The following is a 144,179-nucleotide window of genomic DNA, read 5'->3' as shown; positions in this document are numbered from 1 at the left end:
GTATATCAATCTGCTCAGCTACCTCTGCTCTATAACATGCTGCCTGAAGATTACGCTGCATTCTCATGGCGACAGGTTCCCTTTACCTAAAAAGTGACTTATTTATTTTTTGCTTTTCATCTGGTTGATCAAGCCAATTGATATAAAGCAATGTGTGCAGTCATTTTTGTTTGAAGTTCATACCTCGGAAATCTCCAAGTTAAGTTGTTCAGGGTCTTAGAACACTCCACGAGGCTGAGTCTCCGAGCTGACATGTTGGGCTACTTTCACACTTGCGTTTGGTGCGGATCCGTCATGGATCTGCACAGACGGATCCGTTCAGATAATACAACCATCTGCATCCGTTCAGAACTGATCCGTTTGTATCATCTTTAACATAGCCAAGACGTCTTGAACACCATTGAAAGTCAATAGAGGACGGATCAGTTTTCTATTGTGCCAGATTGTGTCAGAGAAAACAGATCCGTCCCCATTGACTTACATTGTGTGTCAGAATGGATCCGTTTAGCGCAGTTTTGTCAGATGGACACCAAAACGCTGCAAGCAGCGTTTTGGTGTCCACCTCCAAAGTGGAATGGAGACGGAACGGAGGCAAAAACTGATGCATTCTGAGCGGATCCTTTTCCACTCAGAATGCATTAGGTCAAAATTGATCCGTTTTGGACCGCTCGTGAGAGCCCTGACGGATCTTAGAAACGGAAAGCCAAAACGCCAGTGTAAAAGTAGCCTTAGAACATAATGGTTAGCATTTATTGTAAAGTGAATTTTTCATCTGTAAACGGGACATTATGTGCAAGCATGACCTAATACTACATTTTCTAAGAGGCACTGATAAACATTCAGTACCAGCACAACTTTATTACAAGACATACATAATCAGGGCGCAGAATACTGCACGTGCCATATTCAGTAGAAAAGAGAACTTTTCTAGGCACTCTCTGTAATGGCGGCAGAGAAATAAGAGAGGACAGCGCCACTAACGAACAGGAGATTCGTCAAAAATGGTGCAAGGGCAAACCCGAGGAGCTGGCCATTGCAGCCAAACTGGTTGCAGCTCTAAATGATTGGTTTGCTAATGACAACTCTTATTTCCCCTGCACTGGTCTTGATATATCTTTCACACCGAAATAAATTCACTACCCATGCCACACCCTTTAAAAACCAAAATGTTATCATACAATGTCCTGTTCTTGGTCATCCTGGTAAGGTTCTTCCGGCTCTTCTCTAGATTTCATTTTGGCATCAGCTGCCTGTAAGAACTGAATAAAAAGAATCAATTACTAGAAATCTAGAAAAGCTCTAAAGATCATGTTATGCAGAGAGAGAATACTGCAATATTGCCAGAAAGCACATTGAATACCTAGTAAAAATGCTAGACTAGTCCTACTCATGGCAATGTACCGTCTAGACCTACTGGACTTTTTCTACATTGTTAAAATGATCCGCCCAACAGCATTAGGTTTCTTCTCTGTAATATTAACCTGTGTACACTCACTGAACTGGGAGGAGAGAGTTAGCAGTGCTGGTAGAAATACCTAAGAACTGCAATGCAATAAGAAGGGAGGAAAGAAGAGTTAAAAATGGAGAAAAGAGGCATTTTTTCTGTAATAAAAATATTACACAATTCTTTATCTTCTCCAGTACTATTGATTTATACAAAGTGGTTTCCAACAGGAAGAAGGGTTTTTGGAGGGTTTTTAACTGATGACTAGGGCTGAGCGAACTTGTGTTTTACGAGTTCGGGTTTTATTACAATTCCATTATGGATTCCGTAACCACAGGCCATAACGGAATTCTATGTCGGAATGCATAACGGAAGCCTTTAAGATGCATTCCATTTTGCATTCTGTCATGATAGAAGTCTATGGGCCGCATAACGCATTCAGTTATGGGCATCGTAACGGAATCCATAACAGAATTGTAATAAAACCCAAACTCGAACATGTAAAACACAAGTTCGCTTATCCCAACTGATGGACCTATCCTCTCGAGCACCATGTTCTCTTCAGTGTTTACCTGCTCTCCATCACAATTACAACAGCTCCGTCCCCATTCATGTTTATGGGATGGATCCTTCCTGTTCATGTGAAAAGGTTGGAGCCATCCCACTGAAGTGAATGGGACAGTTTAGGTGTAATGACACCTGGTCACTGCTGCAGTTGCATACGAGCGCTGCGGTCTCCTCAAACAACTGTTTAGCAGGGGTCCTGTCAATCTGATATTGATGACTTATCCTGGAGGATAGATCAATAGAAAAAAAGCGGACAACCCATTAGGGTGGCCAAACACACTGGATAAATGTTAGCCAAACCAGCCAACTTTAGCAGGAACAGCCTACCCCCAATGTGAAAGGGGGTGTGCAACTTCATGTGTTGTCCAGAAAGAAGGGTCGGCATTTTGTATTTCAACGTGCTCTGTCCCTTTATTCTCAAGGGAAATAAGCTGGCAGAGTTGACAGGTTCTCCTCTCACGCATGCTTGGCCAAGTTGAGTGTGCACGTGTATGGGGAAGGGGTTGAAAGGAATAGCTATGGGTCGAAGAACAGATGACCCATATGCTTCAATAGAGTGTGTTTCAAAAAGGACAAAGCAACACAAGCCTCCATAATGAACCATTGCATTACCAAAAGGCTTCTGCTTTTTTTGTGGAGGTTTAGGAATTGAGTCCAATAGACTCAACTGACAAAAAAATGCTCCTCTCATTTTGTTACTACGGGGAGATTAGAAATTGGGAGGAAAATACTGAACATTAGTAAATTCATGTGGCACTGTAGGAGCAAGCTTATATTTGGTTAACATCTACGCAGAGAGCCACGTCAGTGCTAGAACAAACATGCAGCTAATGCCTTCAGCACCAAATTTACTTTCTTCTCATCTTCCAGGAGCCAGGAATTTAAATGGCAGTGTCAGAGTGGAACAATGGACTCAGATCCCTGTTCATGTCCACCTATTGACAGAGGTTATTGAATATTCACCAACACGGTAGCTGCAAAGACTGTATATTAATAGTCAATACTGTAAAAATATTATAGAAGGACAGCATGGAGAAGAGATTTTTTCGTTCGAAGATCTGCTGACAATCTAATATTTACAGCATCTTCCAGATAGTTCTCTGGTATCTACTGCCAGAGGAGACATTGATCGGACACCACAAAAACACTGCTACCCTTATCTACAGGTTCTTCTGGTATAGCAGAGACGTGTAACCCAAGGGTGGTAATAAGCAAAGTGCTGCACTTTTTGTTAGTTGTAGGGACGTGGTAGTTCTCTTTTTTTGATGTGTTTGGGGGGTGGGTTTTTTTGCATCCACTTTGCCACCTCTGCAGCGAATCGCTGGCCACAGTGGTGACATGCTCCAATTACATCATGCCCATGGTCAAAGGATGTGAGGGAAGCTGGAAGCCGAGGTCAGGAAGAAAAAGAGCTAGGGATCAGCGGTGGCGAACAGGCAAGTACGCTTTTCCCCTTGGATGATCTGTTTTTGGCAGGTCCGTTTGGTGCAAAAAATAAAATCAAAAACAAAAAGGTGGCCAATTCGTTTAAAGCGACTCTCCAGCCCCAAACTATAATTGAAAATGTACAGTTGTTATACCTGGCGCCCTCGCCTTAAATTATGGTGCCTCCACTCGAGATCTGGTCCCCAGCACAGTGTGGAGGGGGGGGGGGGGGGGGGGCTTGCCTTAAACTTGCTGAGAGCAGCTCCACTGGCAAGTCTAAGACTCAGACGCCCATTTTGGATAGGTAAAGTCAGACCAAATCTTGGCGGGCACCAGGCATAATGACTATGCATTTCCAGTGTATAGTCAAACTTTAGTCAAGGCTGATTTCAATACTAATATTTAAGCTATTGTTCGTTCAATAGCTTTGATCGACAGCGGTCTCTCCCGACTCGGTGGTGTCTCATCGTCTGGCCTAACAGAAGGATTGGGGGAAAATATTCAGGTCACACGATCCTTCTCTCCCCCGGCATCAACTGTCAGGGAGAGCCGGGAGCTCCCACACACATAAGAATGGTGGCTGCACCCACCAATCTCAGCTGACAATACAATAATCTGTATGGGGGTCTTATTTGTGAGAACCTGACTGCTAAAAAAATTCCTAAAATAAAGGGATTACTATGTTCTGTGGACTGACAATATGTTGGGGCCCCTGCAATAATATATTTGCAGCTTATCCTATTAATATAGTAGTAATAGTAATTTAATTGACAAGGGTGAGTCAACCCGGGTAAGAGCACCTGTTTCCAGTAGTATCACTGGTGAGCCGCCTTACACATATATTATCTAATTATCCTATTAATATGCCATAAATATCAGTGGCTAGAAAACCCCTTTATGCCAGTAGGTATCTACTGTTTAGAAGCACTTCTGATGACACTCTCAGGAACAAACTGCAATGCTAAAAGTCAATTCTTCAAGGTTCTCGAGGACCAGCTTTTTTTTCCAAGCTGATTTTCATGCAGAAAACAGCAAAATGAGATTTATCAAATCTCATGTAAACAGAAAATCCACAACAAAAACAGCATAAAAAAAAAAGACAGTGCCTTTCAACATGCTCCCAGCACCCCTGGCAAAATCAGCTGTTTGAAGCCGCAGCTAGCCAAGCACAAAACGTAGTATTTTATTACAAGGATGGCTCAAGTCCGTCAGAGCAGGAGAAGGGTTCAGAGTATGGGACTGCCATTTCTGATGTTTGTATGTCCTACCAGGACATATGGACAGAGGCTGTCTTCAAGAGAGAAGCCATTTAAAGGGAATCGGTCATCATGAAAATGAAATGCAATCTGCAGGCAGAATGTTATAGAGCAGGAGGAGCTGAGCAGATTGATATGTAGTTTTATGGGAAAGCTGTCAGTCACTAAATGGAACTGCCCACATGGCCCCTTGGCTCGGAATAAGCAGAGATATAAAATGTATAAATTACAAGTAGAGTTGAGCGAAGCTGCCCTTTGGCAGGTTCGATTTCAGGTTCGGGGCTTAAGTGAATTACGTAATGGATTCCGTTCCCACTGAATCCAAAATGTAATTCAATGCCGGCATGCCTTTAGAGGCATTCCTTTTTGCATGCCATCATAATACAAGTGTATGGCCAGCAGAACGGAACCCTTGGAGCTGGCAATTATGCGGCATGCCGACATTGAATTACGTGATGGATTCCGTGAGCAGATGGCACTGCATTTTCATCACGACAGGTTCTTAACTGGAGTCTGTCAGCAGTTTAGCATGGTCGAAACTACTGACAGACTCCCTTTAAAGATCCCCAATGACTTGTCTACTAGATGTTGAACAAGCCCTACTTAACCACTACTCTAGGCAGTGGGATTAGGCGATTCCCCACCCTCTTTAGATACTGATGGATTAAAGTTATCCAAAAACTGCTGATTTATCATGGATTGACTGTGTAAATATGGATTTCTTTGAACAGGTGCTTCAGCTACTGGACTGGGTGTGGTGGGGGGCAGAGAGGGTACCCCTTCTTGGAATAAAATAGAACATGTTGTGGACTGCTGGAGAGCATAGCTGCAGCCGAGCAATAGAACATGCATTTCAGGAAAGACTGATCCACAGGTGATGCGGACAGAACCAGAACACTGCTAAAAATTGCCCCCTTTATAGTTCTGCTTTCTCTTGGAAAATATTTTTTTCAAAAAGCATAATTTTTTTTAATTTGTTTTACTCACTTATATGGTGCTGACATATTCTGCAGCGCTTTACATACATTATCATCACATACTGTGGAGCTCACAATCTAAGTTCCCTATCAGTAGGTCTTTGGAGTGTGGGAGGAAACCAGAGAACCCGGAGGAAACCCACGCAAACATGGGAGAACATACAAACTCCATGTAGATGTTGTCCTTTGCCGGATTCAAACGTAGGACCCCAATGCTACAAGGCACCAGTGCTAACCACTGAGCCACCATGCTGTCCATGCACTGCTGTCATTTAACCTGGTGCAAAGTGTGTAAGCGTGAGGATTGTGCTAAATCTGGACCTTAATGTAACAACTAATTATCAAATTAAGTTAAAGTGATTTTACATACAAGAGTTATTGATGAATTCTTTGATCTAAAGCTGGCCATACACCTTCATCTCTTGTCAGCCAAACTCAGAGAACGGCGGGTTTGACTGACACACCGTGTGTTGGAAGCTCCCGACTCCCACCAACAGATGATGTCGGGAATACAAGGATGGGGCCAAATGAATTTGGATAAACCAACTCCAAAAGTGTCTGGCTGCAGCTTTCTCCTCTTTCTGAATAGAATACGCATACTGTACACGCTCGGCCAAGCTAAATGTGTATGTATATGGGGAAGCCAGGAGGGAATTGAGACAGATGGCTATTGGCCAAACAGTTGTTCTGCCAACAGTTCATGAGGTGTATGGGCAGCTTAAAGAGGTTGTTCAAGTTATTTTATTGATTACCTATCCTCCGCCACCCGCCACCCCCCAATCAACTAGTGCCAGCGCAGCCTTCTCTTCAATGTTTACCTGCACGCTGTCAACATTGCAGCGGTAAGCAGTGTAATTACAAGAAGCCACCCCGTTCACTTCTATGGCACAGCTTGTTCTATACACTTGAATAGGAACGAGTCACCCCACTGAAATTAATGGGACGGCTTGCAATTACACCTGCTCACCTTGCTGCTGTGACAGCGAGCAGGTAAACAATGAAGGGAAGGCTGCGCTGAGGATAGGTAATTTATAAAAAATAACTTGGACAACCCCTTTAAGGTCTAAGGAGACTGAAGGAAGACACTCCATGCACGGACAGCTTTACATAGGACTCCACCGTCAGGATCTTACCACACTTTCTGTTCTGCCTTCTCATACACTGCATTTTTCCCCACTTCCCCTTTCTCCTCAAACTCCGGTCTGTCAATTTCAGCTTCTTCAAATTCGTCCTCACCTTGATTGTTGGGATCTTTGGCTGGATCAACCACTTCCTCTGGAACCTGCTGAAATAAAGGTTTACATACGGATGATTGGGGATTACCACTTATGCTTGTTTGCATGGACAGACGTAGATATAGACATCCTTGCCATGCATGTTTCTAAGCGTGTTCAATAAAATACTTCTTTCATGGAAGCACAGAAGACTAAGGCAGCTAGCAAATGTACAACTCCCCCACCTGTAGATTGTGTGTGGGGGGGGGGGGGGGGGGGATCTTCAAGCTACGTGAACGCATGGATGCATGGAATAGCCTTCCTGCAGAAGTGGTAGCTGCAAATACAGTGGAGGAGTTTAAGCATGCATGGGATAGGCATAAGGCCATCCTTCATATAAGATAGGGCCAGGGGCTATCCATAGTATTTAGTATATTGGGCAGACTAGATGGGCCAAATGGTTCTTATCTGCCGACATATTCTATGTTTCTATGACACTTCTATGAACTCTGCATTTCTAGCTTGCATTTTGACTCTTAAAGCAGTATTCCCATCTCAGAATCTCCCATCACTTGTAATCACGGTACAGGGAGAAGATGATGGCTTGGACTAGAGATCCTTACATGTTCCAGTGGTCAGACATGCATACAGATGAAACTCGAAAAATTAGAATATCGTGGATTTTTTTTTCTTTAGTATACAACTTAAAAGATATTGCATTAACGCAGCTTAAAATTAGAATTTTGTGAAAAGGTTCAATATTCTAGGCTCAAAGTGTCACCCTCTAGTCAGCCATTAATCCATACACCCTGAGCAAAGGGGACCTGAGATTGTGACTTTGGGGTTTCATAAGCTGTAAGCCATAATCATCCAAATCATAACAAATAAAGGCTTGAAATATCTCTCTTTGCATGTAATGAGTCTCTCACGTATTAGTTTCCCCTTTTTCAAGTTGCATTACTGAAATAAATGAACTTTGCACGATATTCTAATTTTTCGAGTTTCACCTGTATATCGGAAATGTATGGCATAAAGTGTTTGAGATAGGAATACCCCTTTAAGAAAGGTTTTTGTGTTTCAGCTCAAACACCCCCTTATCAGCTGACCGTCTGCACAGGTGAGAGGGTTGTCCTGCTAAAACATACAAAATTAATTTATTGGGTACTTTATTTCTTTACTGGGAGATGTCGGGGGAGCATTGGCATTGCCCATAGATTTTAACTGAATCCTTGGCAGATCCTGTTGAAATTGACTGTATATGTGGGGATTCAATGACAAATGAGAAATATGACAGGGCTATTAGTGGGCGAGATGCTTCACGCACACAGAACGACTTTTCAGCAGACTGCAAACAAAAAAGGAAGATGTGAGAGTGTATTAGCCTAAATCTCTAGGACAATCTACGATGGTGATCTACAGGGATTAAAGCGGCCTGTGGCGTGCTACAAGTCCCATATCTGCTGCATGTCAATGAGCTGGGGATTATCAGAGCACAATGGCTGGGGCTGAGCACGGAACAGTAATGCCTTTTCCTTACCAGCGTATCCTGCCCTACGTGCTGCTTCTGAGACTGCAGGGTCTCCTCTCTGTCAATCATCCCAGCATCTGCGAGAAGGTGATTCAATTATTAATCTGGGCTTTTTTTCCCATCTTTGTACCATGAACATGCACAGTGTGAGACGGAGCCACGTAGCCCTCACATCACTCACTGCAAGACAGTAATGCAACTAGATATTCTCATAAATCATCAGTTTAAAAAGCATTTCCCATTTACCTCCAGAAACCCCTAGAAAATATAAATCCTTCTGCCGTCCTCTGCTGTCACGTAGCATCTCCGAGAGCTTAAAGACAGTCATTGGATGGAATTTAATATGCCAGTCTTCATCAGTTGAAAAAGTTTGGCACAGACTGGTTTTGCGCAAGAATTTGGAATTTTTCCCCAACAGTTTTATTGCCACTCTAGCTTAGCATGAGGGAAAGACAGATTTAGGCCTCATGCACACGACCGTTGTGGTGTTCCATTCCGCAAAATGGGGTTCCGTGATCCGTTTTTGTTTCCGTGTGTCTTCCTTTATTTTGGAGGATCACCAGACATGAAGGAAAGTAAAAAAAAAAAAAAAAAAAAAAAAAAAAGTCTAAAGTCAAGTTTGCCATGAAAATTATAGGGGAAAAAAACGGATGCGGACGAGGATGACAATCTTGTGTGCCTCCGCGTTTTTTCACGGACCCATTGACTTGAATGGGTCCGCGAACCGTTTTCCGTGAAAAAAATAGGACAGGTTATATTTTCTTGACGGACTGGAACCACGAATCACGGAAGCGGATGACAAACGGTGCATTAGCCGAGTTTTCAACGGATCCATTGATGCTGGTCTGGCTCTCCTGCATTCCTCTTAACTGTGTTCTTATATACAGGTGAAACTCGAAAAATTTGAATTTTGTGAAAAGGTTCAGTATTCTAGGCTCAAAGTGTCACACTGTAGTCAGCTAATTAATCCATACCCCCTGAGCAAAGGGGACCTGAGATTGTGACTTTGGGGTCTCATAAGCTGTAAGCCATAATCATCCAATTATACCAAATACAGGCTTGAAATATCTCGCTTTGCATGTAATGAGTCTCATATATTAGTTTCACCTTTTAAGTTGCATTACTGAATTAAATTAACTTTGCACGATATTCAAATTTTTCGAGTTCGCCTGTAACTTTTCTGTGGTACTAACAAATCTGGATGGCAACCTCTGTGGGAACTGTAACTGCAGACACATCGGGGGAGGGGGATATTTATTAACACTAGTGTTCATATGCCAGTCTTAATTAAAAGTCTTCTTGCGCCTCTTTATAAATGGGGTATATTTTTTTGGCAGTCTGAATACCAGAAAAGCTATTAGTTGAGAAAATGTATGGAGTAAATTATAGTAAATCTGTCTGGCTTAAAGGGAACCTGTCACCGGGATTTTGTGTATAGAGCTGAGGACATGGGTTGCTAGATGGCCGCTAGCACATCCGCAATACCCAGTCCCCATAGCTCTGTGTGCTTTTATTGTGTAAAAAAAAACAATTTGATACATATGCAAATTAACCTGAGATGAGTCCTGTCCCCGACTCATCTCACCTACAGGACTCATCTCAGGTTAATTTGCATATGTATCAAATCGGTTTTTTTACACAATAAAAGCACACAGAGCTATGGGGACTCGGTATTGCGGATGTGCTAGCGGTCATCTAACAACCCATGTCCTCAGCTCTATACACAAAATCCTAGTGACAGGTTCCCTATAAGCAAGTTGTGCAGCCAATAATACTAATGACCTATGCTCAGGATAGGTTATCAATGTCTGATCGGTAGGAGTCTGACTCCCGGCACCACCGCCGATCGGCTGTTTGAAGAGGAGGCGGAGCTCGTATAAGTGCTACTTCCTCTTCAAGAATACACTGTGCGTCTGTCACCTGAATGGACAAAGCACTTGTAACTACACTGCGGCACAGCGCGATGACATGCAGCGTAATCTTGAAGAGGAAGTAGCGCTCTTCTTTAAACAGCTGATCAGCAGAGGTGTCGGGAATCAGACCCCCACCGATCTGTTATTGACAACCTATCCTGAGCATAGATCATCAATATTATTGGTTACACAACCAGTTTATGGAGACCCTACCCCTCATGCTTAGCTAGAGTGGCACAAAATTAAGGGGGGAGAATCAAATTTGTGTGCAAAACCAAACTGTGCCAAACATTTTCAACTGATTTAGACTGGTGCAAGTTAAATTCCATCCAATGTCTGTCCTTAAGTTCTTGGGGAGACGGCATACCGCCATGTAGGAGCCCTGAAACCATACTTCTCTTGCAAAAGTCCTCTAGTCCTGAAAGATTTTTTATTTATTTTTTTTCAGCGAAAAAGGTTTTCGGTGCACTGTGGGTTGCACCACTCTATTTCGTGCACCTGTATTCTTGTGTGTCATTGCCATCACCTCTGAAGTCTCAAGGAATGTCAAGCAAACAATAGGGAGAAGTACTAGGTAGTATTATGGCGAAGCAGTGGTGCAATTACTGAATCCTTTACGGAATCTTTTTCAGAAAATCTATATCAATCTGCCCAGCTCCTCCTGATCTATAACATCCTGCCTGCTGAAAAAACTGCATTTTCACGGTGAGCGGATCCCTTTAAAGGAATGCTGAGTGACAACTTCTGTGCGAGCTGTAATGACGGTAGGGCCGTAGTAAACGATTATTTGAGAAATCGAGTATTCTATCAATTATTTTTAACTATTAATCGAGTACTCTAATAAGAAAAAATTAATTAATAGACTGTTTTCCTTTATAAAAACTCATCAGACCCCAACACCCTTCGTTCCCCCTGTGCAATCAGCCCAAGTGCATCAGTTCCCCCAGTGCCATCAGCTCCACTATCCACCAGTGCCATCAGCTTCCCCCCATACCATCAGCTCTCCCCCACCCCAGTGCCTTCAGCTCCACTCCCCCAGTGCCATCAGCCCCTTCATGCCATCCATTGCCATGTCCCCCACTCCCCCAGTGCCTCCATGCCATCTATTGCTATGTTATGTCCCCCCACTGGCATCAAATCCGCCCCTCCATGCCATGTCCCCCCATCCCCCAGTGCCATCTGCCCCTCTATGCCATCCATTGCCATGTCCTCCTCCCCCAGTGCCTCCATGCCATCTATTGCCATCTCTCCCCCTCCCCTAGTGACTCCATGCCATCCACCATGTCTGCCACTCCCCCAGTGCCATCTGCCCCTCCATGCCATCCATTGCCATGTCCCCCTCCCCAGTGCCACCAGGCTGTCCCCCTTCAGTGCCATGTCCCCAGCGCCAGTGAAATAAAATACTTACCTTTCTTGTATGGGCGCGGCTCCACAGCTCCTCCATCTTCTTCTCCGCGTGCTGCATTATTGTCAGACAGCATCGGCGCTTACGTGCACTATGACCTGATGATGTGTCAGGATCCAGTGCAGCGCGGCACGGGCCGGCGGGTGACCACGGAGCGGTGAGTAATAGCAAGCGCTTCACTCCCACTCCATAGTCCCATGACACAAACGAATCCTTGATGCAAGAAAATTGCATCAAGGATTTTTTGTGTCGAATTACTCGATTCAATCGATTAATTGTTTCAGCCCTAAATGGTGGACATATTGGTCATCAATCAACTTCCCCAGAAGCAGATGAAACTAATAAATGGCTGAATAGGCGATGACGAACATTATTAGCAACATTTCATTTCCAAATTGCAGGACAATTTAAGGAATATCCCTAAAACGTACACACAGGCTCCTTCAATGGTTATTTGCATAAATCCAACCCATTTTGTGGCCTGGTTCATAATAAGGACTGCTGACAAGTATGCAAGGGACTTAAGTTCACTGGCTATAATTTTTTTTAATGGTAAAACATTTCCCAGACTTCTGAATAGCAATATACATCCTTGTAATATGGTCAAATGCCTTCTCCAGGAACATTTGAGGAAACCTTGGTGGGAACTGTAATGGTAGCCATACTGGTAGTCCGCCAGCTTCCCTAGAAACAGTTTAAAAGAATGGGGTCGTCTACCCACTTGAAATTGTATTAAAAACTCTCAGAATGGTGCAAAAATGTAAAAGTAGTAATAATACTTTGCTGATCCCCTGTTGCTCCCATTCTGTCGCTTCCAAAATCTCAGCCTGTCGCTGTACTTAACATCTGTAAACACTGGCTGCAGTGGTCACAGGTCCACATCATGAGGGACCCAAAGTAGAAAAAAGTTAAAGACCCGCAAACCTTCAGCATCGGAGCATCAGGGATTAGTAATGCAACTATAACTTTTTTTATTTTTTACCCTTATGGTAAAATTTGTGACTGGATAAGCAGTTTAAAATGCCAAACTATAGTTTGTGCCATACTAATACCTCATCATATGAAGGTACCTCGTTGGTTTCACAGAACTACTGTCAACAACCATCACTGATAGGGCAGACTGACCATAAACCCTACAAGGAAATTTCCAAGGGGGCCATCCGAGCCCTCCCGCTAGCCAGATACATAACAATCTGATGCTCTCAGCATTAATTAATGCTAGAAGCATCAGGTACTTATGTACCTGGCCAGCAGGTGCCCTCTGTAATTCAACTCTGCCACAGTCTTCAGTATCATGATAGGGCAGTATTTTATGCTGCACTGTGCTATTTGGTTTTGCTGGGCGGTATTTTGTGCTGCGCTACAGTATTGCTGGCCCCACCTACTTTTGCTGTCCCTGCCTACTTGTGGGCTTGTGTTGGCCCTGCCTACTTATGTTGCCTGCCTTCTGTCAATTTGGACTCTCCTTCAACTTGGGACCACTTTTAAGTTTTTTCCATGGCCACTTTAAATTCTGTTTGCAAGTTTGAATAAATGGGAGTCGGGAAGGAATTGTTTCCCCCTTAAAGAGGACCTTTCACCAGAATAAAACTTCTAAAGTAACTATACAGGCATGTAGAGCGGCGCCCAGGGACCCCCCTGCACCTACTGTTATACCTGGGCGCCGCTCCGTTCTCCCGGTATAGCCTCCGGTATCTTCATAGTTAGGCTCCACCCAGGGGAACCTGCCGGCGCCTCCTTCTCCCATGCTGCAGCGCTGGCCAATCACAGCGCTCAGCTCGTAGCCTGAAAGGCTTTTTTCTCTCTCAGGCTATGAGCTGGGCGCTGTGATTGGCCAGCGCTACAGCATGGGAGAAGGAGGCGCCGGCAGGTTCCCCTGGGTGGAGCCTAACTATGAAGATACCGGAGGCAATACCGGGAGAACGGAGCGGCACCCAGGTATAACAGTAAGTGCAGGGGGCGCCGCTCTACATGCCTGTTAGTTTAGAAGTTTTATTCTAGTGAAAGGTCCTCTTTAAGTGGGGAAAATTGGCTTCTACCTCAGTGTTTTTTTTTTTGCCTTCCTCTGGATCAACTAGCAGGATAACAGGCCGAACTGGATGGACAAATGTCTTTTTTCGGCCTTCTATACTATGTTACTATGTAAATGTCTCTGCACTTATCCTCACACTAGGTCATCAAAATTTTGGGGGTCCAGCCCCTTCCACATGTGATGTCACAGCCATTGGTCACATGGCCTTTGTGCAGCTCAGTCAGGTATGGGACTGAGATGCAATACCAAGCACAGCCATTACAAATGGTATGGCGCTGTGCTTGGTGAACATTGAAGGGGTCCATTCAGACAGATAATCTGTGGGGATGCTTGAAGTCAGACCACCAATGTCATATTGATGAACACTCCTAAGGATAAGTCAAAGGGGTTGTCCAGTATCAGAAAAACATGGCTTCTTTCTTTTAAAAACCACACCACATGTTTATGCCTGGCATTACAGCTCAGTTAAAAGGGTTTGTGCCAAGTTTTAAAGTTATCCCCTATCCACAGGATAGGGAATAACTAACTGTTTGCGGGTGTCCGACCGCTGGAACCTCTAGCGATCCCAAGAATAGGAGTCCTGCTCCCCACTCTGACCGACCAGCAGGCTCAGAGTATGCCCTGATTATCCATTCATTCTCTATAGGAGTACAGAGCTCGCCCATCTCCAGCAAACCCACAGAGAGAATGAGTGGAGCATCAGGGCATATGCTCGATCCGTCGCACCTTCAGGATAGGTGAACAGGACCCTCATTCTCAGGATAATTAGTGGATAACTAACTGATTGGTGGGAATCTGACCGCTGAGCCCCCCACCAATCTGCTAGTTAATTATCTATAGCTAGATACATAGCCACATAAGTGAAAAGGAAGGACTCCTGTGCTCCAGACCACTTTTCTTTGGGGCACTTAGAACCTAAACTTTTAAGTACTTTATACAGCATCTAACACCTAATGAGGAATGGAGATCTAAATAATTTTTTTTTTTTTTTTTACAGCAACCCCCCAATATGGTTCTGAAAGAGTCAATAAACCAAGCTCTCCTACTCTACTATCCAGTAGGACACATGAGCCATCATGGCGCTCATGAATGGGCTGGAACACTCAAAAGTTAAAGGCACAATTGTGCCCTCTAGTGGAGAAGTGAAGGGTATGTAGTGGAGATGAGTAATAGCAATAGTCGTCGCTCTGAAGCAGAGCTTCTACTCTCGGAAATGGTCAGGGGTGGACTAAATATCCGGCCCTGTCAATCTAGCGGCAGGTGGGCATTTCTTCATCTGCAGGGAGGGCCCCCCACAGGTGAAGAAATCCTGCTAATGAGTCAATTGATTAGAATTTCATCTCGAGTATGTAGCCAAGTCTGGGATACAGGATTTCTTTGAATTAATTTGCAAGGTCCAAGCAATGATCAGGTGTACAAGCCGGGGCAGGGTGGGAATGAATGGCTGGATAGTAGTCAATATACACACATGCATATGGCTGATCTAATTGTGCAAATCAGCTTTTTCGATGCGCATAAGACAAGTTATAGACTTAAACACCTAAACTTTGTTAGCAGACAGATTGGCATAGCCAGCGCGCTTCAGTCATGCTTCACGGCAGTGGGCTGACATTTGCAAGGGCAGCTTTGTGAAGAAGGCTACAAACCCAGCACCCTGCTGTACCTGGCCTCGATTCAGCGCACGGCTCTAAAATGTAAAATCACAAGTAAAGTTTTAATGAGAGATCATGAATAGAGATACACTAACCCGGCGTGAGATTTCTCATTAAAAGATGTAAGAAAGCTCCCCACTGGCTGCACCCCTGCCCGCCGTCTGCTCCCTGCGATTACAGCAAATTAACATTTGGGAAGTTTGACAACAGGTACAAGGGACTATAACAGGAGGCTCAAGTACACGGACAGAGGATGGAAATGGTAAGATTAGGTATATTGTATATTCAAATAGAATGTCGAAATTAAAGGGGAACTTCACTTTTCAACAAATTTCACAAGAGGCGTAGCTCAAAATTTCATGCAAATGTTTTACATGAGCCCTTCACCTTGACCCCTGAAGGAATGGGCCATTTTTGGTCCTGCGGACCAAGAAAAATGTGCATCTTTCATTCCTTGCATTGTGTTCTGCTCATTCAGCATCATATATATGTGTAACGGCTCCTAGAGGCTCATTTTCATATATGAAAACCTCATTTTTCTCAGCAATGCGGCACATATGTACCTGGGACCAACACAGATGTCTTCAGCTGCCAAGCGTACATGGAAAACACGTCAGCCGGTTTCATAGGTACAAAACTGCTGACAGATGCCCTTTAAATGCACGTTAATTAACAAACAGACTTGTGGTTGCTCAGCAAATTCCCAGTATGTGCCGTGCGTTTCTCAGTTTCCTTTATTTGTGTGTTAAGCATCGCTTACCCAGCTCCGATTCTACATCTGCCTCCATTTTGTGGTTGCCCTGTTGTGGTAGCCCATGTTTCCGATTTTCAGTTGGATGGCGGTCAGACTTTGTGACAGCGTTACTGACGCCATTTTTCTTTTCTGCTTCGGTCATCTTGGCGTTCACTTTGTTAACTATGTCTTGCCAACTGCATAATAAAAAAAAAACTCTCAAATCAATGTATTTACTAGCACATCATCAGCCCAGTTATTACGCTAATTAAAGTAAATCCATAATCAAAATAACTTCGATATGGATATTGGGAAAACACATTTCACATAAAAGATCTACATAAGAAGCTGATTATTTGTAAATACTTGTACTGTATGCCATTTATTCTTCTCCAGTCACAACCAAAGCAATGGTGTTGCCGTACTCTGCAGACAGTCATGTGCCTGAACCGTTCCGCTTTAGATGTAATAGGTCACGACATTTAAAAGGGGGTTTTCTCATCAAGTGATGGGATAAATCCTTTTTGTCATGTGATGCCACACATGCGATGTTTTTGTGATCGCTGTCAGGTACAGTATGTAAGTAGCACTATGAGAACAATCAGAAAACACATAGGAGAGCATTTATATGATAGAGTCCTACTTGCTGGATTATGACTATTATGTTAATTATGTATATTGATAATGTTTTTGTTGTTGTTGTTTTTAAGTAAGAATCATTGCAACTAGGTTCGAAACATGTCAGCGAGCTGACCAGGGCTCTGAGTCATGTCATTTTCTAAGGTTTTTTTCAATAAAATGATGGTTTTATACTAAAGATATGTCCCTTGAGTGCTGGAAGTTTTACTTCTGGCCAAGACAGCGTTTTCCCGGATACCAAGTGGGATGTAAAACAAGAAGTCTTTCCTATATGCTAACACGGGGAGTAGAAAAATGCTCTTTTTCTCTCTATACATAATGCTAGGATAGCCATATGATTGGTGGGGGTCTGATGTATGAAAACCCCACTGATCCAGAGGATGAAAGAACTAAAGGCATTGGAGTACTGCTGCATTCCCCTCACAGCTTTTCCCTGTACAGCAGCAGCTCAGCGACCCACTGTCTGAAGGGGCCGCCCTGCAGTTTCCTTTACGGCAATGTGGCCGCGAGCGCTGCTCTGCAGGAAAAACATAGAAGAGGACACAGCATTGTGATCATAAAGCGAGGTCCTACACTAGCGACTAGAAAACCCTTTTAGAGAGAACCACTTTGATCGAAAATGCTGTGCAGTCTGTAAGCATGTTATATAGCAGGCATGCTCAACCTGCGGCCCTCCAGCTGTTGCAAAACTACAACTCCCAACATGCCCGAAAAGCCTACAGCCATCAGCCTACAGCAGGGCATTGTGGGAGTTGTAGTTTCACAACAGCTGGAGGGCCGCAGGTTGAGCATGCCTGTGATAGAGCAGGAGGAGCTGAGCAATATATAACTGAATGATATATAGTTGTGTTCCAATGTGACTTGTCATTTACTTCTCTGCTCATTCTAGACTTCGGAGTCCAGTGCGTTGTCCCACTCAGTGACCGACAGCCTTCCCTGTAAGAGTCTACATACAGCAATAGCTATCAATCACCTAGTAGGATCACCCGCTGGACTCCGAAGCATAAAAAGAGCGGGGATTTAAATGCATAAAATACAAGTTTTACTGAATCCTTCCTTTTTAAACCATATAATAATAATAATCTTTATTTACATAGCGCCAACAAATTCTGCGGCGCTTTACAATCCATGGGTTCATGTACCGTCATAAATCACATAGTAACAGACAAGTCAATAATTAGAACAAGAGTAAATGAGGGCCCTGCTCACAAGAGCTTACAATCTGCTCAGCTCCTCCTGCTCTATAACCTGCTGCCTGCAGATTGCACTGCATTGTTAATATGACTGGCTCCATGTAAGCTCCCACAATGCACCGTGCTCTAATAACAGGAATCCAGCAGACCTGTGATTAAAAAGCGCCCTCTAGGCCCTGTACTAGGCATAGCACAAGGTTTAAGCTTCCAGAGGTTTCCTTTACATGTTACACACCCGCAGAGGTTCATAAAATGTGAATGGAAAGCAAATTGATTACCAATGTAAAACAGAAGTGTGACGTCTATAATGAATAAATAATGCCATTTACTTCGAACCTCTCCAGGAACGTGAGCAGGACTGGCTGCCACCACTTGCAGAGCTGCACACCACCTTCTGGCACTTGCATATACTACATATTGGGGAGTTTTCCTGTCAGGCTGCTCAGCCATGATGGCATATCACAGGCAGGATAACATCATTGCCTCTATTGTAGAGCAGTTCAGTGAGGCTCTGCCCCCTAATCCCATTGGCAGCTCTGCAGGTGAAGGTAACCAGTCCTGCTCACATTCTAGGACAGGTTTATGGCAGCCATTTTCAATCATTCCTGGATAACCCTTTTAATGAAATGAGTGCCGTTAATGTGCTTCATGTAAACCTCAGCTTCTTAATATAGTTCCCGCTCCTTATTCCTGCAGAAACAATCCGGCCTTTCTCTGGACGTCTCCAGAGATAAGTACCCTGAACGGCCTAAGTTTACAAGGACTACTTTATGGCTGATGAATTCATGACACACTGGGGGCTGTAAGGTAACACCCAAAGAGCATTGTCTTCTCTTTTTCTAGACCGCAGTCCCTCCTCTAGGAGTCAGCGCCCCTCAAGGTATTTCTTCATCATTACTGTAATGAGGATCCATGTGGCTACAGGGGCTGGCAGTGTATTGGAGATCCTCCAGCACTATTAACCCCTTGATCAAGCCTGTTTGCACCTTTGGGGGAGGGAGGTGGAGTTGGCAACCTCCCTCCTGGGCAGACCTGTGAAGGGGAGCATACTTACCTGCTTCCTGACATCGGCACTTCCCAGCCTCTGCTGCTCTGTTGGGCTCCAAATCGCTGGCCGCAGCGGTGACCTGCTTCCCTTGCGTCACGTGATGAATTGTCATGACGCAAGGGGATCAGGTCACTGCTGAGGCCAATGATTGGCTGTGGTGGGTCCAAACAGGACGTTTACATTCAGGGAGCCCAGAAAAGCAGTCGAGGACAAGGAACTAAGATGCTGGGAACTAGCACCAGGAAGCAGGTAGGTATGGTTCCCTTTGCAGGTCTACCCAGAAGGGGGTTGCCAAAACACTCCAAAAGGCGCACAACCCCTTTAAAGGGGTTTTCCCAGCTCTAGATATTGATGGCCATATCCTTCAGATAGGTAATCAATATTAGCCTGGTGGAGGCCTGATACCAGTTCCCAAAAAACCACAGTGGATAGAGGTGGAACCAGAAAGCTCTGTCAACTGTGTAGTGGCCGTGCCAGGTCAAGTGATCGGTTGGGGTCCCAGCAGTCAATTATGTTCAAGGAAAGAGGGATTGGACATATGTGATTCTTTGTTTTCTGATTAGAATGAATTCTTGGCTACCAGTAAAATGTTTAGGGGGTCTGGACAGGCAACCATTGGTAAAATGAGCATTTGGCCGGCAGCTACCTAATGTGCGTGACGACCGTAGCAGTTATTTGCCTGAATTTGGAGAATCCGTTCCACAAAGTCATTTGCAGCTGTAGTTTTATGAGATTGCAGATCATTTAACCCCTTAGTGACCACCAACATGCCTTTTTACTGACGTAAACAAAGGGGTTTAAGACAGATAGCTGGTGTTAATCAATGATTACATGTACCCAAAATGGTGCATTAAAAACTATAACTTGTCCTCATAAAGGTATATTGATGAAAAAACAAATAAGCTATAGTTCCTCGAATGCAATTCTGTAAAAATGTGCGTGGTCACTAATAATGTGTTCAATTCATGCTTCCTTATAGTTAAGAATAAAAACCTACAATACAAACCACCTAAGTTGTGCAGAAGAGTTCAGTGCCAAGCAGAATGCCATGGGCAGACAATTTTACAACACAAAAGCATAAGAAATCACAAGCAGCAGATGGGCAGAGCAAAGAAAGGGCAGCTTTTATCGGTGAAGACAGTGTGCAGTAAAGGCCGTCTCCTCTGCCCCGTCTTATTCCCTCGGCAGAAAATCACAAGCGCTGGCCAAGAAAGGACGACGACCTGTAGAGGCGCCCTTACCCTCTACAGAGTGCAGACGTCTGCTGTACGAGCCCTCACTGTATTTACTCACTCACTGTTACTGGAGAAATGAAGCGGCGGCCTGTAGTACTGACCCACTTCAGCCGAATGGATGATACCGATCACCATGGGGGCTGTCAGCTCAGGCAATATGATCGCCGGGGGATGCCTTTGTAATGTAAGCCTAAAATATATATATATATATATATATATATATATATATATATATATATATATATATATATATATATATATATATATATATATATATATCTTGCCATAAAAAACAATGCCTCAAATAGCTATGTAGCCTCATGGCTCACAGAAAGAGTGGGCAAAAAATTCTCTTGGTCCTTAAATAGGACCTGTCGCCTCTTCTGACATGTCTATTTTAGTAACCACTTGCATTCCCCATGTAATAACAATTCTGGAGCATATATTGTTATACCTGTATATTGTCCTCCAGAAGTTTATTAAGTAGAACTGGGTGTTATCAGTTGAGTTGTGTCCATGCACAATCTAGTACTCACAGCACTCACTGGATCGTGTCGGACTGGGCAGGAACACACTCCTAACTGGTAACAGCCACTCGTACTTTTAGTCATAAACTTGTAGCCGGAATAATAGAGGCAGCGCTGAAGATCACAGACATGTCCCCTTTTCGCCCGGCAGCTGCTTTAAGCCACCAGTCCACAATCTTCAGTGCTTCCTTCCATTAAAATGAATGGGAGGCGGAAAGGACACGGCTGCTGGTCGGATTTTGACGGAATTTAAACAGAGGCTGTCTGCACCAAAATGGAGCGCAAAAATATGGTCCCTTAGACAGTGTAAAGTGTGACACTATTAGTAAATCTGCTTCATTGTCTGTTAGTGGGCATTTTCATTTCGAATGATTAGTGGCTGACCATCACACAAAAAAAAAAAAAAAGCACAACTTCCAAGTGCTGAAGAACCAGGACCACGGCAATACTTCTCAAAAGGTGTTTCCGTGATAAGTCGATCCCAAAGTTTACACCACTTTCAGTATTATAGGATTAGGCGAGATGGGATCAATCATAGAAAATTAAATATTAGATCGACATTTGCTTTAAGAAGAATATAGTTGCAATACCTCTACAAACAGCTTCATTAAGACGAGGGGAAAAAAACTAATGCCCCAAGCTCCTCAATTCTAAGGACTTAACAATGGCTTTCATTGTCACCCCTGCTGTGTCAACAATAACAAAAAAAACTTCATTAGGGTTTTTGGCACAAACTTCCAATCACACGCAAGAGTGAAGCGCCAGAACTGGCTTCAGCAAGTCTGCAGGGTGAAAGACGTCGCCTGTGGATTTGTTCAGTAGACATAATTAAAAGATACAACCTTCCAGTGTCTCTAACAGACAGGAATAATACTCAGATACTGGGAGCGGAGTACCATATCCTGCAGCATGCCCAGGCAGCAGAAAAGATGGGGGACAGAAACTTCGGTAACCACTTGAAAGGTTAGAAATATATAAATACCCCCCCACTCCCCGTCCGCCTCAATAGTCAAAAACAAACTGGAAAAACCCTTCTGAAAACGTTTTATTTTACATTTTAAATTTACGGTAATTCTGAAGTAAATCCACTTGGCGCACAACTCAGGTGACTGAAGTGCATTTTAACCCGTTAGGCAAGTTTAATTTTTCAGGAAAAAAAAAAACTGATCCGGTATTTTAAAGCATCCGCTATGCACATTTTGCATCTGTTTTCACACGTTTTTCCGGATCCGGCGGGCAGTTCCGTTGTGTGGGGATTGAACGCTGGATTTAAACAACGCTAGTGTGAAAGTAGCCTTAGCCATTTGCGTCTGAGATCCATTTTTTTTAATGGAAAAAAAAGTCATGCATGCTTTTTTTGATCTCAAAGAAAAGAAAATCAACGACATGATGCTGCGGATAGTGTTTAAGAGCTGCACACAGTATCAGCCAACATTATCCGACCTGCCCAAAGATCCATAGATGTGAACTGGGACCACTTGCAGCATCTTTTGTGACTTGTGGGTAATTGAAAAAAAAAAAAAAAAAAAAAAAAAAAAAAAAAAAAACACTTACTGGTTCATCTCGTCATACTAACGCTGGAAGCGGGCTACTTTTTTGTGAGCCACCCTGTATAATAAAAACCACCTATTTTAGAAACTACACCCCTAAAATTTTTTTGCAAAGCTCAATATTACCCTGATCCTGCAGTTTACAGAAACCCCCCACATGTGGCCATAGACTGCTATATGGACACACCAGAAGGCTCAGAATAGAAAGAGCACCATATGGTTTTTGGCGGCCAGATTTGCTAGAATGGTTTTTGGGCACCATGTCGCATTTGAAGAGACCCTGACCCCTGAGGTACCCCTATAGCGGAAATACCCAAAAAGTGACCCCATTTTGGAAACTACACCCCGTGATGAATTTATAGAGGAATGTAGTGAGCACTCTGACCCCACAGCCATTTCATACAATTTTAGAAACACTTGGCTGTGAAAATGAAAAATTTTCAATTCTTCCAATAAAATGTTCCATTTTCAAAAGTGGTAATAGGAGAAAAATCACCCCAAATTTTATTTCATATTTTTACATTACACCCTATGTGGTCATAAGCTGCTGTTTGGGCACACTGCAGAGTTTAGAAGGGGAAGAGCAACATGTGCATTCAAGGCCTAGTTTGGGGATTTAAACTGCACTGACTGACAACTGTAGAGACAAGTGTGAAAAAGAAACCCCATTTTAGAAACCACACCCCTCGCAAGATTTACCAAGCGATGTAGTAAGCATTTTCACCCCACATGCGTTTTGCAAAAATGAATGCACATTAGATGGTGAAAAGTGTAAATTGCAGTTTTTCCACAGATACGCCATTTTTGTGTCAGACATGTTGTGCCCAACATGTGCCAGTGTGAAAAGTAAGCCCTTTTATTATTATGCTGTGTTCCCTGGGGTTTAAACACCCTATACAGTGGCATGCAAAAGTTTGGCCAACCCTGGTCAAAATTACTGTTACTGTCAACAGTTAAGCAAGTTAAAGATGAAATGATCTCCAAAAGGCATAAAAAGTTAAAGATGAAACAAACTTTAAAAAATTTTAAGCAATTTCAAATCTGTGTATTATTTTAGTTTTGTACAATTTTAGTGAAAAAAGGAAAGAAGTGTAGTGTCCCACTAGGTAGGAGTGGGCACTACACAAGGGTCAATTGGGTAACGTGTTACTTCTGCTCACAAGGGACAGTGATATTGTATTTATCCATGCATTGTAATGTATTTCCTGTGTGTTTTTGCATTGGTATGTTTCCCCTGTTAATGCTTAGCAGGCCTAGTTGGGTGTAATTAGACATCCCAGACACTAGAGGGAGATAGGGAGCCCCTAGTATAAATGTCCAGGCCCAGACAGGGAGGGGTTAGGTCATAGTCAGGAGTCTGTGGAGACAGAAGTGAGAAGGCACCAGCCCAGGATATGCTGAGAGCCTCCTCCTGACATGCAGCTAGATAGTCCTGGCTTCTAGTTGCACCAGGAGGCTAGAAGGAGTACAGCCTGCCTGGAGACCAGTAATCCAGATAACACAGATGAGACACCCCAGTAGTAGGAGAGGACCTCCTGGGAGCAACCTGCAGCCACCTTTCCACTCCAGCAGAGAAGCCAGCTAGGAAAACCAAGGTACTGTAACCTAAAGCAAGTGCCAATACTGAAGGAAAGATTATACACCAAGGATTTAAGCCAGCAATTAGGCTTCCGGGCCTTGGGATCCAGCCAGCTAGAATAGCTGTGGGGATATAGCAGCATTGTACTGCAAAGCATTAACTGTTTGCCCTCCAAGTATCTTGCAAGATTGAAACCTGCTGTGCATTTATACTGTAAAGGACTGCATTATACACAACTGCAACTGCTTGTATAAAGTTGGACTGTTGTCTAAAGTAAAGCAACATTTGGTTTACCAACTGTGTACTCCATTAATCCTCCTGCAAACCGGTGTGCCACCGTTACAGGCACTGGCGTCACGATTCTTAAAGGGACCTAACCGAAGGCACTCAAAATACCTGCAACATCCAGGGCACCTCACACACCATCAGGCCTGGTCCCTCCATACAGAGTGTGCCCCAGAGGAACTAGTGTCTACCTCTCCTTCACTGCTGCATGCCTGCCCAGGGTTCTCCTAGTACTCTCGATTGCCCATACCGTGACCTCACTATCGCTATACCCTGCAGGTCTGGCGCGCTGCAGAAGTACCTTGCAAAAGTATAGGAACCCAAGGAGATTTCAGCACAGAGATAACTTTGACCGAGGTCTCAGACTAGGGATCGACCGATTATCGGTTTTACCGATATTATCGGCCGATATTCAGGATTTTGAACGTTATCTGTATCGGCACCTATTTTGCAGATATTCCAATAACGAATCGGGAACACTGAACGTGCTGCTGACAGCGCTCTCCGTGTTCCCTCAGCAGCACAGGGGAGAAGGAAGCGGTGTCTCCCTCCCCCCTGTGCTGCTGCTGCCACCAATGAGAGGAGGGAGGACAAGAGGAGGGGAGGGTCTGTGGCCACTGCACCACCAATGAAGATAACTCTTATTAATTCATATACAGGAGGCGGGAGCTGGCTGCAGAATCACATAGCCGGCTCCTGACCTATGAGCGGTAGCTGCGATCTGCGGTAGTTAACCCATCAGGTGCCACACCTGAGGGGTTAACTGCCGCGGATCACAGCTACTTGTCATAGAGGTCGGGAGCCAGCTATGTGATTCTGCAGCCAGCTCCCGCCTCCTGTATATGAATTAATAAGAGAGTTATCTTCATTGGTGGCGTAGTGCCCCCCCAACCCCTGTATTAATCATTGGTGGTGCAGTGCGCCCCCCCCCCAGTATTAAAATCATTGGTGGCAGTGGCCACAGGGTCCCCTCTCCCCTCCTCCTCAGTGGCAGCTTCCGATCGGCGCCCCAGCAGTGTAATCCTGGGGCTCCGATCGGTTACCATGGCAGCCAGGATGCTATTGAAGCCCTGGCTGCCATAGTCAGCTCCCTTGCTGCTGTGTGCACAAAGCACAGAGCAGCAGGGACAGTGTGAAGTCAAAGGTTCTAAAATATTAATTATAAATGAAAAAGAAGGATTTACAAATAAAAATACTAATTTTCAGCAGATTTGTGTAGGAATTTATTTATTTTCAAAAATGAAAATTCACAGATCATCAGTATCAGCCCATCGGCCCTAAAAAAAAAAAAAATCAATATCGGTCGATCCCTATCTCAGACCTTAAATAGCCTGTTAAGGTTAATAAGGCTTATTCACAATCATAGTTAGGAAAGGCCAGGTGATGCAAAATCCAAAACTTTATAAATCCCCAGACTTCTCTAACCTTATCCCAAAAATCAGCAGCCATGGGTTCTTCTAAGCAGCTGCCGAACACTCTTAAAATGAAAATGGTTAAGGCCCACAAAGTAGGAGAAGGCTATAAGAAGATAGCAAAGTGTTTTCAGGCTGTCGTTTCCTCAGTTAGGCTACTTTCACACTAGCGTTTTTTGCTGGATCCGGCAGGGCTCAGCAAAAACGCTTCCGTTACTGATAATACAACCGTCTGCAACCGTTATGAACGGATCCGGTTGTATTATCTTTAACATAACCAAGACGGATCAGTCATGAACTCCATTGAAAGTTAATGGAGGACGGATCAGTTTTCTATTGCGTCAGAGAAAACGGATCCGTCCCCATTGACTTGCATTGTGGGTCATGACGGATCTGTCTTGCTCCGCATCCCATGAGATAAAGAAAAACGCAGCATGCTGTGGTTTGCTCTCCGGTATGGGAACGCAGCCAAACAGCACTTACTAACGAGCATCCGGAGCAGGCAGAGCGGCTGGCAGCGTTACGTCACTCACTGATGTCGCGCACCTGCTCCTCTCACTTTATGAATGAAGCAGGCGGAGCACGTCAGTGAGTAATGTAATGCTGCCAGCCGCTCTGCCTGCTCCGGATGCTCGTTAGCAAGTGCTGATAAAGGGGAGAGCGCAACTTTGGTTAAAGTTATTAAGAGGTTAAGGATTACTGCTTAGAAATACTGTTTTGAGCCGCAGGGCCTGTTGTATTGGGGGACAATGTTATGGGGGGGAATCTGTGGGTGGCACATATATAGCAGTGTCATCCACAGTTCCCCCCCACCCCATATTCGTGCCATCCACAGATGCCCCTCCCCATAACAGTGCCATCCACAGATTCCCCCCCCCCCCATAACAGTGCCATCCACAGATCCCCCCCCCCCCGCCATAACAGTGCCATCCACAGATTCCCCCCCCCCATAACAGTGCCATCCACAGATCCCCCCCATAACAGTGCTATCCACAGACCACCATTAGTTCAAAATCCACCAAAAGTACACCTTTTGATTAAAAATATTTTCTTATTTTATTCCTCAAAAACTGTGGTGCGTCTTATAGGGCGAAAAATACTGTAACTTTTGTAGAATAACTACACAGCAGTCAGAAGTTATACAGTTACTAATACATTTTTTGCTGAAATTTATATATATTTATATTCTTCACATTTGACTAGAATAATGAATTACTTCCATCATGTCAACAGCTAGCTGTAAACCTGAACTCTATTCAGTCTGTGACAGTGTAGGAAAATAAGAGGATTAATCAGCGTGAAGAACTAAGTCACAGCAATAAGGATAAAGGATTAGAGGCGGAATGAAAAGACAAGCACTCAGCCACGCACCTGTGAACTGGCACTTGTTCGTTGGCAACTAGAACTTTCACGGTGGGTGTCTTTTTATCCATAACTCCTGGGGGGTCATGACCAACTGTATTCTTCAGCTCTTGGTCATGTGGTGGGACACGTTGGTCCTCATTCTGCAGAAATATAAACCTCTAGTTAATGAAAGCAGTGTCAACAGAAGGCATAATGTTTTTCATAAAGAAAAAAAAATAAATAAAGAAAAAATATTAGGCTACTTTCACATCTGCGCCTTTTCTTTCCGGTATTAAAAGCCGTCTGAGGATCACAAAACCGGAGAAAAACGCTTCAGCTTTGTCCCCATTCATTGTCAATAGGGACAAAACTGAACTGAAGGGAATGAAGTGAACCAGAGTGCATTCCGCCCTGCTATGTTCCCATGACGCACAAAAAAGCGATTTTTGAGTGCCTAATGGGATACTGAGCAAGACAAATCCGGCATGAAAGACACAATGTAAGTCAATGGTGCCGGATTCGTTTTTTACAAACACAAAAAAAAAAAGATACGGAGCCCATTGATTTAGTGACGGATCTGTCTTGTTCATTTGGGATATGATACAACCAGATCCGTTCTGAATGGATGCAGACAGTTGTATTAGATGACCGATCCAGCAAAAATGCAAAAGTAGCCTTAAAAGGGATATTTCCCACCTTCACCCTTTGAATATATTATAAATGCCTGACAAGGGTGGGTCCCAGAGGCAAATCCCATGTATATCAGGCATTTGTGGTATATCCTTGAGCTATGCCACAAATATTAAAAACGTGAATAATCCCTTTGAGTAAAACCTACAATAGCAAAGCCAGTGGCAAACGTTGCTAAATATGAATATTTAGGAGCTAAGGAGAGAAGAAAACAAGTGTTGTATATGCTCTACTTGTTCTGTGCAACTGTTGACTTCAAACACTGAATCCAAGGACCTGACCAGTGGCAGAAACCAAATATGTGCACGTACCTCTCTGCGGGTCCTGAAGACTGTTAACTGTCCTGGTAAATCTGGAAACACGGCTGTCATTTCGCGTCACTAGCCTTGAGGATGCAGGTTGTACTGGGGGACTCTGAAGTAAGGAGTTCTCTTGTCCTTCAGGTTGACCTTGTGTCAGCCTCTTCACATGCCCTCCCGGGATGTCTTCTGCGTTATTCTTACTTCCCTGTGAGTTCTGAGGCACCTGTGGTTTATGTTCTTTGAAATCCTAAGGAAGAAATGAATCAGATGTTACGAACGATGCTACAAAAAGGCTCCACACACAGAACTTTTACATCTAATACACACAGCTGTCAATGCGCCTCCAGCCTAAAACTCACAAGTAATTGTGGAGCAAACAGCAGACCTGACTTCTCCGCTCTAAGCTAGACCACGAACAATGCAGTTTAGCTCATAAAATATTAAAACCATAAAAGACATAACAAAAGATGTCACAAAGGAGTATAAAACACTAAGGAGGGGAGGTCTGCATTATGCTATAACTGCCAAAACCAATTAAGAGTCTGAGGGGATTTCTTCTAGCTGCAAAAAGACCAGATGTAGGGCATATCCCGGCCTCCCGTATATGTAGATTTTCTACGTATAATAACGATCTGTTAACACATTTATAATGTAACAACCATCTACAGTACTTATAGCAATAAGAGACGGCTGCCCTAGCCCTTGTAATGGAGAGGTTTGCACATGTGGCCATCATGGATTGTGTTGGGACAAGTTTTGATAAGGGGCACTAAACCAATTATTAAACATTACACGTGTGGTGGTATAGATAGCAAAATAATATTAAAGATATCAGAGTAGGAGAACGCCCCCCCACCCCCACCCCGATATTCTTGTGGCTGGCCATAAAATCAGTGATGCCTTATTCCCAAAACCAGAACACCACGTCTGTATACACAAAACCAGGGGAACAGAACAACACACAGGAGATTGCACTACATAAACCTTATCATAGCCTTTGAGATGTCCTCAGATGTCATCCTTGTGGAGCCATTTGAAAGGTCAGGCAGAGGATACCATGACCTGCAGTATGGGTCATATATGAAATCCCATACAGATGAAGATTCATCAACAAAATACTGGACCTAATTTACAACTTGGCCATGTGTTGCTCAGGATTGGAATTGGGTCATCCACCGGTATCACCTGTGTGAACGTCACCTCAATCAGGGCTCTGCAAGAAGGGGAAATTAAAGAATGCACCATGTACTGTCTCTAAGGGCCGTATTACACCAACAGATTATCTGACCAATTTCTGTCCAATCAGACCAATAGTTGGTGCAGATACAGATCGTGCTGCTGGCCTATGTGGGAGGAGCCTGCAGCCCAAGAATCTGCTTGTGCTCCTCCCACACAGTGCTGCAGAGCGATCTGTGTCTGCAGGGGAGAGCAGGATGTGAGCTTCAGGAACAGGACAAGGCGAGTAGTTACTGTGTTTTTGTTTGTTTTATAAACACAGAGGGGGCACTTACTACTGTGAAGGGGTCACAATGGGCATTCCTACTACAGAGGGGGCACAGAGGACATTACTACTATGAAGAGGGCACAATGGGCATTACTTCTATGAAGTGGGCATAGAGGGCATTACTACTGGGAAGGGGGTGGGCATAACTTATGGGCCAGAGTGGGCATAACTTATGGGGCACAGAGTGGGCATTACACCTGTGAAGGGGGCACAATGGGCATTACTATTGTGAAGGGGCACAGAGGGCATTACTACTGTTATGGGGCACAGTGAGGGCATAACTACTCTGAAGGGGCACAGAGAGGGCATTACAACTGTCAAGGGGGCACGGATAGGGCATTAGTACTGTGAAGGGGGCACAATGAAAGAATAAATACTTTAGGAGGTTCAATGTGGTCATAACTACTGTGAAAGTTGTACAGAAAGGGGAAAAATACTGTGAGGGGGCACATATCTGGACAAAACTACTGTGAAGGTTGTACAATGAGGGCAATACTACTGTGAAGGGATACAATTTTTTGTATAGGGGGGTGCCAGAGAAAGTACCTGCCACGGGTGCCAAACACCCTAGGCATGCCACTGGGCTCAAGGTAGAAGAAGGGGAGGGTGACATTAAAATCTGGGTGACCCTTTAAACTCCCATCCTGAGTCTAAGTGGTGATCCTGACAACACATATCTATTTTAGCCTTAGAGGTGATATTTGAATTAGGCAACCCATTTTTAAATACCATTTTAAGAACACTTTTCACATGGTCAGGATCTTTTATCGGTATTTGTAAACTAAAACCAGGAGGGGGGACTATGATGGAAAAAACTGTGCCTCTTCTGTGTCTGGGTCCAAATTCTTGTTTTGACTGACAAATACTGCTGAAAAATACTGACCAAAAACATGAGAAAATGCTCTTAAAGGGGTTGTCCGTTATCAGGAGGAAACCAGCCAACCGCTAGGATTTTCCTATAATATAGAACAGGTAAGTACTTAACTGACAGATCCCACAGTGCCACTCTTGTTCTCCCAGGTGGGCTCTATTTACCTGGCTGCAGCGGTGACGTCATGTTAAGAACATGTGACTGCTGTAGCCAATCACTGGCCATGTCGAGTGCACTGCTGAGGCCAGTGACTGGCTGCAGCGGTCACGTTATTGGCACAATGTCACTGCTGCAGCCGGGTAATTAGAGCCCAGCCAGTAGAACCAGAGTTGTGGATTGTCAGGTGAGTGGATTGCAGGGGTTGTCTTGTTTCCTCCTAAAACCGGACAACCCCTTTAATAGAGAAAGGACCCCTAGAAACTAATTTATTAGTCAGATCACAGCACGGGTACAAGGAGTATCTAAAAGAACCAACATGACAATGTATTTCACAAATTGCTCATAGTCAAGTGAGAATATGTACTGCTTAATTTCCCTTGTGGTGGCGCTACAGGGTTAAACACCTGCTACTAGTTTCTTCCACAGATTACATCCGATTGTTAGGGTCCTAGAAGCAGGACCTGAGAGGTGGGGAGGGGGGCCCATAATCTCACCTTTAACCACCTCCGGACCGCCTAACGCAGATGTGCGGTCCGGAGGTGGCGGCCCTGCGCAGAGTCACGCATATATGCGTCATCTCGCGAGGGCCGGGATTTCCTGTGAACGCGCGCACACAGGCGCGCGCGCTCACAGGAACGGAAGGTAAGCGAGTGGATCTCCAGCCTGCCAGCGGCGATCGCTCGCTGGCAGGCTGGAGATCCGAATTTTTTAACCCCTAACAGGTATATTAGACGCTGTTTTGATAACAGCGTCTAATATACCTGCTATCTGGTCCTCTGGTGGTCCCTTTTGTTAGGATTGACCACCAGAGGACTCAGGTAGGTCAGTACAGTCGCACCAAACACCACACTACACTACACCCCCCCCCCCCGTCACTTATTAACCCCTTATAAACCCCTGATCACCCATGATCACCCCATATAAACTCCCTGATCACCCCCCTGTCATTGATCACCCCCCCTGTCAGGCTCCGTTCAGACGTCCGTATGATTTTTACGGATCCACGGATACATGGATCGGATCCGCAAAACTCATACGGACGTCTAAATGGAGCCTTACAGGGGGGTGATCAATGACAGGCGGGTGATCACCCATATACACTCCCTGATCACCCCCTGTCATTGATAACCCCCCTGTAAGGCTCCATTCAGACGTCCGCATGTGTTTTGTGGATCCGATCCATGTATCCATGGATCCGTAAAAATCATGCGGATGTCTGAATGGAGCCTTACAGGGGGGGTGATCAGTGACAGGGGGGTGATCACCCTGATCACCCCCTGTCATTGATAACCCCCCTGTAAGGCTCCATTCAGACGTCCGCATGTGTTTTGTGGATCCGATCCATGTATCCATGGATCCGTAAAAAATCATGCGGATGTCTGAATGGAGCCTTACAGGGGGGGTGATCAGTGACAGGGGGGTGATCACCCTGATCACCCCCTGTCATTGATAACCCCCCTGTAAGGCTCCATTCAGACGTCCGCATGTGTTTTGCGGATCCGATCCATGGATCCGTAAAAATTATACGGACGTCTGAATGGAGCCTTACCAGGGGGGTGATCAATGACAGGGGGGTGATCAGGGAGTCTATATGGGTGATCACCCCCCTGTCATTGATCACCCCCCTGTCATTGATCACCCCCCCCTGGTAAGGCTCCATTCAGACATTTCTTTTGGCACAAGTTAGCGGAAATTTTTTGTTTGTTTTTTCTTACAAAGTCTCATATTCCACTAACTTGTGTCAAAAAATAAAATCTCCCATGAACTCACCATACCCCTCACGGAATCCAAATGCGTAAACATTTTTAGACATTTATATTCCAGACTTCTTCTCACGCTTTAGGGCCCCTAAAAAGCCAGGGCAGTATAAATACCCCACATGTGACCCCATTTCGGAAAGAAGACACCCCAAGGTATTCGCTGAGGGGCATATTGAGTCCATGAAAGATTGAAATTTTTGTCCTAAGTTAGCGGAAAGTGAGACTTTGTGAGAAAAAAACAAAAAAAATCAATTTCCGCTAACTTATGCAAAAAATAAAAAATTTCTAGGAACTCGCCAGGCCCCTCATTGAATACCTTGGGGTGTCTTCTTTCCAAAGTGGGGTCACATGTGGGGTATTTATACTGCCCTGGCTTTTTAGGGGCCCGAAAGTGTGAGAAGAAGTCTGGGATCCAAATGTCTAAAAATGCCCTCCTAAAAGGAATTTGGGCCCCTTTGCGCATCTAGGCTGCAAAAAAGTGTCACACATCTGGTATTGCCGTACTCAGGAGAAGTTGGGCAATGTGTTTTGGGGTGTCATTTTACATATACCCATGCTGGGTGAGAAAAATATCTTGGTCAAATGCCAACTTTGTATAAAAAAAAAAATAGGAAAAGTTGTCTTTTGCCAAGATATTTCTCTCACCCAGCATGGTTATATGTAAAATGGCACCCCAAAACACATTCCCCAACCTCTCCTGAGTACGGCGATACCAGATGTGTGACACTTTTTTGCAGCCAAGGTGGGCAAAGGGGCACATATTCCAAAGTGCACCTTTCGGATTTCGCAGGCCATTTTTTACAGATTTTGATTGCAAGGTACTTCTTACACATTTGGGCCCCTAAATTGCCAGGGCAGTATAACTACGCCACAAGTGACCCCATTTTGGAAAGAAGACACCCCAAGGTATTCCATGAGGGGCATGGCGAGTTCCTAGAATTTTTTATTTTTTGTCACAAGTTAGCGGAAAATGATGATTTTTCTTTTTTTTTCTTTTTTCCTTACAAAGTCTCATATTCCACTAACTTGCGACAAAAAATAAAAAATTCTAGGAACTCGCCGTGCCCCTCACGGAATACCTTGGGGTGTCTTCTTTCCAAAATGGGGTCACTTGTGGCGTAGTTATACTGCCCTGGCAATTTAGGGGCCCAAATGTGTAAGAAGTACCTTGCAATCAAAATGTGTAAAAAATGGCCTGCGAAATCCGAAAGGTGCACTTTGGAATTTGGGCCCCTTTGCCCACCTTGGCTGCAAAAAAGTGTCACACATCTGGTATCGCCGTACTCAGGAGAAGTTGGGGAATGTGTTTTGGGGTGTCATTTTACATATACCCATGCTGGGTGAGAAAAATATCTTGGTCAAATGCCAACTTTGTATAAAAAAAATAGGAAAAGTTGTCTTTTGCCAAGATATTTCTCTCACCCAGCATGGGTATATGTAAAATGGCACCCCAAAACACATTCCCCAACTTCTCCTGAGTACGGCGATACCAGATGTGTGACACTTTTTTGCAGCAAAGGTGGGCAAAGGGGCACATATTCCAAAGTGCACCTTTCGGATTTCACCGGTCATTTTTTACACATTTCGATTGCAAGGTACTTCTTACACATTTGGGCCCCTAAATTGCCAGGGCAGTATAACTACGCCACAAGTGACCCTATTTTGGAAAGAAGACACCCCAAGGTATTCCGTGAGGGGCATGGCGAGTTCCTAGAATGTTTTATTTTTTGTCGCAAGTTAGTGGAATATGAGACTTTGTAAGAAAAAAATAAAAATAAAAAATCATCATCATTTTCTGCTAACTTGTGACAAAAAATAAAATGTTCTATGAACTCACTATGCCCATCAGCGAATACCTTAGGGTGTCTACTTTCCGAAATGGGGTCATTTGTGGGGTTTTTCTACTGTCTGGGCATTGTAGAACCTCAGGAATCATGACAGGTGCTCAGAAAGTCAGAGCTGCTTCAAAAAGCGGAAATTCACATTTTTGTACCATAGTTTGTAAACGCTATAACTTTTACCCAAACCATTTTTTTTTTTTGCCCAAACATTTTTATTTTATCAAAGACATGTAGAACTATAAATTTAGCGAAAAATTTATATATGGATGTCGTTTTTTTTGCAAAATTTTACAGCTGAAAGTGAAAAATGACATTTTTTTGCAAAAAAATCGTTACATTTCGATTAATAACAAAAAAAGTAAAAATGTCAGCAGCAATAAAATACCACCAAATGAAAGCTCCATTAGTGAGAAGAAAAGGAGGTAAAATTCATTTGGGTGGTAAGTTGCATGACCGAGCGATAAACGGTGAAAGGAGTGTAGTGCCGAAGTGTAAAAAGTGCTCTGGTCATGAAGGGGGTTTCAGCTAGCGGGGCTGAAGTGGTTAAAGAACTTGCTCTGGTGGCCCAGAATAGTATCTACTTGATGGTTTGAAACACAACATTCTCGTAATAACTGAGAAGACGCTCTGCAAAATCAGTGGCACATGCTGCAGTGAGTACGAGCTCATTCACACAGACCCGAGTTTACTGGTCGTAACACTTACCTGGATTACTGCATTGTATACTAATACAATGTGGTCTGATTGTTATCCAAGTCCCAATTATACCACACAATCTACTACTAAACCAATAACACAAAACACTTGTATCATTCATATCTTTTATTTAGCACATTGAGTAAACATCCACAGATCAAGGAGAGAAAGTAAGTGAACCTCAATACAATGACTCCAAGAAAGAAACAGTGTATTGGGAAAAGAGGTTTCCGTTAAGGAGGGGAGATTGGACAGGTTGGACCAGAAGACTGGTTAGGCCTGGTTCACATCACTGTTTAGTTTTCTGTTCTTTAGATTTGTCAAAAGAACAGAAGAATGAACAAGAAAATGGATCCTTTATTTTAAAAGGGTTTTCCAGGATAATAATATTGATGACCTATCCTCAGGAAAGGTCGTCAATATCAGATTGGTCTGACACCCGGCACCCCTGCTGAACAGCTGGTTGAAGAGAAGGCCACATGCCGTGGCAGTGCTGCCTTCTCTCATGGTTTTCGATGTTGACAGTGAGTAGGTGCAATTACAAGAAGCTGTCCCACTCACCCCTCTGGGACAACTCGGTCCGATACACTCGAATAGGAAGGAGCTGTCCCATAGAAGTGAATAGGACGGCTTCTTGTAAGTACACCTGCTGGCCACTGCGATGTTGATGGTGAGCAAGTATACAATGAAGGGAAGGCAGCGCTCATACAAGGGCACCTTCTCTTCAAACAGCTGATCGTCGGGGGTGCCGGGTGTCAGACCCCCGCCAATCTCATATTAATGACCTATCCTGAGGATAGGTTATTAATATAAAAAATTTCGGAAAACCCCTTTTAGCATCCGTTAGTTATGCACATTTTGCATCCATTTTAGCCATTTCCGTCTGAGATATGTTATATAAAAAAATAAAAAAAAATTTGTGTAGGACTGTTTTTTCCATTTAAAATAACAGATCTTAGACGGAAATGGCTAAAACGGATGCAAAACGAGCATAACTGATATTGAAAATACAGGATCCATATTTTTTCGTTCTTCTGATGGCTCAAAAGAACAGAAAACTAAACAGCGATGTGAGCCCAGCCTTATAGAGCTACAAGAAGCTGGAGGAGACTACAAACACATTGTTAAAAACCTGAGTATATACCAATCTACAACTGGAGAAAACTTTGGATTGTTGCTACTCTCCCTGGGAGTGGGAGTCCTGTTAACTCCAAGAGCACGATGAGCAATTCTAAAAGAGGGAAGAAAGAACCCAAGAGTAACAGCAATAGACCTACAAAAGACTCCACAAACTACCAAAACCTTTGTGTCTTAGAAAAACATTAAATAAGTATAGTGTTCATGGAAGAACAGCACTAAGGGTACTTTCACACTAGCGTTTTTGTTTTCCGGCGCCGAGTTCCGTCACAGGTGCTCAATACCGGAAAAAACTGATCAGTTTTATCCTAATGCATTCTGAATGGAGAGCAATCCGTTCAGTATGCATCAGGATGTCTTAAGTTCAGTCCCTCTTAAGTTTTTGGGCCGGAGAAAATACCGCAGCATGCTGCAGTTTTCTCTCCGGCCAAAATCCTGAACACTTGCCGGAATGCCGGATTCGGCATTAATTTCCATTGAAATGCATTAATGTCGGAGCCGGCCCCAAGTGTTCCGGCAAAACGGGTCCAGTTTTGCGGTCTGCGCATACCTTTAAAAATGAGAAAAAAAAAAATATAAATACTGGATCCGTTTTTCCGGATGACAACCAGACTGATCCGTTTTTCCAGATGACAAAAGACTGATCCGGTATTGCAATGCACAAATGCATCCGTTTGCGTCCGGATTGCCGGATCCGGCAGGCAGTTTCGGCGACGGAACTGCCTGACCGTATCCTCTGCCGCAAGTGTGAAAGTACCCTAAGGAAGCCACTGCTGTCCAAATAAACATATTGGGGCCCATCTCAAGTTTGCCCAAGACCACCTGGATGTTCCACAGTGCTTCTGGGAAAATGTTCTATGGACAGATAAGACAAAAGTTGGACTTTTGAGCAAAACATGCTATGTTTGGAGGAAAAGAAGACTGCACACCAACACCAAAACCTCACACCAACTATGAAGCATGGAGGGAGCATCATGACTTAGGGAAGCTTTAGAGTTGAGCGAAACAAGCTTTGGATGCTTCATCCGAAGTCACTTAGTTCAAAACTATGTAATACTGTACAGAGATTAGTCTCCGTACAGTATTAGAATGTATGGGCTCCGATGAGCCGAAGCAAGTTATTCGCGAATTCGTGCGTGACTTCACTTAATAACTTCGGTAGTTCATTTTAAAAAAAATGGAAAACCATTTTAAAACTTGAAACCGAACTCGTCTTCGGTTCCAACTAGAATTGAAGCAACTACTGAAGTTATTCCACATGCACGTCGTGTAGGACCGCGCTGCTTCTCAATTATCAGAAAGAATTCCTCCTATATTCAAGTCATAGGTATATTGCAGACCCAGGAAAAGTTGCTCTGTGAAGTATCAGAAAGGCGCATAGATAGTGAAGCACCATCGACAGTCGCATATAAAAAGGTTTATTTATACTTACAAACGTGATAGAGTTAAAAGCATATCAGCAATAAAGTCACCCTCGTATTCCTGCCTGACCCGGGTTTCGCTCATGCTTCATCAGGGGCGAAGCCCGGGGCCCCTGACGAAGCGTAAGTGAAACCTGGGTAAGGCAGGAATATGAGGGTGACTTTATTGCGGATATGCTTTTAACTCTATCACGTTTGCGAGTATAAATAAACCTTTTTATATGCAACTCTGTCGATGGTGCTTCACTATCTATGCGCCTTTCTGATACTTCACAGAGCAACTTACCCAGTGGGACAGTGTCTCGTGTGAAGATTGATGTTCCTTTTCCTGGGTCTGCAACATACCTATGGAGGAATATAGGAGGAATCCTTCCTGAGAATTAAGCAGCGTGGCCCTGTGAATTCTACCCACTTCACTTGGGGACCTGCAGCGCAATATCTACAGGCAACGTATCAGAGACTTTTTTATTATTGAAGTTATTCCAAGAAGTCACACATCTAAAGCTTGCTTTGCTCAATTCTAGATGCTTTAACACCTTGCGACCACAATCAGAGTTGCCACCCGTACAGAAATTCCTGGACAGTCCATAAAAATAGGAGACATTTTTCCAGTGTCCCTAAAAAGAAATTAGATGTGTCCGTGAATTTTTTTAGGCTGGTGGTACTTGACCAGGAAACTTTGATAGTAATTTTCAGTATTTTAGAGCACACAGTAAATGCTGGTAATGTGTTAAGTATTAGTATCTGACTTATAGACATGTACTACTTATAATCTTTATAGTTCATAATAGTTTTCCAATTAGCCCTTATAAAATGTTTGTCGTCAGCGATTCTTGGATAAATTGTCCAGAAAAGATAAAAATTGGCAACCCTGGAGGGAATAATGAATGAAAACATCTTGCAAGAGAATGTAAGGGCAGCAGTCCATGACCTCACGTTGATGAGATGTTAAGGAAAGCAAAAAGACAATGAACCAAAGCATTCTGGGAGTTGTAGTTTTTGGAGAGCCACAGGCTGAAGACCACTGAATTAGAGGACTGTCCATGATTTTGTGAAGAGAAAAATAGGAAGAACTTTCTTCAATCCAATGCAGAAGTACTGATGTGTACTCCTGAACAAATGTCACATCCTCTTATGTTTGATATCAGTGCACTGTCATGGTCTGGTAGGTGTCAGCTCTAGTGTTTGATGACAATTGAGGTCTTTTTGAAACATTCAGTATCCAGTTACCTTTTTAGTGTCTGCCAGGGATTGCTGGTGTTGTGTGTCAGTACTTGAGTCTTTGAAGCTTGGCATTCTCTTCAAAGCATCCTTCAACTGGCGAAATTCCTCCATCTGGGCCTAGGAAAGGCAAACCATATAGTAGATGAAATTTACAGTTCTGATAAGTTCCCGTCAGGGGGTCCAAATAATAATAGTGGTGAAAGATCTAATTATTCACAGACTGCCACCATTAAGACTTAGCCTTTATTGGATACCACGAGTTGGTTTCTCAACCTATATAATCCCGTTAGCGGACCGGGCTTATATCAAACTAGAAACTGGTGTCATCTTCCCCGGCTGAGGAAGCGCTGTTTCACTGGGGCAGAGAAAAGGCTCCCTCAGCTTGTTGCCTCTCTGTGCCCGTGTGGACAGGAGGAGTCTGTGAACACTGTACCAAGCTGACCTTACCTGCTCCTCAGGGACGGCGTAACGTCACGCCTTGGTAACCAGTGACTAGACCGTATCTTGCTGGCTCTACATAGTTGATGTCCGGCGGCAATGAGGTGCGATATTTGTCATACATACCATACAAATGTCTTCTAAAATAGGGATCAGAGTATAGGGGAAACAGGACCCTGATGTTTCCCTACTCTTTATACCCTGCCTACAAACGGAATGGCCGCCCCGATAGGAGGTTCTTGATACGGGATCTCCCCTATGTACCCTAGGAAGGCCCCAACATCAGGATAGAAGCAACCACCGCTGATACAGGTGAATATATGATTAACAAAGTCCCACAATTTGCCAATGCCCAAACAAATAGATATGTCAGATAGTGTAAAGATATACAAAATGACAATAGATCCACTTAGTCAAGATTTATTATGATCTTATATGGATCAATGCTAAAACAAGTTTACCAATGTATCAACCTACACCTACTTACACCATACCTCATAAATCCATATCAAACAGTGACACTGTCATCTCGGAAGAGAGTGGACTTACATGTACTCTCTCCATTCATCTGACTAGAGAGAGCACTTGTAATTACGAACGTGTAGTGTAATGAAGAGGACAGCGCTTGCATGGAGCGATACCTTCTCTTCAAACAGCTGATCGGCAGGGGAACCAGGAGTTGGACCCCCTGCCTATCAGATATTGATGACCTATCCTGAGAATACGTCATTAATATAAAAGCCCTGCACAACCCTTTTAAGACTGATGACCTATCCTCAGGATCATTATTGGTTGGAGTCCGACACCCCACACCCTCAGCTGTTTGATGAGAGGCTGCAGCACTTCACTGAGCACCACAGCCTCCTCACAGATTATCAAGCATAGTGCTGTATAGTGTATATGATTGAATGGGACTGTGCCGAGGCTAGCTCATGTGTTGCAGTCTCTTCAAACAGCTGATCAGCAAGAGTGCTGGAAGCCAGACTCCCACCAATCAGATACTGATGACCGATCCTGAGGATAAGTCATCAGTATTAGGCTACTTTCACACTAGCGGTAGCCTTCTCCGGCAGGCTGTTCTGGCGGGTAAACAGCCTGCCGGATCTGTGCTGCCGCTAGTGCACGCGTGCCGCCGGAGGTCTGCTCCGGCCCCATTGACTATAATAGGGTTGGGCTGGAGTTCCGGCGGCAGCGCGGCAAACATGCCAAGAGGCGGCCTGAATAAAACTACAACATGCACGCGTGCACTAGCGGCAGCACGGATCCGGCAGGCTGTTTACCCGCCAGGCGAGCCTGCCGGAGAAGGCTGCCGCTAGTGTGAAAGTAGCCTTAAAAGGGGTTGTCCGGGTTCAGAGCTTAACCTGGACATATCCTTATTTTCACCCAGGCAGCCCCCCTGAGGCTAGCATTGGAGCACTGGATCTCGGTACATCACTGGATCTCCAAAAAATGCTTTTGCCATGCGCGATTTAGCGCGGGGCAAATGAGAGCATCGGAGCATGAACTGCTCTGATGCTCAAGTCAGGGGGGCTGCCTGGGTGAAAATGGAGGTATGTCCGGGTTCAGCTCTGAACCCGGACAACCCCTTTAAACATTTAGACAACCCCTTCAATCACTGGGCAGCCAGAGGTTCATTTAAGTTTTTTTTCCCCGTTTTTATATAAATAAAGTTTAATCATAGCATAATAAAACATTCTGCAACTAAATATGTTTCTCTTCAATTCTGCACCGGTTTAAGGAACATCATTTGTAATGTGCAAACCCTAAGCAACCTTCTGCCAGCTAAACAGCCTGGGCTCCAGACTGATACATTGTAGCAAACCATCAGGACAGGAGAGAGGTTCCTACCGATACTGTATTTATCTCAGACTATGTCTACACTGGATACAAGGGCATCCACCTGATCATATGGCTACTAGAATACACCATCTAGAATCTAGAACTGTACCTAATGTAAGGTAAAGGTAATGTGACATGACTGCTGACATCCGGCATCATCTTAACAGAACTCATGTATCCCAGGGGCAGATTATTATTATTTCTGGGATCCAAGCAAAGGTATGTTTAGGGGACTCTGTCACATTGCTGAACTTCGCTCTATTGCACCGATAAGCTCCAGCCATATTAACACAGTGTAATGCCCCTTATGTGCCCCCAATACAGAATAACACACTCTTATGTGTACCCATCATAATATGGTGCCCCAACCTAATGTGGTGCCCCCTGACAAATACTCAACCAGTCCACAAACGGAACAGACCACTCACTGCAGATCTGCTCTGGTCTGTCTGGTGGGTAGACTTAGCAGGTGATCTGATGTCACTTTAAAACACCTGCCCGCGCTAAGATGCAGGGGATGTAGGTGAATGAGGTGCCGCGGCCAGGGGAACCCAGCTGCCAGGAGCAGCAAGGAGCCCCCTGAAATTTGGGAGCCCATGCAATTGCGTTGTCTGTGGAGGCCAAATCCAGCCTGCATGTACCTTTAAGAAACCTGTAGCATGTACTTCCCAAAAACCACAAGCATAATGTGCTTCATTTCAGAAACTGAAGGAAACCCCCAGGGAAGCTGTATGGAATCAATGACATCCTGCCAGTTCTGTCGATCAGACAATCACAGGTTACAAAGGACTGGAACAGTTACTGGTGAAAGCTTTTATACCATGCAGTGGGTATAAAGCTCAGGGCATCCTGCATACCCCCGAAATATCCTCACCAAGAGTGCAAAAGGTAAAATACACTGAAATGTACACATTAGAAACCTATGCCTTCCCAGATCACAGCAATCCAGTCCCAGTTGCGGTAAAGATTTCAACGGTCGCAGCGCAACTGCCAGGGTCAGACGGAGCTGTCACAGCATAGAGGTGCCTAGTAAAGATGACCGCATAACGTGGCACTACCCACTCGTAGTAAGTATGGGTACAATACAGAGATCGCCGCAGAGGTATGTTACTAGGCATTATTAGCGCATACATATTGCTGCCCATCTACCATTAGACATGACCGACATCAAATCTGACAACGGGGCAGAGCTTTTGACAGATATCAGCCTTTTCACTAATGCGTTTTTAGACAACAAAAAGAGTCATAGGGTAAGTAAGTAAATGTCTGTTTTCCCTTGCTTAGGGAAGGTAATGTGCTCACCTGTCAGAGTTGCACCTAATTGGGTGCAACTACAATGAAGGGTGAATACTCGTTGGGATTGGTTGGTGCCGCCGGTCTTGTCCAAAACACCCTTCGGTCGGGGCCAAACCGCCGATCGAGTGAGTGTGAAAGCTGTAGGTTAGCTGGACCGAGGAAGTCCAAGAAGAACGGACAAAGTAAAGGGCGCAAATCCACAACCAATGGTCAGAAAGAATTAGATTTAAATCAGAGACAACGCGTTTCAGGGTGCATGACCCCTTTATCAAGTCTACAGAAAAAAAAAAAAAATCAAATATATAAGGAAACATCGATAAAACTAAAAATAAAAATAGTATGTCTTCTCCCCTTGGCATCGCTTTTCAGCCTAGCACATAGCCTATGTTCTTTGACACAATCTCCCATGCAGTGCCAGTATATCAATTACACTACCTATCATTATTCACATGTTTGCCTGAATAAACTAAATATTATGGCCACATATATAACAGTCTGGCACCTAGGCATATTTAATTGGTCTGTAGAGGTGGGAAGCGACGCGTCCCTCCATACCTCATACCGATGGGCTTTCCACTCACATATACATATGTTTATTGTGTGCACATTTTAGGGTGTTCATTTTATCATGTATTTATTTTGTCACAAGTAATTTTTATCATCAATAGTTTTTTATTTTTACTTCTATATTTTTTTTTTTAATTTCATTTAATTACTTAAATACATGGTCAAACTATTTCTTTATTGCTACATTGCCGTGACATCTAACTATAGCGATCCTAGTATACAGCTAGTGACAGGCTTAAATTAATGTTAACGTTAAAGATGCATATAATGAATTTTTAGCCATCATTGCATTTTATCAATTGTGCTTTCACTTTTTATCTATTATTTGTATTAAGTCTTCCTATAACATTATATGTACGTGTATATTTATATATTTATTATTTTATGTGTGTGTACGCATGTACACATATATACTCCTATGCAATCAGGTTCGACTTTGGATATCTATTTTCATTTTTATTTATTATTTTTAGTTTTATCGATGTTTCCTTATATATTTGATATTTTTTTTCTGTAGACTTGATAAAGGGGACTCTGATTAAATCGAATTCTTTCTGACTATTGGTTGTGGATTTGCGCCCTTTGTCCGTTCTTCTTGGACTTCCTCGGTCCTGCTAACCTACACCTTTTCACTAATGGGAAGACTGCACTGTGTAAATCTGTTGCTTCATGTGTGGCCAGTTTAAAAGGGGTTGTCCATTAGAAAATTTAGAGGCATTAGTAGGGCCCTCCGTTCAGAATCCTCTTTTACTAGTAAAGGTAGAGGCCCCAAAAAAAGAGCAAGTTTCACTCCAAAGAACCTGGCACATCCATTAATTACACAGTCCACTGATCTCAGACAGTTTAATACTTCGTTTACCCCTGTGGTGGCGCTGCAGGGAAACTGGACACTTGCTACCAGGTTCCTGCTCAGATAACAGCTGACTGCTGGGGCTATCAGCAGCTGGACAAACTGATCAGCTTAACATTAGGGGACCCTTAAATCATAAAACGAATTGACTAGTAGAAAATTAGGTGATCAGCAGTATGTACACTAGTCACGTTTCTTGGAGTAGAAAAACGCGAGTTCTACTGGGGGGGTAACACCTGACTGCAGAAGATAAATTAAATCCATTTAAAAGCTTTGCAGCACTGTAAATAATGCAGGAAGAATGCGTCCCCCATAATAAGTATGTGAGAAGCGTACAGATACAGTACAAGATCAATACTGATACATATGTAGCACCGTACAGCCGGCCAAACACACTGTAGGGTACAATACAGAGAACTGGATATTCTGCAGAACAGAGACTTGTCAGACATGACCTACAGTAGAAGCATTACAATAATCAATCTAAAAATGTATGGGGGCAGACGGCGTGCAGAAATATGGAAGGATTAGAATTTTCTCATAAATATATAATCTCACCAACCCATGGAGAGTAGGCATTAGCAATTAGGGTCGGAAGAGGGGAACTCCAGGTGGCCGAATTATATATTTGTTCAATAGATGCACTGGCCCCCTTTGCCCAGGTTGTAGCTACTGACCTAATAGAATGGGCACCAAACTCTGAAGGAAGAGGACTGCCCTCCAAGGAGTGAGCTAGGGAAATTGCCTGTGTGATCCACCTGGCTACTGATTGAGCAGAAGGGCCTTTACCTTTCCTGTAATCGTAAGAACTGTATAAGCTGAGAAGACTGCCTTCAGTCCTGAATGAACCAAACATTCAAACAGTGAATCTATGCTTGTCTTCCATTCGTTTGAAAAGGACAGAAGGGATAGCAGAACCAACTCCTGTGAATGGTGAAACATAGATGACACCTTAGGCAAAAAAGAAGGATCCGGAGAAATATTAATCCTTTAAATTTCACAGTATAGGGATGGTCTATTGAAAAGGCCGTTATCTCACTAACTCTTCTAGCTGTGGTAATAAGAAGGCCAAATTAATAGAAATCTCCTCTACAGGTTCAAAAAGAGCTGAAGTGAGGGCAGTTAACACTACATTAAGATCCCAGGGAGAAGATCTATTTCTCTGGAGAGGTGACCATCTGCTTACTGATGTATTAAATCTTTTAACCCAAGGGTGTTCTCCTGAGGGAAAAAAAAAAATCAAGCAGAATACTAGTTAAAACCTGTACGTCAGGGCTACTAGGGCTAATTTTCTTACTCCAGCTTTCCTGAAAAAAACTCAGAACAGGCCAGGACATCAACAGGTCTATCAGCAAACTTACAGAAGGCCCTCCTAAGGTATATAGTAGAGGATACTTTTTTCCTGCTTGCCAGCAGGGTGGAGAGAACATTACATGAAAGCCCCTTCTTTGTTAAAATATGCCTTGCAATAGCCAGGTTGTCAAATGCAGATACTTTACTTCTGAATGGAAGACTGGTCCCTGACTCAGGAGCTCCTGGGTCTCCAGCAGGATTCAGGGAGTAGCTATGGACATCTTGGAAAGCCATGAAAACCAAACCTTCCTGGGCCAAAATGGGGCAATTACCATCACCGTGGCCCCATTTTCTCTGATCTATTTGAGAACTCTTGGCAGAGGTTTCAGAGGGGAACAGGCATAAAGCAACCCCTTGCTTCAAGATTGGGCAAACACATGTATCCCTAATAGGAGACCCCTGGATAGAGGCTGAATAACCTGTTCACTTTTTTGTTGGATCGCATTGCAAACAGGTCTACCTCCAAAGATCCCCAAACAGCCTCTATATGATTGAAAATGGCCCGATCTAGAGCTCATTCCCTCTGACACGGACGATTCAGAAGTTTCGTTTCTACATTCTCCATTCCTCTAACATGAACTGCGGAGAGAAAGCCTATGGACTTCTCAGCAAACTGAAAACTCAGATGGGAGAGGGACATCAAACCTGAAACTCTGGTTTGATGGCACACAACTTAGCATTTGAAGCCACATAAAGCCCTTTGGCTTAAGAGCTGGAGTGGTTATGTGCCGAATTTGAAAGGGCAGCAGCCATGGACAATAAATGTAGAGAATCAACTGAGGCATCAGCTAGAAAATCAACAGCATTATTAAGCACATGCATAGACGATAACTGATCTCTAATAGTACCTCCTTTAATACATGGCTAACTATTCTACATACAGTACAAATATGTATGTCAAAAACCTCTCTTTCTTGGCCCAACCTTCAAACATAGAATCTTGAAATGAGTGCCGCACCTTCTCCTTGTCCAACCACATAGTTGCTCTCACAGCTTTCACTAGGGCATTAGTTCCCCTGCAGATTCATCCTCAGAAGAATCCTCAGCAGACTTCTAGGCCAAACATTGCAGTCACTGGAGGGAGGACTAGAAGCCCCTGACCAACATTCCTGCTGACCTCTTAATTCCTGACTAGTTCCTTAATACTCCCCCATTAGAGATGGGGCTTCCTCCTCTACCAGTTGGTGAACACAAGACTGTCTCAATGGTTTTGCCCAAGCATAAGACAGTCTTTTCTTGCACCCCAGACAGACACTTTCTTTAGTTTTGAAGGACTTCTTAGATGATTCTTTTGAGACTTAAGTAATATACCAAAAGACTAAATCACTCAATTATAAGGGAAAAAAAAATGCTGGGGTAATAAATCCTTTATCCCACCGTGGTACCAAAGTCTCATTGCTGGTGTTAGTGGATTCAGCATGCTGACCTGACTCCATAATATATGAAGAACAAACAGCTTCAAAGCCAACCAGGTAGTAACTCCAAACTCCTTCTACAACCCGGTCTGGAATACAAAACTGGTTGGGCGTATCTTGCATAGCATGGGCTGAGAGCTGCTCCTGCATCCAGCATGCAAGTGATGACCACTTCCTCCACTTCTCTGCCCCGTCACAGAACGTTTTCATCACCTAGTGCATTCTTGTGCTCCTGAGGCATCAAGGCAGAAAGAAACTCCATGCTGGTGGACCACAGAGGAGTCTGTATTTATAGGGAGGGGAAGACAAGCCACTAGACTTGGCCATCGCTCCTAGTGGAGGCTTGTGCCGCTCAGGGTAACCCTCCATTTTACATTTCCACGGGGTGGGGGGTTCCTTTAGCGATTTAAATTCTCACTTGTCCTCAGTAGGAGAGTAAACAGAACTGAGGATAAAGAGATGGTTCCCTCCTTTTAAGTGATTCTGCTTAATTTTCCGTTAATTCATTCCATTTTCAGCTGGTAAATGGGTGAGAGGTAGCGCTTATTCAAGGGAGTGGAGTTTATTGGTCTTTGTGTCCTGGCCTCAGCCAGGAAAGAAGGCGGGAGGCTCCTGCTGCAGTTTGTTGTCTCACAGCCAGAAATATATACAATCTGATTTCTGTACATTTCTTAATTGCAATATCTACATAGGATCAAACAGCTTTAAAAGGAGTTATCCAAGACCTATAATGCCCCCCACCCTCCATATGCCCGGGCACCTCACACAGATTGTACTTACCTCACTCCCCGACACCCACGTTGCTTCTGATGCTTGCACGGCCACCGCTGCATCTCCCCATTGCATGGATGAAAACATCTGGCATTAGGGGTGGGCAACCAATAGCAGGCCGCGATGGGAAAGAACCTCCCTTGAGTCACCCGCGATGCTAGGGAGGCTCGTTCCCATCATGGCCTGCTATTGGCTGCCTCCCCACGTCGTGGATGTTTTCCTTCAGAAGCAACGCGGGTACCTGGGAGAGAGGTAAATGCAATCTGTGTTAGAGGCCCAGGAACATGGGGTCTTGGATAGGTCTTGGATAACCTCTTTAATTAAAGAACAAAAAAATAAAATAAATCTGCTCTACACCCCCCACCCCCTGAACAGAGTTATATTATAAGACCTGGTTGTCTAAGGTCACCACTAGGCTGTACATTAGTGTACATTATTTATATATACTGAACTCAGCAATAAACCAGTATGCAGTAGTAAAGAAGCAAAGACCATTAACCCCTTAAAGGTGTATTCCAGCTTGTTGATACTGGTGACCTATTCTCCAGATAGTCCTCACATTTAGATGCAATTCTGGTACAATTTATTAAAACCACAATCATTGAACAGTATAAATTAATTTATAAGTTGACACAGTATTAGTGCAGGGACTGGAAAGATGTTGACGTTTCAGTTCTAGCCAGGATCTTGATAACAACATGTCACACAGAGAAAGGTCAGGGGCATGAAGAACAAGCACACAGGCTGCTAGATATCTTGGAATAGTGCCAGGCTCTGCTGTGGGGCGCAGCTTGGGGCCATTCCAAGATATCTAGCACCCAAAGTGATTTTTATTCATGTCCCTGACTTTTCTCTGTGTGACATGGTGTGATCAAGGTCCTGGCTTACAAATCAATTCATACTGTTCAATCATAATATATTAATAAACTGTACCCTATTGCATCCAAATTTGGGGAATGCCGTGGTTTTCAGTTTATGGATTACTGTGCTATTCTCCACTGAGCACGTCCATGCTGTTTGCAGAGTACGTGCCCTCTACCACTTCTATTCTCCAGATAGGGCATCAATATCAGATTGGTGGGGGGGAAATCGGACATCCGGCCCCCTACACCCTGCCGGGACAGGAAACGAAACGGTGAACCGGACTGAAAGCAGACAGCTTCCTCCATTGTGTATTGGCTGTACCTGTGGCCGAGCAAGTTTAGATGGAGTGCATTCTCTCTTGTTGGCGAAGTCCTTTGTGCGCTCTACACAGCAGTCCTGTCCATAAAATGGCTGCCGATGGAGGATCATGTGACCAGGCAAATCAGTCTCCTCCATTAAAATACACTACACCTGCACTAAGCTCTCCAATCCTCATGTGCAGATGGCAGTCGGCCTTGAGTGGAGAAGGCCGACTGATGTGGCTGGAGTTACTTTTGCCTGGTCACGTGACCCTCCATCTGCGGCCATCTTAATGACAGATCTTCTGTGTGGACAGCACAGAAGATTTGCCCAACAAGGGGACAACTTATGAAATATAGCAAACGTCACAGAAAATGAACAAAGGCTATATTAGTAAGTGTCATACAGTAGAATCATTTAACAGACACATTGGTCAACAATAACCAGAAAGTGGCCAACCCCTTTAAACTTAAAGGGGTTGTCCGGGTTCAGTGCTGAACCCGGACATACCTATAATTTCACCCAGCAGACCCTCTGATGTTAGCATCGGAGCAAGGGCACTTTTATTTACAATAACACACTGCCAGGTGGAGGCTTCCTGGCAGTGGCGATTTAGCGCAGGGCAAAGGAGAGCAAGTCAGGGGGGCTGCCTGGATGAAAGACGATTACTCTTACCGGTAATTGGATTTCCCAATAGCCTCCACAACAGCACTCCAGGAGGGTGTCCTCGCCTCCCCAGGACAGGAAATAACGTAGAAGCTTAAGTTTAAAAGGCCCCCTCCCCTTACCTGCTTCAGTTAATAAGATAGGACTCGGTTAGTTAGTTGGTTCAAAACTGTATTGATATAATGACAACAACATAACATTCCACATAAATTATACCACTTGGGTAGGGAATCCAGTGCCGTTGTGGAGGCTATTGGAAAATCCAATTACCGGTAAGAGTAATCGTCTCTTTTCCCCGGCGCCTCCACAACGGCACTCCAGGAGGATTAATAGGGAAATAAACTCTAGGGTGGGATTACTGCAGATAAAACTTTCCTGCCATATGATAACTCATGACTTCTGAGTATATCTAACTTATAATGTTTGAAAAAAGTATTTGGATTTTTCCATGTAGCTGCTGTACATATTTGTTCTACTGAGGCCGAGGCGTTCTCCGCCCATGAGGCCGACACAGCTCTGGTAGAGTGTGCTTTTATCCCTTCAGGAGGGGTTAAGTTCTTCTGTAGATAGCAAAATTCAATCTGGATATAGTGCCTTTGCTTGCCGCTGATCCCTTGCACTGCCCCTGATATTGAAGGAGGAGATGGTCCGATTCTCTGAAGGTCGCTGAGATTTCCAGGTATTTTAGTAGACATCTCCTGACATCCAGGTTATGGAATTTCCTCTCCAGGTCAGAAGTTGGATTCTCACAAAAGGATGGAAGTGACACCTGTTGGCGGTGGAACCTTGAGGCCACTTTAGGAAGAAACATCGGGGTGTGTCTAAGAATAATCCGGTCTTCCAAAACTGTAAGATAAGGTGCTTTACAGGAGAATGCCTGAATCTCACCTACTCTCTTGGCTGATGTTATAGCCAGCAGAAAGGCAGTCTTTAAGGATAGGAGTTTAAGTGAGATCTTTTCTAAAGGCTCAAAAGGGTGCCTCCATTAGGACTTCTAGCACTAGGTTCAAGTCCCATGGGGGAATGGTCGAATGAACAAATGGGCATTTTCTGAATGCTCCCTTTATGAACCTCTTTATCAATGGAAGGTCTGCCAATCTTACATCAAGGTAGTTGCTTAAGTCTAAGACTTGTACTTTTATGGTGTTGGGTCTGAGGCCCCTATCCAGGCCTGCCTGTAAAAAGTCCAGTATGAGTGGGATATTAGTCTCCTGACTGTGGTATATCCTGTCTCCTGCAAATCTTAGGAAGGCTTCCCAAGTTCTTTTATAGATCCGAGAGGTAGAGGCCTTTTTACTGCATAGTAGGGTAGATATTACGGAATCTGATAGACCTCTTTGCTGCAAGTGAACCTGTTCACTCTCCATGCTGTTAAGTGAAGGTTTGCTACCTCTGGATGAAGTACCGGCCCCTGGCGTAGTAGTCCCGGATATGATGGGAGAGACCAGTATTGACCTGCCGACAGATTGTAGAGGAGGGGAAACCAGGATCTTTTGGGCCAAAAGGGGGCGATTAATATTAGTTGTGCCTTCTCCTCTTTTATTTTCATTAGCACTCTTGAAATTAGGTTGTACGGGGGAAATGCGTACAGGAGACCTTTTGGCCATGGACAGGACAGGGCGTCCACCATCAGTGGGTGATCCCTGTTGGAGAGGGAACCGAATAACTCGAGTTGTCTGTTTTTCAGGCTTGCGAAGAGATCTACTTTTGGTAGCCCCCATTTGAGTGTTATTTGTCTGAACATGTTGGGATCTAGAGACCACTCTCCCCCTTTTAGAACTTCTCTGCTGAGATAGTCTGCTATTTTGTTTTCCTCTCCTTTCAGATGAACTGCTACCAGGGATTTTATATTCTTTTCTGCCCAGCTGAAGATTTCCCCTGTCAATTTTTGTAGTTTTATGCTTCTGGTACCCCCTTGTCGGTTCAGGTAGGCTACAGTAGTAGCGTTGTCGGACAGTATCTTTACATGATGGGTCTTTATGAATGGAAGAAGATGTGTTAGCGCCTCCCATATTGCCGACAGTTCTCTTACGTTTGAAGAGGCTGCTGACATCTCTGGACTCCAGGAGCCTTGGATTACCTGACACCTTGTATGGGCTCCCCAGCCCCAGCTGCTGGCGTCGGTAGTTATAGTGATCTGGTTTTTTCGGTCGCCAAAAGACTCCTTTTTGGAGGTTTCTTTTTATTTTCCACCACAGGAGAGATATTTTCACTTTTAGTGGAATTTCTACCTTCCTGTTTAGAGAGCTTTGTTCTCCGTCCCAGGATTCTAGGAGAAACTTTGCAAGTTTCTCGTGTGATGCTGTGCCCATCGCACTGCGGGAATAGTGGATGTCAGATGACCTAACAGTCTCATGATGTCTCTTATGGTCACTTTCTTTGCTTCGCAAATTTTGGAGACCTTTTGGCCTATGTTTATCTGTTTTTCTGGGGGCAGGAAGGACATGAGATTGTGTGAATCTAACAGTAGAATTTTTTTCAGTTGACTGGGAACTAAGTCGGATTTTTGAGTATTTATTAGCCAGCCTAGCTCTGTCAGTCAGTTTCTCCTGCACCAGCTGTAGATGACCCTGGAGAACCTGAAGAGATGAGCCCACTATCAGGAGGTCGTCTAGGTATGGGACTACTAGGATACCCTGAAGATGTAGGAACCCTGTCACTTCGGCCATGATTTTTGAGAAAATTCTTGGGGCGGATGATATCCCAAAGGGAAGGGCCTGAAACTGGAAGTGAACCTCCCGACCTCCCAGAAGGAGGGCTATCCTGAGATATTTTTGGTAGGCTCTGTGTATGGGAACATGGTAGTATGCGTCCGCAAGGTCTATAGTTACCATGTAGCAATCTTTGGGTAGGGATTTACTGTGGATCTGATAGACTCCATTTTGAATCTTTTGTAGGTCATATATTTGTTCAGTTTTTTTAGATTGATTATTAACCTGAAGGATTTGTTGGGTTTTTGGATAAGGAATATGGGGGAATAGAACCCTTGCCTCTCCTGACCTTCTGGGACTGGTACAATAACTTCCTTTTTTAAGAGATGATATCTCCGACTCTAAGGCCTGTTGGCTTTCTGGTTTTCTTAATGGTCTGTTGATAAAGAAATGCTCTGGAGGAGTCGTATCGAATTCTAGCTTGTACCCCATGGATATAGTGTTTATAATCCAAGGGGCGGACGAGATCTTCCCCCAGGCTGTGGTAAACCTTCTTAATCTGCCCCCTACTTGATACCTGGCATCATTGACTGGGCTTAGAGGTCGACTCAGGGTTAAAAAGAAACACCCTTCTTCTCCCTCTGGAGGATTGCCATTTATTAGTGTTATCCCTCCTCTTCTGGTCTGTTCTATTTCCCCTTTGGCTACGAAAGGACCGACGTTGTTGGTAGAATTTTGATTCTGATGGAAACCCTTTCTTTTTGTCAGACGCTTTCTCTAAAATTTCCTCCAGAACTGAACCAAAAAGCTTATCCCCCTCACACGGAATGGCGCATAGCCTACTTTTTGAGCTAGCGTCTCCCGTCTAAAATCTAAGCCACACAGCTCTTCTTGTGGAATTGGATAGGGCCGCGGATCTCGCTGATAATTTCACCAGATCTGCAGATGCGTCCGACAAAAAATTACATGCCTGCTTAAGGGTAGGTATTGAGGCTAGGATTTTTTCCCTAGGAGTCCCTATTGCCAGGTGTTCTTCCAATTGGTCTAGCCACATTGACAGGGATCTTGATGTGCAGGTAGCTGCTATACTGGGCCTGAGCATGGCTGTGTTAGTCTCCCAGGTTCGTTTTAATAGTCCCTCACATTTTTCATCCATGGGGTCTTTAAGCAGGCCCATGTCCTCAAAGGGAAGACACGTCTTTTTGGATATTCTGGCGACCGGCGCATCAATTCTAGGTGTCTTATCCCATAGAACTGAATCCTCTTCCAGGAATGGGTATTTCCTTTTAAAGGAGGCTGGTATTAAATTCTTTTTTTCCGGATCTTTCCATTCTTTTTTAATTCAAGTTTTAATATTATGGACGGGAATTTTTTTTCTCTTTTTCTCTCCCAGTCCCTGGAACATCTTGTTCTGCACGGACTGAGGCTCCTTGGTCTCTTCAATTTTCATTGTGGCCCTGATGTCCTTAATAATCTCTCGGTTTCTTCTGGGCTACAGAGGGGTCTCCCTGATTCCTCTTCAGAGGATTCGGATCCCTCAAGAGACACTACCTCTCCCTCTTTGGAGTCAGGCTCCGGCTGATGGTGCAACACCTGAGATTTTTGCGAGGTGGAAGGCTGAGGAGAGCATGGAGGGAGTCTAGCATCAATTGCCAAATTCACCTCCTCTTTAATCATACCACGAATGGATTCCAGAAGAGAGGGCGATTCTTCTGACACTATTTTGTCCGTACACTTAGGCATAGTGATTTTTTGGTTTTAGAGGGTAGGGATTTTCTGCACATAGCACATCTCTTTTTAGACAAAGATTCCCCAGATCTTCTGGTGCTGGTATCCTGGCCCTGAAAGGTAATATTTGAACCTTTTTTAGGGCATGTAATAGCCTATGCTACCACCAGCACCACTAGTGAGGGAAAGAGTGGGAATAGAGTGCAATCTTCCACCCCCCCTAAACAGGGTTAACACATGAGGGAAGGAGGCTTACCGGGCTCTGGGCGGCAGGATCCACAGGTTTGCGAGTCTCGGGAGCTTCCACGGGAGCCGACATGTCAGCAAGTGAAGCAGGACGCCGACTCCTCGCTTCCCAGCTCTATATCCGCCAGTCCTCTGACGTCACACGCCACCGGAAGTGACGCCGAGGACTGGCAAGCTCACTTCCGCCTGTGCTTGCGCGTATGCGTTTGATCCCTCGTTCCTTTACCTAAGGAACGGAGGCCCGTGGCTGCCTTCAATGGACGGACTTACGCCTAAGGTACAGGGCAGTCCGTTACCCTCCACCTCTGCACGACCCTCCTGAACGGGGAATCCTCCAGGCCGTGCGCATTAACCCCCGCCAGAGCAGGAGCGGCTTCCACGCGATCCCGAGGACAGGAAACAACAAACTGAAGCAGGTAAGGGGAGGGGGCCTTTTAAACTTAAGCTTCTACGTTGTTTCCTGTCCTGGGGAGGCGGGGACACCCTCCTGGAGTGCCGTTGTGGATGCGCCGGGGAAAAATAGGGATATGTCCGGGTTCAGCTCTGAACGAGGCCAACCCCTTTAATTTTGAATGGCACAATTTTGGGTTACAAATAAGAGGTTTGAAATCTTATATTGAAAAGAAAAATTCTGTAATTTTATGGGTTTTGTTTTACGGGTTTGATTCACTGTATTCTGCATGTCACTTTGACACAGCTGTTTGATGGCTTGACGTTTTCATTTGTACCATTTTGGTGGCCAGAATTCTGCCTTTGGAAAGCGTGATTAACCCAAAAAAATTCTGATTTTTTTTTGTTTTGTTTTTTTGGAATGGCAGCTGACATAGCAACCCATCAGCACCCTGCATTAAGGGGTAGGAATGGGTTAAAGAATAACAAAGGCTCTTGTGTATGCCAGCTTTAGCTGATGTGCCACTTATAGGTTGTCCATCATCTTGGTTTCTTCATGACCCTCTAATTCACACTACAGTCTTAGTGTATATGTTAAGGAGCTTCACACTGCTCTCCCCGCCTCCTGCTTTTAATAGATTTTTATCTTTCAGCTCTTCAATGCAAGTCAGAGGAGAGCAATGTAAAGCTGAATCTGATAGGTAGATTCTGCATGGAACACACACAGATAGTATAGACCGTGTGAATTGGAGATTCATCTTCTATATCACTGCCCTCCTGGACTCCCATATAGGATAGAAATCATATCTTGAGCAGCACTCTTTATAAGAGAAGATACAGTGGTACAAGGAGGGCAGAGTTGGGCAGGGAGGGGCGCTGTCCAAGAGCTGCTAGATGGGATTTGATAGATGCTTATGTAATCCTGTAGTTTACAGGAAGTCAGCGACACAGGAGAGACTACACAAGAAAACAAGCTCAGGACTGGTGGGGAGATTAGAATCACGCGACACAGATGCCCATAATAAAAAAAAGAGTTCACAATGTACAGATGTAACCGATCTGGGATGAAACGAATGATGCTGCTAAAATATTGCTGATGAGTTGACATTATATGTCGAATACATTTCTTGACATGCTTCCTTAGCTGAAATTATACAGGAAACTTGGAGCTTTCTATCTGGACCTCTGTTAGTTATAAATACTGTGCAGACTAAGAAGTCAATATTAAGGCCTACAAAAAACACTGAATTAAAAGGTCAAACATTCACTTTAAGGAAGAGTAATGGGGATGTGGGATTTCTAAGTGGCATTTCCGCTCTAGTACACAAGTATATCAGGAATCTGAGGAATCAGCTAGGAGAGCTACTCCCACCACAAGAATGCAAACATTTCTCTCAGCTCAAGCCAAGACAGCAGAAATCAGAATCCCAGAATATGGGATTCATGTGAACTGAATGCTTAAACTTAAATCGGCCTAACTTTAGCAGAACTTTGGTCTTTATAAGATCCATGTGCAGCCAACATCCCAAAATAACTGCTCCAGTCACAAGGCAAGTTCATCATAATGAGGCAACTGCTTAATGGAACATTTAACACAGAAAATTAATAAAAAATTTCCCAGCAATTCGTTTATTAAACTCCTGCTCTCCTTTGATTTCTGTCATACTAGAACTAAGAAATCTATAAAGAAACTGGCAAGGAGATCAGTTGTTTCCCTCATCCTTACTGCCCTGTGTCTGCAGCAGGAGCCTCTCCTCTCAGTCTTGTCTGCAGTAGGACAAAAAGACCCTCTTAGACCTTCCCTGGCCAAAAATGGAACAGGTCAGGAGGAAATTTACCCGTGTTCTTTGTAAGATTTCTTCAAGACTTTCTTTCAGGACCATGTTGAAAATTCTGGTGTCAGACACACGGTGGGGTGAAATATATCTCCTGTTTACCGTGTCATTCATTTCTAGGTTATGCGTTTCTTCATGAGGAGGATTATGGGACAGACAGAAGATCCCATTACAGTTAGTCTAATGGTGCATTTTTCTAACAGAAGTTCTCATTATACGTCATCAACTAATTACTATACCATAGAATTAGTGTGAAGTCCCAAATTTAAAGCGACCACGGCTCCCCTGACCAGAACGGACTGCTTCACAGTAATACACGATACAGTTAGTTCCTATCTAACCATGGGTCTGTTGTACTGTACTCACATGAGTACAAATGCCCCTATTATAATCCGCCATTGCCTGTACCCAAGACGCAAGGGAGTGACCGATCAAATCCTGGACTTTACAGGACACACCCTCTAAGATTTCCTTGATAATCCCAATCTATTAAAGTCATCATGCCAGATGCACTGAACATGCCAACTAGGTCATTACTATCCAACTGGCGTGTGTCTGATACCCCACACCTCCGCCAATCAGCTGTTGTGCAGTACCTCTGGCACCAGAACTACACAGCTCCATCCACTGTGTAGTGGCCAGCAGACCTGAAACGATTACTCTAATTTTTTGCATTGAAGATTTGTTTGTACCATGTGACCATGGAGCGCGATTGAAGCGCTTGTTAATACCTTGGTCTCCCGCTGGCTGGCACCGTGATGCATTGTCCTCCTGACATACGTGCACTATATCCTGATGATGTGTGTAAGCGCTCACTGTGACCCGACGCTGCGTCACGTCAGAAGGACAGTGCAGCGCATGAAGAAGAGGATGAAAGAACTGTGGAGTGTCAGCAGTGCCCCTAGCAGGAAAGGTAAGCATTTGATTTCACTGGTGCTGGAGGGAACTGATGGCGCTGGGAGGGGACTGATAAGTTTTTATAAAAGGAAAACTTTCTTTCAATTGTTTTTTTCTTATTAGAGTACTCGATTTTAATCGGTAGAATACTTGATTACTAAAATAATCAATAGCTGCAGCCCTAGTGGCCAGACCTGGTTACTGAAGCACTGCTCCTACTGAAGTCCTCCAGTAACCAGCAACATCCTCTACACCAGGGATACCCAAACTACAGCCCTCCAGCTGTTGCAAAACTACAACTCCCTGCATGCCCTGAGAGCCTACAGACATCAGCCTACAGCAGGGCATGGTGGGAGTTGTACTTTTACAACAGCTGGAGGGCCACAGGTTGGGCATCCCTGCTCTATACAGAGGACAGGGCTGTGTATTATTAGCGCAGACTTCCAGCACTAGAGCTAATGTTGAACAGCTGATCGTGGGGGTACAAAAAGTGTCAGACCCCAGGCGATCAGGCAGTGATGGCGTATTCTGAGGATAGGCCATCACTTGCAAAAACAATAGGGAATCCCTTTAAAATTAAGAATCCAATAACTTCAGGTCTCTGAGAAGCTGAAAATGCTAAATAATTATGCAGATATCCTCCTGCTGCCTAATTAAATAGCATGTTCTGTAAACCAATTCCCTGTCGAGCTAGCCTGGTACTAGCACTTCATTTACTAAAGGGCTCCCAGAGGATCAGTAGTCTCACTGAGTCATGCAGAATTGATTTACAGCTTCATTTTCAAGACCACATGGATGGTAAATTGTCTGCTGCACTTAGGTTATCAGCGTTCAAGCAACAAACTCTAATACTTGAAATGACAAATGTAAATTTACAAAGTAGGTGACTATTAGAGGTGTTAAAGGGATGCTCCTTCCAGTGCCTGGCCTGGGTGGGTCTGAGGTACACCTGCCGAAGTCTGAAAGCAATTAGCACCTTAAGGACAAACAGATTTTTCCACCTCAAAAAGAACCAGTCACCCCTCCTGAAGTGTCTGTTTTAGCAAATACCTGCATTTTCTATGAAATAACAGTTCTGGAAATATTGTATTTAAGTTCTGCTATTCCTCTGTTATACCTCCTGGAAAAGTATGCACAACTCGTTCACAGGGTGTGTTCCTACACAATAGGACACTGTTAGCACTGATTGGATAGCATCAGGGTGTGTGGATTCATTCTTAGAGGAATAACAGAGGAAGGGAAATGTAAGTATTTACTAAAAGAGATATGTGGAGAGCCGCCACATCCTCAAGAGACCCCCGCATCCTCAAGAGACCCCCACCAATCAGTAAAAATGGGAAAGGGGGGGGGGGGGGGGGGGCGCGCAACACTCTAGAAATTTTTGCCAAACTGCATCACCGGGCACGGGTACAAATACACAGATATATCCCAACAACGATGAGCTGTCCTTTTTGATCATGCTGTCTCAACCAATGTTTTCATTATACTTGTTTCTAGGTGAACTGGGTGACAAGCAATATGGCTGCCACTAGAGCTGTTCTAGATGTCAATGGTTTTCCTCCTTTTCTAAAAAGCTAATTTGCCTTAAAGGGGCTTTCCAAATATCTTATACTGATGACCTATCCTCAGGATGGGTCATTAGTATCTGATCGGTGGAGGTCCTACTCCCGGCACCCCCGCTGATCAGCTGTTCGAGGGCTTAGTCCATATATAATGCTTGCACCTATTGTGTTAGTGCATTCTGTTTTGTTTTCTGTGATTCTTTTCATAAATGTAGCCATGCACATCCGCATATTCATTTATCATATCGCGCAGGATGTTTTTATCTTTGCTTTTTATCTTTTTTTCTGTGATTTTTGTTTAGTCTGTAGTATACACTTGAGGGAGTGGCACCTTCAAGTCTGAATGCGCTCCCATTTTATCCTGGGAGTGGCATTCTTGTGCATTTTGCCCCTCCTATGCCACAGGCGACCTTGATTAGGTGGTACATATAGCTGTACATGCTCCTCCTCTCATTGGTTGCTTGATGCACACAGAGATGACTAGGAGCAGCACACTATTTGTGCAGGGCCTGCTCTCCTCAATGTAGATGCCCAATGGCATAGGTAGGTTTAGAGTAGCACCTGCCTGACTGAGACCACCTTGGCGCTGGTAGGCGGGCACAGATGTGTTTTGATCAAAATATGTTGGCTGACAGTCTCAGATTTTATTATATCAGAGTGAGGGCCTAGTCCATATATAATGCTTGCATCTATTGTGTTAGTGCATTATTATTTGTTTTCTGTGATCCTTTTTTTATAAATGTAGCCATGCACATCCGCTTATTTATTCATCATATCGTGCATGATGTTTTATCTTTGTTTTTTTATCTTCTTTTGTGATTTTTGCTTAGCCTGCGGCACTGAACACAGATCACAATGTACCAAGACGAAATAAAACTAGAATACTCAGCCAGCTGGGAGAAGACTACGCCTCAGTAATGTATGTGCTCCCAGTCCTGCAGGATGTCTCAGTGGGTGTCCAGCAAAGCTTCAAAATTAGCAGTTCATCCATCAAGTGACCCTTAGACCTCATGACTGGACGGTGGCATACAGAGTCCTCAAGGACCTGTACTAGGGAAACATAGGCACTTCATGTGCTCCCATACAGCACTGTAGGGTCATCACGATACCAGCATTAGGACTTTAATACCGATACCAAGTAAAGTAACATGATGCTCGACACCAAAATGATACTTTGCATTTTCAGCGATAAAACCAGGTGTGCATTAAAAAAAAAAAAAAAAAAAAATCTGACTTGCACGGCTATTAACAATCCGAATGAGCTTCTTTTAAAATGGGAGTACCACTTGTCCATGGAGCTGACACAGTGTAAGAGAACTGGGAGTATCACCCTTCTATAAGAAGGCAATGCACTCAGCTGTGTATAGTGTACTCTATAAGGGATGGTATGCTTACAGCTGGATGTGACATTACCACCACCCTGAGCTGCTCTATAGGAGTACTAGTTGTCATTGGAAGACAGGACTATTTCAATGGCAGCCAGGAATACCACCTTCTATGTAGAGCAATAGACTGTATAATATACTATATAGGAAATGGAAGGTTTTCAGCAGGCTATTACAGGACTACCATCCTGTGCTGCTTTCAGTGGGAGTACCAGTGGTTGTGTGATTCATTTCATAGAGCCCATTACAAAAATGTTTAAATATATATTTTTCCAGTAGAATAAAAATGCTTTAATGCTTTTTTCGTGGTATATAGACAAAGTGCACACAGGTATGCTTGGAATGTGTCTGCAATCTTCTATGGGGCAATGCTTAGGCCTCTTTCACATGAGCGTGTCTGGATGCATTGTGGCAAACCCGCGCGAGTAAGTAGTTTTGACTGAGATTGCGTTCCGTTTTTATCGCGCTGGTGCAATGCGTTATGCACGTGCGTGATAAAAAACTGAATGTGAATACAGAATGCATAGAATAATAGGGCTGGAGGGGTTAAAAAAATAAAAATAAAATTAACTCGCCTTAATCCACTTGTTCGCGCAGCCGGCATCTCTTCTGTCTTCTTCTTTGAGGAATTAGGACCTTTGATGATGTCACTGCGCTCATCACATGATCTTTTACCATGGTGATGGATCATGTGACGGACCATGTGATGCGCGTCATCAAGGGTCCTATTCCTCAAAGAATAAGACAGAAGAGATTAAGTGGATTAAGGAGAGTTAAATTTTTATTTTATTTTTTTAACCCCTCCAGCCTTATTGTACTATGCATTCTGTATTCAGAATGCTATTATTTTCCCTTATACCCATGTTATAAGGAAAAATATCACAATCTACACAACCTTGAACCCAAACATGAACTTCTGTGAAGAAGTTCGGGTCTGGGTACCACATTCAGTTTTTTATCACGAGCGTGCAAAACGCACTGCACCCGTGTGATAAAAACTGAACGCAATCGCAGTCAAAACTGACTGCAATTGGGTACCTACTCGCACGGGTTTACTGCAACGCATCCGGACCTTATCCGGACACACTCGTGTGAAAGAGGCCTTAGTTATATTGGTGAAAAAAACAGGTGACAGACTCTCCTTTAACAACAATGAAACCTGTGGCTCACTGATAAGAGTCTCTGCCTCTCTGCCTACAGCAGGGCCTAGTTTAAAGACCTCTGAAATGAAGACACAGAATAAGGCCTCATGCACATGACCGTATTTTGTTTCCTTGTCCGTTCCGTTTTTTTTATAAAAATAGGGTCCGCAAAAAATGTGGACAGCACACCATGTGCTGTCCGCACAGTATGTCCGTTGCGTAACCCCGCAAAAAATAAATAAATAATGCATGTCCTATTATTTTCTAGTTTGCGGACAAGGATAGGCATTATTACAATGTATCCACAAAAATAACAGATACCATACAGACGTCGTCAGTTTTTTTTGCGGATCCGCAATTTGCGGACCGCAAAACACAGACGGTCGTGTACATGAGGCCTAAAAGTTAAATATGCACAGAGTTATTTCCAAGCTTGGTCAGGGTCCACCTCTCTCTCTTCACTGTCAGAGCAGGGCTCAGAGTACAGCATGGACTTTTAAGCACAGCAAAATAAGGGCTAAGCTGCTCTGCTTAGTATTAAAATACTGAAGATGTCATTATGGAACCAATCGAGGTATTGATATTTCAATGCATTATGTAATCCTACAGCACTCTGCTCCAGAGATGCTCTCTCCTACTAGCAACGCTTCCGCTCTGCATGGGTGGAGTTACCTGTGCACCGAGGAGCTGCATGTGGACATCCTGGTGGGCCCTTCTAAGTAACTTACTCTCCTCCCGCAGTTTTAATATGGTATCTGCACATAAAAATACAGAAATCATGAGAAATGTCACCCAAGCCGGACACATAGAAGAAATAACTAAGCAGGTGACTGACATGAAGCTCCCTCTTCTCCGCTGGATTATTTATTATAAATCATATTGCCCCAGCTGCTTCAGAACCTCATAGGCAAAGGGGAAGTGGATCAGTCTCTTATAGCAACCAATCGGATTGCCTCTCCTATTCTTGATCAATCCACCCCAATTACTTTGAGAAAAGGGAAAGCTTCACGTCACCGGGTGAACGCCATAAAGCTTTCACTTCTTTAAAAAGAGGTTCCGCAGCAGTTGGGATGTATTATAAGGCGTAGATTATCAACAGTTTTACGGGTTATCGTGGGTACTTGATCTACTCCTTTCACCTTTATACGTCCACAGGCCTACTGACACCATAAAATGTAATATCATATAATATTCTACTATATAATCACCATGTCATTTAGAATAGAGATTATAATAAGTGTAAAACCATAAATTTTAGGATATCGATCAAAAGGGAGACCTAATTGGGATTTGGTTTATGACTTTTTTGCTCGGCAGTAGAAGGAGATCACCGGCAGTGGATCCCGGAGCTGCACCTTTGGAGCCACAGTCATAAGGATTTACATACAGCAATGCATACAGGATACACCCCCGATGTCAGGGGCAGTCACTCTCACCCTGCAGCCCGGCAGTCTCGCTCTCCTTCTCCCTCTGCAGTTGGGTCAGTTGCTGATTGCGCAGCTCCTCGCTCTTGCGGTGTTCTAGCTTCAGATTGCTGTGCTCCACCTGCAAGTCGGACAGCTGCTTCTTCATTTCTTCATTCTGATTCTAGTAGAAAGAAAACGGATGAATGGTAAGCGCTAAATCGGGCAATTGCTCAGTGTCGCCCCCTATACTTTTATAACATCTACCAAGAGGGGAAGTGAAAAACACCAAGTTGGAGCTCACCTCACCATACACCACCGAGGAGCTCGGACACAGAACCGGAACCAAGGCTGGGAAGTAGCAAAAAAAAAAGTAGATTGTCCAGCTTCACCTCGTAGTGCGAATTTTATTAGGAAAAGTGCTTAAAACCAAACATCAGGCTCTTTTCATCTACGCGTTTCGGATCAATATATATTACAGATCCTTCCTCATGACGGAAGAGGGGAAGTGACAACTGCTTGAGGTCGATCTCTGACAAACAAAGCAGATTCCACTCTTCCAACCCCTGAAATATCTATACTGCCCCAGCACTTGGTTATCAGCCCCAGGGATACAGACATTTCATATCTGTAGTTACTCATTAAACAGAAGATACCAGGCACAACTTGCATGTTTCATAAACTATCCTTTGTGCCATTCCTCTGTTATTCCTACAGCAAATGTATAAATAAAATGGACAACTTGGTGTCACCATTACCCTTGTAAATGGGGCCTGTCCTCTACACCCCGACACTGTTCAACCAGTGCTGACAGTGATTAGACTGCTTTCCACCCCCAACAGGGAGAATGGGAACACCATTTGTCAGGTTACTCATGCATTTCCAGGAGGAATATAGGGATGGCATAACAACAAAAGATATAGGGCCAGATTTATCATTAGCTCAAGTCAGAATAATGGAGTAAAAAAGTCGCAAATTTTTGCGCAATCGCTTAAACTAAGCAAAAATTTGCGACTTTTATTGGCTTGCGCTATGCTTGCCAGTTTTCTGAAAGTGGGCATGTTTTCTTATGTAAATGAATCTCTAGACAGATTTACTATTGTGACAATTTAAAAAAAGTCGCAAAAAAAAAAAGCGCAAAATCACTCCAGTGAGGACCATGCTTATCTTATGCAACTTTTTAAAAGAACATGCAACTTTTTTAAAGCCGCTTACTGAAGGATAAACTGCTACCGTCAAACCACATTTATCAGTGTTAAAGGGCTGATCATAAATCTGACTTGGCTAAAACTGACTTTAGCCATATGTGATAGTGGAGTGAGCTGTCAGAGTAATGATTAATCTGGCCCATATTGTTTCAAAGGGGTTTTCAGGGAGTGTAATACTGAGGATCTGTCCTCAGGATAGGTTATTAATATCAGAGAGGGAAGGGGAGGATCAGCTGTTTGTAGAGGCTGCGGCGCTCTGGTCTCCCTTGGCCAGTAATATCACATTCATCGGTCACATGGCCTAGCTCAGTCCTATTCAAGTCAATGGGCCTGCAATACCAAGCACAGCCAGTATACAATGGACGGTGCTGTGCTTAGCATGCGGGGAGGAGGCTGCAGCGGTCAACAGACTGCCACATCCTGGAGTCGGACACCACCTATATGATATCGATAACCTACAACTTATCCTGAGGATAGACCACCAACATTATATTCCTAGAAAACCCCTTTAAAAGGGTATACAAATATTCATTAAAACAGATGACTGGAGCTAGAGCTATGTGGTAGATTCCAAACGTTGAACATGCCGAGAGTTATGCAAAAAAGCAATAAAAAAAATAAAAAAACATGCCATCATGCTCATGGATTATTATTATTTTTTTAGAAAGGGCACAGTACCCCTTCCATCCCCCCCTCTGAGATTGTTCCGAAAATTTATCTTTACAAGAGCGCTGAATAGAGATGTGCCAAGCGCAATAAAAAGACATCACAAACCTACCAATAAAGGGCTCATAATGTGCCGAGCACAAGGCTCGCCTAGAACACTATTTACGCTGCAGCAATGCTCTATGGCAGCCTAGGTCGTGCCCGCGGCCTTCTAATCCTGTGATGTACCGAAAATTACAATCGATCAAGTACTTAAACGGGCACAAAGGCAAAAAAAATGAAAAAAAATTGCTGCCATTTAAAAAAAAAAAAAAAAAAAAAAAAAAAAATGGAAAGGTAATAGAAAGATGAAACTATTAGAGACACTGAAAATAGCTGACATTTTACTGCAGATGTAGCGCTACCGTTTAAAAGCTCCCATGTTAGGCAGGAAATACAAGACTAGGAGTAAATAGCCAGACATCATATGGAAGTGGGGAGAGACCAGGATTAGAAAACGGGGATGCTCGTTTCCCCTCAGATACAGTGCCACTGTTTTTCACAGGCGGTATCTAGTATTGCAGTTCAGCCCCAGTCACAGGACTGAGTGGCAATACTTGAAACACACCATGGACAGACGTGTTCAGGGTGCAAAGGATTTTCTAATTGAGAAAGTTACATGTGCGCTCGGCAGCTGAAGACATCTGTGTTGGTCCCGTGTTCATATGTGTCCGCATTGCTGAGAAAAATGTATGAGCCTCTCGGAGCAACGGGGGTGTTGCCATTACACCTAGAGGATCTGCTGTCTCTGTAACTTCTGTGCCCTCTCCAGTTTGATTGACAGGGCCAGGTATGATGATGGTTTCACTGCCTGATGCTGTCCACAAACTGGAGAAGGAGCAGCAGTTGCAGAGAGGGCAGAGCCTCTAGTTCTAACAGAAATGCTCCTAGAAGCTGACTTGCATATTAAAACTTCATTTTTCTAAGCAATGTGGGTCCCAGCCATTCTGTGCTCCCTTGCTCCTTCTGCTTCCTCTGTCAACCCAGTCTTCTCCTTCCTGATTCACAGTGCCAAGTGAGATCACTATGCAGGAACCTGGCCCCGTCAAGGAGATGGAGGGTCTGGAAGAGGAAGCCAGAGGATCAAGGGAGCATGGAGTGGTTTGGACCCGGGCCGTAACCCACCCCTCTGTGCGCGATTTATTTATAGATCCTTTAAGTTGTCAAGAATATAGGTTGCTTGAGGCCCAGCAGACATTGGCCAAAACATCTAGCTTCACCAGACATGGTATTTGGAGTTTTCTATTCAAAATATCAATGCTGAAAACTGCTGAATTGGATCCAAGTAGGATATGATAAAAAAAATAAAGTGGTGATTAATTTTGATGTTGGCCATGCTCAGCAATTTTGGTAGAAACAAGGTCATTCTAATGTGGATGGGGGCAGCGTAATAGGCCCTCTACAGCAGGCAACGGGGGACTGAACAAATCAAGCTTTGTCGCATTTGGGAAGTACACAATACTAGGCTCAAATAACCCACAATTTGGGTTGGAACGTATATATATGTCCTCCACGGATGATCACCTGATGGATCAAAACCAGTGAGTGCTGCTCATCATCTGAAATGTCCTTCACTACGTTCAATGGACCAAAACATTACTACAAGGACTGAACTATGACCGCAATTTCCTACGTTATTTTTATTAATATGGAATGTTCTGATCTTGGCAAAGTCAAAGATATTTATTTTAATAATTTTAGAGATTTGATTATCAGCGCAGACAAGGAACAATCTAGACCTCAGATAGAAGAAGCCCAATCAGTTCTCATGGCAACAACAGTAGAGGAGGATGGATTGAGTGACAGGAGCACCGCAGGGTTCACTGATGACATCAGGGTGACCAGTCATTTTGTTACAGGGTTTACTGTCCGAGCAAATGCCCTTAATGCTTGTATTGTGGTCAAGGGCATTTAACCCACATATGATCTAAAAACAATGATTCAAGATTAACCCTTTCTACCTCCAAATCTCTAGCTTTGGAATCCACTGTAATCGTCCTTTCTTTGGTCCTATATCCATAAAAGCCACCTGTACTACAACATGATGGGAGTTATAGTTTTGAAACAGAGCACGCAACAGGTTGGAGAACCTGATCTTAAAGGAGGACCCATCAGCAAATTGATATACAGTTTTATAGGAAAAGATTCAGCGTTACTTTTATTTTATTCATTTAAATCTCAGCTCTTTCTGAGCTCAGTTATACACAGGGGCCGTCTTACCAGTGACTGACAGCTGTCTATGTATACACAAATACAGGGAAGGCTATCAACCACTGATAAGACGTCCATATGACTAGTTAGCTCAGAAAGAACAGACATTTTGAAGGGGTTATCTAATAGTACAAATACCCCCCACAATGTCCGGACCCCTCCTATAGACTATACGATATGGCCACCGCTGCATCTCCCTGTGTGGCAATTGGGGGAGGAGCCAATAGCAGGCCGCAAAGGTGACCAGCCTCCCTAGCATCTCAGGTGAAACTAGGGAGGCTGGTCACAGTCGCGGCCTGCTATTGGTTGCTCCCCCACATCACGGAACGTTTTGATCTGTGCGACGGGGAGATGCAGCGCTGGCTGTGCGGGGATCAGGAGCGACGCGGGTGTCGGGGACTGAGTACGTTTTGTCTATAGGAGGGGCTCGGGCATTGTGAGCTCCTCCTGCTCTATAACATGCCGCCTGCAGATTACACTGCATTTTATGGAGACAGGTTCCCTTTAAAAACAGTCACCACTAATCCAGGACCTAGATTCATTGAGCCTCGGCTTAGCCTCTTGTCCCCTACGTACAGGAGACACCATTCTGAGTTTCCGATGGCAAGGGTAACAGGGTGACCTGCAGCAATCGAGCACCACTGGGATCCATAACACAAAAGATTTGGCACAGCATTGTGGCTTGTGTTATAATTAGTGTTGAGCGAACTTGCGTTTTCAAATTCGGCGTACAAGGTTCAGGTTATCGAAGAATTCCATGATGGTCCGTGGTAGCAGAATCCATAATGGAATTCTTTGATAACCCGAACTTGAAAACACAAGTTCTCTCATCCCTAGTTATAAATGGAAACCACAACGCAGATGTGAACAAAGCCTTAGGAATCATTGAGAATAAAAAAACCACCCCTATGGCTGCCACTAACCTACTTTTAAAAGCAAAATTTGCATAAACCCCACCCAACTGGGTCACCAGTCATCATTATTAAAGGATCTGGATGGGTGCAATATTCTGCAGAAAACTTTATAGACGCCTCATTTCTCATATTCTCCTTCCAAACTTTCTATATTAAAGGGATTTTCCAGTAGTAGAATATTGATGGCCTATACTCAGAACAGGTAATCAATATCTCCTTGTCCAGCACCCGGTACCGCTACCACTGGACCCTCACTGATCAGATATTGATGACCTATCCTGAGGGTAGGTCATTAATATTCTACTCCTAAAAAACACTTTGTTATTCTGCTTATTTATCCTCAAACAGGGCCACATAAATATTATTTTATGTAGAGATAAATGTCTACTGTAACTTCATAATATATATATTTAATATCTCCTTCTAGGGATTGGAGACAATTTTTGAACACCTAGAACTCCAACTACTTCCCAGCACACAGTCATACGGTTGGATGATAAAGTTCTGTCTGCATACATCCACCACTAGGGGGAGCTTACAATATATGGATTTAAAGTCTATTTCTATTTTAATTGATAGGTGTGGCCTGGTAAAATAAAAATTACAAAAAAGTCAAATAAAAATCGCCTTCAGCTCCAACGCCCACCCTGATCCAGCCCTATTGCTCTGTCATCTTTTCCAGCTGCAGCCAATGATGTTCTGTATACCACTGCAGCCACCCACTGGCCTCAGTTGTCTTGTGCTGTTCACCACTGAGGCCAGTTTTGCTGCAGTGCCATATGGAACGCCACCGCTGCAGCCAAACAATACATTACTTGCTGCAACTTGGGAAGATGACAGGGCAGCAGCACTGGAGCAGGTCTGGAGCAGGTCTTAAATTGATAACTCTAAAATGTTGACTTTAGTAGAATAAATGGAAACGTGCTTAGTTGTTCTTACCTTGAGAATCTTGTGTTGTGAACTAAGAGCCCCATAGCGATTCATAGAATCTTGCTGAAAGAAGCAGAACACAGGGTTAAACAGTGGTTAAAATGTAAATTGCACCAGTTAGAGTATGTCCACGTGAGACGGATATACCGCGAATACACAGAGCAGTAGTTTGCAGTAGTCTGCATCTTAAAATTGACCCGAGGACTTCAAATCTACAGCATGCAAACTAAGGCCTCATGCACACGACCGTTGTGTGCATCCGTGGCCGTTGTGCCGTTTTCCGTTATTTTTCGCGGACCCATTGACTTTTAATGGGTCTGTGGAAAAATCGGAAAATGCACCGTTTGGCAGCCGCATCCGTGATCCGTGTTTCCTGGCCGTGAAAAAAAGGTCTTTTTTTTCACGGCCAACGGTTCACGGACCCACTCAGGTCAATGGGTCCGTGAAAAATCACGGATGCACACAAGATTGTCATCCGCGTCCGTTTTTTCCTATTATTTCAATGGCAAACTTGACTTGACTCATTTTTCATGTCCGTGGATCCTCCAAAAAACAAGGAAGACCCACGGACGAAAAAACGGTCACGGATCTACGGACCCCGTTTTTGCGGACCTTAAAAAAAAAAAAACGGTCGTGTGCGTAAGGCCTTATGCTGTGGATTTCACTCTTTGCTATGTAGAGAAAAATCCATGGCATATCTGCAGCAAAGTCTCCACTACGGAAAACGCAGCAAACTCCAGTGGAGAACCTTTCCAGTGTGGCCGTACACTAAATATCTTGTAACAACCCAATACATGTTTGCACGAAGAGCATCAGGTTTAGAGCCACTGTCGGCAGCAGGTTTCCATCCTGGCTGATGAAACGTTCACACATATGCAGATCTGTGGCCCCGCACCGTGGCCTGTTCACTAGGCTGTAGTAATGACATACCGTACTTGACATGTGCAGTCCATACTTAGATCATGACTGTTACCTGTGATTGGCTGCTATGGGCACATGTCACTGTGGCCTAGTAATAAGGACTAGTGGAAACCTTTTCTCTGTCTATTTTGAACATTTATTCTTAAGGCTATCGAATAGGGACATTCTCAGTTACATTTTGAGTCCTTAAAGCAAATCTGTTTTAAGTTGCCAGTTTTATACTGCTAGTTTCTAACATCTCCAGAGCATGCCAATGAGTCCTGATATTCATGAGCTCCTGGCTTTCTCCGCCTCCTGCCTCTGATTGACAGTTTTTCCCCTCCCATATGAATTAGCCGCAGGGGGCGGGGAGAGAGGAGCGCATGAATGTCAGGACTTATCAGCATGCACTGGAGCCGTTCAATACAAGATTTTAGTAAAACATCTGCGTCCACAAAAGAAAGCGACCCAGCTATTTTGCTAAGGAGATCTGTCACTAGTTTATTTTGCCCCTAGTTAGGACACCATAAAACGGATGACTTTCTCTTTCAAGGAACACTCCTGGCAAAACAAACCATGTCATGCCAAGAGGAGCATAAAATGCACCCGTCATGTGATTTGTGCCCCATCTGACAGCAGGTTATGATAGAGGAAGAGTAGCTGAGCTCTGTGATATATGGGTTTATATGACCGGGAGCAGGATTTCCGAGTAAAAATCTGTGTAATCCTGACAGGACTAGGAGAAGCAGCAAGAGTCCTAATGACTGATCCAGCAGGAGCTGAGCAGATAATAGTTTTTAAGAGAAAAAAAAATAAAATAACAGAGTCATTAGTATCTTCCCAACAACCGCTCTACATGTTAAAAAAAAAAAAAAAAAAAAAAGCGCCTGCTCAGGAGCTGAGGGACGCCATAGCTGGTGAGTGCCTGCCATTTTACAGAGTGCACACCAGTCAGTAGAGTCCATGATCAGAGACAACTCAAATCACAGACTTTTAATCCCTCTAATAGCATAGTCAGGGGAGCTGCATGCAACCAGTGAGTGAACCGCCCCCCCCAGACGAGATTTTAGGAGCCGTGAAAGCTCCCAAACCAGGGTTGGGTTTTCCGGAAATAAAACGTATGTCCTATACTCAGAATAGGTCATTATTATCAGATCTGTGATAATCCCAACAATCAGCTGCTCCCTGCAGCCTCTGATGCCAGAAATAGCACGTTGAGTTCAGCTGGGAGCATAGCTCTATTCATAGTGCAGTGGCCGTGACAGGTTACCGTAGCTCAGCTCCCATTCAAACAATATCAAAGTACCACCTCACATATAAAACACGTTCATCAAATGAGAAACTGGATGGTACAGCTCCATGCGCAGACTGGCCATGGACCTTGCAGGGATATTTCCCGGTGGGCCGATGCCCAGAGGGCCGCCCAAGCCCTCTTAGATGAGATGCTCTCAGCATTAATAAATGTAGGCAATATTTTGTACTGCACTGTGGTATCTGGTCCTGCTGAGGTAGTATTGTGTGCAGCCTTTTAGTATTTGGATCTACTGAGACAGTATTTTGTTCCGCACTACGGTATTGCTGGACCCGCCTAATTCTGTTGCCCCGCCTTCTGTCAATTTGAACCTGCCTACAACATGAGGCCACTTTTAGTTTTTTTTTCTCCAGGGCCACTTTAAGTTCCCAGTCCACCCCTGTACAACTCCACCCAAGGACTCTCAGCAAACATTTCTGGAGGAAGGAGACATTTCCTATTTGAAAATAAACAGGTTGACCGGGTTAAGGCTGCCCCATCTTCCTCAGAGCAATGCTGACTTTCTAGAAATGACTCTTCAAAGTCATTACCATTTCGAGACCATCTACCTGCTGTTTTACCATCAAACCCTGCACGTATGTGCCACCCCCTTAAACACATATGGGATCATTTATCAAACTGGTGTAAAGTAGAACTGGCTTAGTTGCCCATAGCAACCAACCAGATTCCAGCTCTTATTTTTGACAGCACCTTTGGAAAATGAAAGATGGAATCTGATTGGTTGCTATGGCCAATTAAGACAGATATTCTACTTTACACCAGTTTGATAAATGACCCCAGTACTGTCTACATGGCACACCACATTTTCCCACCACCATGAAGCACTTACCTTCTCTTTGTTCAGGGCCTCCTGGGCCTCTAGTTTATAGACTAAATAATCTGTGCGGAGGAAAAAAAAACAGGATCAGGATGTAATTTCACCAGAAGATAGAACATGTACTACAAAGAGTCTACAGGAGACTTGTCCTCCTCTTTGGGACTTCTACGTAGGAAACCAAGATATATTTAATGTCACCTGTTTCTGGTCTCCAAATGTAGAGGTTACATATAAAAGGTCTACCTTAAGGGAGTTGTCTCACTTCAGCAAATGTAATTTATCATGTAGACAATGTTACTACAAGGCCCTTACTAATGTATTGTGGTTGTCCATATTGCTTTCTTTGCTGGCCTAATTCCTTTCTCCATCACAGTATACACTGCTCATACCCAGGGGTTATGACCACCGTGCAGTCCAGGAGCAGTAGCCGTGCTTGCACACTATGGGGAAAGGCACCGGTCTCTCTAGTTGCCGGGACCATAGGAGAGCGCCTATTCTTATAGTGTGGAAGCACGACCTCCACTGCTGGATTGCAGGGTGGTCGTAACCCCCTGGAAACAAGCAGTGTATAACGTGATGGAAAAATGAATCCAGCCAGCAAAGGAAGCAATATGGACAATCACTATACATTAGTAAGTGCCTTGTATTAACTTTGTCTACATGATAAATGCCATTTGCTGAAGTGAGACAACCCCTTTAATAAGGTGAGGAGAAAATGATATGTTCATTTTCCTCAGAAATAGCTCCAATCAGGTCCACAGGCTTTGTCTGGTATTGCAGTTCAGTATGTTTCAATTAAATGGGACTGCCATACCAGCCACAGCCTAAAGACAAGAGTGGTGCACAGATAAGATAGGAGATTAAAAAAAAAAAAAAAAAACACACCACACACACTAGGTTATAAAAGGTCCAGCAAGTCATTAAATGGCTCTTCATTCTGGCTCATAGAGGGTGGGTCTCCACACCAATATGTTCATATGCTCTAATAAGGCCCTATTCTCTTCGACCTATTTAGCATCTTGTAGAGGGGCTGCACAGTAAAATATCAATATCAAAGGCCACAGCGCTCACAGGAGTGCTGCTGCCTTCTCAAACAGCTGATCGGCGAGGGCCCCGGGTGTCGGACCCCTATCGATCAGATATTGATGACCTATCCAGAGGATGGGTCATCAGTATTAAAATCTTGGAAAACCCCTTTAACTGTAGAAACCAGTGCCAGGCAGCTGCTGCCAAAGCCAATAAGATAATGGGTTGCATCAAAAGGGGCATAGATGCCCGTGATGAGAACATAGTCCTACCAATTTACAAATCATTAGTCAGACCACACATGGAGTACTGTGTACAGTTCTGGGCTCCTGTGAACAAAGCAGACATAGCAGAGCTGGAGAGGGTCCAGAGGAGGGCAACTAAAGCAATAACTGGAATGGGGCAACTACAGTACCCTGAAAGATGATCAAAATTAGGGTTATTCACTTTAGAAAAAAAGACGACTGAGAGGAGATCTAATTAATATGTATAAATATATCAGGGGTCAGTACAGAGATCTCTCCCATCATCTATTTATCCCCAGGACTGTGACGAGGGGACATCCTCTGCGTCTGGAGGAAAGAAGGTTTGTACACAAACATAGAAGAGGAGTCTTACGGTAAGAGCAGTGAGACTATGGAAGCTCTCTGCCTGAGGAGGTGGTGATGGTGAGTACAATAAAGGAATTCAAGAGGGGCCTGGATGTATTTCTGGAGCGTAATAATATTACAGGTTAGTTACCTGATTGTTTAAAAGGTCAAATTTACATAAAACATTGACACTGGTACCAGATAGATGGAGAATCAGAACCTTCTGACATCAGAATTCTGTGGATGTCATTGTGGCACATACTGGGATCGAAAACTGATTTCTACTATGGAAATACTCAGCAAACACAACCCAGGCCAAACAATCAGGGTACAGATCATCTATAACTCTGCGGTGCTGCTAACAAGGCCCAGCTTTGATATTTAAATAGAAGGAGATTTGTTTTTTTGTCATTTCGGCAATAACCTACAGAAAAGGAATAGAACATGAGGAAAGGGAAGAATTTCTGTATGAAACATTATGGATGAGGCGATTTAGAGAAGGCAAAGTACATACTGCATGTACAAGGCTGAGGAGCAACTGAAATAAATTACTGGAGCGGAATGACTTCCATTGCAAAACGGTGAAAGTACAGTCACCAGTTTTAGGGCTCATGCACACGACCTCGCTGTGTTTTGCGGTCAGCAAATCGCTCATCCGCAAAACATGAATGCCGGCTGTGTGCGTTCCACAATTAACGGAATGGGTGGCCCATAATAGAAATGCCTATTCTTGTCCGCAAAATGGACAATAGGACATGTTCTATTTTTTTATTATTTTTTTGCGGGGCCACAGAACAGAGCAACGGATGCGGACAGCATACGGAGTGAATGGGTCCACAACTGAGCCACAATAAAAAGCGACTCATTCATGTGCATGAGTTCTAAAGGCTAAGGACACCTTCAAGCCAAGTTTTCTATGATTGCATTTCACTTATTTTGGGCTAAAAATCATCTCTTTCACTAAAAGTTTCAACTCTTTCTGAGATACAAGGGTTAAAAAGCAGTCTATTTCTAGGCTGTCACTTTCTGTTTTCTTTGAATTTCATCATCTGACAGCTAATGTGTAGCTCTGGTCTCAAACACTCATTATACGGTAGCTAATTTTTTTTATCAAACTGATAAGAGATCAGAGATAAGAGTCACAGGTAAGCCATCAGATAAAGGGATTCAAAGAAAACAGAAAGTGGCAGCCTGCAAACAGACTGATTTTTAACCCTTGTATCTCAGAAACAGCTGAACATTTTTAATAAGGACCAACAGAAAAAAAAAAAAATTGCCCAAAATGAGTAAAATGCTAATGTACCCTGAAGTTGTCCGTAGCCAAGCGTTTTGCAATCTCAGTCATACAAGGCCTTGATTGGAATATCCATTCTATGTGGATATTATATGGCCAGGGTGGCCAGAGTTACGGAGACAGCTGAGCGGGCTGTGCTACGTGGTTTCCGTAACCCCACAGAAATGAATAGGAGCTACAGAAAGAGGAGCACAGCAAACCTCACTGTGTCTATCTCTACAAGAACGAAAGTGACAAGAAATTATAAGATTCCCACCGCATTTTTATCTCACTCAGGGTACAACTGAAGTCAGGACTTTTACAGGGTCTTTTAGGGACACTAGCCTTACAAGACAAAACAGACTTGGGCTACTTTCACACTTGCTTTCTTAATCCTGGTATCCGGCAGAGGATCTCAATACCGGAATTAAACGGATCTGTTTTTTGTTTTGCACATCAGGATGCATCCGTTCCGTTAGGATGCAGTTGTGTGAACTAAAAAAAAACTGGATCCGCCACTAAATACTTTGAAAATCAATGGGCGACAGATCTGTTTATTAGGCTCCTAAAAAAAAAAAAAAAAAAAAAAAAAATGACCCGTCAGCATTGACTTACATTGTTTTCAGTGCCATCTTTTATGACCAAACAGGTTTTGTCTCTGGTCACAAAAAAGAATGCTGCTGGAATGGAAGACATCCTGAACGGATCTCTTTCCATTCAGAATACATGAGGACCAAACGGAAAAGTTTTTTTCTGCATTGAGATCCTCTGCCGGATCTTAATACCGGAAAACAACAACACGAGTGTGAAAGTAGCCTTACTGTAAGGTCATGACTATGTATGGAAGTGACACACTGATACTAGATACTGCATTTTTAGGGTGGTTTCACACACAGCAGTTTTCCGTTTCCTATAAGCTTTTTTGAGCAAGTTGTAAAAATATGTGGAAACCCTAGCTGCGGTAAAATTGTTCAATATGTGGCAATTTTTAGACAGATTTTAAGTGCAGACAAAAAATCTGGGACAATATCTCTTACATTTTTATAAAATGAAATTCTCAAAGTAGAAAGTTAAGAAAATGTAAGCATATAAATAAAATGCATCCGATACTGGAGTTTCCCGTGGATTATTTTATGCCACGTACAAAATAAAAAAAAAAATGACACCTAAAAATGCTTGTTAGATAAGGGGGGAAAAAAAGATTACTATTTCTTCATACAGGGGTCAAAACTTTTCTTCTTTTTCTGTTAACATAGTCGTAGGGGCTTATCTTCTGTAGGAATAGTTGTATTTATAATGGCACCGTTTTGGGGTACTTCTAATGCATTCAAGCACTTTTATTAATGCTATTTGAGGGGTGGAGGAATGGAAGAAAAACAGTAGCTGTAACCATTTTTGGGTTTTGCTTTTGTGTAGTGTGTGTAATGTATATAAATGACCAGTTAACTTTATTCTGCAGGTCAGAACAATTATGGCAATACCAAATTTATTTAAAAAAATTTAAACTTTTATTACTTTTGCGATGAGATGTTTTTATTGGTACCATTTTCTGGTACATATGAGGTTTTAGGCCATTTTTTGAGAGGCGGGGAAATAAAAATAGCAATTCTGGCTTTATATTGTTAGGCTTTTTTTTTTTTTATGTCTGAGAATTTTATAGTTCGGGGCGTTAAAAGGGTCTCGCGTCAGCAAATGGCAGTGATCATGTAGAGAAAGTTAGATTAATTTTTCCATCACATTATACACTGCTCATTTCCATGATTACGACCACCCTGAAATCCAGCAGCGGTGGCCGTGCTTCCACACTATAGAAAAAAGTGCTGGACTATGCGCACATCCTGGCCACCAGAGAGGCCAGCATTTTTTTCCTTTAGTATGCAAGCACAGGCACCACTGCTGGATTGCAGGGTGGTCCTAACCATGGAAACGAGCAGTGTATGATGCAATGGAAAAAAATGAATCAAGTCAGCAAAGGAAGCAATATGGACAATCACAATACATTAGTAAGTGCCTTATATTGACTTTCTCTACATTATAAATGCCATTTCCTGAAGTGAGACTGCTCCTTTAAAGACACAGTAATAACAATATTGTACTACTTTTTTGTTTAAATTAAAAAATAAAAATAAATCACCTTCTTCCCCATTAAAAATGCGTTTTCCTCAGCACTCAACAATTGCTTATCAGTGGGGTTGGGTGGGGGAACAACATCTAAGTACGGTAGTTCAACTGCTGGGATCAGATTTCTCAGATCTCAGCTTTTACAGCCAGTAACAGCAAGTGTTAGCATACTACTGTTCCTGCACCAATGGCGCACATTTATATCAATTTGCTGGGACTTCATAGTTCCTATAACATATGTACAGCACAGAGCGGGACAGGGTTAAAAGGGAATCAGATATAGAAAACCATTATTGAAGCCTGTCCTTCTGTGACATGAAGACCAATAGCTCCTGCTGCTGATCAAGAGACAAAAAACTGTATGTGGTCAGATATACACCAAAATATGAAGGTCAAAACCTGGCTGTAGACAGGAGATTTGAATTGTGCTGGACAGATGGATGACAAATTGTCCTTGGGCACATGGTAGGTGTGGCTCTGTTACAGAAGTTGAATTGGGGCCAGAAGCTTCTAATAATACCGCTGCATGGAACGTTATGTATTATTACCGTAACATTGAGTAATTCTGTGGAAGCTTTGGCTGGAGAGAAGCAGCTTGTGTAATCGAGAGCAGGGGGTCACACATGGAGAGTATACTTTGGTTGCCAGAAAATGAAATAAAACCTGCTGGTCTACAGATGGTAAAAACAATGGCCTTGATACTGACCCTCTTTTGTCTTCTTGTGCTCACTCTTTTCCTTCTGTAAAGAACGTTCAAGCCTTGACCGATGCTCATACACCACTTGGGTTCAAGAAAGAAAACAAAGAAATAGTTATATAGTGAGACAACTCAACAGGAATTACATGCCCCCAAGATGGAGGACCTGCGACCACCCCCCAAACATAAAGCCAGATACTGTAGATGGGCAAGGAGCAAGATGTCTTCTGCATAGTCTTTGGAGATTAACTCTCTGAAGCATACCGTAACACTCCATTTGTGTGTAGATCCCTATTCTATAAAGTATTTGTTTGGGACATTTCAACATTTATATTACAGACTTTATGAAGGTCATGAACACAGCTGGAAGACAGGCCACCAGCTGTATTCACAATGAAAAGAGCAGATATAGTAAGTTATCTCAAGGGGTTTTCTGAGTTTTTAATACGTATGACCTATGCTCTGGATAGGTCATCAGTATCTGATCTGTGGGGGTCCAACTCCCAGGAACCGCGCCAATCAGCTGTTTTTGAAGGCAGTGGAATTCTTCTGAGCGCCGTGGCCTTCTCACAACTTTTCCTAGGCCAGTGACTTCACGTTCATCGGTCACGTGGCCTAGGAGCAGCTCAAGTGAATGGGGCCGAGTGCGATACCAAGCACAGCCTCTATACGATGTATGGCGCTGTGCTTGGTAAGCGGCGGGAAAGCAATGGCGCTCACAGAAGCACTGGTGCCTTCTCAAACAGCTGATTGGCAGGGGTCTCGGGTGTCAGATCCCCACCGATCAGATACTGATGACCTATCCAGAGGATAGGTCATCAGTATTAACATCTCAGAAAACCCTTTTAAAGGGGTTTTCCCATGTAAGACATCAACAGCATAACATTTTGGCTGCGTTTGACCTTATAGTTTATAGCAGGTACCTGGACATAGGCAAACTTAGACAGCAATCAACTCATTCACTTTTATGGGAAAATGTAGTGAGCATGCTCTGTGACATACAATGTGCAGAGATTACTGTGCCGGGAGGGGATGACACATGAAGAGTTTTTCGAAGTACATGGGCTCTTTAACTTGAAAGTCAGAAAACATCTTAGCCAGCTCTAAAAGTTGGATGATGACGTGTATAGTCACAGATCATATGATAATAGTTCTATCCAGCCATGTCTGATGGTAATGCTCTGTGCAAATCCAAGCCATATGACTGTAATTTCAGGAGTGATAAATTACTGGTTTTAAAAATAACAGGGATGCGAAAGCTAAAAGCCTGCACTGTCAGAACAATGCACCAACGAGGAGCTATGGATATCTTGTGGGTTTATCAGTGGATGGTGGAAAAGTAGTTAGTTTTTTTGACTCAGTAACGATGACAAAGGCAGATTACAGGATGTGATCCTGGGCTTTAAAAATATTATATATATCTATCTATATACACACACATACATATACACACACATACATACATACACACACACACACACACACTACTCGTACAAGAAAGTGAAATGACCTCAAGTGCATGATAGGGACACAGCAATAGTCTAATAAAAGTTTCAAGTGACGCGCCACCAAATGACTCCCATTGCTCTGGTCTGTTATGTAACTCGATCTTTAGTGGCTACCATTCTGGCATCAATGACAGTTTAGATGTGTCATGTAGCTGAATCCTCCTGTGAAAGCAAACATCATGCACAGAGACAGATATCACATATGCAGATGAATGGCAAGCAGCCATAGAGTATTAAGCAGTGGTTCCTCAGGCCCACCAGAGAGTATAATCTGAGGGTCTGTCCTTTGTCCATTACTGTCATCATAGTACACGCAAGACACATATCAATAATAGATTATTTGTGAATCATCCCATAAGACATAACTCTAGTCACTCCAAAGTCCAAACAGGGTTGTCTTCTGCTGGACCTTTGAGATCTATTATTGTATCAGCACCTGTGTCCACTGGAGGATGCACTGGGACTCTGGTGGTCAGGGTTGCCAACTGTCCAGAAATTTCTGGACAATCCATAAAAATAGACTACTTTTTCCTGTGTCCGGAAAAAACAATAGATGTGTCTGCAATATATTGAAGTGGCGGTACTTGACTATGTAATTTTGGTGGTATCCGCATTTTACAGCTCACAGTAAATGCTGGTAATGAGTTCTTATGTGAATATTAAGCTATAGACTGGTATTCCTTATCTTTATCATTCATTATGGTTTTCCTATTTGTTTGTAAAAAATATTGGCAGTTTCGGAATAAGTTGTCCAGAAAATAAAAAAATTCTAGTCGGTAACCCTACTGGTGGTCATCGAGAGAGAGAGAGAGAGAGAGAGAGAGAGAGAGAGAGAGAGAGAGAGAGAGAGAGAGAGAGAGAGAGAGAGAGAGAGAGAGAGAGAGAGAGAGAGAGAGAGAGAGAGAGATATATATATATAGGCATTGGGTATATTGTTACTTAAAGGGGTAGTCCCATCTCAACATTTATAGCATAATGCTAGGATATGCCATAAATGTCAGATAAGAAAGTCCCAAAAGGTGGGACCTTTGCCTCCATCTCCAGAATAGGGCACATGAACTGAGAGGTAGCACACCGCACATACTCAGCGTTATCAGAAGTGGAACCTATGGAAATAATTGTGCCTCATATTTTAGACCCACTCCTGGTTTTGGCTTACAAATACTATCAAATACCGACAGTGTGAAAGTGGACAATTTATTTACAGAAAGCTAATAGAGTATCTGAGACGCTGACTGGTTCTTGACACTGTGCTTTAACTTTTTGCTATGAGAGGTGCAGAGAGAGCTGCTGTATTCTAAGAACAAAGCTGGTCACGTCCGCTGAAGAGACCAAGCACTCCAATCTGGTAACTTATAAAGAAATAATTGACATTTTGCTGGGGCTTTACAAAGTAGGTGATCCAATCAAGAAATGGGATTTCAAAACCGCATAAAATGGAAGCATTTGTTTTCAGCTACAGAGATGCAGGAACGACAAGCTTCATCACATGCCTACTTTAGTGGAACATACTACAAGCCTCATTACACAACAATTCGCAAATAAAATGCCTAGCTCAGGTCTATCAACACAAAAACATTTTTCTGCTTCCAAATCTTAACATGATAATTAATAAAACAGTCATATCTGCGGCTCCGGGAAAAAAAATATGTATTACATTGCATAATCGGATCGGTCGTAAAATACAGGAAAGAATTTATACGGCTCATTTATAGAGGGTTTACCATGATCAGCCTCAAGAGGCAAGTAAATGATGGATGGCCATTAACTCTTTCACCACTGCGGAACACACTTCAGTTGAAAACTAAAAGTAATACAAGAGGGACAGGTTGTCTTCTTCTAATTATAATATCGGGCCTTGGTCTCCAGTAGTTGTTTCATACATGTGTCTTCTGAATTTATAGCCGCTTGTCGTCCACTGGAGTTAACCCCTGACACAGACATATTGGGGCAGATTTACTAACACTGTCCAAGTGCAAACATAGACTCGACAGTCTAAAAATGCTCCACATTGGCCGATGCTGGATGATCTGGCCTACAGACTGTCTAGTCTTAGTTTATACAAAGTAGGGTAGCATTTCTAGATAAATTGTTGGGTTTACAAGATGGGCCAAATCAAACAACTTTGAGTACACGACCTGTACAGTTTTGTGTTCCTGTATGGACAAGCTGTGACCAAAATCACTATATACAGTAACATTGAAAAGTACATGTAATATTTTTTACTTCTGTATTACCATAGTATTGTCATTGAAGTGTTGTTTACATTTTCACGTTGAAAAATGTAGTTTTCAATAAAAATTATTGTCTCCAAATTTATCAATGTGCAACATTTGATAGAAATGATTCCTACTCAGACTTAAAAAAAACACAAAAAAAAAAAACACACTACTCCAAGAAGCAGCGGAGGTGGTTCCCCTGCAGCAGAGTCCAGATGCCTGCATTGGGGTTAAAGGGTAAAGACCAGGGGGGCCACTTAGATAACACCCTTAGGAGAAGCGCAAGCCATATCTGGCCAGTGGCATAGTGGACCAACATGCACTTCTTTATAAAATATTCTACAAACATATCGTTTTCAGAGCAAAGTAATGCCACAAGAGAAGAAAAAAAATCTTCTAGAGTAACTTAAAAATCCTGTCAGCGTGATCAACCCTAATAAAGCAGGTATTGGGTTGAAATCAAATGGGCTAGTTTTTAACAGCCATTTACATTACACCACACCCGTCTAACGGCTACTTTCACACTCGCGTCTTGTATCTGCACAGACCGATTCGAACCAATAATGCAAACGCTTGTATCCGTTAATAACGGATCCGTTTGCATTATTCATAAAAAAAAAGAAGTCTAAGGCAAAACGGAGCAGTCTCGACTTACATTGAAAGTCAATCGGGGACGGATCAGTTTTCAATTGCACCATATTGTGTCAGTGAAAAACGGATCTGTCCCCATTGGCTTACATTGTAAGTGTAGACGGATCCGTTTGGCTCTGCATAGTCAGACGGACACCAAAATGCTGCAAGCTGCATTTTAGTGATCGTCTGAAAAACGCAACGGAGACCAAGTGCAGCCAAACTGATGCATTCTGAACGGATCCTTATCCATTCAGAATGCATTGGGGCCTAACTGATCCGTTTTGGGCCGCTTGTGAGAGCCCTGAAACGGATCTCACAAGCGGACCCAGAAACGCCAGTCTGAAAGTAGCCAAACACCCATTAAAAACGGGCACACTATGAAAAAAACAAAAACATAGCTCATCACAGGCGCGCCAGGAACGCTTCCTCCGCACTAGAGGTAGCAGGAGGTGAAGTTCGTCATATCACAACAACATGAAAAGCGCCAGGTTTCGCTGCCTCTAGTGCGGGGCAGGTGTTCCCAGCCTGCTTGTGTTGTTCTCCTGGCATGAATACTGAGGAGCAGACACAGGCTATGGAAAACAGCATCTGAATACCGTCAGTGACGCCTGTAGTAGCTTACATTTCGCTACAGCGCAAAAAACTTGCTGTCTGGAGTCATTCTGGTAATATCACAGTATATCAGGATACAATTTCTGCTGGTTAAGGGAAGCGGATACACGGCATTAACTGTACTGGATAGAAAGCGACCATGGCTGGGCTCTTAGACAGGGAAGTAGAGCTTTTTCTGTACGGTTACATTCAGCAAGGCTTCTCTACTGAAGTCAGTGATCGGCTCCACCATTTCCTGCCGAAACTGAACTGCCAAAAAAAGGACCAAGGTCAGCAGAACAAAGTAGGATTTATTCCTCCCGTTTCCTGCTTCTCGAGAAGGTGTGCCCTGGACAAATACAGACGGCTTCCGTTTCAGATTATATTTACTTCTATTCTCAAACTGAGGAGGTGCTGACCATCATGAGAGGGTGTCCATCAGCTTTCTGCTGACAACAGCCGCTCACGTACACAATTCAGTTCCCTCAGGTTTTTATGGCGACCACTCCTGCTTCCTACATGCGTCCTATACTTCTGGAGGATTACCAATCGAGGATGAATCCCTACCAGAGTGTCAGTTTGTACGTTTTTTTTTTTTGAACATGAAGTATGAGAGGAACTTGCCACCAATACTGCAGAAGCAGAACAATGATTGAGGACAGGTTAAAACATTAAATGGAGTCAGTCAGCATTCCGACCCTGCAAAACTGCTCACAGCGCTAGGTGGGGGATGCGGAGCGCAGGGTACACGTACTCTTATCAGAGCTTTTATTACTACCAGCATTTTGCAGGATTAAAGAGGTTTTCCGGTTACACCAAAAAAAAAATCTTAAGTCCAGCATTCAACCTTACTTCAAATGTCGTTCTGAGTACATTTTGACTCCTCCAGCATAACTACCATCTGTGACCTGCACCCGGTGTTTACATCCCAGTACAAGACTCACAGGAGCACCTGCAGCATCAAGTCTCTGCCTCTCCTACTCCTCCCAGCTGGAATATCACATAGCCAAGCCTGCTTGAATCCCTGCCGGAAAACCCCACCCTAAAAAACAGAGTCTTTGACGACATCATGTCTACAGAGCAGGGTCCAGGAGCATGAGCAGAACACTGCCCTGCGAGGCAAGGTCACCAATGAGGTTGTATCAACAGGAAAGATCTTTCCAAGCCTTGCCACGGCTCAGATGTCGAAGTGATGTCACTGGGACAGAGAATCAACACAACAGACAATGCATGTGACCACGATGGAGCGTGAGAAAACAGGGAATTACAGATAAACAATCACTATTAGGCTAGTTTAGACCTGCCGGATCTCTAACGCTAGCCTGAAGCTAGCCTTAGTAAGTGATAACGTGTTGTTTCCCATCAAGTGATGCTACAAATTGCCAAACCAGAATTGTCAAAACCGGATCTGTCACCAATTTTGACCATGCTATACTGTTAACAGCACCAGGTTATTGCTGGGGACAGCAGGAAAGACGTAGCTTTTGTAGAACTTTTATCAGGACAAGTGTGACTATTAACTTTTATTCTGCTAGATCCAGTTCCAGCAAGTTCCCAGGAGGCGGAGCTTCACTGTAAAGTGCTCTCTTCTCACTACACTGAGCTTCTTCACAGCCCCTCCCTTATGATCTAAGTGACAGCTATAGCATACGACAAGGAGACTATGGGCCAGATTTATCATTACACTTACATCTTACTCCACTTTTACATCTGTCCAAAGTCACTTTTGGCTAAGTTTTATTAATTGTCCTTTAATACTGTGATAAATGTGGTTTGACAGTAGCCGTTTATCCTTCAGTAAGCGGCTTTACAAAAGTCTCATGTTCTATTAAAAAGTTGCATAACATACTGGAGTGAAATTGCGCAATTTTTTGCGACTTTTTAAATTGTCGCAATAGTAAATGTGTCTAGAGATATGTCTAGAGATGTAAATATGTCTAGAGATTTATTTACATAAGAAAACACTTAACTGGCGAGCATAGCGTAGAGCCAATAAAAGTTGCACATTTTTGTGCAGTTTTAGCGATTGCGCAAAAATTTGCGATTTTGTCAATCCATTATTTTGACTTGAGCGAATGATAAATCTGGCCCAATATCGGTCACTCAGGGCAGAGCTCAATGTAGACAGCATTTTACAGTGAATCTCCATCTCCTGTACACTTAAAGGGAACCTGTCACCGGGATTTTGTGTATAGAGCTGAGGACATGGGTTGCTAGAAGGTGGCTAGCACATCCGGAATACCCAGTCCCCATAGCTCTGTGTGCTTTTATTGTGTAAATAAAAACGATTTTATACATATGCAAATTAACCTGAGATGAGGTCCTGTCCCCGAGATGAGTCCAGCACCGCCCCGCATCCTCAGAATCTCCTCCTTGCTCCCAGACGTCAGAAAGCTAGACGGCCGTAATCTCGATGTGCGAGCTAGCGCATGCGCAGTATCGTCATAGTGTTCCTTCTCTGTGCTGGCATCAGCCTCAGGGAAGGAACTGCGCATGCACTAGCATCTCGATATTACGGCCCTCTAGCTTTCTGACGTCGGGGAGCAAGGAGGAGATTCTGAGGATGCGAGGCAGTGCTGGGCTCCTTCACGCTGGACTCATCTCCGGGACAGGACCTCATCTCAGGTTAATTTGCATATGTATAAAAAGCGGGGTTTTTTTTTACACAATAAAAGCACACAGAGCTATGGGGACTGGGTATTGCGGATGTGCTAGCGACCATCTAGCAACCCATGTCCTCAGCTCTATACACAAAATCCCGGTGACAGGTTCCCTTTGTACCCATGAAACTGAATGACCGGTTACATGTGCACTTGGCAGCTGAAGGCATCTATGTTGGTCTCATGTTCATATGTGGCCACATTGCTGGGAAAAATGATGTTTTAATACATGCAAATGAGCCTCTAGGAGCAACGGGGGCGTTGCCTTTACACCTAGAGGCTCAGCTCTCTCTGCAACTGCCGCACCCTCTCCAGTTTGAGTGACGACTTTAGGAGACTTCAGGGCCAGGTGGGATCACGTTTACACTGCCTGGCCCTGTCAAAGTGCAGAGAGCATGGCAACTGTAGCGAGAGCAGAGCCTCTAGGAGTAATAACGCCCCCGTTGCTCCTAAAGGCTCATTTGCATATATATAAAACTATTTTTACTCAGCAATGCGGGCACATATGAACATGGGACCAACACAGATGTCTTCAGCTGCCAAGTGCACATGTAACAGGTCAGACAGTGTCCTGGGGACAAATCTGCTGACAGATGCCCTTTGAGGAAAAGTACATAGCAGAATGAAACTTCATATTTTCACTAGCCCGAATGATAAAAAACGCTACAAAAAGGTACTTTTGTCCTGATCTTCCCTGCCCCTACCTAATGCCGTCAGCAGTGTAGTATTGGCAAAACTGATGACAGATTCCCTTTAAAAAAATATAAAAATATATATCTTTTGAAATAAAGCTCAAACATTCTGTAGAAACTAGTAACAACCAGACCAGTCTTGTCTATTAATAATTTGCTGATCATTTTCAGGATGCTGACATCCACCAGACTTCCTGCAGCTTATCTCCTGATCCCTTTAGACATGCAAGGCGGGCAGCTCCCAAAAACTGAAATGTGTATTAATTTGTATTAGCCCTCTGATAGAAGTAGATACTGGTTAGAGCAGGCCCAGGTTTCCTCCCTTCTAAGACACATAATGCCAACATATTAGCATAGCGATCCTCATAGAAAGACCATTTAATTTAACAAAATCCACAGTTTCCCTGGGAGATAAGCTGTGCCAGAGATGCCAAGCAATCTTTTGTGTATGGTCAGTTTTAGGCCTCCTGCACATGGCTATGAACCGGCCATGCCCGTGCTGCGGACTGCAAATTGCTGTCCGCAATGCACAGGCACCGGACGTGTGGCTGCCGTTTGCAGTTGCAGTCCGTAATAATCTTTCCGTTCTGCAAAAATATAGAAATGTTTTATTTTTTGCAGTGCGGAGGCACGGACTGAAATCCCATGGAAGCACTCCATAGTGCTTCCGTTCTGTGCCTCCACTCTGGACAGCACCGTATCTTCCAGACTGCACACCTGTTCAAGTGAATGGGTCCACATCTGTGATACGGTGTGCACACCGCCACCGTTTGCTGGCCACAATACGGACACGGCTAGCACACAGTTGTGTGCATGAGGCCTTAAAAGGGATTGTAGCTTTGTTCCAGAATCAGCACCACTTGTGCCTGGTATTACAGCTCAGCCCCATTAACCAGATCCAGCCTGTAGACAACAGTGGCTCTCTTTTTGATCAAACGCAAGCCATGAATCTAGGGGGATTGCCATTCATTCATTTTCTAAATTATCAGTCCAGATGCACCAAAGGACGTGGTAAAGGTAACAAAAACCATTGAGCAGATGAAAATGGTACTTTTCAGCAGGTATGAAGGGTGTTCAATAAATTATTTACCCCAGCCTGTTCTGTCAGTGTTGGAGAGCTGAGGTTGTCCGTGCAGGTTGAGACATGTCTGGACAAGCAACACACACAGTAGCAGTTCAGTCTGATGAAAGCACTGGAAGAGACAGGATGGCAAGTGCAGTACAGTGCGGGTCTACAAAGAAAGTGAGAGATGTGGAGCTTCGTTCTGTGATAAAAATTCCTTACAAGGGAAGGAAAGAAGCCTCAAGAAATCCATTAAAGGATGATTTCTGTATATGGGGATGATGCACCTTCCTACTACCAAGTAAAGTTTTGGGCGAAGCAGGTTCAATTAAAGATTTCCTTTGAAGATGCTTTGACAGGTTGCCTGAACAGAGGACATGTGCCGTAAAGTGGAGGCCATCATTTTGGAAGATCGTAGGGTCAAAATCAGTGTAATAGCTCATGAATTAGACATTTGTCCAATTTTCTAGTATCATTCATGATGTTTTGGTGATGTCAAAGGTCAGCAAAATACTCAACTTCAACAATTTAGCCATGCTTAGAGAAAGTCCTAGAGACTTCTATTCTTGAATTATTACGGGTGATGAAACATGGGTCCACCACCATGATCCTGAGACCAAACAAGAGTCCATGCAATGGAAACACAAGTGGTCACCAACTCCTAAGAAATTTTGTGTGCAGCAGTCAGCTGGAAAGATCAGTTTTTTGGGATACAGAAGGCGCTTTATAAACTAGAATTCATGCCACCTGTGCTTTAACAATGAAGGCATTATGTGAGGTAATCAAAGATAAACACCGTGGGAAGTTGTCGGCAGGTGTGTTGCTGCTTCACGACAAGCTCAGAAGGGAATGCGGTTTCATGAAGATTGACCATCCACGCTACAGTCCAGACCTGGCTCCTAGTGATTACTTTCTCTTTCGGAAGAACTGAAGAATTTTCTGTGTGGTCAACAATTTCCTGATGATAATGCAATCAAAGCGGCGGCAACAGGGTTCCTGCAGAATTAAGAAGTCTCCTTCTATTCTGTGAGTATCCCATCACTGAAGGCAAAGTGGAGTAAGTATGTTGAAGTCAAGGGGAATTACATGGAAAAGCAGCAAGTTTAACTTTTGTTTTCATATTCAGGTAGATAACTTATTGAATACCCCTCGTAAAATACACAGGGGTTGGCATTTCCTAGTGTCAGTTTCAAAGTATGGCTCACAGTGCGAGAAGTCCACCCATGGAGTGGATCTGATAAGATCTCCTGCCAGCTGTCTCTTACAAGTGTACCAGACATCCGGTGTACGATTACTGCCTGCCAAAACATGAATGCCCAGTAGCTACTAACAATCATGAGGATGTCTACTATTCAAGTTGTACTGTATATAGGAGGCAACAGCAGCAAATAGACACCTCTTCTGACAAGAGTACCCATTACTAGAAAAGGTGGTTGCAACCAATACAGCTTCCATTTATGCTCCCACATGGATGCTTAAAGGAGCACTAAAGCTACAATTGAATGAAAAACGTAAACCGAAAATAATTTTACTCAAACTGTTTGCCAAGGCGCAGGATTTTGAAACAAATCACATGCAAGTGAATGGGAGCTGAGCTGCAGTAACCCAGCGCAACCACTACACTGAGAACGGAGCTGTGCTCCCGCCTCTATTCATACCTGAACCCGGACATACCCTTATTTTCACCCAGGCAGCCCCCTGAGGCTAGCAAAGGTCTCCTTTGTTTTCAATAACACACTGCCGGGCAGAAACTTCCACCCGGCAGTGTGTTCGGTGACGTCACCGGCTCTGATGGGCGGGCTTTAGCGCTGCCCTAGCAGTTTTACTGGCTAGAGCAGCGCTAAAGCTTACCCATCAGTGCCAGTGACGTCACCGGGCTTCCTGGAAGCCCCGCTACGTCACCGGATCTCCAAAAAATGCCTTTGCCCAGCGCGATTTAGCGCAGGGTTAAGGAGAGCATCGGAGCATGAACTGCTCAAGATGCTCAAGTCAGGGGGGCTGCCTGGATGAAAATGGAGGTATGTCCGGGTTCGGCTCTGAACCCGGACAACCCCTTTAACCACCTCCCGACCGCCTAATGCACCGATGCGTCCGGGAGGTGGTTGATTTGTTCCTCCTGGACGCATCGGAGCGTCATCTCGCGAGACGCGAGATTACGTCACAGCCGGCCCGCGCATGCGCATCGCGGGCCGGCATTTCGCAGCAGAGTATTTAGTCAGCAGCCTGCCGGCCACGATCATTGGCTGGCAGGTTGCTGATTTTTAAAAAATCCAATCAGCAGCCATTTAACCCATCATATTAGTAAATATGATGGGTTATATGGCTGCTGTGCTCCTCTGCTCCTTCTTTTGGTCGGTTGGTTCCAGCAGAGGAGCAGAGGAGCACATCATCACTGTGAGTACCCACTACACCACACTTAGCCCCCAGATCACCCCTATTAACCCTTTGATCACCCCTTCTTGCCCCTGTCAATCACTAGTGAAAGGAAAAAAGTGATCAGTGCAAACTGTCACATTTTTTTCACTGGTATTGACCGTTAGGTTTCAGTATAGTTTAGGCCCCTTGGTTAGGTAGTTTAGGGATCGGTTAGCGCCCAGCCCACCGCACCGCAGTCCGTTATTCGCTGATTAGCGTATCGCTAATCAGCATTTGTACTTTTATAGTATCTGGAAGTGATCAAAACTGATCACGGTCAGATCTATAATTGTATTAGTGTCACTTTAGTTCTCCCTCCACCCAAAACGCAGTGTTTGCCCGATCAGGCCTGATCGGTCGCCCACACGTGCGTTCGCCCACGCCCGCCCCACCGCAGTGACAAAAAAAAAGTTTTTTTTTTGATCGCTGCACATTCACTTTACACGCACTGCGGCGATAAAAAAAAAAAAAATCAGTTTTGATATTTTTTATCAACCGCAGCAGCCTCCGGTACTTCGCTAGCCTCCCATTTGTAAGACAGGCTTGCTTTTTTTTTCTTGGGTAGTCTCAGGGAATACCCCTAAATTTAGTTGCCCACATTTCAAACAGGGGGTATTCCTCTGAAGAGGCCTACAGGCTTCTGACCCAGTCGGATGAGGAGTGGGAACCCTCATCTGATGAATCCAGCGGGTCAGAATACGAACCTGTAGAAAGCAGTGGCTCTCTGACCCAAAGTTCGGACGAGGAGGCTGAGGTCCCTGATAGCAGCAGGCGTACCCGGCCCTGTGTCGCTAGACCGCAGGTTGCGCAGGATCCGCTTCAAGAGCAGCAGAGTGGGGCTGGTGCTGTCGGATTACGTGGTGAGGCATACACCAGCAGCCCAGCCCTTCCTGGACCTAGTACCAGCACTGCCGTAGAACATGGTGAAGTAGCGAGCACCAGAAGGGCAGTTGAAGCTGGTATGGTGGCACGTGCAGTAGTGACCCCGTCGCAGCCACCGCAAAGACGTGCCCGTAGAGCCCCTAGAATCCCAGAGGTGCTGGCAAACCCTGATTGGCAGTCCCCAACTTCAGCCGCACCTGTAGTTCCCCCTTTCACCGCCCAGTCTGGAGTTCGGGTTGAGACAGCTCAGATTGGTTCGGCCCTGGGATTTTTTGAGCTGTTCTTGACTGCGGAGCTCTTAGACTTAGTTGTGGCAGAGACAAACCGGTATGCCACACAATTTATAACCGCTAACCCGGGAAGCTTTTATGCCCAGCCTTTCCGGTGGAAACCAGTCCAAGTTTCCGAAATTAAAACTGCAGTACAGCCAGGCAGGACAGTGAGGAGGAGGAGGGGCGCATCAATGATCTTCTATAGGTCTCAGTTTTAAATTGGAATGTGAAGCAAAATAGGAACAGAGAGGATAGGGGGTATTACGGGAAGAAGAGCTAGGATAGATTATATATATATAAAATATCAGCACTCCGAGGATTAAATGAAAAAACAATCACCTTTTATTCACCCATGTGGGCAGCGCAACGTTTCGGCTCAGCACTAAAACCTTTCTTAAGCAATGCTCTAGTGCTGAGCCGAAAAGTTGCGCTGGCCACATGGGTGAAGGACTGCTTATCCTTTGGGCCATGCACCCTTCTACTGATTGAACCCACTGTGCTGATGAGATATATATATATATATATATATATATATATATATTTTTTTTTTATTATTTTTTTTTATTCATTTTCTTTATTACCGGTAAGTGTTCCACTAAAGGAGTTGCCCAAGAGAAAAACAGCACCACCTTCATCTATAGGCCGTGTCTGGTATTACAGTTGCATATTGCGGACCGCAAAATACATACGGTTATGTGCATGAGCCTTAAATAAGTATACACGTCAGATTAAGGCTACTTTCACACTGGCGTTTCTGGGTCAGCTTGTGAGATCCATTTCAGGGCTCTCACAAGCGGCCCAAAACGGATCAGTTTAGCCCCAATGCATTCTGAATGGATAAGGATCCGTTCAGAATACATCAGTTTGCCTCCGTTCAGCCTCCATTCCGCTCTGGAGACGGACACCAAAACACTGCTTGCAGCGTTTTGATGTCTGCCTGACGATGCGGAGCCAAACTGATCCGTCCTGACTTACAATGCAAGTCAATGGGGACGGATCCGTTTTCACTCACACAATATGGTGCAATTGAAAACGGATCCGCCTCCCGTTGACTTTCAGTGTAAGTCAAAACGGATCCGTTTGCATTATCATGAACAAAAAAAATATATAAATTCATGGTAATGCAAACGGATCCGTTCTGAACGGATACAAGCGTTTGCATTATAGGTGCGGATCAGTCTGTGCAGATACCAGACGGATCCGCACCCAACGCAGGTATGAAAGTAAAAATTTTCCAAACATATGCAGTATCTGCACACTTTGCTCTATGGTGTGGAGGACTGGGCTCATTACCCTGCCCCAAATTATCATATTTACGTATATGATTAAAGGGATTCTGTCACCACCTATAAGTCCTGTGAGCTAAACATATGCTCATGTCCAGGGTAGCATTCTGATTTCTAAGGTGGCCTTATAAAAGCTATTTGTGGCTTTATTCTGCGGAAAAACAGGTTTTACTAAACTGTCAATCATTGAATTAAGGTGCCCAAGCAGGGGAGGTCTGTGGCTGCATGGTGCCCGGCTGCACGCATCGCCGTTTGTGCCCAGCGCCGCCTTCTACTCCTCAGTGCCGCCTCTTCCTCTCCCTCCTCCCGCTTTGAGATCCCGCGCGTGCGCACAGGCTCAGCCTAATGCGCCGTGGCGGACTGCTGGCATCGGTTTCTTCTTGCACTGTGCGCACGCGCCGAGAAGGGGACACTGCTACAGGTTGCCGGAAAGGTTTACGGCGAGTAAACCTTTCCGGGATATATTGTTTCACATGCGGGCGTGAGGGAGCCGCTATTTAATAGCGGGAGACTCCCTGAACGTCCGGGAGACTTGAGATCCCTGTCTTAAATACAGTAAGCCTCTTGTATAAAAGTTTAGCAAGATGAAGCAAGCAAGGGCATGGGAAACATACGAATAAATAATCGAGCAATGACACAAGCCAAGTATTTTTATTTTTTTGGGTCTAAAAAGAGTTTGTTTTTTTCTTAAAGAAAAAGCCAAGTTAAAAAGAAAAAAAACATTTACCTATAATAAACCTTTACCTATTGGTAATACATGCAGACTGTTTTATATGACAAGCAAACCAATCGGGAGATTATTAATGTCCTACTGTTAGACAGGATAGAATTGGAGCGGACAGGCAGAATCTACAGCATGCTTAAAGGGAACCTGTCATCTGGATTTTGGGTATAGAGCTGAGGACATGGGATGCTAGATGGCCGCTAGCACATCCGCTATACCCAGTCCCCATAGCTCTCTGTACTTTTATTGTGTAAAAAAACCGATTTGATACATATGCAAATTAACCTGAGATGAGTCCTGTCCCTGAGATGAGTCAGGGACAGGACTCATATCAGGCTAATTTGCATATGTATCAAATCGGTTTTATTACACAATAAAAGCACACAGAGCTATGGGGACTGGGTATAGCGGATGTGCTAGCGGCCATCTAGCATCCCATGTCCTCAGCGCTATACACAAAATCCCGGTGACAGGTTCCCTTTAATGAATAACTTGGCGCATCCTTACAGACATGTTAGACATTTTTGTTCCTTAAAGAATACCTCCAGCTTCATAAGGAAACCATTCTAGAGCAGGACTTTGCAGTATAATTATTTTTCGAAATCACTAAATTGGGAAAGTCGGCTTTTAAACTACCCAGCAGCGACAGGACCCACATTACATACAGATAGTGTGGCATGCAACATTTTTGGGTCCGGCTGAAAGACAGAATATATGCTGGAAAGTAGCCGGATTGCCGCCAGATCCCATTGCATTGAACGGGGATCTGGCTGTGCACAGTGGCCTCCAGCTATGCCGGACACTGTTAACTCCGGCAATCTGTTCAACCTCTGGAACAGACTACCGTAGTTGACAACGCGGATGTTAACCCAGTCTTAGACACAATATTGTGTCTGCCCATAGTGAGACTGGTGCACGAATTTAGACAACCACATTCCCAATAGACAATGTTAAAGTGTAGTCTATGTGCATAATCAAACATTACCAAAAGAGTTAACAGCAGGTATACTGTCCAATGCTGCAGCGTCAGCTGTACTGTTGGCCTCGTTAGTCCTGATCACCCCAATTCATTAATATGATAGCTGAATAAAAAGGGTATTCCGCCAAGTTTCAATATTGTAGGCTACCAATGTCCAATTGGCAGGGGATCTTTTGAAATAACACGCTATGGATGTAATTTATTAAGAGCGCCATTTTAGACACCCATCTTAATAACCCTTATATCTAGTGATGGATCCACCAAAGTTGTGAAAAGGCGCCGGCGCATCCACCACCGATCTAAATATAAAACAGCTTCCTAGATGTCTTACATCTAGACCATTTTCTAGGCCTAAAACAGGGTCTTTCGCATTCCACTTTATTTTTTACTTTTAGACTACCTTTTGTGCCGCAATCTGTGCTAGAAATACGCCCAATATAAGCGTATTTCTGGATGATAAAAGACCCCCTAAGTGCTTAGTATGAGTAACAGTGCATGTGCAACCACTGTGTCAACCAACAAATTAAACTTTGTGCTAATGCTAAGAGCATTATCCTTGCAGTCAGAGGTCGCAATAACGCCTGTACAAGCGTCATAGATGCAGGCTGTTTTACTCTCTGAAAAAAAGTCTAGAGCCTCTTGCACACGACTGTATGCATATTCAGTATTTTGCGGTCCGCGAAAAATACGAATGACATCCGTGTGCATTCCGTTTTTTGCAGAACGGAACAGCTGGCCCCTGATATTACAGTACTATCCTTGTCTGTTATGCAGACAATAGGACATGTTCTATCTTTGAACGTAACTGAAACGGAAGGCATACAGGGTACCTTCAGTTTTTTTTTTTTAAATGACTGGCTCCGTATACGGAATGCAAAAAATGGAAAAATAAAACGGTCGTGTGCAAGAGGCCTTAGACTTTTCCCCTAGAATGTGGCACTTGTGTCCTATATGTTCGGGTGCTCTAGTTGTGGGGTCCCAACCCCATTAAATAAAATAAACTCAGGCACTCCTTCGGTTTTGTTTAAAGTATTGTGTCGATTTTTATTTGGTTTTCATATACAAGGCAACTTGTCATGTACATGTGACCTTTCGGTCCTATCCAGACCTTTTTCAAACACTAGTTGCCATTGGAAGAAAATGAGAGAATAGTGGTTTGAGGAAGGTGAAATGTCACCATATTATCTCCAGTAGATCATATGGTGACATTTCACCTTCCTCAAACCACTATTCTCTCTTATTTTCTTCCAATGGCAACTATTATTTGAAAAGGGTCTGGAATAGGACCGAAACGTCACATGGACATGACAAGTTGCCTTGCATATGAAAGCCAAATAAAAAATCAACACAATATTTTAAACAAAACCGATAGTCAACCTTTAAACCCTGTACAAGGATCTGGACTTTGTTGCAGGGGAACCACCAGGCCTCTACCTCCTGTAGTATTTTTTTTGTGCGATTGATTGCTGACTCACAAGGGTCAAAGGACACCGATATTGAGCATCGAGGGCTCAGGCAAAAATCGTAGTCAGGGACAGGATGAAGATAGGGAAGGAAGAGAATGCGCTATGGTAAACAAGGACAGCACAGGCACTGAAAGGACAATACAGGGGTTTGACACAGGTCAAGTCAGGCAGCAGAGGGTGAGTATCCAACAAACGGGCACAAAGTCAGTACATGGCCAGACAACAGAACAGAATACTAGCACACTAGAAAACTTGATCAGGCACCCTCCCAGAGAGAAAGGTCACTTAAAGTACCTCAGGGTTGGTGAGGATTAGGGTGCATGTGTGCTGGCCCTCTAAGAGCCAAAGTAAGCATGAGCCTTACGGGCAGAGGAGAAGCCCCCTTGCTGGCAACAGGTCACAGTCTGTGTGAAGGAACAGAGCAGGCACAGTGGCTGACCCGTTGGGAAGAAGACAGTGGAAGTCAGGTCCAACCACCTGGCAAGGTGAGCAGAATGGTCATCATTGCAATGTATGTTTAGTAAGGACTGACTGCTGTTGTGTAGAGAAAATTCCAAACACTCAAATCAGGAGAATAAGGAAATTGTGTAGTTCGTATACAGTAATGGGTGAAGGGTTGTTCTGTGAAAGAGAAAACCTGAAGAGACTGTACTTTACAGAGTGGGGGTCTTAGATGTGAAGCTGGCCATACATATTACATATATGTTGGATGAACCTGACAATTTCAGCAGACCAGCCGACCACCTTTCCCCAAGAAGAAAGATGCATGGGAAATATGTTGGATATCAACTGCCAGATTATTTTGTTCTTGGGGTGAGGTGTAACAGTAGCTTTCTCCCCTCTCCCGATTCAGGACACCTGCATACTCAGCTGAGTCACAGTATTGAGGGGTTTGGGAAATGCAAAAACAAAGCACATCCTATGAAACCAAGTAAATGCAAACATTGAAGAGAAATGAATGCAAATGAGCTCTTAACAACCTTTGCCTCTGAAGCCACCAGATGTAAGGCAGATATCCTATAAGTCAATGTTCAACCCTTTAAATACGCCTTGAGACGTGACTCGGATAATACATAAGCCAGCACCTCATCTGCACACAGCTGTTTCAGGGCGACTGCACCTCATCAGTGCAGAGAGTATGGGCTTAACTAGGTGAGAGGCCCAAGTCAGGATTTAGGGGGTATTATCTCTCCTTGGGGAGAGAGTGCCTTAATCAGACCCCCCCAAATTCTGATGTAGGCTTCTGACCCAGTTAAGCCAGTACTCTGTGCTCTGCACTGATGAGGGGCAATATTCTCGAAACAGCTGTTTGCAGATGAGGTGCTGGCTTATTAATATATCCGAGTCCATGCCGTCCCCTTCAATGAGAAGAGTGATAGGCGAGTGCTTCTCTTCCCTCGTTCTAGAGGGTTTCAGCACTCACCGATCAAAACTTTCAATATGCCTCTATGACATATCGAAATTTTATGAAAACTGAGAGACCCTTTAAAAACACTGGCGTTGTTACAAGTCCAAGTTTATTAATGCATGGAGACGTTCTTCAAGGACAGAAACTTTGATTTAAAGATTTTATACCAATTGTGACCCCATGTCTACAGCAAGAACAGCCCCCCCTCCTTTCTTCAGGCATGATGTGGCTCCTTAGGAGCCATAACAGATGGCCAAGCAAATGAGTGAAAAATCCAGTGAAAGTGTTAAACATAATCCAAGAAATGATAATTTGAAAAAAGGCAAAAGATCTGTCATGTCTCATAAAAAAAAAAAAAACATAAAGAGCAAAAATTTCTAGTACGCGGAGGCCCATCCAATTACATGAAGGCGACAGAAGACATGCCAACATGACACTGGCTTGAAGAGCCAAGATGGGAAAGGTCATGTCCTCCTTCCTCAGGCAGTGACAATCTGGCGAAAATGTCAACCACAACACAGCAGCCAGAGAACAGAAACTGGGGCACGAGCTCCAGAGAGTCTGAGCTCTGTACAATGCCTAACGGCAGGGCCGTCTTTAATATTTAATGGACCCTGGGCAAGAATTTACTTGGGCCCTCTGGATCCCGCTTTCCCACACGCTAGCATGCAATCAAGCCCTCCACCACAACACACGCGCGCACGCAATTTCAGTCAGTTTTGTCTGCGATTGCATTGCGTTGTTCAGTTTTTTCAGCGCAAGTGCAAAATTTTTGCACACGCGTGATAAAAAAACTAAATGTTGGTACCCAGACCCGAACCCGGACTTCTTCACTGAAGTTCGGGTTTGGTGTTCTGTAGATTTTATTATAACATGGTTATAATGGAAAATAATAGCATTCTGAATACAGAATGCAAAGTGAAATGTCCATTGAGGGTTGAAAAATAATAAGGATTAACTTACATTTGATGGCTAGATTTGCGTTATACGAAATTCTATACCATTGATTTACTGCCTGAATAAACAGAACACTTAAAATACCTTTTTTTCCCCTAAATACTACTTCTTAAAAACTTGTGGCTCTCCACTAGATTTACAAAAACAGGCTCAATGTGAGAGGGCGGTGTTTGTCCACAAATTATAAGGACACAGCAGCCATTTCACGGTTATCTCTTAGGCTCCTTTCACAGAAGGGGCTCACGAGCGGACCCGAACGCAGCCGTCCAGCCCTGATGCAGTCTGAATGGAGCGGATCCGCTCAGACTGCATCAGTCTGGCGGCGTTCAGCCTCCGCTCCGCTCGCCTCCGCACGGACAGGCGGACAGCTGAAGCGTTCGGGTGTCCGCCTGGCCATGCGGAGGCGTGCGGATCCGTCCAGACTTACAATGTAAGTCAATGGGGACGGATCCGTTTGAAGATGCCACAATATGGCTCAATCTTCAGGCGGATCCGTCCCCCATTGAAAGTCTGGACGGATCCGTCCGAGGCTATTTTCACACTTAGCTTTTTTTTTGCCATTTTAATGCAGACGGATCCGTTCTGAACGGAGCCTCCGTCTGCATTATTATGAGCGGATCCGTTCAGAACGGATCCGCCCGAACGCTAGTGTGAAAGTAGCCTTACACATTAGTATGTAGTTGTCCACTGTGGGAGATGTGTGCCAATATTGTATATTTACAGTGTCTGTGTATATCAAACACACAATGTATCACTTTCCCTTTAAAGTGGTGTCTAGAAGATACAATGGGATGTTGTCCCAGGATCAGTCATTCATATTCAAGCGCTAATTGTTTTAGTGCCAAATCTGGCCACCAGCTCCATACATCCAGGATGTGACCAGGGATCTAATAATGTATGGAGCTGGTGGCCAGATTTGGCACATAAAACAATAGCGCTTGAATATGAATGACTGATCCTGGGACAACATCCCATTGTATCTTCTAGACACCACTTTAAAGGGAAAGTGATACCTTGTGTGTTGATATACACCGACACTGTAAATATACAATATTGGCACACATCTCCCATAGTGGACAACTATATACTAATGTGCGAGAGAACCATGAAATGGCTGCTGTTTCCTTATATGCCCTCTCACATTGAGCCCGTTTTTGCAAATCTAGTGGAGAGCCACCAGTTTTTAATAAGTAGTATTTAATAAAATGGTATTTTAAGTGTTCTATTTACTCAGGCAGTTAATACATGGTATTAAAGATAAAATAATTACTCACCTCATCCGCTTGATCGCGCAGCCGTTATCTTCTTTCTTCTTCTTGCAGGAGCTGCAAAAGGAGCTTCGATTACTTAATCGCACTCACCACGTGGTGACTTCAGTGCAGGTCCTGCTGAAGGAAGATACAAGATCCTTCTATGTTCATTCAGCAGGAGCTGCGCTGACGTCACCGCACTCCCCGCGGAGCGCGATGACATCATTGAAGCTCCTTTTGCAGGTCTTGCAAGAAGAAAGAAGACAGTAACGGCTGCGCTATCAAGCGAATGAGGTGAGTAATTATATTATTTTTTAACCCTCTATGGACATTTTACTTAGCATTCTGTAATAAAGAATGCTATTAAACAATGTCATTGAATTTGTGGGCAGTGGCCAGCGGGGCTCAAGAGGCAGCTGCCTTGGGCCCCCCAGGAGCAACTGGGCCCGAGGAAGCTGTCCCTTTTGCCCCGCGTTAAAGACAACCCTGCCTAACGGGGGCCCTAACAGCAATAACAAGACATTGATAGCCTACAGCAAGGATCAGCAACCTTCGTCACTCCAGCTGTTCTGAAACTACAACTCCCAGAATCCTCCTTTCACTTCTATGGGAGTTACAAGAACAGCCAATAAAGTGTGCATACTGGGAGCTGTAGTTTCACAGCAGCTGGAGTGCCAAAGGTTCAAAGGAACTCAACCAAATGGAGGGTCCACATGAAATTTAAAAGGGACAGTAAGTCTAATGTACACTACTCACAAAAGGTTAAGGATATTTGGCTGTCGGGTTCAATTTATGGAAAATGTAAAAAGCTCACGCTACAGCGATATTAGATCATTAAAAAAAGGACATTTAAGTAGAAGCATGCAATGGTGATGTCCTCATCTCAAACTATTTATTGAAACAAAAGCCAACAACAGTGGTGGGTATACCTCCCACAAAAATGTCAAATGTCTCAACAACTTGTCATGTGACCTTCAGCATCAATTACAGCTCAACGATGTTTCATGCTGTTCACAAGTCGACTTATTGTCTGCTCAGGCATGGCATCTCACTGCTCTTAAAGCAATGTGTTGCTTGAAGAGAGAAAAGGCGCTCATCGGGAGAATAAGTTAGGAGATGATCCTCATAGGAGGATGTAATGTGCTCACCTGTTTTCGTTGTGCTATCCTGGGCATAACGCCAGTGAAGGTAAAGGAAAGAGTCGCTGGTCAGTGCAGCTGGAATTATCAAAAACCTTTTAGGCGGGAGCCAAACCGCCAGTGGGGTCAGATTAGATTTTGGGAGTTGGCTTGACTGGAATGGTCGAGCTGATTGGAGTTAGTCCGAGGAGCAATACACAATCAGTAGAGCATGTCCAATAAAATCATTTTTTTTTTTCTAAAAAATAAAAACTGATTTTATTGGACATCCTCTACTGGTTGTGTATTGCACCTCAGACTAATTCCATTCAAGCCAACTCTCAACATCTACTCTTCTTGAAGGGCAGCCCTCAGGTCATTGAGGTTCTGGGGTATAGAGTTACAAGCCTCTACACGGCAACTCAGCTGACCCCATAGATTTTCAATAAGAATCAGGACTGGAGAAAGTGTAGGCCCACTCCATTTGAGGTACCCTAGTCTCCAGCAGCCATTTCCCAATGATGTAACCTCGATGAGCTGGTTCATTGTCATCCATGAAGATGAAATTAGGGCTGGATTGTTCATGTAGAGGCACAACGACTGGGTTAATGATATTATTTAAGTATTATGAGCTTGTCACTGTACCATTCACAAAGTGTAAGGCAGTTCTGTATTGACTAGACACCTGCCCACACTGCAACACCACCACCAAAGGTAAACAGTGGCTATTGCATAGCACCCATCATTTCTGCTCAGGGCGAATCGACTTTCATTAGTGAACAGCACTGAGGCTCACTGGTCCCTCGACAAACGTAGATGCTCCATGGCCCATGCTAGACGATGATGCCTGTGGCCAGGTACCTTTGCAGGTTGTCTAGCCCGCAGACCACGCTGATGTAAATGGTTTTGAAAGGTCTGACGTAACACTTGAGTGCCTCTCATCTCCCTTAAATGTGCCTGGAGTTGTGTGGCATTCATCATCCAGTTCCGCAAGGCATTGCTTACAATGAAGCGGTCATCGGTGTGGGATGTGGCCAAAGGATGTCCACTCCTATGCCTTGCTGTGACTCTTCCAGTCTCTCTGATGCATCCTGCTGATGATATTTTGTGATACTCTGAGCTCAGTGGCCACTTCCGTCTGAGAATATCCTGCTTGAAGTCTCGCAATGGCAAGGGACTGTTGATAAATTGTTAGGTGTCGTCTTGGTCTCATGATGTCAAAATGTGAACAGCATGATGAGGAGGACTAAATAAATACCAATACTAAATAAACCAGGAAATTTATTGGGCGATTCATGGATCAAGCACCTGTTGCCTGTTTGCCGTTAAACGCCTTGTTAGAGAACAGCAAGTTGTGCAAAAAGTACTCAAACACTGAACAGTAAAGTTGGACATGCGCATTCAGAAGTTTATAGAAGTTAACATCAAGTTCACCTGTAAAGGTTAGAATACATTTTAGGTTCATCCTGAAATGTCACCCCCCCAAGCCAAATATCCCTAACTTTTGTTTGCAGTGTATTTCTGTTCTTGCTTTAACCCTTTTCAGGACCAGGGCATTTTTCCTCTTTGCATTACTATTTTTTACTCCCTGTCTTTTTGGAGCCATGTTTTAAATTTTCTGTTAACAGTGTATGAGGGCTGTTTTTTTTGCAGGTTAAGTTGTACTTTGTAACGGTGGCATTTAAAATTGCATACAATGTAGTCTGTAGCTGAAAAAAAAATATATAAATTAATTAGATATAGATATATCTCCCCATATCCATCCAAATGGTGTGGAAAAAATGCTATTCTGCCAGTTTTATGAGTTTTTTTGGGGAGTTACCCTATTCTCCAGGTCAGTATGATTACAGCAAAGCCACATTTATATAGTTTTTCTTGTTTTAATACTTCAAAATAAAAATCTTTGACAAAAAAATTAATTTGTTGCATCGTCATATTCTGACCCCCGTAATTTTTTTTATACTTATGTCTACGGAGCTCTGTGAGGGAATTTTTTTTTGCAGGGCTGTCTGTAATATTTACCATTTTGGAGTGTGTATGACTTTTTAATTCCTTTTTATGCAATTTTTGTGGAGAGGTAAAGACAAAAAAAAAAAAAATGGCAAATCAGCTATTTTTTTTTTTTTTTACCCATTATGGAATTCTCTATACTGGATAAGGCTACTTTCACACTAGCGTTCGATCGGATACGCTCATATTAATGCAGACGGTGGCTCCGTTCAGAACGGATCCGTCTGCATTATTACTTAGAGAATTTTTCTAAGTGTGAAAGTAGCCTGAGCGGATCCGTTCAGACTTTACATTGAAAGTCAATGGGGGACGGATCCGCTTGAAGATTGAGCCATATGGTGTCATCTTCAAGCGGATCAGTCCCCATTGATTTACATTGTAAGTCGGAACGGATCCGCTCGCCTCCGCACGGCCAGGCGGACACCCGAACGCAGCGTTCAGGTCTCCGCTCACTGAGCGGAGCGGAGGCTGAGCGCTGGCAGGCGGATGCATTCTCAGTGGATCCGCCTCCACTGAGAATGCATTAGGGTCAGACGGCTGCGTTCAGGGCCGCTTGTGAGCCCCTTCAAACGGAGCTCACGAGCGGACACCTGAACGCAGGTGTGAAAGTAGCCTAAATACACTTTAATATTACAGGTGTTTTGGGACACTCAATGTCTATGAGGTTTATTTTTTATTTATTTATTTTTTAATTATGGGGGAAAGGGGGTGATTTGAACTTGTATATTTTAAAAACTTTTTATTATTATTTTTTTTGTCACCCTAGGTGACTAACAGATCGCTTGTCCCTCAGACTACAGAGATTTACCGCTGCAGTCTAGGAATATTCAATGTATTTCTTTAAAGCCCTGTCCCCTGCAGGCTTCCAAAGAAACTACTGCTGTGGCAGCCTGGGATTTTTCAGTGGGAACCAGCCTACTACAGTAAAGGAATTGCAGGGAAGCCATTCTGGCCCTGAGAGTGCAGAGTTCCAGAGGAAAGCCGACCACAGATGCCGTGGTTACCACTTATGGACCAACGTTGGCCGGGACGATTCGCGAACGGGATCAAATGTTCACGAACCACAAGTTAGCAGCAGGCCCCATTCACTTTAATGGCAGGTGAACCTGAAAAACCTTCAGGTCATTATTGCAGCCACCAAATACTTACAAGTAGTGCACAAATCGTCCCACAACATGTACAGTGACATACCAGAAGGGGATCAATGGCAAAAATTCCCACAAAAAAAAAAAGTATTTTAATCAGGGGCCATTCTTATGAGTCTTAAAGGGAAACTGTCAAAATGTGGCCTGCTGGAGCCTAGAAATTTTTTATTTTAGGCCCTATGGGAGTACAGGCCCCAAACATTAGGCATTCACCGGACAAAAAACATCAAGTGATTATGTGGCTGGAGGTATATTAGACGGTCATTGGATAACAATTTTACTTCAGGCCAGTGGAGTACAGGCCCCAAAAATTATTAATTCACCGTACAGACAAGAACAATTGATAATGTGGCTGGAGGTACATTAGGCGGTCACTGTATAACAATTTTACTGTTGGCCAGTTAGATTACAGGCCCCCAAAATTACGCATTCACCGTATATAAAAGATCAAGTAATTATGTGGCTGGAGGAATATTAGACGGTCATTGGATATCAATTTTACTGCAGGCAAGTACAAATACATATATTTTTAAAATAACAACAAAAAATATTAAATTGGATCAAAAATAGGGCTGCAGCTAACGATTATTTGAATAATCGATTAGTTGTCTATAATTCCATCGATTAAATCAGGAAAAACACCAAAGTGACAAAAAAAGGGGTTTATATGATTTTACTTGAAAAATTATGTTCAAAGGCCATATTAAAACAAATTGTGAATGGCACTGTTATTGGGGGGGGGGGGATCTGTGGATGGCACTGTTATGGGGAGGGGGGGGGGGGATCTGTGGATGGCACAGTTATGGGGAGGGGGGGGATCTGTGGATGGCACCGTTATGGGGAGGGGGGGGGGATCTGTGGATGGCACCGTTATGGGGAGGGGGGGGGATCTGTGGATGGCACCGTTATGGGGAGGGGGGGGGGGGGATCTGTGGATGGCACTGTTATGGGGAGGGGGGGAATCTATGGATGACACTATATAGCATCTTATGCTATATGTGTCATCCACAGATCCCCCTCCCCATAACAGTGCCATACACAGATCCCCCTCCCCATAACAGCCCTGGCCCCGCCGCTCACAGCAGTATTCCTTAACCGGCAGTAACTTTTACTTTAAATCACTGAATCTTCTTTTACCTTACAATGAATCTCCAGTAACAGGCAGAGCGGGCGGTGGCGTAATGTCACTTACTCACGTGATGCGCCTGCTCCGCCTACTTTATGAATGAAGGAGGCAGAGCAGGCGCGTCACGTGAGTAAGTGACGTTACGCCGCCTCCCACTCTGCCTGTTACTGGAGATCCATTGTAAGGTAATAAAGATGCAGTGATCTAAAGTTCAAGGACCCACAGGCATAGCACCCGACCGCCCGCATAGCAACGTCTCGGCCGATTATTCGATAACGAATCCAGTTATCGAATATTATCGATAACGTCGATTAATCGTTGCAGCCCTAATTAAAAACAACGAAATCCCCCATCTTGAAAAAATATAAAATAAATGATTGTGCCAGCTCTGGCCACAGGTCAAGCCTGCACACCCAGTAGTCAAGGGGTTCTTCGCTTCTCATAGCGTCCACATCGGCCGTTAACCCAACGTAGTCGGACACCTGTCGGCCTAGGCATTCCCTGAGGCTGGATCCGGAGGGCGGCTGTCGTTGGGTTGGCTGCAAGAAGGATCTCATATCCAAAGTGGAGCGCTCTGGCTCATCGCCCAGGACAGGCATGCTTAACCTGCGGCCCTCCAGCTGTTGGAAAACTACAACTCCCATAATTCCCGGACAGCCTACAGAAGGGCATGATGGGAGTTGTAAAACTACAACAGCTGGAGGGCCGTAGGTTGAGCATCTGTGCCCCAGGAGAATGTAGTCTTCGGTCTCCTCCCCCATCCATGGACAACACCAGGGATCCCCGAAAAGTTTAAAGCCTGCTCTTCTTGCTCCTCCTCCTCCTCCTCCCCCCAGGCACCATCCTCCCCTGACTTCTTCAGACTCCTACTGACTTGTCTCAGATGGAGTAGCCCCCCCCCCCTGGGAATTCATTCAGCATTGCGACTTCCTCATCATCCTGCTCCTCGACAGCTTGATCAATGACACAACGTAATGCACGCTCCAGAAAGAAGGCGTAAAAGGTACAATGTCACTGATGGCGCCCTGGCTGCAACTGACCAGTTTGGTGATCTCATCAAATGGCCGCAGAAGTCTGCATGCGTCGCGCTTGAGCAGCCACTGGTGCTGTGAAAAAAACAAAGCTCCCCAGAACCTGTCCTGCCGAAGAGTTCGTATAGGTAGTCGTTAACGGCACGTTTTTGCTGGAGCAGCCTATCAAGCATATACAAGGTGGAGTTCCAGCGCGTTGGGCAGTCACAAATAAGACGTCTGACGGGCAAATGGTGTCGCCGCTGAACATCAACAAGGCGAGCCATGGCCGTGTAAGATCTTCTAAAGTGGCCAGAGATTTTCCTGGCCTGCCGCAAGACGTCCTGGACCCCGGGGTATTTGGCAACGAATCGCTGCACGACTAAGTTCAGGACGTGTGCCATGCATGGCACGTGTGTCATTTTGCCCTGTTTCAGCGCACTCAGCAGATTGGCACCGTTGTCGCACACCACTTTACGAATTGTCAAATTGATCGGGGTTAGCCACTGATTGGCCTGTGACCGCAGAGCTGACAGCAGTGCAGGACCGGTGTGGCTTTTGGCTTCCAGGCACAACAGCCGCAGAACAGCATGGCAATGTCCCACCTGGAACGGGGTGCAGCGGAAGAGACAGTAGCAGTGGAAAAGGAGGAGTCAGCCGAGGAGGAGACGGAGGATGGAGTAGGAGGAGGAGAACAAGAGGCAGGCCTGCATGCAATCCGTGGTAGTAACATCAAATCCATACGGGTGCCACGGGTTGCGTGCTTGACAGTCAGAAGGTTCACCCAGTGGGCAGTAAAAGTAATGTACCTTCCCTGCCCGTGTTTGCTAGATCACATGTCTGTGGTCAGATGTATCTTGGCACAGACACTGTGTGCCAGAGATATATTCACTTGCTGCTGAACATGGCCATATAGCTCTGGGATGCCCTTCTGGGAGAAATATTTCGTTCCAGTGACCTTCCATTGGGGTGTGCCAATGGCCACAAATTTTCTAAAGGCCTCTGAGTCCACCAGTTTATGTGGCAATAGTTGGGGGGCTAGCAGTTCGGACAAGCCATTGGGCAAAAGAGTTATCTGGCGTCATCAACTTTTTACGTTCGAACATTTGGGCCATGGAAGCCTGCCTTTTGCCAGATGAACGCACGGCACGGTGGAAGATGGAGTGGAGGACAAATGGGAAGAGAGAGGAGAAAAGGCAGGACGTGGAGCGCCGGGAGTGTGGCTTTGTGGGTTCTGATGGTGTTGCTCCCGCTGGGCTCGGTGATAAGAGGCCCTAAGTGAGTGTTGGGCTTACCGCGACTTATGCGTTGACAGCACAGGCTGCAGATGGCAACACTATTGTCAGCAGCTGACACGTTAAAAAAGCCCACACTGCGGAGCCATGTGCCGGCGTCCTGGGAGCTCCAGATGTGACCATGCATGGTGGATGGCTTGCTCCAGATACATTTGCAGTCTGCTTTTTGCCTCCTGTGCACCGAGAGTTCTGCCTGCTTCTCCTCCCTATCTGCTGCTCTGTCTCTCCCTCTGAACTCACCTCCTCCTCCTCTCTTGTGAGCACCCACGTGACGTCCACTGTCAGTCACCTTCACCACCACCATTAGAGATCTCGGAGTAGGCAGCAACAGCGGGGACCACCATCCTTGGGCTGATCTGGGTACTGTCGTCAGACCGCTTGGTGGTGGCCGTTGCTACCCCCCTCTTCCTGATCCGATGCCAAGAATGGCTGCGCATCGGTAAGGTCTGGGAAAATAATTCCTCTGACTCGAGTGGAGGGGCTATGGTGGTGGTGGTGTCTTTGGGGGTGCACACAGCAGAGAGTGAGTAGGGTGCAGAAGCGGAAGGTTGAGTGAGCCACTCAACCAACTCTGGTGCGTCCTTTGACGTAATAGCATGCACCTTCTCCAACTTCCCACTTAGGTTCCGGCCTGGTGCACCTGCCCGACCCCTACGGAATGGCCTGCCTCTTCCTCTGCCTGTCATTTTCAAAATGACCCTGTGACAAAGTCCCTATAGAAGAGCAGTATTTGTGGAAGCAGGTATACAGAACCCCTTAATGAGTATTTGCTGGACGCAGGTATATCAAACCCCTTTAATCAGTTTATTTTGGGGCAACAGGTATATCGCACCAGTTGCAATTAGTTATTCCAATAGCGTTTATCCCTCTGTATAGCTGCGGTATCGCAGCAGAACTGCACACAACTGCTGCATAATACAACTGCACTATATAGAAAGTATATTATAGGTATATCGATCCATTGCTGTTCAGAAAGGGAGTATATTGCGGTTCTGCATTACGGCAGTTAGATCGGTTATACCCAGACATTGGCGCACGGCACATGTCCTCTTCATACATTTAGCGCAGTTCCAGGCAGTCCATAAGCCAGCGTTTCAAATGTACACCAGATATGTGCGGGTAGAGTTTTTAACTATCATTTACAACAGCTTGTTATGTAAAGGATAGTAAATCTGTCAGACCAGGCCCTCACAAGCGCCACACACTTAAAAAGAGGTTAAAAGTCACAAATGGCACATAAACGGTGTGCGCCATATTATGTGACTTTACGCGTAAACAATTTGATGCACGTCCCTTGGGGTCTTGTAGGGCAAGCTCAGCTGAATGTAACAATACCTTTCAATTGCTTCATTCTGGAGAAAAAGTACTTAAAATCCATATGCAAATCAGCTGTTAAGTGCACTGAGGGTGGGCCCAAGTCCGTCTGTGCACTCTTGAGTCTCCCGATTCCTCTGCCCGCTCCTCCAACTCCTTGATCTACAGAGCCAGGCGAGATGACTATGCAGGAACCTGGCCCTGTCAAGGAGAGGGAGGGGCTGGCAGACGAAAAACTAGGAGCAAGGGTGCACAGATTGGCTTGGGCCTGCACTTAACTGCTCATTTGCATACATATTTAAAGTTTATGCATTAAGCGCATGGACCACCAGAGGATACGCCTTATTTTTGACAATGCCTGTTCCCAGTCATAAATTAGGTGCATCCTCTGGCGGCGGGGATGATATGCCCAGTATGTCTTACCACTGGCATTTTCGTCATGGGGATTTTCTCCTATAAAAAAAAGCTGATGTTAAAGCGCCTGAAAAAACAACTCTAAGGGTCCATTCACACATCCGTAAGTGTTTTGCGGATTCACAAAACACAGACACCGGCAACGTGCGGTCTGCATTTTGCAGACTGCACATGGCCGGTACTCAATAGAAAATGCCTATTCTTGTCCGCAATTGCCGACAAGAATAGGACATGTTCTATTTTTTTTTTTTTTTTTTTTTTTTTCGGGAACGGAATTGCGGACCAGGAAGTGTGTGTCCTGTGTTTCATATTTCCCATGTCCTTCAGCTAACATCTGGTCCTGGCATTTTTACCACAATTTTTTTTTAAAAATAAATAAAAATAAAAAATTACACATCTTAGCTCACCCTGAAAACACTATAGTGGCCGAGATGTTCTCTTCGGCACTTCAAAATTCTGAAACACTCCGACCACAAGGCAGCTTCTGTTTATTGTGTAGCTATGAGAATTTAACCTCCCCAGTGGTCGTTTCTGGTCCTGGAGCCCACAGTATTTTAGGTGTACAACATTTAATGTTGCTTAGGGTCCATTCACACATCAGTGTGTGTTTTGCGGATCCACAAAACACGGACATCGGCGATGTGCGTTCCGCATTTTGCGGACCGCACTTAATAGAAAATGCCTTATCTTGGACAAGAATAGGACATGTTCTATTTTTTTTTCAGGAACGGAATTGTGGACCCGGAAGTGCGGGTCCGCAATTCCGGATCCGGGCAGCACATCGTGCTGCCCCATAGAAATGAATGGTCTGCAATTCCGTTCCGCAAAATGCGGAATGAAATTGCAGACGTGTGAATGGACCCTTACAAGGAGGGTCTGTGGTGCTGTGGTTGGGAATCAGTGTTCCAGCCATGCGGTAAGGAGTAGCGGCAGTTTTCTTCAGATGGCACAGGAATGTGCAGGGCAGTACAGCATAAAACCTGACGGCAGCCGATACAAGGGGGGGGGGGGGGGTCTGGGTGGTGGGCTTCAGACAAATGTCCTTGTAGCGCACAGAACTTTCATATGAATACGAGAGAACTGAAGACGAAAAGCTCGGCACCAGCAGCAGATTTCTAGAAGTCTTGACTATTTGGATACCGGGATTTGGCCAGCCCTCTATTATCAAGCTGGAAGGACTGGCTATTGCAGCAAAAAAAGTAAATGCCCCTTCACATGGCAGTTGGTTCTCCTCGTCAGTTAGGCAAAACATTTAGCTGATGACACAGGGCAAATGCAGTCAGGGTTATAAGGGCTCTTTGGTTGTCACCAGTATGGGGGTGACTATCATATCATTCACAATACATCTTTTTACCTGTATCTCTTTTCTCACCCCAAAAACTGCATAAATACAAAAGGTGGCAACATGGGGTAAATTATCTCAATGGGGCAATTTACTAATCCTACAGAGGGCATAAACTTGGGCTGTCTGGATCTGCACCAGATACATCAGTGGCTCGGGCCGGAGGTGCAGGCAGAGATCGCACTACATTTTTTTCTTGAAGAGTGAAAATATTAACATTCGAGTATTTTCAACCAACTAAGGTCTCATGCACACGACAGTATTTTTTCACGGTCACCAGACCAGAAAAGTGAAAAAAAAATAAATAAATAAGTCAAGTTTGCCTCTAAAATGATAGTAAAAAAACAGACTGTGTCAGTGATGCCGGATCAGTTTTGCTCCACATCCCATGACGGAAAAAACATCGCAGAATGCTGTGGTTTGCTCTCCGGTAGGTGAATGCAATCAAATAAAACGTAATGCATTATGGAGCACTCCGTTCAGTTACGTTTTGTCCCCATTGACAAGCGTTTTTCTCTGGTATTGAGATGCTAAGACAGATCTCAAATCTCAATACCGGAAAATAGAAACGCTAGTGTGAAAGTAGCCTTACTAAGCAGCATAACTAGCGCCTTACCTTTAGGCCCCATGCACACGACCGTATGTATTTTGTAGTCCGCAAAAAATACGGATGACGTCCGTATGGATTCTGTATTTTGCGGAACGGCACAACCGGCCCCAAATAGAACAGTCCTATCCTTGGCCGTAATGTGAACAATAATAGAACAGGTTCTATTTTTTTGCGGAATGGAAATACGGAAACAAAATGCACATGGAGTACCTTCTGTTTTATTTTTTTGCGGACCCATTAAAATGAATGATTCCGTATACGATCCGCAAAAGAAATGGGGCGGACACGGAAAGAAAATATGTTTGTGTACATGAGGCCTTATTCTGTTGGTCAGTACAATGACCACAATACCATACATGTTTAGATTTAGTTGTTTTTTACTACTTTTGCACAATATCGCATCTCGTTATGTGTCCACAATCCAAGTAAGAATCTGAGCACTGTATGAGGGCTTAGGGTGTGAGGGATTTATTGATTAACATTTATTATATTTTTATTTCACGTTGTTCACAGGCAGTTTAACATGCCGCACCGTGGTATTTGTCCAGCCAATTGTCGGCATATTTGCCGGGTTGTGGCTGGATCTCTGCCAGTCCCCATTATAGTTAATGGGGCCAGACGGCATCCATGTAGCTTCCGGCAATGCCAGATACGGAGAGATCTGGTAGGCCGTTCCCTGCCAGAACAGCCTGCCAGATCTGCCAAACTAAATTAAATTAAGGCCTCATGCAAACGTATTTTCTTTCAGTTTCCTTTCTTTTTTTTGCGGACCGTATACGGAACCTTTCATTTGAATGGTTCCGCAAAGAACAGAAGTTGCTCCGTGTGCATTTTCCTTATTTTCCGTATATTTCTTTTCCGCAAAAAAATTAAACGCGTCTTATTATTGTCTGCATTACTGACAAGGATAGGACTGTTCTATTAGGGGGCAGCTGTTCCGTTCCTCAAAATACGGATTGCACACGGATGTCATCTGTATTTTTTGCGGACCGCAAAATACATACGGTCATGTACATACAGGTCCTTCTAAAAAAAAATTGCATATTGTGATAAAGTTCATTATTTTCTGTAATGTACTGATAAACATTAGACTTTCATATATTTTAGATTCATTACACACAACTGAAGTAGTTCAAGCCTTTTATTGTTTTAATATTGATGATTTTGGCATACAGCTCATGGAAACCCAAAATTCCTATCTAAAAAAATTAGCATATTTCATCCGACCAATGCGCCTGGTGTAGATGTGACGTCATCGCCTGCGCCGACTGAATACCGTTACGGCGCAGGATCTTGATAGCAGACAGGGCCAGCAGAGGACGATCCCGTTCCCTGGCCCTGTCAATCAACATGCGGAAGGGGCGTCTTTAGGATCGGAGGATGCAGGCTGCTACCACCAAGTAGCCGCCCTACTTGCTGGTAGCAAGGTAATTTGCATATTTTAAAAGCACGTTTTTAAGACCATCTACTGAACCGAAATGATTAATTAGATTATGTAGGCATAAATCGCAGTGTAGGGATTAGAAGTAAACAAAAAAAAACGGTTTAGTGGGGGACAGAAGCCCTTTAAAGAGTTCCTGGCAACACCCCTGGTCAATAATCCATGCTGTCCTTATGTTATTGCTCCTGGAAATGTCAACAGTGTGTTACCATTCCCCTCGTCAATGAGGTGGGGACATGCATAGCATTTTAATAGTATATGCCATCAATGTCAGATAGGTCTGGGTCCCACCTCTGGAACCCACTCCTACAGTCAGGTCCATAAATATTGGGACATCGACACACTTGTAACATTTTTGGCTCTATACACCACCTTAATGGATTTGAAATGAAACGAACAAGATGTGCTTTCACTGCAGACTGTCTGCTTTAATTTGAGGGTATTTACATCCAAATCAGGTGAACGGTGTAGGAATTACAGCAGTTTGCATATGTGCCTCCCACTTGTTAACCCCTTAAGGACACAGCCCTATTTCACCTTAAAGGGTTTCTACCACTTGAATATCACATATTTGGTGTTCAGACACTAGCGATCCGCTAGTGTCTGTTCTTGCCTACAAGCTAATTATCACATTAATCCGGCCTGCCGATACCTCAAAAAAAGCACTTTTATCTTTATGCAAATGAGCCTCTAGGTGCTATGCAGGCGTTTTTCATAGCACCTAGAGGCTCCGTCTACCTTGCAGTTTGCCGCCCTGCGCCTCGCTCCAGCACGCCCATCTCTGCCTGTAATCGATCCTCCCCCTGCTTCAGCCTTCCGAAATCTCGCGCCTGCGCCGTCCGTCGCGGCATTCGGAGGCATTCGGCGCAGGCGCAGTCAATGTCTGACCGCTCCGTGCTCAGACATTTCCACTGCGCCTGCGCCGATGACATCGGCGCAGGCGCAGTGGAAATGTCTGAGCACGGAGCGATCAGACATGGACTGCGCCTGCGCCGAATGCCGCGACGGACGGCGCAGGCGCGAGATTTCGGAAGGCTGAAGCAGGGGGAGGATCGATTACAGGCAGAGATGGGCGTGCTGGAGCGAGGCGCAGGGCGGCAAACTGCAAGGTAGACGGAGCCTCTAGGTGCTATGAAAAACGCCTGCATAGCACCTAGAGGCTCATTTGCATAAAGATAAAAGTGCTTTTTTTGAGATATCGGCAGGCCGGATTAATGTGATAATTAGCTTGTAGGCAAGAACAGACACTAGCGGATCGCTAGTGTCTGAACACCAAATATGTGATATTCAAGTGGTAGAAACCCTTTAAGGACCAGGCCATTTTTTGCAAATCTGACCACTGTCACTTTAAGTGCTGATAACTTTAAAACGCTTTGACTTACCCAGGCCGTTCTGAGATTGTTTTTTCGTCACATATTGTACTTCATGACACTGCTAAAATTGGGTCAAAAAAGTTAATTTTTTTGCATAAAAAAATACCATATTTACCAAAAATTTAGAAAAATTTGCAAATTTCAAAGTTTCAGTTTCTCTACTTCTGTAATACATAGTAATACCCCCAAAAATTGTGATGACTTTACATTCCCCATATGTCTACTTCATGTTTGTAGCATTTTGGGAATGATATTTTATTTTTTGGGGATGTTACAAGACTTAGAAGTTTAGAAGCAAATTTTGAAATTTTCAGAAATCTTCAAAATCCCACTTTTTATGGACCAGTTCAGGTTTGAAGTCACTTTGTGAGGCTTACATAATAGAAACCACCCAAAAATGACCCCATTCTAGAAACTACACCCCTCAAGGTATTCAAAACTGCTTTTACAAACTTTGTTAACCCTTTAGGTCTTCCACAACACTTCATGGCAAATGGACATACATTTTTAGAATTTAGATTTTTGGGAAAATTTTCCAATATAATCAATTTTTTCCAGGAAAAAAACAAGGGTTAACTGCCAAACAAAACTCAAAATAGGTTGCCCTGATTCTGTAAGTTTGCAGAAACACCCCATATGTGGTCGTAAACTACTGTTTGGCCAAACGGGAGCATGTAGAAAGAGGGGAACGCCATATGGGTTTTGGAAGGCAGATTTTGCTGGACTGGTTTTGTTTATACCATGTCCCATTTGAAGCCCCCTGTTGCACCCCTAGAATAGAAATTTCAAAAAAGTGACTCCATCTAAGAAAGTACACCCCTCAAGGTATTCAAAACTGGGTTTACAAACTTTGTTAACCCTTTAGGTGTTCCACAAGAGTTATTGGCAGATGGAGAAACAATTTAGAAATTTCTATTTTTTTTAAAATTTTCCAATATAATAAATTTTTTCCAGGAGTAAAACAAGGGTTAACTGCCAAACAAAACTCAAAATGGGTTGCCCTGATTCTGTAGTTTGCAGAAACACCCCAAATGTGGTCGTAAACTACTATTTGGCTAAACGGCAGGACATAGAAGAAGGGGAACGCCATACGGTTTTTGGAAGGCAGATTTTGCTGGACTGGTTTATTTACACCATGTACCCTTTCAAGCCCCCTGATGCACCCCTAGAGTAGAAACTCCATAAAAAAGTGACCCCATCTAGGAAACTATGGGATAATGTGGTTGTTGTTTTGGTACTATTTTAGGGGTAAATATGATTTTTGGTTGCTCTATATTACACTTTTTTGAGGCAAGGTAACAAAAAAATAAAATTCTAAAATTTTTCTACATTTGCTATTTAGTTTTGTGGAACACCTAAAGGGTTAACAAAGTTTATAAAGTAACTTTTGAATACCTTGAGGGGTGTAGTTTCTTAGATGGGGTCACTTTTTTGGAGTTTCTAGTCTAGGCTACATCAGGGGGGGGCTTCTAATGGGACATGGTGTCCAAAAAAAAAAAACTGTCCATCAAAATCTGCCTTCCAGAAACCATATGGAGTTCCCTTCGTTCTATGCCCTGCCGTGCGGCTATATAGCCATTTACGACCACATATGGGGTGTTTCTGCAAACTACAGAATCAGGGCCATAAATAATGAGTTTTTTTTGGCTGTTAACCCTTGCTTTATTACTGGAAAAAAAGGATTCAAATGGAAATTTTGCCCAAAAATGGGTGTTTTGGCACCGTTTTTATTTTATATTTTTAACACCGTTCATCCGAGGGGTTTGGTCAAATGTTATTTTTATAGCGACGACTTTTACGCATGCGACGATGCCCAATATGTATGGCTCTCAGACTTTGGAGACACTAAGCAGGCATCCTAAAACTGCGGCCCTCCAGATGTTGTAAAACTACAATTCCCACCATGCCCTGCTGATGGCTGTAGGTTGTCTGGGCATGCTGGGAGTTATAGTTTTACAACATCTGGAGGGCCGCAGTTTGAGGACGCCTGCACTAAAACTAATATTTTTTTGGGGAAAAAAAATTGTTTCTGTGTCTCCAAAGTCTGAGAGACATAGTGTTTTATGTTCTCTAGGGGACTGTTGGAGATTATAAAAATGTTGTACTCCATGGAAGTGTGATACTCCCTGAAGCAATCGATAACGCAGAGGCCCGGATGATCGGGGCAAGTGTCACACTGAGTAGTGGTGTCCTTCCGTATCCCCCTCTTGTGACACACACTGCATCTTTTTTGGGTTCGTCCCTTCTTTCCAGTATGGGGGACCACACCTGGAAAGTGTTGGCCAGGGACGATCCGGGCGCCTCCAGTTCCCGAGGTACTCCGGCCTGCTCTTTCCCGGTCCGAAAAGATCAGGTCTTTGAGGACTGCCTCATAGAATTGGAGGAATGTCCCTGTGCTGCCAGCGCTTCGGGATAGTACAAAAGAGTTGTACATGGCAACCTGCACCATGTAGACCGCAACTTTTTTGTACCATGCCCGGGTTTTGCGCATGGCATTATATGGCTTGAGGACTTGATCAGAGAGATCAACTCCTCCCATATACCGATTGTAGGCGACGATACAATCGGGCTTGAGGACCGTTGCCGCGGTACCTCGCACAGAGACGGGGGTGGTGCTGTTACCGTGGATTGTGGACAGCATAAGGACATCCCTCTTGTCCTTATACCTGACCAGCAACAGGCTTCCACTGGTAAGGGCACGGGTCTCACCCCTGGGGATAGGTACCTGGAGGGGGTGGGCAGGGAGGCCGCGTTGATTTTTCCGCACGGTCCCACAAGCGAACGTGGATCTGGCGGCAAGGGACCTGAACAAGGGAATGCTGGTATAAAAGTTGTCCACGTACAAGTGGTAACCCTTATCCAGCAGTGGGTACATAAGGTCCCACACGAGTTTCCCGGTAACACCCAGAGTGGGGGGACATTCTGGTGGTTGAATCCGGGAATCTCGCCCCTCGTACACACGAAATTTGTAAGTGTACCCTGAGGTACTCTCACAAATTTTGTATAGCTTCACGCCATACCTCGCCCGCTTTGTGGGAATGTATTGGCGGAAACTGAGTCTCCCCTTGAACGCAACGAGAGACTCATCAACCGCGACCTCCCTTCCAGGTACGTAGGCCTGCTGAAATGTGGCCCCAAAGTGATCGATGACCGGCCGTATCTTGTACAGCCGGTCATAGGCAGGATCACCTCGGGGTAGACATGCTGCATTATCGGAATAATGCAGACATTTCCGGATGGCCTCAAACCGGGAGCGTGTCATGGCCGTACTGTACAGTGGGGTCTGGTATAGGACGTCCCCACTCCAGTACAGCCTGACACTGGGTTTTTGCACTAGACCCATATGCAGCACGAGGCCCCAAAATGTCCTCATCTCGGCTGCACTGACCGGCGTCCAGCCACCGGGTCTAGCCAAAAATGAGCCCGGGTTTTGAGCGACGAACTGTTGGGCGTACAGATTCGTCTGCTCCACCATCAGATTCACCAGTGGGTTACTGAAAAAAAAAACTAAAAAAGTCTATTTCAGTAAACCCCACTGTGGGAATCTGGATTCCAGGATTGCCAGCGAAATCCGGAATCTCAGGCTCAAAGTCCACTGGGGGACACCAGCTAAGTTCATCGGCAGGGGGCTCCGGTGAACTTATTTGGTGGGCTGGGAAACCAGTACGAACCCCAGGGCGGCTCGTACTAGGGTGGGCCACAGGATCCCTAGCATGCGTGGCCCCTGGCTCCGCCTGGCGGCGTCTCCGCTGCCTTGGTGGCTCATCGTCATCCGATGATGATGAGGAGGATGCGGATGACAAAAGGAACGTGGGGTCATCCTCATCCTCACTGGGGCTCTCAGAGTCGGAGGCAATCTGGGCATATGCCTCCTCGGCCGAGAATACCCGGCGGGCCATGGGTGTGTGTGTGTGTGCGCGTGTGTATGTGCGTGCGTGTAAACCTTTATTCTATGTGCGTGTGTGTGGGGGCACGGGTGTTCACGTACTAAAAAGTCCAGGCAAAAAAAATGGGCAAGTGTTAGGAAAAAAAAAAAATAAAGTTCAAACTGGCAGGGGGGGTCTGGGGTCTGAAAGCTGAAACAAAAAAGTTTAGAATAAATGTGCTTTTTTTTTTTTCTAACTTTTCCCTTCTATCCCTGCCTAAAGGTGCCTCTCCCTCACTGACCCTAACCTACCTGGGTGGCGATGGGTGCAGGAGGGTGATGGATGCCGATTAGGGGGACACAGGAGCTGGTGCTGGACGATGCTGCACGGTCAGGGTGCTGGACAGGAAGAGGAGGGGAGAGAGGAGCGCAGGAAGTTTGAATCTCGCGCCTCTCTCCCCTGCACCAATCAGCACCCTGGACAGCGGCGTTCAGCACCAGGGCCAGCTCCGCCTCTGCAAATCCTCGGACTGCGATAGGTGGTGTATAATTACGCCACCGATCGCAGTCTTTTTCCGGTTCATCGGGTCACAGGACACCCGAATGGACCGGAAACGCAGAAAACCGCAGGTCTGAATTGACCTGCGGTTTTCTGCGATCGTCGATGCGGGGGGGTCAAATGACCCCCCCGCATTGTTACAGGATGCCGGCTGAATGATTTCAGCCGGCATCCCGTTCCGATTAACCCCCGCGGCGCCGGCATCGCTATTTAAAGCCATGACGTACCGGTACGTCATGTGTCCTTAAGGACTCGGGAAACATGCCGTACCGGTACGTCATGTGTCCTTAAGGGGTTAAGGAACCAAAAGTAATGGGACACTTGGCTTCTCGCTGTTCCATGGCCAGGTGTGTCTTATTCCCTCATTATCCCAATTACAATGAGCAGATTATATTTAAAAAAAAAATAAAAAATCGCTCATACTTGGTACCCGAACTTCTTCACAGAAGTTCGGACTTGGGATCGGTGTTCTGTAGATTGTATTATTTTCCCATATAACATGGTTATAAGGGAAAAATAGCAGCATTCTGAATACAGAATGCATAGTACAATAGGGCTGGAGGGGTTAAAAAAAATAAATAAAAAAATTTAACTCACATTAGTCCACTTGATCGCGAAGCCGGCATCTCCTTCTGTCTTGATCTTAGCTGTGTGCAGTAACAGGACCTGTGGTGATGTCACTCCGGTCATCACATGATCTTTTACCATGGTGATGGATCATGTGATAACCGGAGTGACGTCACCACAGGTCCTGTTCCTCCACACAGCTAAGATGAAGACAGAAGGAGATGCCGGCTTCGTGATCAAGTGGATTAAGGAGAGTTAAAAAAAAAAAAAAAAAAAAAATTATATAATATATATATATATATATATATATATATATATATATATATATATATATATATATATATATATAAAATATAATTTTTATTTATTTTTTTAACTCCTCCAGCGCTATTTTACTATGCATTCTGTATTCAGAATGCTATTATTTTCCCTTATAACCATGTTATAAGGGAAAATAATAATGATCGGGTCTCCATCCCAATCGTCTCCTGGCAACCGTGCGTCAAAAAAAAAAAATCGCACCGCATCCGCACTTGCTTGCAATTTTCACACAACCCCATTCATTTCTATGGGGCCTGCGTTACATGAAAAACGCACAAAATAGAGCATGCTGCGATTTTCACGCAACTCATAAGTGATGCGTGAAAATCACAGCTCATGTGCACAGCCCCATAGAAATGAATGGGTCGGGATTCAGTGCGGGTGCAATGCGTTCAACTCGCCCGTGTGAAAGGGGCCAAAAAGGTCCACAGTTCATTTCAAGTGTGCCACTTGCATCTGTTGCTGTCAACTCTCAAGATGAAAGCCAAAAGAACTGTCACTATCAGTGAAGCAAGCCATCATTAGGCTGAAAAAACAAAACAAACCCATCAGAGAGATAGCAAAAACATTAGGCGTGGCCAAAACAACTGTTTTGAAAATTCTTAAAAAGAAGGAACGCATCGGTGAGCTCAGCAACACCAAAAGACCCGGAAGACCACGGAAAACAACTGTGGTGGATGACCGAAGAATTCTTTCCCTGGTCAAAAAAAAAAAACAAACAAAAAAAAAAAAAACCTAAGCATACCACCCTATTAGTAAAGCATGGTGGTGGTAGTGTCATGGCGTGGGTATGTATGGCTGCCAATGGAACTGGTTCTCTAGTATTTATTGATGATGTGACTGCTGACAAAAGCAGCAGGATGAATTCTGAAGTGTTTCGGGCAATATTATCTGCTCATATTCAGCCAAATGCTTCAGAACTCATTGGACGGCGCTTCACAGTGCAGATGAAGGCTGGGTTCAGACCTGAGCGTTTTACAGTGCGTTCCTACGCGCTGTAAAACGCTCAACAGGCAAGAACCAATGATTCCCTATGGGAATGGTTCTCACCTGAGCGTTTTACAGCGCGTACGATCGCGCTGTAAAATGCCCGACGCCCCAAGAAGTACATGAGCTTCTTTGGGGCGTCTTGTCGCGCGTTCCCGTACATAGACTTTAGCGGGAACGCGCGACAATGGGCGTTCGCTTGTCTCTGTATGCGCGATTGCAAACACCTGTACAATCGCGCATACAGAGCGTACGCTCAGGTCTGAACCCAGCGGGACAATGGCCCAAAGCATACTGCAAAAGCATCCAAAGAGTTTAAGGGAAAGAAGTGGAATATTATGCAATAGCCAAGTCAATCACCTGACCTGAATCCGATTGAGCATGCATATCCTTTGCTGAAGACAAAACTGAAGGGAAAATTCCCCCAAGAACAAGCAGGAACTGAAGACAGTTGCAGAAGAGGCCTGGCAGAGCATCACCAGGGGTGAAACCCAGCGTCTGGTGAGGTCTATGCGTTCCAGACTTCAGGCTGTAATTGACTGCAAAGGATTTGCAACCAAGTATTAAAAAGTGAAAGTTTGATTTATGATCATTATTATGTCCCATTACTTTTGGTCCCTCAACAAGTGGGAGGCACATATGTAAACAGTTGTAATTCCTACACCGTTCACCTGATTTGGATGTAAATACCCTCAAATTAAAGCTGACAGTCTGCAGCTAAAGCACATCTTGTTTGTTTCATTTCAAATCCATTGTGGTGGTGTATAGAGGCAAAAATGTTAGAATTGTGTCGATGTCCCAATATTTATGGACCTGACTATTTCTGGAACCCACTCATATTTCCAGAACCTACTCCCCAAATTGAGGGAGGGCACACTTCGTTCACCCTCCATTCGGAACTCCCATAACAGTGAATGGACAACAAACTGTGCATGGGTGTTGTGCTCACCTTCACTTTGGGAGCCCCATTCTAGAGATAGGAGTGGGTCTCAGAAGTGGGACCTGCACCTATTTAACATTGATGGCATATCCTAGTTATATGCCATCAATGTCTGGCGACGTTTTATCGATGACGTGGTTTTTATTTGGAGGGGTGGTGAACTCACTTTGAATAGGTTTTTAGAGGATATCAATAAAAATGAGTTTTATTTGGAGTTCACCCCCAATTATAGTTTTAGAGAAGTTAATTTCCTGGACCTTACAATTTACGTTGAGAAAAACAAGATCCTACCAAAAACCTATGAGAAACCCACTGACTCCAACAGTTACATATCCCGAACTAGCTGCCATCTCCCCCGGTGGTTAAACAACATCCCTAGAAGCCAATTTATGCGCTTGAGAAGAAACTGCACAGAGGTCGTAGAATATGACAAGGAAGCAGAAAAATTACAGAATAAATTTGAGGACAAAGGGTATGAAATGAATAAACTGATAGTGCAGAAAGATGAAATTAGGATGCTGGAAAGAACGCAATTATTGGGGGAGAGTAATAGGGAGAAAGGGGGATAAATACGGTAATACACAAATACCACCAATCATAATCCCTTTTAACTCCCAAACACACATTTTTAGGAAGATAGTGGGCAGATATTGGGACATACTGAGGGAAGATAAATGGATCGGAGAATTAATACCGGAAGTACCAGCATTTGTATACAAGAAGGCAGCTAATATTGGGAACATAATCGCACCAACAAAAAAAATGTGCTGCAATAACTAACAAGAAATCACCAAAGAACCCACTGACAGGTTTTTATCCGTGTAAAAAATGCACAGGATGTAGACAGACACAAAAAAAAAAAAACGGTCAAATATAGAAAACAAAAGTGGTACATTTACATCTCAAATAAAAGACCACATATCTTGTAACACAAAAGGGGTCATCTACGTAATTGAATGCCCGTGCGAGAAGATCTATGTAGGCCGCACTAAAAAGGTCACTGAAAAAAAGAATTAGCGAGCACCTATACAACATAAAAAAGAAGAATGATGACCACCCCCTGTCCAGGCATTACAAAAACCGACAGAGGTAAATTTGAAGGCTCTGTTTTATGGGGTTGAAATAATCAGGATGGACATACGTGGCGGAGACAATATTAAACAGATGTCTAAAAAAGAGACAGTGGATTTTTAATATGGACTCAATGGAGCCCAGAGGCCTAAATAAAGAAATTGAGCTATTTGGCTTTGACTGATTATGTTACAGCAGGGTAGGGGTTAAACAGATAATCACCGCAGCTGATAAAAGACAGATGAAGAAGACACCTGGAGGAATCCCTGACGAAGAGCACCGTAGTGCTAGAAACGCGTTGGATGAACTCCCTCTCTAATGGTGTCTGTGAGGAATTGTAGCTCAGGTGACGTCACCCGCTCTCCTCAGTGAGCACGAGAAAAAATTCCAATTTGAAAGTAAAGGCTGTGCCACCGGCCGGGGCCAGCCTTGGAAATTACTTTTTTGGAAACAAACTTCTGTAGAATTCTGCAGGTTATCTACAGCGGAGAGAACCCCTGAAGCCCGCCAAGCAAGTGTTTAACTGCCGTACCTCGAACCACTCCAGTAGCTGAGCTATCCTTAGCCGCAAGGAGGACTTATAAAGAAATATCCATATAACAAGGTAAAAACATCTGAATCCTGATCCACCACAATTATTCTCCTTTTACTAAATTTATATATGTGTGCGGTGCCCCCATACCCAATTTGAATGTCTGAGATGGGTCAACCCATTTAAGGTCAAAAGATTAGAATTTTGGAGGTTCCCCTATGCCTTCTGTTCTCACTTTGTTTAATACAAAGGAAGACGACTGAGGTTGGGATGAACACAGTTTACATGTAACCTGGGATCTAGCAACGTAGACTTCGAGAGTTTTCAATCATTTCGGGGAGGCAAGTCTGGCACTAAGATATATCTTTAAAAAAAATATATACGTATATTAAAATTATATATTTTTTATATGCTCCAGTCATGATGACCACTACAAGGAAGCTGGCAAGGAATTGAAAAGCAGGTAGTTCTGATCCATGCAGAATGAACACCATTCTAGGAGCCTCTCACGACCCAAGGACAGCAGAGAGCGGAGATCAGCAGAAGTGTAAGAAATAAACTAACATAAGCTAGATCCTGAGAAATACAAAGCACTTAAACACCTCAAGGACCAAAGGAACATCTCTAGGTGACAATGATGGATCAGAAAGGCCTATGCTTATCTTGAGGCATCAGGAAGGGAAGCAAAATCCCCTTTCCTCTAACCATTCAGATGCCGTGGTCACTATTAATCGTGGCATCTGAGTAGTAAAATGGATGGGATTGAGGATCTCTCTGATCCTGGCCACAGGAGGTGTATGGAGCAGGCTCGGCTCACGAGTTACGTCCAGGTGCCAAAGGGGTTAATGGCGGGCAGATTCAGTAAATACAGACTTAAGAATAATCTACAACCATTTCAAAAGGTGTCGCACGCTGACATTTTAGGAGATACATTTTCATAGCTGGATTAGGGATTTGCCATAGAGCAGCGAGATAAAGGGGTTGTCTGGGCTTTTACTATTGATGACCCATCTTCAGGATAGGTCATCAATATCCGATCGGCACGTGCCATCTCCCTTCTCTCTTCGTCCCCTTGCAGACGAGCGTTTGTCACGCTGCGAGTCCGCAGCGCAGCTCCCAGCACTGGTCACATAGCATTATATTGATTTATGATGCCATGTAACCCTTGCAGGTTATATACTATACATTCCAGAACTGTAAGGGTTACATAGCATCATAAATCAATATAATGCTTCTGATAACGGTTAAAATGTTGTGGCTACCCGCCAACAATACAAATCAGGCTAGGTGCAATGAAGCAGTGGACTGCTAGTATAATATACAGCTATGTGACCCCCGGCAGTGCCGGGAGCTGCGCTGCGTACTCGCTGCGGGAGGAACGCTCGTCTGCAAGGGGCCCTCCTGTGTCTGTGGTCTTTGCCAGAGACCGCAACAGCGGACAGGAAGAAAGAAGGGAGGCGGCACATGCGCACTGTGCGGGCCGTTGCCTCATACAGCTGATCCTGAGGATACGTCATCAATAGTAATAGCCTGGACAACCCCTTTCAGTGGAACTCTCCAATATTATTATTATTATTTAAGACGACGCTGGGACATCGGATCAATAACCCCAAAATAAAAGCTGAAAATACGCATGAATTCTACAGATCTTGTGCAAAAAAAAATAAAACTGTACTTGAACCAGCCCTTTACTAGCTATAGGGGGTGCAGAGTAGGGGTGGGCGATATGGCCTAAAATCTATATTGCGATATAATTTGAATCATGTGCGATATGCGATATATATTGCGATATATTATTTTCTTCTGTATTTATACAAAAAAAGCAAATTAATAAACTTTGCAAGAAATTTTTAATATGTGTATTGTGTAACACATCTTTTTCCAAACAATGTAAAGATGAAGTGTTATTAAAACACACATTTCTTGAAAATAAAGTGCAAATTGCAAAATGTAAAATAAATAACATCACATTTCTTTTCCTCATATCCTGATTACTTAGGCCCCCCTCCATTCACATCGCCGTTTCTCCTTTTTGGCTCGGTTGAGGAGCAGGAGAACGGAAAGGACGGATTCGGCACATAACTGACCACTAACTGAGCGTAACAGAGCCTAAAGACCCCATAGACTATAATGGGGTCCGTTCTGTGTCCGCTCAGAACATGATTTTTGAGCGGAGACAAAAGTAGTGCACTTTCGTTCTTAGCGGACACTGAACGGACCCCATTATAGTCTATGGGGTCTTTAGGCTCTGTTACGCTCAGTTAGTGGTCAGTTAACTGCAGAATCCGTCCTTTCAGTTCTCCTGCTCTTTAACGGAGCTGGAGAACGGAAAGGAGAAACAGTGATGTGTTAACGAACGAGCCCTTACTTATATTGCACAAAAATAAAAAGCTGCACATATTTGAACGAAAAAGCCTTCAAGTTCAACAGGTTTCTTTACGGTAAACAGTTAAAGGGAACTTGACAAGTGTCATCAACTTTGTGCTGCTGTTAGTCTGGGCAGCATAAAGTAAGGACAGGTGAGTTGATTTCATCAGTCTGTGTAGTTTAAAAGTAAGTGGTTGCCCGAGAACCAACATCACATCACACTCATTACAGACTGGGCCTGGAAGAGAGTCCCGGCCACCTGAGAAGAGTCCTGGTTATTCATGAATTCCTGCTCTCCCTGCCCCCCTGCTGATGAATGACAGGCTTCTGCCTAGCTCCCTTTCTTTCTAGGAGAGAACTGCCAATCATCAGCTGATGGTGGAGAGCAGGAGAAGGAGAATATGAATAACCGTCCCAGGACTCTTCTCAGGTAGATTTGACTATTTTCGAGGCCTGGACTGCAATGTTTATGACACTGGTTCTCAGCAACCACTTACTTTTAGCTGATGAGTGACACACTGCTGAAATCAGCATTTTTGTCATTATTTTATGCTGCGCTGTGTCAGTGAGGTCAGCATAAAGGTGATGACAGGACAGGACAGTACAGGTTCCCTTTAAATATATAACAAATTGCAAACTTGCAAATCAAAATGTAGTGCGAGTGCGACTGAACATCAGCCTTGCGTGCCGTTACATTTAATATCTCCTTATTGGTCCAGAGGACCTGAGCGAGCGTTACCTTCGCACACTCACTGAATAGTTTTATTAAAATTCTACTTTATTGATATCCTTTAAAATCACTTCGTGTTAGACAAGGAACTCAAAAATGTGATTAAAATTACTGAGGGAGGCCACGTCCCTTCCCTAAAAAAATTACTCAGGGAGTTCAGTTTATATCACATTTTTGAGTTCCACTTCCTTGTCTAACACTAGTGATTTTAAAGGATATATCAATAAAGTAGAATCTCTCAATAAAACTATTCAGTGGCCTCGGGTGCGTAACGCTCAGGTCCTCTGGAGTCATCAAGGAGATAATAAATGAAGGAGTATAGCGTTGCACGCCTCCTGAGGGGTCCTGTCAATTACATAATGCAGTAAAATACACTTCAGCCAAGGTTTTTCGCCAGGAACACAAGTTTGTCCACAGTCTCGGGCTTCAGTGCAGATCGGTGGCATGTTACTATATTGCCACTGGTGCTGAATGCCCTTTCTGAAGGGGCACTTGTGGCAGGAATGCAAAGATATTTCTTGGCTAGGCTTGCCACCCTGGGAAAATTAGCCTGGTGCAACCTCCACCACTCCAGTGGGTCAGCTTCTCCTTCTACATCCAGTGCCTGCAGGTAACTCTTAAGCTCAATTTTAATCGCTTCTCTGTCGGTGAGGGCGGCTGGGCCAGGCTGAGCAGATGCATTTTTTAAAAAGCTGCCCAGACTTCGTTTACTCCTCTTGGGTTCTTTCTGGGCTTCTCCATCAGCTCCTGTGCTTGTGTGTGATGGTGGTGACTCTGTGGCAGACACAGCTTGATTCTCTAGCAGTGCCTGAATTTCTGCTGCTGCCTTTGTAAAGATGAACTCTCTTCGGTCATCTGCTATATATGATGATCTGAAGCGTGGGTCGACCAAGGAGGCCATATCCAGGAGGTCATCAGTTGCAACGTCCGAGTACTTCTCATTTAAATACTTGAGGATGGCTGTCTTCATGTCCTTCGTCAGTTCTGTGTCAATGTCATCATCAGCTAGAGGAAGAACTGTGTTGTTTAGAAGGTGAAGCACAGGTTTGACAGTCGACACACTCACATACTCTTCTCCAGACAGAGCATCTGTAAACTCCAACAGGGGACTGAGGGTCTTGTTCATAGATTCCAACACATCAATGTCCTGCCAAGTTGGTACCAGGTGCCTGGTTTTCCGGTCTGCTTTCAGGACCTGTGATATGGCCTTCTCTTGTTCGAGCAGCCGCTGAATCATCTGTTGTCGAGACCCCCATCTTGTTGGTGTTTCAGTGATGAGGCGGTGAGGAGGCAGGTTTAGCTCAGCCTGGGCATTAGCCATTTCTCTCTTCCTTTTCCAAGTGTAAGAAAAGGCACTCACTATTTTCTTACATTTGCCAATGGCATGTTCAACACGGGCGTCTCTCACACTTCTCTCTAAGGACAAAATTGTATATCGTTAGCAGCACATCAACCCCTGCATAATGTAACTAGTCTAGGACTAAAAGATACAGGTCGTCTACCTACCTATGGCGAGGTGGAGCCTGTGACCAAAGCACTGCAGTCTTGTCCAGCCGTTAATTTCCACTGCTTTCACAATATTTGCGCCATTGTCGGTGGTTATGCAGACTTGTAACTCTTCTTTAAGTCCCCATGACTCGAGCGCTTCCTTCAATCCCTGAGATATCAGTTCACCTGTATGATCCTCGGGAAAATAAGATGTCTGTAGGCATCTGCTGCACAACTTCCACTCGTCATTGATGAAGTGGATTGTGAGACTAATGTAAGGCTCCATTGTGCGACTTGACCACAAGTCCGTAGTAGTTGCATAGTATTTTATGCTCCGGAGTTCGTTCTTTACTTGCTCGCGGACTTTGTCATACAGTTTGGGCACTTCAGTTTGGCTAAAGTATTTGCGGCTAGGTACCTCGTAACGTGGATCAAGTGTCTTAATCATGTTCTGAAAGCCGCTTTTCTCCACTGTAAGAAACGGCACCATGTCCTTACACAGGTACAGGGTAATGGCATTTGTAATATCAATCCACCGCCGATTTTTTTTGTCATACGGAGTGCCTTTAGAAAATGCTTTCACAATATCGGTCTGCTGGTGGGCAGGCCCGGCAGGGCCACCTTTTTTCTTTCCAATAGACTGACTGGCCGTTTGTGGAGGAGGGCGCAGTTTTTGGCTATCTTGGTATTCCAAAACGTGCTTCATTTTGAGGTGATGAAACAAATTGGTTGTATTCCCTCTCTTCGCAATTATTGTCGCCCGGCATATTTTGCAGATTATATTTTTCTGCTCCACATCCGACTCCTTAAACCCAAACCAGGTCCATATGACAGATGTTGCACCGGTCTTCTTTATGAGCACCTCCGGCTCCTCCTCCCCACATGCTGTAAGCTCCTCCATGAAGTTGATCTTGATGACATATAGGGCACCTGCAGGAAACTATTTTAGCAATCGAATCGAGTACTCGTCTCTAATAAGACAAACCATCTCTTAAACTATTACTAACGTATCGCTAATTGCTTTTTAAAAACAATATTTTTTTGTGGTATTCAATTCATTGTATAGCTAGCAAATCATCAGCGATCAGATTCAGCGGCCATTTGCTGTCAGTCAGCGTCAGACAGAGTAGACCCATGGCATTAGCCAATTGCCATCATCAGACATGTCCCCCAGAGCCAGTGCCATCATCTTCTATCAGACTGTGTGATGACTGTGCAAATGCCATGGGGCTAATCTGATGGCACTGGCTCACTGCTGGGGGACACATGTCTGATGGCAAATGCCACATGGGGCTAATCTGATGGCACTGGCTCACTGCTGGGGGACACATGTCTGATGGCAAATGCCACATGGGGCTAATCTGATGGCACTGGCTCACTGCTGGGGGACACATGTCTGATGACTGCAAATGCCATGGGGAGGATCTGATGGCACTGGCGCACTGGGGGACACATCAGACATGGCCCCCCCAGCATTTGAGCCAGTGCCATCAGATCAGCCCCATGTGGCATTTGCATTTTGCCATCATCAGACTTGTGTCCTGTCCCCCAGAAGTGAGTCAGTGGCAGTGCCAATCAGACTCGATCTCAACCCCATGTGGCATTTGCCATCAGAGATGTGTCCGCCAGCAGCAGTGAGCCAGTGCCATCAGATAATGTGGCCATCAGATCAGACATGTGTCCCCCAGCAGTGTGAGCCAGTGCCATCACATAATGTGGCCATCAGATCAGACATGTGTCCCCCAGCAGTGTGAGCCAGTGGCCCAGTGCCAGAATCAGATAATGTGGCATTTGGATTTGCCATCACATCATCGGACTTCATGCGTCTCACTCTCCTCCCCTGCGGCTGCTATACATTCAGAGAGCATCATGCCATCATGGTCTTAGACTCTCAGGCCATCAGCAGAAGATTATCATTCACTTCTGAGGCATCAGCCCCCATCCATGGCCATCCTTTCCTTATCCGTTTTCTCTAACCAACCACCCCCCCACCTCCACACCTCGACAGAGTACCCCCTCCGATCCTCCGCAGTCGACACAGAGTCCCAGACAGCCCCCCTACAAGAGCGACAGCAGCTGTGATAACACTTACCTTTCCTGCAGGCCAGGGTGCGCGCACGGCTCGGCAGCGGCTGGTTAATGGAGTCCGCGGTGTGGCGTCTTCTTCCAGCACTGGCGGGAGCTCACTGACGTCACACACAGCGTCAGCTCAGCGGCCTGACGCTGTGCGCACGCCGGCCCTGCCCCTGGCCAGTACTACAGCGCTATTGCGGAGTCCAAAAGAAGCTAAAGGTAATGATTCAGGTGGTGATATTGCAGTACGGCGATATAGGCGATATGGCGAAAATCCATATCGTGGCCCAAATTAATATCGCATATCGCCTATATCGCCCACCCCTAGTGCAGAGGTAACATTTGTCCGAAGCATGAGGATGTCCAACGCCCATTAGGCTCGGCGCAGGGGCTGTTGTAGATCGAATCTATTTAAAACTATTAGACCTCACGCACATGAGCATATTTTCCACCAGTGTGCTGTCCACATTTTTTGATGAAAGCACATTGACCCATTTATTTCTATGGAACCGTGCACGCACCTGCATTTTTTGTGGATTCGGGTGGCTGTTCTGCACATTATAGAACATGCCCTATTCTAGTCCGAATTGTGGAAGAGAGTAGACTAGTGTTGAGCAAACGTGCGTTTTCAAGTTCGCCGTACAAGTTCCAGTCATAGATTCCTCTACTACGGACCATAACGGAATTCTATGACGGCATGTACCACGGAAGTCTATAAGAGGCACTCCGTTATAAAAGAAGTATATGGCCAGCATACGGAATGCAATACGGAGTGCCTCTTATAGACTTCAATTATGGTCCATGGTAGCAAAATCCATAATGGGATTCTTATGGATAAGGCCTCATGCACACGACAGAATTTTTTTTACGGTCCGCAAAACGGGGTTCCGTTGTTCCGTGATCCGTTTTTGTTTCCGTGTGCCTTCCTTGATTTTTGGAGGACATGAAGGAAAGTGAAAAAAAAAAAAAAAAAAAAAAAAAAAAAAAAAAAAAAATCTAAAAGACAAGTTTGCCTTGCAAATGATAGGAAAAAAAACGGACGCGGATGACAATCCGCGTCCGCTCCCATTCATTTCTATGGGGCAGACGGAAATAGCCAAGCCAGCGTTCAGTCATTTTTCGACGGCCCCATAGAAAATGAATGGAGGGTGGCTGCACATGCGCAGTGCGCCCTCCTTCACTTGTGGGGCTCTGTTCTCGATATAGGTGTGGGTCCCAGCGGTGGGGTCCGCACCAATAAGACAATGGGGGCATAGCCCAGCGATGTGCCCCCATTGTCCATGATGAGACAACCCCTTTAAGTTTCCCTGCAGCGCCACCACAGGGTAAATTAAGCATTACATAATACATATCCAAATCAGCAGGCTGTCTATAAATGGCAGTCATGTGGGGTCCCCCGGGGATGGGCGTTCTTTGTGATAGTTGCTAACCCTGACTACTTGGGGGAAGTCCTGAATGAAGGATCCCCCCCCCCCCGGTAGCTCAGAATACTGCAATATGGTATACGTAAGCGATATTTGTACACCAGTCTATGATACCCGATACTGACAGAATATCACAGTGCCTGACCACTTACAGATCCTGGACACTCACATCGATGACGGCACTGGGTGAGCACACTCGGGCTGCCCAAGCATAATACCGAACACAAATCCCATGTATGCTCCAACACGACAGTCTACAAATACCTCCTTCCAGACGAGGCCACATCTCCTACATATTTTATATATGGATTTTAGGAGAAAAAAATTGCATTGAAGCCATTTCCTCAAGCTGTTCTATTGATCCATTACATTATGTTGATGACTCCTGCCTATAACAATTAATGAGCCATGAACACAAGTCAATAAATCCTGCGGAATACAAGCCTCACCAGACACGGAAAAATACAAAAATCCGTGTTACCCAGAGCAACCCGAGGTTTGCTCTCCTGTGTTACATTTTGTTACTACCAGTACAATATCTTGAATCGACTGAAGGTTTTCATTTGTGCCCAGTTTTCATGGACATATAGTTACTATTTCATTGTCAATTTTTTTTCATACATACCAAGGAGGAGAGGATGGCACAATACAGAGTTCTAAGAAAATATGCTCCAGTATTGCTATTTCATGGGGGGGGGTGACAAGTACTTGCTATAAACAGGAGATCTGACTGTTCTCAGGAATAGACTCCAGAGAGGAGAAGTGAATGAAGCCTCCTATAAGGCTTTATGTCATCACAACATATTAAAAGTTTTGATCGGTGGGGGTCTGAGTGCTGAGATCCTCACCGATCACTAGAACGAGGAGAGAGAAGCACTTGCATATTGTGCGCTCTCTCCAATAGAAGTATATGAGACCCATCTCGATTCTGTCCTCTGCAGTGAGGAGCAAGCTCTTCTCTCTCCTCATTCTAGCGATCGGTGGGGTCTCAACACTCAGATATGCTGGTCTGATATATCAAAAGTTTTTTTTTTTTTTTAACTCAGTGACCCTTTAATTAGATATCAGCTTGTAGAGGTGTTAGGGCTCTTTCACACGAACGGATGCCGCGCATGTAATCTTCTGCGTGAAAGAGAGCCAGGCCCCGCTCCGGACAGCAGAGACACGGAGCATTGACATGATTGATAATGCTCTTTGCCTCTGATCTTTTTACTACAAAATCACATTGAGATAAAGTTGTTACTGACTATTCTGTGAGGGGTTTGCCCCCATGCGTTCAGGTGGATGAGACGAGTTTTTATTTTAACCACAGTGTATGCGTTTTTAACAGTCGTCGACAGGGCACTCTTGTCTAAACAATTTCAATGGGGTCTGTCTGGCGGTACAAACAGCCAAAAAGAGGACATGTTCTATTTTTTATGGCCACTATTCACTTGCCGATAAAAATATAAAAATAAATAAAAATAAAAACTGCCATGGGAATAGAACCATAAACTTAAAGGTGTTATCCAAGTCTAAAAATAGATCATACTTACCTCGCTCCCCGAAACCCACATCACACCGGATCCCTGCACGGCCGCTGCAGCGAGGCAAGTATGAGGGGCCCGGGCATTGTGGGGGGGGGGATTTTTAGAATCGGAACCGCTCCAACAGTCTCCATGAAGCACAGCCCCCTCCCCCATAAACCAGGGGCTGGTGAAGAAGCCGCATACAGTGCACAATCATGTGCACTCTGTCGTTAATCTGCTTTATTTGGGTCTCCCACAGTACAACAGAGCTGCCCCCCATCATTACAGATTAAAGGGGTTATCTGAGACCGTAAAAAGCTCCCCCATATGCCGGGCCCCTTACATTGAATATACTTAGGCCCCTTTCACATAAGCGAGTTTTCCGCGCGGGTGCAATGCGTGACGTGAACGCATTGCGCCCGCACGGAATACGGACCCATTCATTTCAATAGGTCTGTGTACATGAGCATCCGTTCTGCATGTTCTATATTCTGCGTTTTTCACGCAGCCCTGGCCCCATAGAAGTGATTGGGGCTTCAGTGAAAAACGCATTGCATCTGCAAGCAAGTGCGGGTGCAATGAGTTTTTCACTGATGGTTACTAAGGGTACTTTCACACTTGCGGCAGGACGGATCCGACAGGCTGTTCACCATGTCGGATCCGTCCTGCGGCTATTTCGCCGTGCCCGCGGACCGCCGCTCCGTCCCCATTAACTACAATGGGGACGGGGGCGGAGCTCCGGCGCAGCACGGCGCTGCACGGAGAAAGGCCGCCGGACTAAAATTACTGCATGTCAGGCTTTTTAGTCCGGCGGCTTTCTCCGTGCACCGCCGTGCTGCGCCGGAGCTCCGCCCCCGTCCCCATTGTAGTCAATGGGGACGGAGCGGCGGTCCGCGGGCACGGCGAAATAGCCGCAGGACGGATCCGACATGGTGAACAGCCTGTCGGATCCGTCCTGCCGCTAGTGTGAAACTAGCCTAAGAGATGTTGTTTGTAAACCTTCAATTTTTTTATCACGCGAGTGAAAAACGCATCAAAACACATTGCACCCGCGCGGAAAAGACTGAACTGACTGAAGTTGCTTGCAAAATGGTGCGAGTTTCACTGAACGTACCCTGAACGCATCCGGAACCAATCAATCACACAAGAGGCCTCCCCTCTCCCCGCTATATATTCCCTGTGAGGGGCCCGGCGTGCGGGGGGGGGTGGGGAGAGCTTTTTATAGTCTCGGATAACCCCTTGAAATCTCCTGCCCTCGAATGATAAGGAAATGGCTCTGCAGACTCTGTCACAGGCTGAAAAGTACTCTGCAGGAAACTCAAGCCTTCAGTGTTCAAGGCTTTATCTGTATCTGCTTTGGAGGCTGCACTTTTAGCCCCTGTTGCAGCAATGTGGTCCAGATTTACTAATCCTATAGATGGTGTAAGCTCAGACCTGCTGCGGATTCATCGCAGGAGCTCAGGCTGGATGATACATCTGGGGCAGGGACAGACACTTTTCTCTGACTCTACAACTATTGGCTTACTTTGAGGCAGATTTATAGGCCAGAATCTTGCCAAAATTTTGGCGCAAAATGGTCCATATCAGGCCACACCCTCTCCCATAAAACCACACCCACTTTTGCTAAGCCCCACCCATTGCCAAGCTTGACAGGTAAAAACTGCGTAGCAAACTTAGATGTGGCAAATTGTGCTACTTTTTTTTTTAGACAGATAGTTGGGGCAGACACATTAGTAAATCTGGGTCTATGTTTTCTGGTAATATGATAATAGTCAATGGGGGTCATGTGACGGTCATTTTAGTTTTTCTTATCCTATGGCCGAACTGAAAAATTGGAAAGGAAGACGCCTGTGTGAACTCTGCCTAATCTCCGTTTTCTCTGCAGGGGCTGCTTTTGGATGATTGCAGTCAATAAGTCTGTCCTAGCGACGAAGGTCTTTTCATGTGCACAAATGGTTAATCAGCCCCACATTGGATTAGCAGTAGGGCTAGGTCTACACGACGACAATAAGTCACGTGACAGATAGGACACGACTACACTGCAACATTTGTCGCGCTAGATTTAGTTGCACCAATGTCGCGTGACAATTTTTATAATGGCAGTCTATGGTGTCGCACTGCAACATACTGCGACAGCGACGCGACAGTCGCAGAAAAATCCATCTCAAATGGATTTTCTGCGACTGTCGCGTCGCAGCATGTCGCAGTGCGACACCATAGACTGCCATTATAAAAATTGTCGCGCAACAAATGTCGTCGTGTAGACCTAGCCTAAATCCACGGAAATGATACTGTGAGCGCATAATGTTAGTGTGGAAAGTACGGCTCTCCAGCTGTTGCGAGCATGCTGGGAGTTGTAGTTTCATAAAAGATGAAAAGCCATAGTTGGGAGACCCCCTACCTGTAATATACAAACCCCCATTATTCTTGGTATTGAGGGTCCTGAATATATGCCGCTTGGCATCTCTGGCCAGATCACCGTGCCATTCAGCTATTTCTACTACACACCAACACATGTGCAAAACAAGAGGATGCCAACTATGTCTGCCCGCTGCCAGGCCACTCCTGACTCTCACCCTCTTCCTTGGAACTTTTGAACTTCGCTTCCAGCCCCTTGGCAGGAGAGAGGAGGGGGTGGCATATGGCTGCACGGTTTATCTCCCTGCCTGGCTAATTAAATTAAAAGCTCTGGCTGCCCATCAGAAACTACAAACAGCAGAAGCAACCCTTCCCGTGCCAGGGACCATGCCCAGCTCCTGCTTACCTTGCAGCTGGGCAGACAGGGTCTCTTGCTGCTGCTTGGACCTGGCAGCCTGAGCCTCGGATGCACTGGCCTTATTCAGCATGTAGTTGTAGAAGAAGAGCCCGCTGCCCAGCCCCAGCAGTGCCAGCAGGCAGAGCCCGGTGTGGAGCAGACTCTTCTGCCTCCTGCTGCACACTCCGGTGCCCATGATCCAGCAGGTCCTCCTAGACGCACACTGGCATGTGTCCCCAATGCCAGGCAGGAGCCCCTTTCCCTTCTTCTACCAACAGATGCGACTCTTCTTCAAGTCACCAGCAGGTCCCATGGCATCCTGAGGGGGGCTCGCCTAATATCCGCAGAGTTCCAGCAGGTGCCAAGCTCGTGCCCGCTCCCCCCCTAAATCCACGGCAGTCACGTGCGGCGGAGCCCCCTTGGCAGTGCCGGTAACTTTACAAGGGCTGCAGGGATCCCAGTGCCCAGTCTATGCCCACCGACCAGCGAGCGACTCCGGGCACCAGCCGATTGAAGAATCCCACGATCTCTTGCAAACTTGCAACATTTTCAAAGAGGAAGCAGCGCTCCCGGCGGAGAGTGACAGGGGAGCCGGCCAATAGCGCCGCTGCAGGGAGGGGGAAGGGATGCGCCTCTTAAAGGGCCAGGCGGCTAGGGGGTTTAACCCCTTCCTCCCGCAGAGCCCTGTCCCCATACACCGGCAATGTACACTGCACCTGTCACCACCTACAGAATATGAATCCTGAAATAGCACCCTGGGGGCCACCATTTCAGGTCATGGGGAAGATCTAGGAAAGCCGAGAATCCTCAATAAACATTTATGGGTTTTTGAAGTTTTGCAAACAGGAGTGGTGATACAAAACAGAATAAAAGAGCAGGAATGTCATAAAAAAATAAGAACAAAGGTAAAAAACTATATACCTTGTACAGAAGAAGAGAAAATGTAAGATACGGAATCCTGTTTACTGCAGTGTGTGGCCATGATGCTGCATGTTAGCATGTATATTAGCCCACGGGGGCCTGAAATATTATATACACTTCTCCGGAGTCACCTCTGCTGACAGGTCTGGTTTACAGACAACACTGCAGCATCTTTTAAGCCTATTTTGTGCCGTTCTTCTGTTATTCCTGTGAGAAGTTTCGGAATAAATTGACCGCCAGTTGTTACCAGTTGGGAGTGTGTACCTGCCGAGTCTGCCCCATTCATTCCCTGTGCAAATGGTAAAACACCCAGTTGGTTAATTCAATCATGGTGTAAGTTTTGTTTGGGGTTTTGTTGTATGTCTAGTTGTTGTTCCATGTCTGGTCTGTTTTTGGTGTGTACGGTCCTGCATGGATGCCAGACATTCCCCTGTTTGTCTGTGCTTCGGTGAGGAGGGAGAACAACGAGTCAGTGAGCAGCTCTGCCTGGTGCCGTCATGCAACCTGTCCGCATGGGGGTCCAGGTAGTTTTTGGTGTCAGTGTTCCATCCTGTTGCTGTGGCAGGTAAGTGCTAGTTGTTCTGGTGTGTTGTATCACTGGGTTCTTACCTGCCGATCCAGTTGCTGTTCTCTGTCTTGCCTTATCTTTGCTGCTAGGCCTGTGGAGACTCCTGTTCGTCCGTGTTGTGGAGGAACAGGTCGTCTCTAGTTCCTGACCTTATTTCAGGGATCACCAGGGCGACTCAGGGTCCGAGGTTCCTGTGTATGAGCCCTCCTACCTTCTGGGTCCGCTCATACGGTTAGGAGTCGCGGCGAGGTTTATGGATGCATTAGGAGGTGTCCTGCTCCCTTATCTAGGCATCCAGACATTGGCGGATCCAGGGAGGGGGGCAACGGGGCAATTACCGTCCTCCCCCTATCCCCCGAGCATGTAGTGAAACATTCCGGGCCCGGCAGCGGTGGCAGCGAGAGATGAGCGCTTCCATTGTGGAAGCGCTCATCTCCATATTCATCTGTATCGCTGTCCTCAGGACGGCGATACAGATGAATGGTGCGGAGGAGCAGGGGAGAGGCGTCTCCCTTGCCCATTCCTCTGATAGTTGCAGGAAGCTATAGTTAGTTGAGAGTTGGAAGGGGATGAGATATGGCGCAGTGAGGAGAGCCTACCCCTCTCCTCCTGCAGCAGGAGTCTTCCAGGGCAAGCAGCTCATAGAGCACCAATCTCCTTGCAGTTCATAGACTGAGTATTACGAGGGGGTCAATGGCCAAAGGCACCCCACTCAAAGTTACCAGAACTGCTAGAAAGTCCAGTAACCAGACTGAAACCAGAGATTAGCACAGCAACAAAGAGATAAAGCAAAGTATTCAAGTTTGCCTGCCAGTTTACCCTTCACCTGCTGGAGCCAAGAGAAAGATCAAGTATTGTTTGGATGACACAAGTTTATCGTAAGTTTATTCAAGTAAAAACCGTTGAACTTCACCAAGTCTGAACTCTACTTATTCCTCCAACTACAACTCCTTGGATGCTATGGAGCATAACCCTGGGGAGAAACATATTATCCAGGTAGGAGCACCGTCAAACAAACTATTAAGGCCGCATCACCACTCGCGATTCCTAACACTGGAGCCCGATCGGCCCTGGGAGGCTGCACGTTGCACAAGCAGTTACTAAAACAGACATCTCAGGAGAGGTGACAGGTCCCCTTTAAATCGACATGAAGCCCTAGCCTAAATATGCTGTATGTACTGTTGTGGGTCCATGTGCAGATAGGGTCGGCCATGACAGATTTAACTGAATTCAGCAGTTTAAGTCCAAATAATTCTTTTTTTTTTTCCATCAGTCACTTCAGTGGATTTACGGCACCAAAACAAACTGAAACAACAAAAGTTGGCCGTCTGGGCGCTAACTTCGTTTCCTTACCTATGTTCTCACTAAGTCTTGTTTCACACTTGCGTCTGCCGATTCCGGCCAGGACCAGCCTGCCAGATTGCTGGACGCTGCCCGAATGCCGTCTGGCTCCATTAACTATAATGTGTTCTGGCGGTGATCCGGCCGCGATTGGCAAATATACAGAGAAATGCAGGAACAGCCTGCCGGCAGTGTGAAGCAGCCCTAACATACAGTAGCATGACACAAAATGCTCACACTTTGTGGAATTTTCTGAGACAAAATTTGCAGGCTGCGGGTTTTCGGGTGTAAATTATGGTGTAGATTTTGTTGCAGATTTTTCCACTGCAGAATCAATTTACCGTTGAATTAAATGGAGAGATTCTTATACAGAACACCTTCAACACAACATGGGGTTAACTTTCCCTGATCTGGGCCTGGTGTGGCTTATCAGGTGCACTTGTTATGGCAGCTATATCCATCTGTGAGCTGTGGGGCTTGGGGTCAGTCTGTATTGGGCCTTGCTGGATGCAGGCCCCTTGCTGCTGACCCAGTTTTTTTTTTTCCATCTGCCCTTTTGTGTGGTGTTGCCTGGTAAAGCATTGTTGTTGTTGCTTTGTCTGTTCTCTGTACCTGTCCTTTGTTGATGTTGTTATCTGTGTCCAGGCCTTGCCTGTTCTTCTGTACCTGTTCTCTGCCTGGATCCACTCTGTTCCTTGTGTAGCCTAGCTGTGCTCCAACTGCGTCTGATAGCCTGGCAGTGCTAAACTGCTTCTGATCCTGTCACATGTCCAGCCTGGCAGTGCTAAACTGCTTCTGATCCTGTCACATGTCCAGCCTGGCAGTGCTACACTGCTTCTGATCCTGTCACATGTCCAGCCTGGCAGTGCTCTAACTGCATCTGATAGCCTGGCAGTGCTAAACTGCTTCTGATCCTGTCACATGTCCAGCCTGGCGGTGCTAAACTGCTTCTGATCCTGTCATATGTCCAGCCTGGCAGTGCTAAACTGCTTCTGATCCTGTCACATGTCCAGCCTGGCAGTGCTCTAACTGCTTCTGATCCTGTCACATGTCCAGCCTGGCAGTGCTCTAACTGCTTCTGATCCTGTCACATGTACAGCCTGGCAGTGCTACACTGCTTCTGATCCTGTCACATGTCCAGCCTGGCAGTGCTACACTACTTCTGATCCTGTCACATGTACAGCCTGGCAGTGCTACACTGCTTCTGATCCTGTCACATGTCCAGCCTGGCAGTGCTCTAACTGCTTCTGATCCTGTCACATGTCCAGCCTGGCAGTGCTCTAACTGCTTCTGATCCTGTCACATGTACAGCCTGGCAGTGCTACACTGCTTCTGATCCTGTCACATGTACAGCCTGGCAGTGCTACACTGCTTCTGATCCTGTCACATGTCCAGCCTGGCAGTGCTCTAACTGCTTCTGATCCTGTCACATGTCCAGCCTGGCAGTGCTCTAACTGCTTCTGATCCTGTCACATGTACAGCCTGGCAGTGCTACACTGCTTCTGATCCTGTCACATGTCCAGCCTGGCAGTGCTACACTACTTCTGATCCTGTCACATGTCAGCCTGGCAGTGCTACACTGCTTCTGATCCTGTCACATGTCCAGCCTGGCAGTGCTACACTGCTTCTGATCCTGTCACATAGTCCAGGCCTGGCAGTGCTACACTGCTTCTGATCCTGCCACATGTCCAGCCTGGCAGTGCTACACTGCTTCTGATCCTGTCACATGTCCAGCCTGGCAGTGCTACACTGCTTCTGATCCTGTCACATGTCCAGCCTGGCAGTGCTACACTGCTTCTGATCCTGTCACATGTCCAGCCTGGCAGTGCTACACTGCTTCTGATCCTGTCCACATGTCCAGCAAGGCAGTGCTAAACTGCTTCTGATCCTGTCACATGTCCAGCCTGGCAGTGCTACACTGCTTCTGATCCTGTCACATGTCCAGCAAGGCAGTGCTACTCCTCTCACATGTCCAGCCTGGCAGTGCTACACTGCTTCTGATCCTGCCACATGTCCAGCCTGGCAGTGCTAAACTGCTTCTGATCCTGTCACATGTCCAGCCTGGCAGTGCTACACTGCTTCTGATCCTGTCACATGTCCAGCCTGGCAGTGCTACACTGCTTCTGATCCTGCCACATGTCCAGCCTGGCAGTGCTACACTGCTTCTGATCCTGTCACATGTCCAGCCTGGCAGTGCTACACTGCTTCTGATCCTGCCACATGTCCAGCAAGGCAGTGCTAAACTGCTTCTGATCCTGTCACATGTCCAGCCTGGCAGTGCTACACTGCTTCTGATCCTGTCACATGTCCAGCAAGGCAGTGCTACTCCTCTCACATGTCCAGCCTGGCAGTGCTACACTGCTTCTGATCCTGCCACATGTCCAGCCTGGCAGTGCTAAACTGCTTCTGATCCTGTCACATGTCCAGCCTGGCAGTGCTAAACTGCTTCTGATCCTGTCACATGTCCAGCCTGGCAGTGCTACACTGCTTCTGATCCTGTCACATGTCCAGCCTGGCAGTGCTACACTGCTTCTGATCCTGTCAGATGTTCAGCCTGGCAGTGCTACACTACTTCTGATCCTGTCACATGTCCAGCCTGGCAGTGCTACACTGCTTCTGATCCTGTCACATGTTCAGCCTGGCAGTGCTACACTGCTTCTGATCCTGTCACATGTTCAGCCTGGCAGTGCTACACTGCTTCTGATCCTGTCTGTTCCTTGTCTGTCCTGCAGTGCTTTACTGCTTCTTTTCCTGTGTTCGTCATGTTTGCAAGACGTCCCGGAGGTCTGCCTTAGGCCCCCGGCTCGTTACAGTAAGTATACACACTTCATGGTGTACACTAGTCTTATGGCTCCAAACAATCTCTGACAGGCTCAGACTGGCCCACAGGGGTACAGGTGAATCCCTCAGTGGGCCCCTGAGTAAGGTGGTCCCCTAGTCCCCCACCCCCTGCACAAGTGGTACATGATACAGTAGATTGACTGCGCTACATACCGGACTCCTGCGGTAAATACAGTTTTGGTTACTCACGGTTATGTCATCCCCGGGCAGGCTCGCATAAGTGAAATGGAGAACGGCATAAGGATTCTCTGGGGCACACTCTGGTGTAAGGGACACTGGCCAGATGTTGGCTTGAGATACCCTTGGTGGTCTGTATTAATGTGCCAGTGGCAATGTCCCTTGTAATCGTGACGCCAGTACCTTTTATATGGAGGTACAACCATTTACTATAGTGTTAATAGAGGAACTGAGTCTGAGGCAAGCAGTATAAAACTGCTTGCCTCAGATGACTCTTGATTACAATACATCCACAGGCATTAAACAGTCTCTTGATACAATCCGGCATTAAGCACAATCTCCCATGCATATGGGGAAAGGGAAATGCAAATCCTCCATGAAGTACAGGCTCCTGTAATACATAATAAACTACTGCTCAGACTAGGCTGGTAATAAGGAAAGTCTTACACTGGTCACAACTCCGGCCTGATCCTAATCCTTGAATAAAAAGGTGCTTTTCTGAATCCTGAAACTTCTGTTCCAATGCATTTCTGACAGTTGGCCTGACTGTCCTCAGGATTTAAACTGGAGATGTAGATGCTTCAATCTATCTCCTACACATAGTACAAAGGTGCTTAATAAGTCCTCAGGTAATGACTATCTTGCTAATCCTTTGTTTTGCATAAACTTGATAATTCCTTATATACTCGGCTGCATACAGTTTAGACATTGGTTACCCTGGAAGAGCGATCTATAGGAGTGGATTGCTCACCTCTAGGAAGAATACTTGCAGACCTTAACCCTGGGCTATGGAGCCGACAGGGACAGAGTAGAGAGGCTAGGAAGGGGCCTCCCTCCAGATATTCAGCTACATCGCTGTTGCTTTCTTGAAGGCTCATGAGAGAACTGCATTCAACTGAACTCTCACTTGGATTTACCTGAGCTCATCTGCACTGGTCTGGATTCACCTAAACCAGGAACTGAACTGCTCTGCACAGCACACAACTGCACAGGACTGCACACACGGCACATGACTGCACAGGACACATGACTGCACTGCACTGCACAGCCTAACTTAGGTCTGAGCTAAGCTATTTATACACACTGACACTGCTCCATCTAGTGGAGAATCAAGTGTAGTGCACCCTGACTAGGCCTGTCTAAAGGATATTTGCATGTAAAATCATATTGTGACATGGAGAATATGACAGGAGATAAAATACAAAATACAGGCATATCACGTGACATTAATACATGGTAAAAGCACGTTTGCGGGGCCCATGGTTACTTGAGTGGGACACTGCACTCCCACAATTCACAAGGACCCCCATGATCAATCATCTTGTAGCATCTTGATAGGGCCCTCCAGAGCATTTAGCTTGAGGGACACATGGTGGCACCGTTCTATGGGCTTCATTGTTTTTGGTATGGTCCGCTCCCCCCCTTCCTTTATCCTCTTGTTTTACAGTGGACTTACCGAGTGGCTATTTTTGGGTGAAGCTGTACATCTGGTATGAGCTGGTTCTGGTCACTTCTGCTGTTGCTGGGGGCATCTGGACAACAGCTGATTGGTTATTCAAGTTATGGAGGGAAGAATTGCCCTTTATAAGACGGGACCATCTGAGATTCAATGCCAGTCTGAGAAGAAAGAAGATCAGCCTTAAGAATGGAAGAGCTCCTGAAGCGGCTGATTTTCACGGCAGAAGCAGCCGGCGGTGAGTGGCATCGACAGTGCCTGGAGTTGCCGGAGGCAGAGCCTGGACTTTGTGGTCAAGATGGCGAGAGAAGAGAGCTAGCGCTTCTGGAGGAGGAGGAGGCGGCAGGATCCCATTCAAAAGAGCTGCAGTATGGGGATTTGCCGGCCAAAAGAGCTAAGAGGAGCCGCGCCACATACACCCCTCCTCCGGACCTCATTAGAAGCAGTGACAGTTCTACCTCTTCACGTGGTAGAGCTGAGAACTCCAGATCACGTGACCATGCACAGCGCCGGCCGTCAAGGTCCGGTGTTCAGGACAGTGCGTTCGGACCTACCTCGGGGGACTTGCGTCGAGAAGCAGCAGCAGGACGGTCAGCAGCGACGGCGGGAACATTCTCCACTACCCTACCAACTGGCAACGGAGCAGAGGGCAGAGCTTCATCTTCCGACTTCTGGGCAGTCATGCCTGAGGCAAGTGACGGGCGGCAGAAAGGATGCAGCTCAGCAGTTCTTCACAGCAGGAGGGGACAGCAGTGGTCAGATGTTCATCCCTCATCCCTCATGATGATAGTCAGAATATGCCTCTGCTGGTTAGGTTACTGCAAGAGTTAAATACGATTTTACAGGAGCCTCTGGTTTCAGGTACACCGATGCCTTTGGGAATTCAAGCTGGCAGTAGTCTTCCAGTGGCTGGGCTTTGGGTTAACCAACCCAGCTTGGGTACTTCCCAGTGTTTTAATGCTAATTCGTCTGTTCTGGAGAGGGGTATTGGTGTAGCTGAGACGTGTGTGAAGGAAGCTTTTGCTTGTGAGGTGTCGCCATTAGAGTATAACTTACCTTTGGCTATAAAAGAATTTGGTGTAATGAATTTGTTGATTTATTATCCTTATTGCCGTCTGCTAAGGAGCACGTTGTTCGCCAGGAGAAAAAAGATGACAAGTCAGATGAGGATAGGAAACGCAGCGCTCCAAAATCATTCAATAATTGGCTGCAGGCTTTTTGTGTCTTTGCAGCGGTTCTAGGTGAGAAGTACCTGGACAGATGTTCTGGGCTTTTCCAGCATGTGGATATTATACTGGAGGCATTCTGGAACTTTGGCGGGATGGCCTGGTATAATTATGATGAGTTATTTAGGCAGAAGTTGGCTGCTCTCCGGTCTCTTAAATGGGGGGTGAAGGACATTGGACGATGGATTAATTTAATGTTGCCACAGAGATCAGCTGGAGTTAAGCAATCATCTCAGAGTCAGACTTCAATGAGAAAGGGAGTTTGCTTCGCATACAGTACAACGAGTCATCTTGTAAATGTTTGCATACATGTCGCTAGAGGCATGAGTGCTCCTTTGGTGGGGGCGCCCACCCAATGACGAGATGTTTTAAAAGGAACAGTTCAGCAGCTCAGCAACAGCCTGGCACCTAGGAGAAATTGTCAAAAAGCCTGGTGAAGCTATCAAACATGCTGCCCTAGCTAAGGCGGTTCCCAGATCAAGCGATAGCTAAATTGATCTTTGAGGGATACAATGAAGGATTTGATGTCCCACAGTTTAAAGTTCCAGACTGTTTCTGGGTTGACAATTTTAAGTCGGTAAATTTACATTTGGTTGTGGTTAAGGGCTCATGCACACAGCCGTTGTCCGGCCGTGGCCGTATTGCGGCCTGCATACAGAAGGCAGCGGCCGTGTGCACCCCGCATCATGGATGCGGACATATTCACTTGAATGGGTCTGCAATCCGGGAGATGCAGTGTGGAACGGAAGCACTGATGGGAAGCCCACAGAAGCACTACGGAGTTACGGTGTGGACGGATCACGGACCCGTTCAAGTTGAATGGTTCTCGATCCATCCAAGCCGCCTGCACAGATGTTGTCCGTGCTTTGGGGACCGCAATTTGCCACACAACGGCCGTGTACATGAACCCTAAAGAGAAGATTTTCCAAGAGGTGGAGGCTGGAAGGGCCCTTTAAGGGCTTCTCCTTTTGAGAATTTTTGGATTTCTCCTTTGGGCCTGGTGCCTAAAAAGAAACAAGGCTCATTCGTCATTTATCATACCCTGAAAAGCAATCTCTAAATGATGAAGTGGATAGATCCAAATGTTCAGTTAAATATGCTTCCTTTGATCAAGCCTTAAGCTTATTTCGGTAGAAATGCTCTTCCGGCAAAGGCTGACATAGTCTGCCTTTCGGTTACTTATGGTAAAGCCCAGTGGCTTTAATTCCCTTGGTTTCCAATTTGATGGTGAATTCTCTTTTGATAACTGCCTCCTAATGGAATTCGTCATGTCATTATTTTGAAAAGACGGTTTTTCCTTGTTTAGAATTAGGCCTCTTTCACAAGAGCGTGTCCGGATAAGGTCCGGATGCGTTGCAGTAAACCTGTGTGAGTAGGTACCCAATTGCAGTCAGTTTTGACTGCGGTTGCGTTCCGTTCAGTTTTTATCGCGCGGGTGCAATGTGTTTTGCACGCGCGTGATAAGAAACTGAATGTGGTACCCAGACCCGAACTTCTTCACAGAAGTTCAGGTTTGGGTTCAAGGTTGTGTAGATTGTGTACACCTTAATCCACTTGTTCGCGCAGCCGACATCTCTTCTGTCTTCTTCTTTGAGGAATAGGACCTTTGATGACGTCACTGTGCTCATCACAAGGTCCATCACATGATCTTTTTTTTTACCATGGTGATGGATCATGTGACGGACCATGTGATGATTTTAGTGATGTCATCAAAGGTCCTATTTCTCAAAAAAGAAGACAGAAGAGATGCCGGCTGCGCGAACAAGTGTATTAAGGTGAGTTAATTGTACTATGCATTCTGTATTCAGAATGCTATTATTTTCCCTTATAACCATGTTATAAGGGAAAATAATAAAGATCGGGTCCCCATCCCGATCGTCTCCTAGCAACCGTGTGTGAAAATCGCACCGCATCCGCACTTTCTTGCATTCACTTCTATGGGGCCTGCGTTGCGTGAAAAACGCACAAAGTAGGGCATGCTGCGATTTTCACGCAATGCACAAGTGATGCAGGAAAAATCACTACTCATGTGCACAGCCCCATAGAAATGATTCAGTGCGGGTGAAATGCGTTCACCTCACGCATTGTACCCGCGCGGAAATTTTGCCCGTGTGAAAGAGGCCTTACTGTATGAGTCTTAACATCTGGATTAAAGCTAGTTATTTGGAAGGACACAGGAACATTTTAGCAGATGCATTATTTCAATTTCAGTTTCTGAAGTTCCAGGAGCTGGCCCCAGACATGGATTTGGAGGGACATCCTTTGTCCTCAGCACTTGTTCAATCTCATTTGTGACTTATAGTGAATAATTTAAAACGGTCCTTGGCTCTGTGAACATGGGCAGATTATTCAAAGCGATGGAATGAATGGACTTTATTTTGCGATTCTGTTGGT

The 144,179-nt window shown here is 44.8% G+C and overlaps 2 protein-coding genes across 2 annotated transcripts; both read right to left on the bottom strand.

Moving 5' to 3' along the window:
• Window positions 1-27,099: 27,099 nt before the first annotated feature.
• LOC122923431 (Golgi integral membrane protein 4-like) lies at window positions 27,100-133,821 on the bottom strand. Its single transcript, XM_044274241.1, has 9 exons — window positions 133,265-133,821; window positions 76,875-76,949; window positions 71,171-71,220; window positions 68,139-68,192; window positions 62,195-62,345; window positions 61,431-61,513; window positions 38,570-38,680; window positions 27,960-28,197; window positions 27,100-27,119 (listed from the first exon to the last, which is right to left on the bottom strand). Exons 1-9 carry the CDS (start codon window positions 133,449-133,451, stop codon window positions 27,115-27,117), a joined length of 954 nt encoding a protein of 317 aa, XP_044130176.1. The 5' UTR covers window positions 133,452-133,821; the 3' UTR covers window positions 27,100-27,114.
• On the bottom strand, window positions 124,211-127,859 carry LOC122923430 (E3 SUMO-protein ligase ZBED1-like). The gene is made up of 3 exons (XM_044274240.1): window positions 127,588-127,859; window positions 125,514-126,425; window positions 124,211-125,423 (listed from the first exon to the last, which is right to left on the bottom strand). The coding sequence occupies exons 2-3, from the start codon at window positions 126,394-126,396 to the stop codon at window positions 124,384-124,386; spliced, it is 1,923 nt and encodes a 640-aa protein (XP_044130175.1). The 5' UTR covers window positions 126,397-126,425; window positions 127,588-127,859; the 3' UTR covers window positions 124,211-124,383.
• Window positions 133,822-144,179: the final 10,358 nt, after the last annotated feature.

The sequence above is a fragment of the Bufo gargarizans genome, unplaced genomic scaffold (assembly GCF_014858855.1).
Source record: "Bufo gargarizans isolate SCDJY-AF-19 unplaced genomic scaffold, ASM1485885v1 original_scaffold_1605_pilon, whole genome shotgun sequence".
NCBI lineage: Eukaryota > Metazoa > Chordata > Amphibia > Anura > Bufonidae > Bufo > Bufo gargarizans.
The sequence above is the reverse complement of the archived record's forward strand: the minus strand, read 5'-3'. Positions and strand labels throughout refer to the sequence as shown.

Coding starts and splice junctions, on each gene's coding strand:
- LOC122923431 (XM_044274241.1), bottom strand. CDS start 133,451: ATGGGCACCGGAGTGTGCAGCAGGAGGCAGAAGAGTCTGCTCCACACC. Junction 62,346..68,138: donor CACAACACAAGATTCTCAAG/GTAAGAACAACT, acceptor TCTTTCTACTAG/AATCAGAATGAAGAAATGAA. Junction 61,514..62,194: donor CGAGACTGCCGGGCTGCAGG/GTGAGAGTGACT, acceptor TTTTATGTGCAG/ATACCATATTAAAACTGCGG.
- LOC122923430 (XM_044274240.1), bottom strand. CDS start 126,396: ATGGAGGAGCTTACAGCATGTGGGGAGGAGGAGCCGGAGGTGCTCATA. Junction 125,424..125,513: donor CAGGCTCCACCTCGCCATAG/GTAGGTAGACGA, acceptor TTTTGTCCTTAG/AGAGAAGTGTGAGAGACGCC.